This window comes from Salvelinus fontinalis, chromosome 7, assembly GCF_029448725.1.
Source record: "Salvelinus fontinalis isolate EN_2023a chromosome 7, ASM2944872v1, whole genome shotgun sequence".
Classification (NCBI taxonomy): domain Eukaryota; kingdom Metazoa; phylum Chordata; class Actinopteri; order Salmoniformes; family Salmonidae; genus Salvelinus; species Salvelinus fontinalis.
In genome coordinates this window covers 48,324,354-48,432,419 of record NC_074671.1, presented here as the reverse complement: position 1 = coordinate 48,432,419, position 108,066 = coordinate 48,324,354, and the positions used below count along the sequence as shown (strand labels likewise).

Sequence of the window (108,066 nt, the reverse complement as noted above, 5' to 3'; positions counted from 1 at the left end):
CACCAGTGATTCCATTTGATGCTTTATGGTGCCTGATGTTTAGGGTAATTTCCCTGTGCATAGAGAGACTGTGGTCACGAGTGACAATGGTTTGAAAACTCAGGGTGTTCGACAGAGTATTGGTACAGTTTACAGAGTCCATAGTGCTTCTAATTGCCAAGGAAATATGACACAAAAATAATAATTAGAGCACATTTTGTGGGAGCCACATGCAAATAAAACCTGCACTAGCTCTATTTAAAAAAATACTGGATATCCCCTCACTGAACCATGCAGAGAAACCAAACATTCCCAAAGTCTGTTTAAGAGGGTCTCTTTCTGAAGGTGGCCCTCGTAAAGGGCTGATAGAGCTATCCTTGTCCACAACCAGACCACAGAATGAGAGCGAATGAGAGGAGGAATACAATTTTGGCAGGTAGAAGAAGGTCGCAGTTAACAGCGCACTTGCATATTGTACTGTGTGACGATGAGCCTATGGATTTTTTCCACCTTCTTCCTGAGGGGAGTTCACTTCCTCACTCGTCTGTTCCGACCCCTTGGCCTGTACGGTGATGTTGACTCACTGTCAGAGTGCTCTGCTTTTCGGACAGTCCTGATGACGAGCAGTCTGGGGTGGCTCTTTTAAACATGTGGGATTTAGTGTATACGGCTATTTCATTACAGTTTCACTTAATGGAATTCATGTTACATTGATGTTACATTGACACTACATTAACGTTACATTGACTTTACATTGACGTTACATTGTGATGACCGATTTGTTTCACTGTTAAGTATTGGTGTGTGAAACTTATACAGTAGCCTATGTAATGTTAATTTACAAGCAGAGCGAAACATCAAAGACATTCTCTGGTACTTTAGCGACTAAGAAAGCATTTTTTAAACCTCCCGCTTTGGGCTGGATGTGTCAATGTGTAGTTCACACATGCATAATCTATGAGCAGAATTACTGTCATACCTCAATTAGCCACAAAATCCCTAGTTTGAAAGCGACCGTTTTCTTGAAGCTGAGCCATGCCATTTTCCCTGCATTTCCCCCCACCTTGGCAAGGCCTCTAGCAATTTGAGTTCTATCCAATGAGGTTCAGCCCCTCGCATTTAAGTGACAGCTGGCAAGAGGTCTGCCCAGCGTTATCCAATGAGGTTGCAGGGCAGGCCCAACAACTCAGTGGACACAGCAGAGAGAGAGAGAGAGAGAGAGAGAGAGAGAGAGAGAGAGAGAGAGAGAGAGAGAGAGAGCAATGATGTGGCGCACATATCCGCACATATATGATGTAGTACGCAGTTTTCGGGGACCACTTTTGGCTCGTGATTGCTATTTTCAGAACTACTGGCTAAAAAGTACACAATAATCTCTTTACGGGGCAATCTGCAGTTAAGCGGTCACCCACCAGCTCTGATTTGGTAAACAGATGAGGGATGGGACTGGAAAAATGTTACCCCTCTAAAATGCATAGACAGAGCTATGGATGCAAGGACTGCCCATCTGTGATCAATATAATAGTTTTAAGGCTATACAGTGGCGCAGTGGTCTAAGGCATCTCAGTGCTAGAGGCGTCACTACAGACACCCTTGTTCGAATCCAGGCTGTATCACAACCGGCTATGATTGGAAGTCCCATACGGCGGCGCACAATTGGACCCACGTTGTCTGGGTTTGGCTGGTGTAGGCCGTCATTGTAAATAAGAATTTGCTCTTAACTGACTTGCCTAGTTAAATACTTTTTATTTTATTTTATTTTTTTACATTGTTTACAAACAAAGGAGTAAAACAAGCTTTTATTTTGGGTTCTCACATTGGTAAGACAACTGAACTAAGCTGATCAGGAATTTATAAGTTACATTCCTCAAAAATGTATTCTTCAAAAATATAGTGAATTTAAAAGTCCAAAAATGTATGCAGCAATCACAGATTGCACCTTTAACAATCTGGTTTATGGTATTGGGCTGATGCACAGGCTCCAATAAATCCCTGAGGTGACAGTCTCTACAGAGAATGGCTCCCGTGTGACCATCAAACCAGTTTTACGGCTCTCAGCAGTGAAACGCATGACTGAATATTATGGATTTATTTAATGCACAAGAGTAAAATCCCTATTCATCTATTCACTGCTGGTAACATCCCTTTTAAATGATGATGGTATACTGATGGAGATATATGGCTATACATATTCTGCATAGCTATATCTGAAATACTGCATTGCTGCAACAGTAAAAAACAAAATATTTCTATGTTCTATTGTCACATACTCTGGATAGGTGCAGTGAAATCTGTTGTTTCACAGGGTCAGCCATAGTAGTACAGCGCCCCTTGGTGCAAATTAGGGATAAGTGCCTTGTTCAAGGGCACATCGACAGATTTTTCACCTTGTCGGCTCGGGTATTCGAAGCAGCGACTTTTCGGTTACTGGCCCAACACTCTAAAGCTTCTAGAACACCATTATATTGTCATTGATAATACACTACCACTATGTCTGGTGTAATTATCAAAGGACAGGCCTATATCCGACTGTACACACGATACATGCATAGTCGATTGTTCATACACTGTAACGAAAAACTGTCATTCATACAGTCATTTTGAGTGTTGTCAACAGTAAAATACTCTGAAATGGTTTACTGCAGCATACTGTAAATTATGGTGCATTGTGGGAAAATGTTTTGTGGGCGGGGAAAGAATTGCTGTATTTCCAACGGCACTGTAATCAACCCCCACAGAATACAGTGCCGTACCGTATCTTTGTAGAGCCAAAAACCCTTTTGACCACTAATAGTTGCATGGTTTGTTGTTTCTGGCTCATTATTAACATATTGTGAGGTGTGCCTTGTAAGAGGCTTTATTTGTTGCACCCGTGAGTGAGGATGCGGTAACCATTTGTACTCCTATGTGGTTATAGTGCCCCATCAATTTGTGTAGGGGACAGAATGGAGTGGCAGCAAGTCTTAAACCTTAAACGGTTGAGCAATTTCCCATGTCCTTTTGTTCTGTTTTGCCCTGTAGTTGCTGCCAGGATGGGAGCCTTCGTTAAGGCCTCTAGAAGTGCCACCAAATATTCATTAATATGGTGTAATGTGTAAACACTTCACCTAGCAGCCAACCTGCTTGCACCGTTCGCTTGTAATTACAGTAAACTACTGTGAAATACAAACCCTCAATGAATTTCATTCATCCATTCATTCTGATTAAGGTAGCGTTGACTTTTTTTTTTACAGTATAATACAGTACATTTTACGGCATTGTATTGTATCATCACACAGTACTTGCTCTGATACCGCATTTATATTACAGTAGGTGTACTGTAATATGAAATACAGAATTTGACTTGCCACCTAGCTGCCTGTAAACTACTGTGAAAATCATGGTAACCCCTTTAGTGTAGGGATACATACATAACCGATGATTCAAGGAAACACAGTAAGGGTGATGCCTGCCCTGCACACTATGTCTCCATAGTGCACAGATCAGCATGTTCCTATCAGGGTGGGGCCCACAGGGCCAGATGGCGCTTCCCCTGGTTTCTCTGCATTTAATCTGTTTTCCACAAATAATTTCCAAGAGAGGAGATTAAGATTCAGGGGATTATATTACTGGGCCTACAGTATGACGGAGGAGCACCTGCAGTGGGGGATGGCAGAAGAAAATAATCCACACCGAAAATAAATCATTTGCCCTGAAGAAATAATAGAGAGATCCAGGAGAGGATGCTCGCCCCACTGTATCAGAATGCCTTCACATCCTGGTTCCTCATATTCAAATGATTATGTGGGAAACGGTGCGACCAATAGCCATCTCTCCTAATCTGTGATACCCGGAATAATGACAGTGGGAACTGAATCATGGTTTATTAAACTTCCTAGAGCTTTTTTACACAACACCAGAAAAACCTCACAGACAGGCCTCTGAATTTATGTTAATGTCACCTTTCTGTGTTATTTCCTGTCTGAGTTCACTAACCATCAGGGAAAAAACTAGTCCCGTAGGGGCAGGGAGTACAGTACACATTCTTCTTCACCTCACAGGTAGTGGAGATTTTTCACCTTTAGCCTTTTACTGCAGTGGGCTAAATCAGGGTCACACAGAGTGTTTCTTGGTAGTCTTGAACAAATACTTTGAAACCAAAGTCTAAACCTCACACACATGGTTATGGGCTTAAAAGCCATGTCAGATATAGAGTTGAAATGTATTACATTTTGAGTTTGCGTTGCAATATTACACTTCATATACATCACAGAAGACGGAAATATAACAAAACCGTTTGACATAGAAACACCAGATTTTCAGCGTTACATTTTTTCGTTTTGTTTATTAATGATGAAAAATATGAATAACATTCCACCTATGAGGCCACTAGAGGGTGATTTGGTCATTTGACTGCAGGAAAGGGCTAATTGGTGAGACAGGGTACTGACTGCTATTGACCCGTTTTCTGACAAACATCATGTAGCATGGGAGGTCTGAGTTCTTGGTCTGTATTGACACTGTCTAAGGCTGCGTTTACACAGGCAGCTCAATTCTGATCTGTTTTTTTCTTCTCACTAATTGGTCTTTTGACCAATCAGATCAGCTCTGAAAAAGATCTGATGTGAAAAGATCGGATATGATTGGTGAAAAGAGCAGATAGTGGGAAAAAAAATCTGAATTGGGCTGCCTTTGTAAACGCAGCCTAAGAGTATAGCTGATCTATGTCAGGTCTCCCCTGTCCAGATGATCTTATTTATTATTATCTAAAAAGTCACCACTCCTACACTTTATAAATACCTTCTGACTTGTGCTCCTTCTCAAAATTAAAATCCAAAAAGCCAGCAAAGTGTCCCTTTGGAGTCATTTTACTCACTTCTGTCAATACAAACAACAGTGCTCCCACTGAGACAGATGGTTTCTGATGCATTAAGAGACACAATGCATCGAGCGGTCCCGGTCTCCATGTAACTCTACCGTACTCTGGGGACTCATTCACTGTAGTGGCCGTAAAGAGAAAAGCTCAGAGAACTGTAAGCGAGATTTCACCCTGTCTGAGACCATGAAGAGCCAGGCCATGAAATCTGCCTTGCTACAGATGTAGGATCTTAATTTGAGCCAGTTTGCTACAGTGGGGAAATAATCCTGCAGCAACAGGAAACGTGAATTATAATTAATTGATATTTTTGTAGGGGTTGATACATTTTTCGTTAGTGCAAATCAAATCTGAAATTTCAGAGCGGGAAATTACCAACTTTAGAAGACTTTTTTTTTTTTTTTTTACTCATAATACACAAAAAATGTGCATTTCCAAAAAATGTGCAAATTCTCAGAAACAAAAGAGGGATCAAATTAAGGACACAAACAAATAGAGCCTTAAACTTTGAAAAACTTATGCCACTTAGCAGACACTGTCTTTATCCAAAGCGACTTACAATAGAATATGATCCTAGAAAAGGATGTGCTCCCATTGCTGGGAGTGTTAAGCAATCATGCGAACATGATCCTGGACCAAGGACCATAAAACATAAATGTAACCTTTATTTAACTAGGCAAGTCAGTTAAGAACAAAGTCTTGTTTACAATGACGGTCTACCGGGGGAACAGTGGGTTAACTGCCTTGTTCAGGGGTAGAACGACAGATTTTTACCTTGTCGGCTCAGGGATTCGATCCAGCAACATTTCGGGTTACTGGCCCAACGCTCTAACCACTAGGCTACCTGCCGCCCCTACACTCTAACCACTAGGCTACCTGCCGCCCCTACGCTCTAACCGCTAGACTACCTGCCGCCCCTACACTCTAACCACTAGGCTACCTGCCGCCCCAAAGACCCTATCCCTTTTTGATTGAGCTTTTCTAGCAGGCGGAATTCAATGTTCTTCTGGACAGACTTAAAAGCTGCTAAACACTCTCTCAAGGACACGCCTGTAGAAGCAGGCAGTACATTTGGCTAGCAAGCAGGACAGGAAAAGACCCCAGGGTGACACACACCACACCTCCAAGTTCAAAATGTCCTACAGCTGTGCAAATAGCACTTAATAAATATCCAAACCATGCAGAGTGAGTGTAAAAATCATGCTGAACCGATACCATGTGTGGTGTGTTATAAATCAGAAAGGGGTGGTGAATGGAGCAGCAGAATCCCTGGTGGACAGAGAGATGTCTGGACAACATACACACCGGACACGAAGCAGCTCAGGCTGGAAGAAGAGGCTAACATCTGATAATGTACCGCTCCAGACACTATTTACGTTGTCTGTCTGCTGCCACGGCCCACATCTGCACTGCATTTCACGCGCGCGCACAGACACATGCACGTACGCGCGCACACACACACACACTGGAGGCGGATGATCGTGATCGAAAGGGCAGCAGTGGGATGCAGTGGCTCACACTCTCCGAAAAGCTCCAGTCCCAGGCCTGTCTAGTCCACATTGCCTGCAGTAATTTGCCAATGGAGGCCGCAGACAAACAGGCCTCCGACACAGTGACAGGGAGAGAGGGGAGCGAGACAGAGAATGGCTCTCCCCTCAGGTGGCGCAGTGAAGCAAAACCACCGTCAATCCCCGAGAGACAGGAGAGTGAGGTAGAGCGTGTTATGTTTGTGAGGATTCAATCTGTTCTGTCAAAGCAGTCCAGCCATGTCCAGTCCAGCGTGCTACTGGACAAATGAAAGCCGACAGAGAGCAGTAAATAAAACGCTGGGGAAAAAGTGTTATTTGTCACATGCACAAGTACAGTAAAATGCCTAACCTGCGAGCCCTACCCAACAGTGCAGTATTCAATATCCAAAAAGTATAACTATAAGAAAATGTAAATAAATAAAAACGCAAGAAATACAATATACAGAATATACAAAAGTATGTGGACACACCTTCGAATTAGAGGATTCGGCTATTTCAGCCACACCCGTTGCTGGCAGGTGTATAAAATCGAGCACACACCCGTGCAATCTCCATAGACAAACACTGGCAGTAGAATGGCTCAGTGACTTTCAACGTGGCACCGTCATAGAATGCCACCTTTTCCAACAAGTCAGTTCATCAAATTTCTGCCCTGCTAGAGCTGCCCCGGTCAACTGTAACTGTTTTTATTGTGAAGTGGAAACGTCTAGGAGAGACGGTTGCAACACTCACTACTCGGTTGCAACACTCACATTCCCAAGTTCCAAACTGCCTCTGGAAGCACAAAATAACTGCTCGTCGGGAGCTTCATGAAATGCCTTTCCATGGCCGAGGAGCCTCACAAAAGCCTAACATCACCATGTGCAATGCCAAGTGTCGGCTGGAGTGGTGTAAAGCTCGCCGTCATTGGACTCTGGAGCAGTGGAAACGCATTCTCTGGAGGGATGAATCACGCTTCACCCTCTGGCAGTTGCATTTATACTATTGTTCAGTATATATACGGGGTCAGTTCCAACTCCATATTTACAATGTTTAGGGATAATGGATCGATAGAGGTAGATATGGTGAGGGGTAAGGTGAGTAGGCAACAGGATATAAGACAAGCAGAGTAGCAACAGCTTGTATGTGAGTGGGTGTGCGTGTGTGTAGAGTCAGTATAAATGTATGTGCATATTACGTGTGAGTGAGCAGGTGATGGAGTGAGTGAGTGTGTGCACGTGTAGGGCCCTGTGAGTGTGCATAGAGACAGTGCAAACATACAAAGAAACGGTCAATAAAGACACAAGGTCAACTCAGATAGTACGTGGAGATATTTAGTTCGCTTTTTATCAGTCGTATTGCTTGGGGATATACGCTGTTCAAGAGCCCGTTGGTGTCAGACTTGATGCGCCGGTACCGTTTGCCGTGCGGAAGCAGAGAGAATAGTCTATGTCTTTGGTGGTTGAAGTTTTTAACGATTTCCCGGGCCTTCCTTCCTTCCTTCCTGATATAGATGTCCTGGATGGCACTGGGGCTGAGCTCCCAGTGATGTACTGGCTCCAGTGAAATAAGAGAGGAAGTATTTGATGTAGATATGTACACTACCATTCAAAAGTTTGGGGTCACTTAGAGATTTCCTTGTTTTTGAAAGAAAAGCAAAAAAAAATTGTCCATTAAAATAACATCAAATTCATCAGGAATACAGTGTAGACATTAATAATGTTGTAAATGACTGTTGGAGCTGGAAGGCAGATTTTTTATGGAATATATACACAGGTGTACAGAGGCCCATTATCAGCAACCAACACTCCTGTGTTCCAGTGGCACGTTGTGTTAGCTAATCCAAGTTTATCATTTTAAAAGGCTAATTGATCATTAGAACACCCATTTGCAATTATGATAGCACAGCTGAAAACTGTTGTCCTGATTAAAGAAGCAATAAAACTGGCCTTCTTTAGACTAGTTGAGTATCTGGAGCATCAGCATGTTGGTTCGATTACAGGCTCAAAATAGCCAGAAACAAAGAACTTTCTTCTGAAACTCGCCAGTCTATTCTTGTTCTGAGAAATGGCTATTCAATGTGAGAAACTGAGCAAGAGGACAAGTAGAGTGTCTAGTCTGAGAAACAGACGCCTCACAAGTCCTCAACTGGCAGCTTCATTAAATAGTACCAGCAAAACACCAGTCTCAACATCAACAGTGAAGAGGCGACTCCGGGATGCTGGCATTCTAGGCAGAGTTGCAAATAAAAAGCCATATCTCAGACTGGCCAATAAAAATAAAGACTGGTGTTTTGCTGGTACTATTTAATGAAGATGCCAGTTGAGGACTTGTGAGGCATCTGTTTCTCAAACTAGACACTCTAATGTACTTGTCCTCTTGCTCAGTTGTGCACCGGGGCCTCCCACTCCTCTTTCTATTCTGGTTAGAGACAGTTTGCGCTGTTCTGTGAAGGGAGTAGTACACAGCGTTGTACGAGATCTTCAGTTTCTTGGCAATTTCTCTCATGAAATAGCCTTCATTTCTCAGAACAAGAACAATTTTTTGCTTACTACATGATTCCATGTGTTATTTCATAGTTTTGATGTCTTCACTATTATTCTAAAATGTAGAAAACAGTAAAAATAAAGAAAAACCCTGGAATGAGTAGGTGTGTCCATACTTTTGACTGGTACTGTACATCTGGTGAAATATCTGTCTTATTGTTCTATCTGTGGTGTTAGTGTGTGTGTGTGCAAGAATTTGAGTGTAGGCATGATAGGTGCATATACATGTAACCGGGGCTCAAAAGTGACTGGTAGCAGGAATACATAAATACTGATGGCAGACTGTGTTTGTCTATTGTTGTGACTTAGATGAAGATCAGATCAAATTTCATGACCAATTTATGCAGAAGTCCAGATAATTCCAAAGGGTTCACATACTTTTTCTTGCCACTGCATGTGTGACGGTGACGAAGATAAAACTGTGAGGCATCCGTACTGTTCTTGCCGGACAGCCTGTATTGAGTCAGGACCTTTAACAATCAGCATTAAGTGCTAGCGGGTGATGGCATCTGAAGCCAACCGCTCAGTTGAGCTCCTGCTAGCAGTTTTTTCAATCACCAACCTGAATAGAAGGATACACTAATGATTGTAGACAGTAGAGAACTGTATTACTAATGACTGTGTAGGCCTATATTACACAGAGAGAGATATTAGTCGGCCAATCAGTGGCTTTGACACGAGGATGCCTGAGGCACTTCCTGTTCTTACACCCAATAGCCTTGAGTTATTGTGTCAGTAGCCTAATTCAAATGAGAATCCACCCCTCGGAAGATGAAATACGTTTCATAGGCACTTAAGCACGACACTTAAGCTGTCGTGGGGTTCCACACTCATCACAATTCTCACCAGGAAGGGAGAACAACGTACAGTGAAGCAAAACCTGGTATGGATGGTTGCTGACTTGCTCAGATTTCTAGCCTCATACAGTTGAAGAAGGCTATCAACACTCTTAGACGATGACTGTGAGGGACACTGAAATGTGCGGTAAGCAAATTGCTACTTTTTCTTAGCAACTCCGGGTTACATTACTGCACTATAGAATCCGGTTATTCGTTCTAACTAGATGCTTTACCCGAAATGACATTCAGAGGACTTGATAACTCACAGCCGCGTCATCAGGCTAAGTCCCTTTGTTGTACTGCAACGTTTTTCAGCTGGAGGACAGAGCCGGCCAGAGAATGTGACAGGTCAGGTTAGCGTGTTTGGTGGAGAATAATGACTCTACCCAGACCACCACTGACTAACGCCACACAGCGCGCACGAAAACTCCTTTCCTCCCTCCCTTTCTCCTTCCCTTCTTCCCGCCAGAGGGCTAGGGGTGCGGCGCAATGACTCGGCGCCATCCAAATCGGGGCAGGGAGGTAGAGGACGGGGGGGACGGGGGTTTGACTCAGCAAGTCTAGCATTCTCCCAACAGGGCAGAGCAGCGCTGCACGCTACCCTGTCATGTGTCCTATTCCCCCTCTCATCTGAGTCCCACTGGTCTGACTAAGGGGAGCGGGATACGAGGCTTCTCTGGCCACTGGTAGCCCTCAAGGGCCCTGTGTGTGAGTAGAGGAACCCTGGTCACGTGGGGGGGCCCCTCGTGGTGCCTTCAGCCTGGTACTGAACCACAGTGATACCAGGTAAACAGAGCCACCTGGTACAGGAGCCACCTGAAGCTTTACTAAGAGGTATAAACACTGAGAAACAGGGTATTTGGACTCTTACAAATGTGCCATGTCTAAGGGGGCAAAGACAACAACGGATTTGTTTAAATAATCCATCATCAACGTAACCCCTGTGTGACGGCACATTCGCATAAAGCAAAAAGCAGGGATTTCTTCACTTCATCACAGGAAAGCGATCTCTTCAACAGAACTCCATTCTGAAATGCTTGCATTTGCCACAGACATTATTTAACTAGAACTAAGCAGCTCCAAGCAACCACCGTTCTATCTTACTGCTGCATTATCTTCCTCTCAGACTCTTACAGTCTGAACCAGAGAAAATAACTGTCGGTTATGAATTCTATATGTATGGTCTGCAAAGCCTTCATAAAGCCACAGATGATATCTTAGTTACTCACAGTATATTGGAGAAGAGAAGCAGGAAGTAGATCAGGGTCAAGGGTCGTCAATCAGTTTACTCACTGTTCAGTTCATCCCTGTAAAAGAGCAATACAGCAATGTTAAGTAAACGGTGTTAGTAGCCTGCTAAACTAGAGCCTCTGACCTATACAAATGTAGGATCTTCATTTGAGCCAGTTTGCTACAGCAGGAACATAATCCTGCAGCAACAGGAAATGTGAATTATTATGTGAATTATAATGAATTGACATGTATTTTAGGGGTTGATACATTTTTCGTTGGGGCAAGTTTGCATTTCCTGCTGCAGGAAAATTCTCTGCAACAAAAGAGTGATCAAATTAAGATCCTATATCTGTTTGAGAACTCAGAGAACAATAGGGTTGCTGGGTAGAACCTCTGTCGTCTGTAATGCCCTGAAGCATGGTGGCCAGGCTCACTCAGCTCCGTTTGTCAAAGAGGGTTTTAATACACATTGGTAAAGTAGGGCATGGTAATGAGAGAATAGTGCCAGGCTAATACTCTGATAACTCTGCTGGCCGCTTCACGTCCCCCTCAAGGGAGGGACTAGGGAGAGTGCAGGTCTGTAGAGTGGGACTAAAATAACCACTTTGGACAGGATTGACACTCTCATGTCAATGTTCCCTCTAATTGTCTTCGGCACTGAGCATATTTCAGGTCTACGGAGCTCAAACTTGAACGTTGTGAAAATTCTGTGCAAATTCCAGTGTGTGCTTACTGTGCACACTGAGGCTATACCCTGCTTCAAGTTACAGTTTTGACAGTGGCCAAGTAGGCTACTGTGGCTATCTGATCATAATGTAGGCCTACCCGAGTGGCCTACCATCAAAAACAATGGAGAAAATGCTTCCCATACCTTGGAAATAGCTGTTCTATCATTCAGACCACAGTGGCAGCCAATGTGTGGTGTTCAATGTCGGCCGACATTCCATGAGACTTTTGAGAGAGAGAAAGGGCTTGACATGAACCTGTTTATCCACTTGTCTTTCAGACAAGGAGGTGACTGAGCATGTTGTTGTCTCGTTTGATGCAAGGAACCACTTGACCGTTATTACAGAGAATCAGACAAATGATGCTACCCTCTTAGCTTATTCTAGCCTGCCTCAAAATACAACACTGCCCCTTTAAAGACAAATAAAAGTGGTTTTCTGTTCTACCTGATAATGAAATTGCACCCACCTGGTGACCCAGGTCTAAATGAGTCCCTGATTAGAGGGGAAGAATGAAACAAGCAGTGGAACTGCCTTCCAGGTCCAGATTAGGATTTGATGATGCCCGGCACCAGTACAGCACTACCGGGTCAGACTAGCGGAAAAACGAAAGACCGATGTTCTACCTTGTTGAGCAGCAAGCCCAATCAGAGACACATCTGGCTGGTAATGTGACCGTGATGAAGGCAGCTTCGCTGTCCAAACGTTGATTGTTGTTCATTACATCTACTGCGTTGGTTGCCAAATGAGAGGGTGTTGCCTAACTTTTCGGGTAGTGCTACTGTGTCAGTCATTCACCCTCTGTGGCTCTATGGTGGAGGTATGGGGTTTCCTGGCTGATTCCCTCCCAGGAAACGGAACCGCCAGCTGAGCACTCAACCTGACCTGGCTCTGCACTGCACCTGACCTGCAGCGGTGACGACACTGCACCAGTCCCACGGTACAGTCCTGGTCATAGTGACCTACATCTCTCCACCGCTCTCTATTTGAGCATGATGGATGTAGCCCTGCACTAGCACAGCGGCAGGCAAGGAAAAACTCCCTAGAAGGAAGAAACCTCGAGCGGAACCAGTCTCAGAGGTTCAGTCTTAGAACAAAAGGTCCTATCTGGAACCTAAAAGGGTTCTTCGGCTGTCCCCATAGGAGAACCATTTCGAAGAACCCTTCTGGTTCCATGTTTTAGGTTCCATGTTGGACCCTTTGAACGGAGAGTTCTACGTGGAACCCAAAAGGGTTCTACCTGGAACCAAAAAGGGTTCTCCCTGGAACCAAAAATGGTTTCCCTATGGGGACAGCCGAAGAATCCCTTTGGAACCCTTTTTTCAAAGAGTGTAGACAGTGGTGTCTTATCAGCCATTCATCTCCCTGTAATGGGAATACATCAACCAACATGTCCTCTGATACCATACACTGTCTGTTTGAAACAGGAGGGCCAGACAAGCTGCCTGCCACAGACTCAAAGGCCTTATTAATACCAGCCCAACATAATATATAATTCATTGAGGCTGAATGGCTACAAGTGCAGGGGCAGCTGTGAGGGATCTGTACAGAACAGGAGGCCATCGCTCTCCCCGTGTCACAGAGGATACGGCTGGGCTAGCCTATAATACTTAATCTTCTCAGTCAGCGCTGCGGAGAGGTAGAGAGAGAGGTAGAGAGAGAGAGAGAGAGAGAGAGAGAGAGAGAGAGAGAGAGAGAGAGAGAAATATAGGGATAGAGACAGGAGAGAGGATGGGAGAGAGAAAGAGAGAGGGAGAGCGAGAAATAGAAAAAGGGAGAGAGAGAGAGAGAGAGGGAGAGAGATAAAAAGATAGGAATGGAGACAGGAGAGAGAGAGGAAGGGAGAGAGAAAGAGAGAGGGAGAAATAGAAAAAGGGAGAGAGAGAGAGGCCAGACCAGACTGCTGAGACTGAATTGTAGGGAGACCATACTGAGGATAATTTGTTAACAGCTTCACACCACACGTGATATACAGTATAGAGATAGCAGGAATTTGCACATGCATGTCTTGCATTGTTTATTCTTATTCACACTCCCATCACAAACAAACACAATGGCATGCACACACATACACAGACAGTGTGAGGAACACCTGCTGAGATGCTAGGGAATCACAAAGTGTTGATCTGAGCGGGGTGTGTGTTGGATCTGCTTTTAACGAGCACCGTGTCTCCTGGCCTGTTCACCGTACGCACGCACGCGCACACACACACACACACACACACACACACACACACACACACACACACACACACACACACACACACAGTCTTCCGGCCTGTTCACTATCTCTATTAAAGAGACCGGTTATGAATCATTAAAGGACCACAGCACCATATTACAGACGTGGGCACAACCCCTGTGTTAGAATAATAACACAGGGGGACAGACGGGAAGTGAGCAGCACCGGCTCCGCGTTACGGGGTGGGGGGAGAGGTGACGCAGGACACTCATTTGCTTGTCTCATTATGTGAAGGAGATCAGATTATGCATGCATGATATCGAAACTGAACACATTGGTTCACCAAGACAAAAAATAACAACGATGTGAAAGGAATAACGTCTAGCCTATGTTTACCCACCGAACGACTGTAACGACGTACTAACGCCATGATATTTGTCGTCTGTAGCAGGTGCTGGTTTGGTAATAACCGCGGTGGTCACATGAGAGATACAGGGGGATCCTGTCTATTGAAACAGCATTAAAGGCATCCCGTGGTTTCTTGGCTTCGGCCAAGCATCTCCAGCAGGCAGGGATAACATTTAGGAGTCTAGTAATGAACCAGTGTCCTTTGTTCCCCGGGTTGATTAGTGTTGGAGAGAGAGAGAGCGGGAGGGAAGAGTGGGACCACAGCCAGGCTTCGGAGAGAGGCCTCTGAAACCCAAACGAGCTGGTGACTGCCGGGCAGTAACTCCAGTCCTCAACCAAGAGGAGAACAGTGGACACAACGTACTACACAGTGACTTCTATTATTCAACTCTTTTTCTCACCAGGCACTCGCATAACGATCACTCACATAACGATCACTCACATAATGATCAATCGCCCTTGTGGATCGAAGAGTGTTTTCCAGTCATTTCAGTGACTTGAAATTCAACGTCTTTTTTAAAATGACCCACGGGCTGCGTGGCCTGGCAGAGAATTACTGGATCAACTCAGCCGTCAGTCAGTCAGTCATTCCGTAGCTCTGCGCCTGCGTCCTTCCTCTTCTCAAACAGAGAAGAGCCCTCTCCCGCTCTCAATGAAGTCAAGGGTACCGGAATAGCGAAGCAGTTTGAATATAAACGGAACAATACAAACAGGCATATTTGCATATTGGATTCATTTTGCCTTTCAGTAAATCTAGATGGTATGAAAAAAAAAAAAGCATTTCACTACACCAGTAATAACATCTGCTAAATATGACCAATAACATTTGATTTGAAACGCTTTGCCCACTGAGCACCCGTAGCTAATACCCGTAGCTAGGCCTACATGTATGTGAAGAGGGACTTGAGTTAAACTAGAAAGGTGAGAGAGGACACTGGGGGATAAAAGTGAGAGGCTGTGTTATATTGACGACAAGGCTGAGAGTCCAAGGGCTGGGAAGGGACAAAAGCACCGCTCTTTTCTTTGCTGCAGTGGAGAGAAACGTTCTGGTGAAGGGCAAGAGGTTGGGAGGTCTACACTGCTCCTGTCCTGAGAGGGTTACATGATCACCCTGTCTTAAGCTCTGTCTAGTCCACTGCGCTGATGGTACATCGTTATACAAGCCAGTTGGTCATTTTAGAAAAACCCTACTAAAATGTCACACAATGGACATCTGTCAAATAAATCTGATTTGCCATTCGTTTACCCATCAATGTTGGTGTACCTCCCTCTCATAACCTGTTAACATGACAGACATATACGATCATAGATATTCCACAGATAGCCATAGAACAAAGTGGCCACTATCGCTTTTAATAAAGTGAAGTGATGGCATTCTCTCTTTGCAGTGGCAGTGATGGTGTTTATCGGAGAAAAAGGAGAGGAGGATAGATAGGGAGAGAGAGATCTTGGAGGATAGAGAGAGAGAGAGAGGATAGAACAAATTCATATTTTCAATGACGGCCTACTGGGGAACAGTGAGTTAACTGCCTTGTTCAGGGGCAGAACGAAATATTTTTACCTAATCAGCTCAGGGATTTGATCCAGCAACCTTTTGGTTACTGGCCCAACACTCTAACCACTAGGCTACCTGCCGCCCCTATATAGCTAGCTAGAGAGAGAGACAGATAGAGAGAGGGGGAGGCGAGAGCAAAAGACAGAGGAGGATAGAGAAAGGGGAGGAGAGAGAGGGGGGGGGTAGATAGCTAGAGAGAGAGGAGAGAGGGGGAGTAGAGAGAGACAGACAGCGGAGGAGAGAGAGGGGGATAGATAGCTAGAGAGAGAGAGAGGAGGAGAGGTAGAGAGAGACACAGAGACACGGAGAGAGAGAGAGAAGGAGAGAGAGAGAGGGGGTAGATAGCTAGAGAGAGAGAGAGGAGAGGTAGAGAGAGACACCGAGAGAGAGAGAGGAGAGGTAGAGAGAGACACCGAGAGAGGAGGAGAGAGACAGGGGGGGTAGATAGCTAGAGAGAGAGAGAGAGAAAGATAGATAAAAAAGAGGATAAATAGAGAGAGAAAGGGGAGGATAGATGGAGAAATTAACCTGGAGAAGAGCCCCCTGAGCAGGCGGGTCCTGGGGCTCTGTTCACAAAGACAAATAGACCCCACAAAGCCCCAGGACAGCAACACAATTAGACCCAACCAAATCATGAGAAGACAAAAAGAGAATTACTGGACACATTGGAAAGTATTTACAAAAAAACAGCGCAAACTAGAATGCTATTTGGCCCTAAACAGAGAGTACACTGTGGCAGAATACCTGACCACTGTGACTGACCCAAAATTAAGGAAATCTTTGACTATGTACAGACTCAGTGAGCATAGCCTTGCTATTGAGAAAGGCCGCCGAAGGCAGACCTGGCTCTCAAGTGAAGAGCCTTTTTGTACTTTAACTATTTGCATTACAAAACTGTATATATACATAATGACATTTGAAATGTCTTTATTCTTTTGGAACATTTGTAAGTGTAATGTTTACAGTTAATTTTTTATTATCTATTTCACTTGCTTTGGCAATGTAGACATATGTAGAACCGCACAGTACAGCCCTGCAGATAAGCAACTCTATTTGTACAATATTATGGCTGTAAAACAAGGCAGACAGGCTAATATGCTAACAAGCGACACTAATCTTCACGAGGCTTAAATTGATTCCTTTACAACAGATCTGTTGTTGTCACCAACCCCAACTCACACCCACCCACACACACAAATCCCCAATTACAATCAAATGGAGAGAAAACAAGTCACCTTGATTATAGTATTATTACATATTATATTATTAACAGTGTACAACAATGAAAGAGTGAAGGTTGCCTTATATCCCGACAAAACACAATGAGAGATAATTGGAAGAAGCCTATAACACTGTTGCCTGATGCTGAGAAATATGGCCACATTGAAATTCATAGTCGTAGCCCTAGGCCTACACCCCCCCCCCCCCCCAAAAATGGATCCAAGTTTGACAGAGTATTTTCCTTCGCACAAAACCCTCAGCTCTTATCAGTAATTACAAAGGATTCACTGTTCTGTTCTCACAAATCATTTCCTGCCATTTAAATGTCACAACGAGTGTGACAGAGTGGAAAACAACACAGCTTTTCTTCTTCGTCACGTTTTACTGCTCGCTGCTGTGTGTGTGTGTGTGTGTGTGTGTGTGTGTGTGTGTGTGTGTGTGTGTGTGTGTGTGTGTGTGTGTGTGTGTGTGTGTGTGTGTGTGTGTGTGTGTGTGTGTGTGTGTGTATTAATGTGTGTCTGCCATGCCTGGCCTCACCCTCAAATCAGCAAGACTGTTGAAAGGTTACAATGAGCTGACTTGCCTAAATAAAAAGGCCCAAGTCGCCTCACTCTCGACAGCTATAAATACATCAATGACTTCAGCAAAACGGTCCTAAGGACCGGACCGCATGAAAAACACAATCTGTTATCACTCCATGTCAATCTCCTCACGTAATGCTACAGCCATTTGACCAGTAGTTGTGTTTTTTCTCCGGCACACAATACAGCCTTTATCCATTTGACATGAGAGCACATCATGCCAGGACATAAAGAGAAAGTCTACATTACGCCCAGAGAATTGCAAATGCTGCGGTGCATTATAATCAGTTAATGAGGACTGGTGATGTGGGCGAAAAAGCGATACAGTTACATATCGGGATATTCTATTTGATGATGTATCTTATCGTTTTGACAATATCTTAATATAATTTTTGCGCTAGTTTGCTGCACCTGCACCAAAACTCCAGTGTAGCTTGTTCTCCTTCTTCTTTTTAAATCGAGAGCCCATTTGTTTTCAGCACTTTTATTTCCATGACTGACCAAAACACATTTTCTCATGGCTGTCTCTTGTCCGTCTGTAGCAGATATATGTTGAGCAATATGGTTGGAACATCAAATCGCAATAAAATTACAATACGTAGAATCGTGAGAGTTGCAATACATATCTTATAGGCACATACTGTGAATATCGTGAATATCGCTTCAGTCTGGTTTTAGACCCCATCATAGCACTGAGACTGCACTTGTGAAGGTGGTAAATGACATTTTAATGGCGTCAGACCGAGGCTCTGCATCTGTCTTCATGCTCCTAGACCTTAGTGCTGCCTTTGATACCATCGATCACCACATTCTTTTGGAGAGATTGGAAACCCAAATTGGTCTACACGAACAAGTTCTGGCCTGGTTTAGATCTTATCTGTTGGAAAGATATCAGTTTGTCTCTGTGAATGGTTTGTCCTCTGACAAATCAACTGTACATTTCGGTGTTCCTCAAGGTTCCGTTTTAGGACCACTATTGTTTTCACTATATATTTTACCTCTTGGGGATGTCATTCGAAAACATAATGTTAACTTTCACTGCTATGCGGATGACACTCAGCTGTACATTTCAATGAAACATGGTGAAGCCCCAAAATTGCCCTCGCTAGAAGCCTGTGTTTCAGACATAAGGAAGTGGATGGCTCGGACAAAACAGAGATGCTTGTTCTAGGTCCCAAGAAACAAAGAGATCTTCTGTTAAATCTGACAATTAATCTTGATGGTTGTAAAGTCGTCTCAAATAAAAAACTGTGAAGGACCTCGGCGTTACTCTGGACCCTGATCTCTCTTTTGACGAACATATCAAGACTGTTTCAAGGACAGCTTTTTTCCATCTACGTAACATTGCAAAAATCTGCAACTTTCTGTCCAAAAATAATGCAAAACAATTTATCCATGCTTTTGTTACTTCTAGGTTAGACTACTGCATTGCTCTACTTTCCGGCTACCTGGATAAAGCACTAAATAAACTTCAGTTAGTGCTAAATACGGCTGCTAGAATCCTGACTAGAACCAAAAAATGTGATCATATTACTCCAGTGCTAGCCTCCCTACACTGGCTTACTGTTAAGGCAAGGGCTGATTTCCAGGTTTTACTGCTAACCTACAAAGCATTACATGGGCTTGCTCCTACCTATCTTTCGGATTTGGTCCTGCCGTACATACCTACACGTATGCTACGGTCACAAGACGCAGGCCTCCTAATTTACCCTAGAATTTCTAAGCAAACAGCTGGAGGCAGGGCTTTCTCCTATAGAGCTCCATTTTTATGGAATGGTCTGCCTACCCATGTGAGAGACGCAGACTTGGTCTCAACTTTTAAGTCTTTACTGAAGACTCATTTCTTTAGTGGGTCATATAATTGAGTGTAGTCTGGCCCAGGAGTGTGAAGGTGAACGGAAAGGCTGTGGAGCAACGAACCGCCCTTGCTGTCTCTGCCTGGCCAGTTCCCCTCTCTCCACTGGGATTCTCTGCCTCTAACCCTATTACAGGGGCTGAGTCACTGGCTTACTGGTGCTCTTTCATGCCGTCCTTAGGAGGGGTGCGTCACTTGAGTGGGTTGAGTCACTGACGTGATCTTCCTGTCTGGGTTGGCGCCCCCCCTTGGGTTGTGCCGTGGCAGAGATCTTTGTGGGCTATACTCGGCCTTGTCTCAGGATGGTAAGTTGGTGGTTGAAGATATCCCTCTAATGGTGTGGGGCTGTGCTTTGGCAAAATGGGTGGGGTTATATCCTTCCTGTTTGGCCCTGTCCGGGGGTATCATCGGATGGGGCCACAGTGTCTCCTGACCCCTCCTGTCTCAGCCTCCAGTATTTATGCTGCAGTAGTTTATGTGTCGGGGATCTAGGGTCAGTTTGTTATATCTGGAGTACTTCTCCTGTCTTATCCGGTGTCCTGTGTGAATTTAAGTATGCTCTCTCTAATTCTCTCTTTCTCTCTCGGAGGACCTGAGCCCTAGGACCATGCCTCAGGACTACCTGGCATGATGACTCCTTGCTGTCCCCAGTCCACCTGGCCGTGCTGCTGCTCCAGTTTCAACTGTTCTGCCTGCGGCTATGGAACAATGACCTGTTCACCGGACGTGCTACCTGTCCCAGACCTGCTGTTTTCAACTCTCTAGAGACAGCAGAGATACTAGAGATGATCGGCTATGTAGAGTAGAGATACTCTTAATGATCGGCTATGAAAAGCCAACTGACATTTACTCCTGAGGTGCTGACTTGCTGCACCCTCGACAACTACTGTGATTATTATTATTTGACCATGCTGGTCATTTATGAACATTTGAACATCTTGGCCATGTTCTGTTATAATCTCCACCCGGCACAGCCAGAAGAGGACTGGCCACCCCTCATAGCCTGGTTCCTCTCTAGGTTTCTTCCTAGGTTTTGGCCTTTCTAGGGAGTTTTTCCTAGCCACCGTGCTTCTACACCTGCATTGCTTGCTGTTTGGGGTTTTAGGCTGGGTTTCTGTACAGCACTTTGAGATATCAGCTGATGTAAGAAGGGCTATATAAATACATTTGATTTGATTTGATAATATCGTATCGTAAGGTCCCTGGGAATTCCCAGCACTAATGGAGACTTAATGAATATACTGTAGAAAAGCCTTGGTCTATAAGCTGTAAATACCTACATGTGTTCTGCATTATTGGGGCATCAACAAATAACAATACATTTGTCATGTATGGTGTTGTCTCCCTAAAAATCGCACAATTGTCCAGCGACGTGAATAATCCTTCCTCCTCCATTTCTGTTCCATAAAACCGTTTTATACAGCACAGTAGCAGGTCCCCATATTAGGGATAGTCTCATTATAATGATGAAGACTGGAAATGGCTTACTATGGAGGTTAAAGGTCAGAGAGACAGATTAACTGATGGAGAGGCTTCACAACAAGTTCCCCTCAAATCCATAACCTCTAGTTCTGACTACACTCTCCCCTCCCCTAATCCCTACTTGTCCAAAGCATCCTTCTCCTCTAAAATCACTCATTTGAAGCCACTAGTCTGCTTTAAAGGGGCTTATAGAATCACAGAAAAGGCCTCTCGAATGTAGGTAGAGGGGACTTTTAGCTGGCCATGTCTGTGCCTATCGATGGAGAGCTTGAGCACTTTTCAAAACATATTTTCAAACTACAATAGGTAGTCTATATTCTCTAATATATATATATATTTTTTTTTTATCAAACGTTCAAATCTCCAAGTCTCTCAAAATTGTTAGGAATTTGTTTCTCTAGTGTAATTCAAAAGGCTGATTGTGGACCTTTTTATTGAAGAATTTGTTTTCTATGATTTGTGTTTTGCTTTTCGTGCATTGATGTTAATATTGATGTGTATATTGATGTGTATAGTGTATATTGATATGTATATTGATGTGTATACAGGGCTCATCTGTAAAAGAGACCTTGGTCTCAGCATTACTCCCTATCAAAATAAAAAATAAAAAATAAAATACATCTTCAATCTACAATAAACCAAGATGAATAAATTAAAGAATTTAAATTAAAGAAATTAAAGATGTTTTTTTTTATATAACAAACATCTTTGATGGCATTGTTTCTAGTGATCTGTGATCCCAGTATTATTCATCAAAAGATCATCTTTATGCTCAAAGTGAATACCTCATAAAAGATCTACTGACGTAAAACAACAAAGATAAATCTCATGACTGAAACGATAAAGAATAAAAGACGCAATTTAATAAAAGCAAGAATAAAAACAATTGAACTATTCTACACAACAACCAGAGACTCAAACCAGGTTTATAAACGCACAAAGTTTGCAAAGAGCACTGACCTTGGTAACACATTGAAACACCAAATAAGTCAATTGAGAATGTTTGGAGCCCTAGGCATTAACCACTAACCGTCAAAAGGCCAATAGGTTGACTGACTTGAGACCACATACATTTTTGTCCACTGGTGCTTTGTTTGAAACTATTTACCGTATGTGATGTCTTCATTTCCTACTTTAAACCCGACCCAAGATAAGCCAATAATGTTTTTGATGAACGAAAATTGGAGAAAGTGTGATTGAAATGAATCTATGTACTAAACATTGAACTTAATAGGGAATGAAATCAAAAAGCGTTTAAATAACAGACAAAAAAAAGTGTTTTGGACCAAAGAGAAGAGGCATTCGGCAGAGTTATACATGCTATAGCCTACATTAGTAATAACACATTTTACATATGTTTAGTGATTCTTTCTAAAGCAATCCCTTTCAGGCTACAGGGCAGCTTGTAGCCTAGCAGTTAGAGTGTTGGGCCAGTAACAGAAAGGTTGCTGGTTTGAATTCCCATTGCTACAAGGTGAAACATCTGTCGGTGTCCCCTTGAGCAAGGCACATAACCATCATTTGCTCCAGGGGTGCCATACTACTATGGCTGACCTGTAAAACAACACATTTCACTGCACCTATCTGGTGTATGTGTGACAAAATATTTTTTTCCCCTCAGTAACATTGCCATAGCATCCTAGTCCTAGCCTATTTAGGAACATGTGAACTTGTATGCCCTTGTCCACACCTGTCCGTATGGGAAGTCAAACTACAGATGCAATTGCCATTTAGCCTAATAATTGTGACCTCTCCTGATATCAGAGAACTGTTATGTGGTGAAGAGGTGTAGCAAGGTTCCTTTCAAATAAAATTAAACCGTCCCATGATCACAGAGATTTGACTGAAAGTTTCTAATAGGCCTAATATCACAGTTATTTTATTTGGAATATAGGCCTAATGATCACCATGGTGATGCTATCTCTGTCGTGATGGTAATAACTACCTTAATTAACACTGCATGCGATGTTAAATCCAAAATACACAAGGTTTTGGGGGGGGTTATGCAATTTATTAAAGGACATTAATATAAACACCGCGTGTAGCCTAGGCAACTGCAATTCACCAGAATGGCTATTTGAACAGATATGTAGACGGTAAACTATAGCCTACGTAGGATAATATAATAAAACATGACTGATCTCGTATACAATACATCATATAAGACGCCGGTACTTACAGTTTCTGGGGCAACCAAAAAGGAATGGTTCTTCTCAAAGCTTGATCGAATCTACAGTCCCTCGTCCTCTGTCAAAACCCGCTCACTAGACACTTGACGGGTGATGTGTGTCCAGACGCGCTTACGCTGAATACCACTGAGCACAACAATGGTGATGGACCGCAGCGAAACTTGGCAGGCAAAAAAAAAATCTACGCAGACAGAAATAAAAATTAAGAGAAGCACCGACTTCATTGGATAAGGAAATGTTGGAGCGATGCTGTTGCTTCCTTATTGGACACAAGTCAGACGATGCATGTCCCGATTGGATAGGAGAAAAGAGGTGGATACGAATAAATTGGACAAGATTGGTGAATTTTGACAAGTGATTTGCGCACGGCGATTGGACACAATCATCCTCATCACTGACTGTTTTCAAACGTGTAACTATTTAAATTATTCTGATTTTAAATGTCTGTATAGATCATTGATAAAAGATGTATGCACTATACATACATGCTTCACAAATAATTTATCAGCAAAGTCATCATATATAAAGCATCCATAAGAGCATAGACAATAACCTATGTATATTCTGAGGCATGATATGGTTTATCAGAGCCAATTTGCCCAGAGCCTCATAAAAGGTTATAAAGGGTTTATGAATGCTTCATTAATTGGGACCATTATTCCCTGGGTGGAAAAAAAAGTGCTAACAGACTGTTAAATAGTTAATAGTCAACGTCCTGAATTTTTGTACGAAATCCTTCAATGTCAAGAACTTGCAGGACACAAATATTTATTCCATTGCCATGGCTGTGTTAATCTTAATTACGGTTCAACATCATTCTTAAGTGAGGCCTCCTCTCAATCATGTAGGCACACGCGCAAAATGGCAAAATTCCCTTTCCTCCTCATAATCTCCCAAATACTGTATCTGTCATCCACTCATGAATGGAACATTTAGTACTGTGAACCAATAGTCTCCTAAACAGTGACACTGAATAAAACAGAGATTTTGACACTCAATCTATTTCAGCTTAATTTAAGTGAAACTCTACACTTCTTTATAATAATTGACTATCTTTGAAGAGATCAGGCATAAATGATTGTATACTGAACAAAAATATGAAGGTAACAATTTGAAAGATTTCACAGAGCTACAGTTCATATAAGGAAATCGGTCAATTGAAAAAGAAATCATCTAATCTACGGATTTCACTTGACTGGGAATACAGATATGCATCTGTTGGTCACAGATACACTACCATTGGAAAGTTTGGGATCACTTAGAAATGTCCTTGTTTTTGAAAGAAAACTTGAGCCACTGTGGCATTGTGTTGTGTGACAAAACTCCACATGAGAGTGGCCTTTAATTGTCCCCAGCACAGGGTGCACCTGTGTAATGATCATGCTGTTTAATTACCTCTTTGATATGCCACACCTGTCAAGAGGATGGATTATCTTGGCAAAGGACAAATGCTCACTAACAGGGATGTAAACAAATTTTAATTTCTTTTGTTGTGATAAATACGCTTTTTGCACGTATAGAATATTTCTGGGATCTTTTATTTCAGGTCATGAAACATGGGACCAACACTTTACATTTTGCGTATATATTCTGGTTCAGTGTATAATTTAGGCATATTTTAATATTCAATTTGGAGCTGAATAGGATGATACTTAGTCAAACAATAACTACAGTATGCTCATTAATCCTCGCATTGCACATCAATCAATAATTTTGAATATCTGTAAATATGCTGTCATGGCCACATTTGCAAACAACTGGCACGCATAATATACCTTATATGTGCTACTTTTCTAGCTCTGCTATGTCATTCATTATTGACAGGTCTTCACTGCACTGCTCTGAACAGTGAATGTACTGGGGTGAATCCTGTTACGAAAAGCAGTAGGCCGATTTGCATGTTTCAATATTTACATTAAATCACTAAATAAAGGGCAGATAAATAAAGACTACAGAATAAGTGTGTGTGTGTGTGTGTCTAAGATTCACTGACTCACCTCACCTGCCTGGAGGGAGAGCGACTTAGAGACTAGTCACGTCTGCAAACAGCCCTGAAGACGTTCCACAGGAGCCAGCCAGCCAAAACACTGATGAGCAAGGAAAATGTGTTCCAACCACACACACACACACACCACACACACACACACACAACACCGCTGGCTTCCTGTATGAATCACATAATAGCTACACTCTGGTGTATGGTGAGTCACTCCCCAATGTCCTGAAGACTGCAGCCGACAACAGAGCATTTGTGGCTAACAGTCACCTCTAGTTAGTTAACCATCAGATCCACTAAAGACATGGGGATATGGGAATACTGTAGTTTCTTTAACGCTAATGGAGTAATTCTGCATAGTGTATTCAATAAAGCACAATTTCCTCATTAATGAGTAGGTTACTAGCCGATGACTATGTAGTACATGAGCATAATAAAACAGTTATGGATTATGTTTTTAATTGTTTTTATATAGCCAAGCCTGCTCAGGATGGTACTGCAGATGCACAATACAACTACAGTATGAGTCATATATGAGAAATAGGGCAGCTGGGCTTGAGGAACAGATACAGACAAAACAGAGAGAATACACAACAGACAGACATTAAAACGTCCTGGGTCTAGAAAAACCATCTACAAACCACCCAAGGATATGTGTTCACAAAAATGAATAGACAAGACAACACATCGCTCATGTAGAATGGAGAGCAACAGATCATTATTTGCAGTTCAGTTGAAAAACATATCACACACTATGCTCTCCCACTGACCTAGGCCATCACAGTAACAACAGCCTGCTACCCAGAGTATCAGTCGAAGCACCGCTCATTTAAAGCCCCTATACTGGACAGGAGACTAGAGCAATCACTCACGAGGCTGTCAGAGTAACCCTGACCTCACACCCAGAACCTCTGTTACAAAAGACTAGTGTAACCCTACTGACATATACAGAGCAAAAAATTCCATGTACCGTTTTGAAATAGGCAGTGGGAACTGAACAGCTTTGCTTCTGGTTACAAAGTCATGCCCAGTATTTGAAATTAAAACAGGATGGATAGGTGGTGCTGAATGGTAGTGCATTTGCCTGCACTGTAATGATTAAAACATTAGCCTGTAACCGGGGGGTAATAGCAGACTGATATTTGCACTATAAACTGCCATAAGCCCATGTAATGCATTAATGCTTCATCGAACGCCATAGAGGCTGACATGATTCATAATGGAGTAACCTAGACCTACTCCCTCCATCAACAAAGTATAATAATAGATGCTATTTATCAGACGCTTTTATCCAGAGACAGAGTCATGCGTGCATACATTTTACATACGGGTGGTCTCGGGAATCAAACCCACTTTCCTGGCATTGCAAGTGCCATGCTCTACCAACCGAGCTACAGAATCCATCTACTGTAGATCCACTGGCTATCAGTCTTCATCCTGGGTTGATATGAAGGACAGAATGTCCCTGTTACATGCAGAGTACTCAGCATGTATCGGCTACACAACTCTGGTTAGGACTCACCCAGCACTATTGTCTATAGATATTCATCCAATCATATCATGCATTACTAATGAATGCGAATGGCCCGTTCCGGCAATAAACATACCTTCTATGAATTGGCTATTTCTTCTTCTCTCAAACGTAATCGGATTGGTGCCTGAATGGGCAATGAACCTCTAGGCCCACCCCCCCATCTCTGATCTCTTTCTCCGTTCCCTCTTAATCTTCTCCGTACCCTCTGTCTGCATCCCAAATGGCATCCTATTCCCTATAATGCACTATTCTTCTTGACCTGGGCCCAAAGTAGCGCAATGGTGAATAGAGTGGCATTTGGGACATAATCTCTGTGGCTCTAACCGTCTGAAGTGTCCATCTACATCCATGCTTATCATCAGTTCTAGGCTGAAGATGTTTCCTTTCTATTTCTGGACCTGCGTAGCACACCGCCGTTGCTACTTATGCTCACTGATATGACGGGTTGGTTTCCATGGATATGCTGCTGTTCAGAGCCTCAGGCCTTGGGATTAGAGATTGCAGTTTAACTATAATGAATTCAGAACATGACTTCCAAAATGGAATCTTTCCCGTTCCATATCCATCCCAATCTGATCTAAATTCGTATTCATAAACATCACAACGACGTGACACATACATAGTGTCATACAAAATGGAAGGCAAGTTTGAATGTACTGTATTGCATTTTTAATATCGCCTAAAAGAAATGTGGAAGAGATACTGTACAAAAATCGAAAGGAGTCATTTTGATGACAGATCTATTCTCAACATTTACAACATCAGTTTGTTTTTCCTCATCCACAAAAGTAACTTCATTTTCAACTTCTCCAGAACTGGGGGCATGATCTAATTAGGGGTTGTAAACATTGCCGTTACTTGTAAGTCCTCTGATGTTTTACTGGTATAGTGCACAATGACCAAAACCACTTCAATCAAAAGATCTCATTGATTTTGGCAGGTTTGGTAGATTGGGCACAGATGAAGGCATCAGGGTTTCCCTTAAATAAAAAGGCAGGGGCTTTCTTGTGTCATGGCCGTGTTCGAAAGCATCAATTTATGACTGATCTACAAATTATAGTAAGTAGTTATTTAGGATGCAAGGTTATTTCTAGATCAGTCAGCTAGTCTGCAGTTACCGACTGCAACGTAGTCGATCTCAAACACGACCCGTCTCTGGGTAGGGGGGGGGGGGGGGGGGGGGGGGGGGGGGGGCGCTCAACTGCAGATCCAAATGGCGTCTCCAGTCGAACAGGTTAGCTAGGCCCCTGCTCCTCCTCCTGCTTCAGTCTCTTCCTCAGATGCTCACCAATAGCTGCCAGAGGGTTAGTCTTGCTGTGTGCCAGGTTCTTCACGGCTTCACTAAAGCGGCTGGTCTCACTCTCCCTGAGATCAAAACAAAACAGGTAGGTTGTAAGGTAATAATCAAATAAAAAAAAGAGTAATAATAACAGTAAAAGTAAATAGCAGATGGGCGGTTTATTATCTTGTTTGCTCTGATAAATCAGCAGGATGCAGGATAACATTTTCATTTTAGCTCCATGTCATTTTCTCATGGAGAATAATAAGTTAGACATGTGATCATCAGTGGTGGTTTGGCCATGGTCGGGCACAGGTTAATGTGAGGTCTTACAGGAGTTTGCGTTTTTGGGCTGGCTTCATCAGGCTGAAGTCTGTTGGTTCTGGCTTCTTCTTCACTGGCCTGAGAGGGAGAGACAAAATGATAAAGATGGTGAAAAAGTGATTGATTTCATATGGAATGATTATGGTTAAAAACAAGATACAAGTAAAAAAAGAAAGAAAAAAAAGAATGAGTTAGGACCACAATGTGGACGTGGAAGAAAACATTCCCATAACATCAAAGATCCACCTCCATATTATACAGTTGGTATGGGGCTCTTTTCTGCTCATGCCTTCTCATTTCAAACCTCGGCTAACCGCCGTTGAGCAAACTCTAGGCATCTACATTTGCTGGATGACATGAAAACATAGCTCTTGGGCCACGCACACCCGTGGTAGGTTTGACTTCGAAATGAGAATGCATGAAAAAAGAAACCATACCTACTGTTAAATATGGTGGTGGATCTTTGATATTATGGGGCTATTTCGCTTCCACTGGTCCTGGGGCCCTTGTTAAGGTCAACAGCGTCATGCCCTTTACCCAGTACCAGGACGATGAGTGAAGTAACCCCCCCCCCCCAGCCAAACTGTCCCCAACCTGGACGACGCTGGGCCAATTGTGCGCCGCCCCTGTGACACAGCCTGGGATCGAACCCGGGCCTATAGTGACGCCTCAAGCAATGCGATGCAGTGCCTTAGACCGCTGCGCCACTCGGGTGACACCTCACTTGTTAAACAAAATCTCTTTAATTATTTCTTTTATACAGTCATTTTTGCTCATCTTTATCAAGGGTGTCAACAATTTCAGACCCCAGTGTACATACACATCTTTTTCCTAACAAACATTCTATCTACCACATACACGGCAAGAGGGTCCAAGTTGTCATGGGTAGGCTAGCATGTATAGGCGCCATCTGCACTCTTACACTGGTTGAGTTGTATAAGGAACCACACAACCCCCCCCCCCCCCCCCCCCCCCCCCATCTTCTTCGAGGAGGCGTCTGTCAGTGTCAAGAAGAACAACCTTCCTCTGGGGGTGAAAGTTCAGGTACTTACTTGTTAAACAAAATCTCTTTAATTATTTATTTTATACAGTCAGACTTATTACATAAAAAACACATAACAAAGACGTTTTAGGATTTTGATAAAAAGGTGGAATTGAAGGAATATTAATCTGACATTAAGTCAAACAAATCATCGGAATGAATCTGCCTGATACCGTTTTGATCCACTCTGGAGAATTCCAAAATTCTAACTTCAGTCAGGGAGGATTTCCAGTGTCACACAGCCGGTGGTCATAAGTCTGTCTTGTTCACACTTCACACACACTTATAGTCATTGCTGACATCTCTGGCCTTGGCTTATGTTAGGATCCCCGTTTCACACTTCAAATACATCCATATGTCAGCCTGAGAGATCAGCATTAGGCCTTACATGATATCCTTGTATGAATATACAGCAGGCATATAAAAAAAAACGGGTACAAAAGCAATACTCTACATCCAGCTCATGGTCTTCATCAAAAGACTGCCTTTCATCAACAAATAACTTTTCCTTGACCTTCTCTATAGTGCCTGCTACTCCGGGCTCCTGGAAGAATGAACTTGTGAGAAGTGAGCTAACGGCATCACTGCCTAGCAACCATGTCTCCATGGACTCTGATGGAAGGCTTTGTCAGAACCAAAAGGTTAATTACATGTATTGGAACAGTTTAAAGGGCCCTTTTATACACCCTATATGGTGCATTGCTTTTTTGAGTCTGATAGGCCTACCTCCTAACTGTAACTATGTGTGCTCGGCTGAGCTCGCCATCTTGGTTTACTTTAAGCTGAAGAGAGAGCGAGGGACACAGATAGAAACAGACAGGAGAGAAAGAGAGAGAGCTGCAGTAGCACATTAATATTGACTGCAATAAATAACCCTGGAGGCATCCAGACACCAAAGAGGAACGTTATAACGCACAATTGAAATGTCCTCAGAACAATACCAGACTTCATTTACTTGCAAGAATGCCGTTGGAGGTGATTTCTTCCCCTCTTATTTAGTGTATTTTACGGCATAATCTCACCCATTGGTGTATTCATTAGTCGAACTCCATTGCAAAATGTTTGGTGTGTTTACCGTTTACACTAGGAACCAAATGAAACGGGGAGGGACCTACCTGCATTTGTCTAATAGAAAGGTTTTTGTTGCAAAACGTTTTCCGTTTCGAGTAAACGGTTTCTGTTGCAAAATGTTTTGACCAAATGATTTGCAATGGAATCGAACTAATGAATACACCCCAATTCTCTTCCTTCCTGTTTTGAACAGAAGTCAATTGCTTCCTTAATATCTGCAACCCTGCCACAGAAGCCAAATCTGCCCTCTACACCTCAAAATGACTTACGAACGTCTGACTAATTCTGTGCTGAAGGCCATACTGTAGAGGTAGGGTAGTATTGTGGCACTCTGATTCTGTCATAATGTACTGTGTGGAAAATATATGGGAATTTACATCCAGGTATGTCCTGTAACATGGCTCATTAACCCCAGTGACAGGGTCCTGAGGCACTGCTGCTGGGCTGGCCCCTTCTACCAGGGGCCCCTGAGACCAACCACTGGGACATTATGAGCTCATGTATTCCTGTGACAAAAATGCTAAGAAAGACCTAAAACAGAGGATTGAAATTCACTTGGATGAACTCAACTTGACAAAGGCAGTGAAAGGGTTGGACAGTGTGAGGAGACGACAGAGTGCCAAAAACGTAAACGATGACATGGTGGTAAAGAAAACGATGACCCATTTCACAGATGAAACAAGGCCTGCTAGACAAACCAACAGCTGTAAGAAGAGTCAGTGGGTGTGAGGAGAAAGACGATGGTGTGAAATCATAGCATTGCTGGGGTGTTCCACAGGGATGTGTACTTACACCCTATTCTTTCTGGAGGCCTTTCTGGAGGTCTTGGTGGTGGAGGGGATGAGCTGGCAGAGTTCTGGTAGGGCGTCTGCCAGCGGCCTCATGTCACCCACAACGGGCATAGCCGCCCTCTTAGCCTGGGCCACTTGTTGCTCCTTGGCCAGCTTGATGGAGCTGATCTCTAAATATCATACAGAAAAAGCATATCAATCAGGTTAGTTGAGGTCATTTGTACATGTGAGTGGTGAGTCTCTGATCCACCTCTACGCAGACGACACCATTCTGTATACTTCTGGCCCTTCTTTGGACACTGTGTTAACTACCCTCCAGGCGAGCTTCAATGCCATACAACTCTCCTTCCGTGGCCTCCAACTGCTCTTAAATACAAGAAAACCTAAATGCATGCTCTTCAACCGATCGCTGCCTGCACCTGCCCGCCCGTCCAACATCACTACTCTGGACGGCTCTGACTTAGAATATGTGCACAACTACAAATACCTAGGTGTCTGGTTAGACTGTAAACTCTCCTTCCAGACTCACATCAAACATCTCCAATCCAAAGTTAAATCTAGAATTGGCTTCCTATTCCGCAACAAAGCATCCTTCACTCATGCTGCCAAACATACCCTTGTAAAACTGACCATCCTACCGATCCTCAACTTCGGTGATGACATTTACAAAATAGCCTCCAATACCCTACTCAATAAATTGGATGCAGTCGATCACAGTGCCATCCGTTTTGTCCGCTCTCGTTGGCTGGCCCTCGCTTCATACTCGTCGCCAAACCCACTGGCTCCAGGTCATCTACAAGACCCTGCTAGGTAAAGTCCCCCCTTATCTCAGCTCACTGGTCACCATAGCAGCACCCACCTGTAGCACGTGCTCCAGCAGGTATATCTCCCTGGTCACCCCCAAAACCAATTCTTCCTTTGGCCACCTCTCCTTCCAGTTCTCTGCTGCCAATGACTGGAACGAACTACAAAAATATCTGATACTGGAAACACTTATCTCCCTCACTAGCTTTAAGCACCAGCTGTCAGATCAGCTCACAGATTACTGCACCTGTACATAGCCCATCTATAATTTAGCCCAAACAACTACCTCTCCCCCTACTGTATTTATTTATTTTGCTCCTTTGCACCCCATTATTTCTATCTCTACTTTGCACATTCTTCCACTGCAAATCAACCATTCCAGTGTTTTACTTGCTATATTGTATTTACTTCGCCACCATGGCCTTTTTTTTGCCTTCACCTCCCTTATCTCACCTCACTTGCTCACATTGTATATAGACTTATTTTTCTACTGTATTATTGACTGTATGTTTGTATTACTCCATGTGTAACTCTGTGTTGTTGTATGTGTCGAACTACTTTGCTTTATCTTGGCCAGGTCGCAATTGAAAATGAGAACTTGTTCTCAACTTGCCTACCTGGTTAAATAAAGGTGAAATAAATCAAATGTAGGTAGGGGTGAAGTGACTATGCATAGATAATAAACAGCGAGTAGCAGCAGTGTACAAAACAAATGGAGGGGGGTCAATGTAATAGTCCGGTGGCCATTTGATTAATTGTTCAACAGTTTTATGGCTTGGGCGTAGACGCTGTTACGGGGCCTTTTGGTCCTAGACTTGGCACTCCGGTACCGCTTGCCGTGCGGTAGCAGAGAAAACAGTCTATAACTTGGGTGACTGGAGACTCTGACAATTTTATGGGCTTTCCTCTGACACCGCCAATTATATACAGTTGAACTAGTAAGTTTACATACACCTTAGCCAAATACATTTAAACTCAGTTTTTCACAATTCCTTACATTTAATCCTGGAAATGTCAGAATAATAGAGAGAATGATTCATTTCAGCTTTTATTTCTTTCATCACATTCCCAGTGGGTCAGAAGTTTACATACTAATTGAGTGTATTTGGTAGCGTTGCCTTTAAATTGTTTAACTTCGGTCAAACGTTTCAGATAGCCTTCCACAAGCTTCCCACAATAATTTGGGTGAATTGTGGCCCATTCCTCCTGACAGAGCTTGTGTAACTGAGTCAGGTTTGTAGGCCTCCTTGCTCGCACACACTTTTTCAGTTCTGACCACAAATGTTCTATAGGATTGAGGTCAGGGCTTTGTGATGGCCACTCCAATACCTTGACTTTGTCCTTCAGCCATTTTGCCACAACTTTGGAAGTATGCTTGGGGTCCTTGTCCATTTGGAAGATCCATTTGTGATCAAGGTTTAACTTCCTGACTGATGTCTTGAGATGTTGCTTCAATATATCCACATAATTTTTCTCCTCATGATGCCATTTATTTTGTGACATGCACCAGTCCCTCTTGCAGCAAAGCACCACCACAACATGATGCTGCCACCCCCATGCTTCATGGTTGGGATAGTGTTCTTCAGCTTGCAAGCCTCCCCCTTTTTCCTCCAAACATAACGATGGTCTTTACGGCCAAACAGTTCTAGTTTTGTTTCATCAGACCAGAGGACATTTCTCCAAAAAGTACAAACTTTGTCTCCATGTGCAGTTGCAAACTGTAGTCTGGCTTTTTACGGCGGTTTGGAGCAGTGGCTTCTTCCTTGCGGAGCGGCCTTTCAGGTTACGTAGATATAGGACTCGTTTCACTGTGGATGTAGATACTTTTGTACCTGTTTCCTCCAGCATCTTCACATGGTCCTTTGCTGTTGTTCTGGGATTGATTTGCACTTTTCGCAAGCAAAGTACATTCATCTCTTGGAGACAGAAGACGTCTCCTTCCTGAGCGGTATGACGGCTGCGTGGTCCTATGGTGTTTATACTTGCGTACTATTGTTTGTACAGGTGAACCTGGTACCATCAGGCGTTTGGAAAATGCTCCCAAGGATGAACCAGACTTGTGGAGGTCTAAAAAAAAATGATGAGGTCTTGACTGATTTCTATAGATTTTCCCATGATGTGAAGCAAAGAGGGACTGAGTTTGAAAGTAGGCCTTGAAATACATCCACATGTACACCTCCAATTGCCTCAAATGATGTCAATTCGCCTATCAGAAGCTTCTAAAGTCAGGACATAATTTTCTGGAATTTTCCAAGCTGCTTAAAGGCACAGTCAACTTAGTGTATGTAAACTTCTGACCCACTGGAATTGTGAAACAGTGAATTGTAAGTGAAATAATTTGTCTGTAAACAATTGTTGGAAAAATTACTTGTGTCATGCACAAAGTAGATGTCCTAATCGACTTGCCAAAACTATAGTTTGTTAACAAGAAATTTGTGGAGTGGTTTAAAAACGAGTTTTAATGACTCCAACCTTAGTGTATGTAAACTTCCGACTTCAACTGTAGGTCCTGGATGGCGGGAAGCTTGTGATGTACTGGGCCGTACGCACAACCCTCTGTAGCGCCTTGTGGTCAGATGCCGAGCACTTGCCATACCAGGAGGTGATGCAACAGGTCAGGATGCTCTCGATGGTGCAGCTGTAGAACTTTTTGAGGATCTGGGGACCCATGCCAAATCTTTTCAGTCTCCTGAGGAGGAAAAGGTTTTGTTGTGCCCTCTTCACGACTGTCTTGGTGTGTTTGGACCATGACAGTTCGTTGGTGATGTGGACACCAAGGAACTTGAAACTCTCGTCCCGCTCCACTACAGCCCCGTTGATATTAATGGGGGCCTGTTCGACCCACCTTTTCCTGAAGTCCACAATCAGCTCCTTTGTCTTGCTCACATTGACAGAGAGGTTGTTTTCCTGGCACCACCGTTCTCTGACCTCCTCCCTATAGGCTGTCTCATCGTTGTCGGTGATCAGGCCTACCATTGTTGTGTCGTCTGCAAACTTAATAATGGTGTTGGAGTCGTGTTTGGCCACGCAGTTGTGGGTGAACAGGGAGTACAGGAGTGGACTAAGTGCACACCCCTGAGGGGCTCCAATGTTGAGGATCAGCGTGGTCGACGTGTTGTTGCCTACCCTTACCACCTAGGGGCGGCCTGTCAGAAGTCCAGCCTTACCAAGATTACCTAAAACCCTTTGTAGAGTGGCATTGATACACTACATCAGCAAAAGTATGTGGACACCTACACGAACATCTCATTCCAAAATCATGGGCAATTAATATGGAGTTGATCCCCCTTTTTGCTGCTATAAACAGCCTCTACTCTTCTGTGAAGGCTTTCCACTAGGTGTTGGAACATTGCTGCGGGGACTTGCTTCCATTTATCACAAGGGCATTAGTGAGGTCGGGCACTGAGGTTGGACAATTAGGTCTGGCTCGTAGTCGGAGGTAGCGTTCTCCTGGCATCCGCCAAACCTAGATTTGTCCGTCGGACTGGCAGATGGTGAAGCGTGATTCATCACTACAGAGAACGCGTTTCTACTGCTCCAGAGTCCAATGGCGGTGAGCGTTACACCACTCCAGCCGACACTTGGCATTGCGCATGGTGATCTTAGGCTTGTGTGCGGCTGCTCAGATGGAAACCCACTTCATGAAGCTCCCGACGAAAAGTTATAGAGCGGTCGTTGATCCAGAGGCAGTTCGGAACTTGCTACAGCACTCGGCGGTCCCGTTCTGTGAGCTTGTGTGGCCCACCATGTCACGGCTGAGCCATTCTTGCTCCCAGACGTTGCCACTTCCCAATAACAGCGTTTACAGTTGACCGGGGCAGTTCTAGCAGGGCAGAAATTTGTCGAACTGACTTGTTGGAAAGGTGGCATCCTATGACGGTGGCACGTTGAAAGTCTCTGAGCTCTTCAGTAAAGCCATTCTACGGCCAATGTTTGTCTATGGAGATTGCATGGCTGTGTGCTCGATTTTATACACCTGTTAGGTGTGACTGAAATAGTCGAATCGACTAATTTGAAGGGGTCTCCACATACTTTTGTATACAGTATATAGTGTATCAGGAGAATCTCTCTTTCTTGAGATGTAAAAAATATGGTTAAAAGCATGGTGGTTTGGGCCTCTTGGCTTTCATCATAGAATGGTGTTGATTCCATCCATTTCAGCCATGAGTTATGATGACTATGAGCCATATGGTTTCTTATGTGCAGACTTGCTCATGTAATTGACTGTGAGTATCAACTGGCGTATCAGCAGCAAAACACTAAACCCTACATCACCACAGACTTTCAGAAATACTGTGATCAGAGCCAGGGAGGAATATTCAAACAAGATGTCAACGGTACAGGCGTACAGTTCGTGAACAGTTGAAAATTGAGGTGCATTAAACTTTATGGCTTTAAGTAGAAATTCCGACTTTAGTGGATACGATCAGATCATAGACAGGATGTGTTGAAGGTATTAAAATGGCTGCTGAAACATTATTCACTGTTCATGTAATTTAGGCTAATCCTTAGGCTATTTCCAGATTGTGCAGAACTGTAGGATAGATACTCGTGCAACGCGGCTTTGATTGAATTGCCACCTCCGTCTCTTATTTAGGCTAAACGAAGGAACACATTGGGCATTAAATCACCTCTGGAATATACAGTCGAAATAATAACCCTTATTCGTCAACACATATTTTGCACAACTTCATCAGTACAGATCCAGTGGACGCCACGCTGCAGAAACACAGACAGCCCTGCCTCTTCCTGGAATACAGTTGGTCTATGACAGAAAAGCAATTATCAGATTTTTTTCTTTCTTTCTCCTTGTTAATATCCGAAAACTGCAGAGGTCTGAGGCTCACAGCCCGTCTCTAATTTCAGATGGAGTCAAAAGGACCATTAGCGCCTAATGATATGCATAGAGGAGACATCTTGTGTTACACAGAGAATTGATTGGATCAGCAGATTGGGTTACTAAGTGATCACAATTCTAGAAGAGTAGGTGGTGGTGTTAAAAGCGCAATAAGGGATCTGGGAATCTGTTCCAATGGTCATTTCAGAGGCCTGCTGTTTGGCTGGATACCAAATGCCAGACTGTAGCTTTAAAAAGGGGTTGTAATTACATAGACACAGCTAGCTCTGTCCCGGGCTGGACTGGCACAGCGCAGAAACCTCAGCTTCTCAGTAGAGATCAGTGGGGATGGGGCTCCTCATTTTCACCAACCTAATGCTGTTATGTCCCGAAGGCATCTATATCTTGCCTTTCAAACATTTTTGAACACAAAAAGGCATAATTCTACATTTTATAAATTCAAACGCTTTTGGGAGAGAGCACCAATGTCAGGAGTAGGGAGTGTCGAAAGGTAAAAACGTGACGGTTGAAATTGTCAAAAGACTCCAGCTAGCTAATTTATAGACTGTTCTCTCTGCTACCGCATGGCAAGCGGAACCGATGCACCAAGTCAGGAACCAACAGGACCCTGAACAGCTTCTACCCGCCAAGCTATAAGACTGATAAATAGTTAGTTAAATAATTAACCAATACCTACCCTGAATATCTGCACTGACACTTTTTGCACCAACTCTTTTGACTCGTCACATGCACTGCTGTTACTGTTTATCATCTATCCTGTTACCTAGTCACTTTATCCCTACCTATATGTACATAACTACATTGTACACCTGCACATTGACTCGGTACTGGTACCCTGTGTATATAGCCAAGTTATTGTTACTCATTGTGTATTTATTACTTGAGTTATTATTTTGTGTTATTTTATTTCAATTTCTTATGCTATTTCTATTTTACTTGCATTGTTGGGAAGGGCCCATAAGTAGGCATTTCACTGTTAGTCTACACCGGTTGTTTACGAAGCATGTGACAAATAAACATTGATTTGTTACGGAGTCCCCTGCCTGTGAGTCCTATCACTTAATGAAGCTCACTCCACCAATCCTCAAACAGTGCCAGAGATCAGGGGGTCATGAACTGGCTCCCCAATCTCTTATTGACCTCTGTGACCAGGCCACTGACCGGTTGCTAGGGTCTGGTGGTTGCTATGGAACCGGACACAGTCCTCTTGCCTGCTCAGAGCCTGCTCTCCAAGTGGACATGAGTGATGGTGTGTGGGCAGAAGTGAGTACCACTATCACTATACAGCCCATATTAGTATTACTCTTGGATCTGCTTAGTCATTCATTACCATGATATGTTTATTACGTACAGTATATCCATTCATCATCTCTCTTTGCACAGAACCAAATTAGTCACATATGTTCCCACAAATAAAGTTCCCGATTATGTGTAACTCTCTGCGAGGGTGCCTTATTCCTGCTGACAAAGGAAAGGTGTCTGTGGGTCACACACCAGTCAAATAGGAGGGTCTCCCTCATAGAAACAGTACGAGTCAGATCTATGTTAAGTTGTGATAATACTCACTGTTTAGCCACCTGTCTCGCCTCTCCTTCATCTTCTCTTTCTTTGTCTGCTGCTTCTTCTCCTCGGGGACTGGGAACAGACAGACAGAGACAGACAGAGACAGAGCCAGAGACAGACAGACAAGAGCGTGAGTGGACGTGCATCCACAATGTTACACTGGTGCTTCACACATTCAGTAGAGAAAACATACATCGCAGCTTCTCCTCGTGGGTATGTGAAGCGGTCATCATCAACAATATAAAATAACATTCAAAGCAATTCAATTCATTAACGATAAAGGAAGAGGGACGACTTTTTATAATGCTTTTGAAGTTGAAATGTGCCAGATCTTTTTCAACAAGATAATTGGAACCAGTAAAATGTTCCCATTGCCAAAGAAATAATTCACAGATGAATAGGATTAAAATAATAGATTTGAGTTCGGGGTGTACATTGCTTTTTAAATTTCCCAACGAGAGCTTGATTTGACGGGAAAAAGAAAAGCCTGTCACATGTCATCTTTAAAACAAACCACGGCTAAAAACTTTAAGCTCAAAAGGGAGAAAGTAATCGCAGTAGTGTTGCGAGCGCCTCAGAAGAAGATATGGCTCGATCAGGTCATGTGGCTTGTCTTTCCTGGTTCAAAGGCATGGAGAAAGGGAAGAGATAGAGACAGAGGGAGGGGGTTGAGAACAGAAAACACTACCTACTATCTATTTTTCCCCTCTTTAGAAAAACATCCTGTCCGGGGATGGAATGTTTTCAGCAATTGGGAAATCCACGTTGAGGCCCCCTGTGCATAGGGTAACCCCAGTGGTGTTTGTGATGTGTGTGTGTGAGCATTTGTTCCCATCTCTGCCCTTCCTGACAAAGAAAGAGTTATCACTGACACTGGGCGATAAGAGCAGAGGTTATCACACAGAAGGTTGCTTCCTGTAGCACAATGACAATAACAGACGCCGGACAGTATGCTTATTGTCACTGTCTACCATATCACTGGAGTGTCTAGTGGAAAATGTAGAAATTTTAGTGAGGGAAAATGAGATGGAGCTGGTAAAGAAAATCACTAATTTAAAACTACACCACAACGGTTGAATTGCTTTGAACACAAAACACGACCTTGATATCTGTGGAGCATTTTTAGTTTAAAATTTTTTTTAATCCCCCCACCGTGATTTTACTCTCTGTCGATGAAATCGAGAGAAAAGGGATCGATGCGCTGCTCCGTGACTTTGGGGAAATGAAGTGTCAGTGTTGAAGCCTGGCCCTATATATAGCTAGCAGAGCTTACTGGCGGAATTGGCTTGGTAATTAGCAATGCAGCAGTCCTTGACTGGCATGTCTGAGGAGGAGGATAAAGTGGAACTCCATGGCACCCAAACGCTACACGCCACAGCATCTCTAGCAGGGACTTACCTTACTCTCATGTTCCTTATGTCAAAACACAGTGCCACAACTGTCTTTCTCTGAACAGGCTACATTGTAACCTGGGACAACATTTTCTGAGGATCCTACAGCACTTTAAGGTTGCCTATTCAGTGATAATATATTGTTCCTGTCATACTAATACAAGGGGATCTGTTTAGTTTGATAGATGTTGTTTCAGTCTGCAAATGACAACTATGATGATGGATCAATAACTAGGCCTATTCATCCAGGCTCTTTGAGATAAAACACGTTACATCATCATTACCATGACATTGTAGATGTAGTATCTACAGGTTAAGTCGAAAGTTTACATACACCGCAGCCAAATACATTTAAACTCGGTTTTTCACAATTCCTGACATTTAATTCTAGTAAAAATTCCCTGTCTTGAGTCAGTTAGGATCACCACTTTCTTTTAAGAATGTGAAATGTCAGAATAATAGTAGAGAATGATTTATTTCAGCTTTTATTTCTTTCATCACATTCCCAGTGGGTTAGAAGTTTACATACACTCAATTAGTATTTGGTAGCATTGCCTGTAAATTGTTTAACTTGGGTCAAACGTTTCAGGTAGCCTTCCACAAGCTTCCCACAATAATTTGGGTGAGTTTTGGCCCATTCCTCCTGACAGAGCTGGTGTAACTGAGTTGGGTTTGTAGGCCTCCTTGCTCACACACGCTTTTTCAGTTCTGCCCACAAATGTTCTATAGGATTGAGGTCAGGGCTTTGTGATGGCCACTCCAATACCTTGACTTTGTTGTCCTTAAGCCATTTTGCCACAACCTTGGAAGTATGCTTGGGGTCATTGTCCATTTGGAAGACCCATTTGCGACCAAGCTTTAACTTCCTGACTGATGTCTTCAGATGTTGCTTCAATATATCCACATAATTTTTCTCCTCGTGATGCCATCTATTTTGTGAAGTGCACCAGTCCCTCCTGCAGAAAGCACCCCCACAACATGATGCTGCTACTCCCGTGCTTCACGGTTGGGATGGTCTTCTTCGGCTTGCAAGCCTCCCCCTTTTTCCTCCAAACATAACGATGGTTATTATGGCCAAACAGTTATATTTTTGTTTCATCAGACCAGAGGACATTTCTCCATGTGCAGTTGCAAACTGTAGTCTGGCTTTTTTATGGCGGTTTTGGAGCAGTGGCTTCTTCCTTGCTGAGCGGCCTTTCAGGTTATGTTGATATAGGACTTGTTTTACTGTGGATATAGATACTTTTGCACCGGTTCCCTCCAGCATTTTCACAAGGTCCTTTGCTGTTGTTCTGGGATTCATTTGCACTTTTCACACCAAAGTACGTTCATCTCTAGGAGACAGAACCCGTCTCCTTCCTGAGCGGTATGACGGCTGCGTGGTCCCATGGTGTTTATACTTGCGTACTATTGTTTGTACAGATGAACGTGGTACCTTCAGGCATTTGGAAATTGCTCCCAAGGATGAACCAGACTTGTGGAGGTCTACAATTTTTGTTCTGAGGTCTTGGCTGATTTCTTTTGATTTTCCCATGATGTCAAGCAAAGAGGCACTGAGTTTGAAGGTAGGCCTTGAAATACATCCACGGGTACACCGCCAATTGACTCAAATTATGTCAATTAGCCTATCAGAAGCTTCTAAAGCCATGACATCATTTTCTGGAATTTTCCAAGCTGTTTAAAGGCACAGTCAACTTAGTGTATGTAAACTTCTGACCCACTGGAATTGTGATACAGTGAATTATAAGTGAAATAATCTTGTCTGTAAACAATTGTTGGAAAAATTACGTGTCATAAACAAAGCAGATGTCCTAACCGACTTGCCAAAACTGTAGTTCGTTAACAAGACATTTGTGGAGTGGTTGAAAAACAAGTTAATGACTCCAACCTAAGTGTATGTAAACTTCGACTTCAACTGTATCATTAGTGTTCAATTAGAAACTTCCAATCATTGAATGGCAACTTGAGGTTACAGCATTGTGCAGTGCAGAGACAGAGAGCCTAGAGATGTTGTTTAATGGGGCACCACTCCCTTCACCTCCCCGATCAATAGCATCTCATTTAAAGACGCAGATGAGTTTGCGTTAGATGAGCAGGCAGCAGGATAGAACACGGATGTTGGATATAACCTACATGGAGGCATACAGACAGGTGGTACGAGGCAGTGACGTGGGGTGCGTCAGCAAAGTATTCTGTTAAAGCTAGAATCGTTCAATCAAAAAATAACAAAGCTGCACCCCGCCTCTGTTTTGGTAAAACACTGAGGGATGGGCCTGGAGAAATGTAACCACTCTCAAACTCATAGACAGAGCTAGGGACGCAAGGGCTGACCATTCATTATCATTTTTCTTGGTTTGTCTTAACCATGTTTTGAGGCAATCCAGTGTTTGTTCATATTTACATTCTTTACAAACATTGGAGTAAACAAGCTTATTTTGGGGGTTCTGATGGGGTATGATAGTTGAACTAAGCTCATGAGGCATGCATAAGTTATATTCTTCAACGGGTATATTATTCATTATATTAAGTCCAAAAATGGATGTAGCAACTAAGGATTCTAGCTTTAAGGTACTTCCAGTTGAAATGTAAGCTTTGAAAACACAGTCCTCGCGTTGCATTTCTGAAAACAGACATTTGGTACAACAGACAGACGTTAGAAACACATGGGAATGTGCGTGTGTGCTGGAATTGGCCTTGGGGGTCCTAATCACTGTACTGGGTTGAGTGTAGCTACTATGTTACTGGCCATGACCCCACTCTCAGAGGGTGTCTCAGCGGGAGTTCGGATATACATGATTTTATTTATTTTTTAAATGTCCAATTCACACATATATAAGAACCCACCTAATTATTACTAATCATCTGTACTGTGCCTGTCCATCTCTGAATCCAGCTGCCTTGTAGAATGTATTTGAATAGGTACTGTAATGTGCTAGAAATGGATATGGCTTATCAAGAAAAGTGAGGAGGAAAGGCAGGAAATAACTAGTTATAATACAAGAACAGTGTCCACACTGTAAAGGATTTTTTTTGGGGGGGGGGGGGGGATGACTCCCCGCTAATAATAGCAGGAAGGAAAAAACTAAAAGGAGAGGAGTGGGCAGCGTGGTTGGCAGGGGGAGCTGGCAGTGATGTCCGGGTTGTGTGGTGGTAGCTAATGTCATTCTGCGGCAATGAAACTGTCAGTGTGGGACAGTGGGAGTCAGTCACACATGAGAGAACTCATAGTGTTCGTTTATCATTCCCCTGCCACCTCCTCGCCTATTCACTGCTATTAAAAACACCCTACAGCTTCTCTCTTTATGCAAACAAACATATTATGGTATGGACTAGGATTGGGCTCAATTTCATTTCAATTCCAATCAATTTAGAAAGTAAAGCAAATTCAGATTACACTTTTTTTTCGTTGAAACGCACTGGATTTGTTTTTTTTTGTTTTTTTTAATTGGGGTGTCAGAGTACTTCCTGAATTGAAATGGACCCCAACACTGGTATGGACTGTCCAATAATACCTTTCACAATAGTATTTCAAATGTAAATTACGCCCAGGGGAATGATTCACTTTGACGAATAATCTACATTGAGGTAATGTCCTCCATATCTGACTCATGCTCGAGCTAACATGGTTAAACGTGCTCATGGTGGGTGAGTGCGCTGCTGCACTGGCCTGCTTTCTACTTTGTCCCTTATAGATCTCCTGCTGTCCTCCTGCTGTCCCAGCCACAAGGTTGAAAGGTTCAACAACAGTCAGCCAACAAAATGTTATTCCAGTCATTTCAATGACCACAGCACGGTTGATGAGCAATGTGGATAAAACCATTGGGCCTGGCAAGCAGCAGTTATGCAAGGTATTGATCGGTAAAGTGACAATTGTACTCTGCTCTCATTGCTTCTTTACCCGGGAAGCAAATAGTGACGGATCCCGACCAAAGCTCATCCTTAAGATAACAGCAGCAACTGGCTCACAAAGAGATCAGAGTTCTGTACTACGAATCTATATAGAGAAGACAGTGAACTAACTTTGGCCCACTCTTGAGTTCAACTCGTGATAGCCTAACTGGAGATGTGAAAGTGGGTCACCTTTTAGCCAGGTACATTTCTATGGCAACGAATCCAAATCAAATCTTATTTGTCACATACACATGGTTAGCAGATGTTAATGCGAGTGTAGCGAAATGCTTGTGCTTCTAGTTCCGACAATGCAGTAATAACCAACGAGTAATCTAACCTAACAATTTCACAACAACTACCTTATACACACAAGTGGAAAGGGATGAAGAATATGTACATAAAATATATGAATGAGTGATGGTACAGAACGGCATAGGCAAGATGCAGTAGATGGTATCGAGTACAGTATATACATATGAGATGAGTAATGTAGGGTATGTAAACATTATATTAAGTGGCATTGTTTAAAGTGGCTAGTGATACATTTTTTACATCAATTTTTCCATTATTAAAGTGGATGGAGTTGAGTCAGTATGTTGGCAGCAGCCACTCAATGTTAGTGGTGGCTGTTTAACAGTCTGATGGCCTTGAGATAGAAGCTGTTATTCAGTCTCTCTGTCCCTGCTTTGATGCACCTGTACTGACCTCGCCTTCTGGACGATAGCGGGGTGAACAGGCAGTGGCTCGGGGTGGTTGTTGTCCTGGAGGGCAGGTAGTTTGCCCCCGGTGATGCGTTGTGCAGACCTCACTACCCTCTGGAGAGCTTTACGGATGTGGGCGGAGCAGTTGCCGTACCAGGCGGTGATACAGCCCGACAGGATGCTCTCGATTGTGCATCTGTAAAAGTTTGTGAGTGTTTTTGGTGACAAGTCGAATTTCTTCAGCCTCCTTCAGAATGAACCTGCTGTGGGGCGGGCTAACTCCACTTACAGTGAATGAAGTGTTTGAGCCGTGAGTTGAGGACCAATGAAATTAGATTCCCTCTTGCAAAGAATGCATCATCCCTTCAAGCCGTGGATGTCGATTAACGCAGCCCCCTGCACCTCTCTGATTCAGAGGGGTGGGTTAAATGCGGAAGACACACTTCAGTTGTACAGCTGACTAGGTATCCCCTTTCATTCAGAAGACTGGGGCGGCAGGTAGCCTAGTGGTTAGAGCGATGGACTGGTAACCGAAAGGTTGCAAGATCGAATCCCTGAGCTGACAAGGCAAAAATCTGTCATTCTGCCGCTGAACAAGGCAGTCATTGAAAATAAGAATTTGTTCTTAACTGACTTGCCTAGTTAAATAAAATAAAAATATATATAAAAAAAGACTAGATATAAATATTTTATTAATCTAATGTTCTTGTGTGTTTAATTTTTTTCCAAATACATGACACATTTAGTAAATTGAGGATGAATTCGAAACTTCACGCATAGTAAAACTTTCGTATGACTTTATAAAAATTGCGAGGTTAAAATCAATAGGAGTGGGGGGAAAGAGGTCTCGTGCATTCCTAAGCACACCAAAGCACTTCTAAAAGGCCATTTCACACAAAAGCTCTTATTGCTCCTGTAAATCGCTCTGGATTAGGGTTAAGTGCCTTGCTCAAGGGCACACCGGCATATTTTTTCCCCTAGTCGGCTCGGGAACTCGAACCAGCAACATTTTGGTTACTGGGCCAACGCTCTTAACCGCTAGGCTACCTGCCGCCCTATATTCCACACTGTAGTATCCCTTGATCATGTGTGGTACTTACTATATCATTTTGTAGTATACTATACACTGTAGTATACGTCGAATCTGTAACGCTTACTATAGAATTGTGTAGGACACTATAGAATACTATAGTAACTATTACAGTATTATCCACACAAAAAAACACTGTAGTAAATACTACGGTAAAACATTACACTTTAACTACAGTAATATTAAAACAGCATTTAATTTGCATATACCCCACCTATTCCCATCCCCCAATTTGTGGCACCCATGACTGAGAAACCTACATGCCAAGTATGTTGTGTTCCCTACAGGTTACGCTCTACCAACTGAGCCACACCGAACCACAACCTAGATCTACTGATGTTACTGACTCGCTTCTCAGTGACAGGATGACCTCACCAATTTCCCAGCCACCCACACTGCTGTTGCTGCTGCCATGGCGATAAGACGGGTCAGGACAAGACCTCCCCACCACATCACAAATCAGGGTCATTCGTATCCCCTGGGGTGTTTCACGGCAACTAATAAATCCTTGCAGAAAATGTGTCATCTCTAACCCTATATCGAAAACGGCTTCAATTATCACAGAGTTTATCTCAAGCCAAAACATGGTGGCATAAAATGAACTATCGAAACCAAGCGAAAGTATTTTCATCGCTCTCTTTTCATTTCCACGTGCATCTTCACCCATGCTCAGATACAGCTCTTCCAGAAGCAACACACACACCACCTTTCATCACAGGGCAGTTAGTTCCTTCCTGCCGGGTCCAATCTTTAATCTGCCACCGCAGTGTCAACAACATGGGTTGTCCTGCTGTAGCAGCAGAGGTACAGGGGCCAGATAGGCATCTCTACTCCTGCTGCATCCCCGTCCCTGACAGCCCTGGTCCTGGACTGCTGATGGGTGAAACTCAACCCGACCTGGGGCTGTTTGTGGTGGGGAGAGAGCCTTACTTACCACCTCCCTGGTCCTCCCTGTACCCCCAGAGAGGATCGGGTTCTCAGCACACAGTGAAATAGATAGCACCGATTAGATAGCAAGAAAGGCATTTCACTGTACTAGTGCACGTGACAAAAACTTGAAACTTGATTGGGCTTTATTATGAGTGGTTGGGAAAATTCCATATTTCCTTTCCTGCTTGGGTTTGCCCCCGCTTAGCCTCTCCGCTTTCCCCTTTTCTCTGGCATAATTGACAGGCAGCTCTCTGTTAGGTGGAGGAGAGGAGGAGGTGCAGTGCCTTTCGGGAGTTGACAAAAAGATGGAAGAGGTGGTTTCACAGGGTCCCAGCTCAGATACGGATATCCCCGATTAAAAAAAACGCAGAGAGGGCTCTTTGTCAAAACAGAGGTGGTCACTGAATGATCGATTGCCGCAGACGTCACTTTGAGCATCACGCCGTGGGAATGGCAGCAAGGAGTTCTGCTCTTCGAAAAACAGAGTTTTCCGGTCAAGACTAATGTAGCACGGAACACGCGGAAGTGAACAGGGCTCGACAGCGCGACCGTTTCACTCGCATATGAGCTGAAATATTTTGCCGTGCGACCTGGAATTTTTATTTAAGAGCATCAGTGTGACTAGAAGAGAAAAAATCTCAGAAAATTGTTGCAATGATTACTTCACTGTACCGCAGCCTTGGACAATACACTGAGTGCAGATCCATGCTTGCACCATTACTACAAAGAAAACAGCATCTTGCTTTCAATATTTTTAATTGTGCCCCTTAAATTATTTAACGCAGGCGCACACGGGCTCCTTGTAAAAAGTCAGCGTAGAGCCCTGGTGAAGACTATGAACTAAGGCACTTGAATAGGCCTAATAGAAAATCAACTGCAGAGACTGATATTCAGTCAGGAGGATGGGGAATTTGTATTTTTTTTATTTAACGAGGCAAAAGGCATGCACAAACATGCACACACACAAAGTGTGCATTTGCTGCCAATGAATATGCCAAGCACCAACAGTAAGTGTGCATAATAACACTAATTAAATCAATCGAATTAAAAGTGGAAGATAAGAGTTTATATCTGCTCGGATACAAGCACCCAGGGGGGCCTACAAGAGGCAACGGATGAAAAGACATGACACACTCACAGCATTCGCTTGCTTCTTTCTGCTCTGGCAGAGAGAACAGAGTATTTTATAATTAACAGCATAGTAGAGTGGCTAGCTGTATAGATGCCTGAACAGAAACCAGAAGGCTTTAATCCCCGTGGGTAGAGACAGACACCGCCAAGGACGGGGTGCTCGCAAAGACAAACCAAAAGAAATGTAATATTAATGTAGTAGAGTCAGTGAAAGTGAATTTGGAATAATTCAGGTGAAATACCCCTATTAACACGACAACGTGGCAGCGTTCAGCTGAAATGATAAGCTGTAGGCTAAAATAATTGATCTCTATAATGCCGGCTCCCTTCCGTTCCCTCATTGTTAATGTGTAGAAGGAGGCAGTGCTTTAATCACAGCAGCTCACACAGCTAGAAGAGCCCACAGTTCGCAATGTCTGTCTGCTTAGGCGAGATGGTAAAAATCCAATTCATACCATTTCCGTGGACGGGATTTAAAAACAGAATTGTTATTAAACCCTTACTTATATCGCGTCAATTTTATTTTCCCACGAACGTACTGTCAAATTAGATTTTGCTTTCCAGAACCTACTTACCATTTCACAAAGAGGTCAATATAATTGTCTACATACACTGTTTTGGGAAAACAAGAGCACACTGACAAGCATTTCACCATGGCAACAGATGGAATACTGCATCTCATTGCCCTGTCCTTTTTTTATTTCATAAATTTGTCAGCAGCCAGGAAAGCACTTGCTTTAATTAGTTAGCCTAATCAAAAGACACAGCTAAATATACCCGGCGTTAATAGATCACACACATCCAACGTATTAAACACCCTTTTAGCTTCAATGCAAGAAAAGGGCTGAAGAGTGAGTACTCGTTAGCAGTGTGTGTGCGTCTGCAAGCGAGGACGAGAGAAAGAAGAGGAAAGAAACAGCAGAATGCAGAAACTGAAGCTATTTAAATACTTGCTCACTAGCTATAGGGAACAGCCAGATAGATACCTTCTGCAGAGGTTGAGTGAGCCAGCCAGGGACCTGGCACCCCTGAACACCTCTCCCACCATGCACTACAGACAAAAGCCTAAACAAGCAAGAGACAACAAGACATTGGAACAACCTTGAGGAGAAATCCAAACCGTAAAAGTGACACTCAATACATCTCCCGAACAGTCTTTCTGACAAAGAGTCAGGGCAGACTACTTACTACACACCGTGTATCGACATCCGTCACTGTTACACTGTAATGCACAAGGGACAGGACCACCTGATGCTTTCCCACGGGGCCGCAGCGAGGTACGCTACCAAGAGAACTACACCCTGCAGCACCAGCCTCCTCGGTGCGTCAGCGGTGCCACGACTCATCTAGTCAGGGAGAAACACTGATGCAGGGGAGCTAGGAGGCCGAACTGAACCTTGATTTCATGCATGAACTATTCATGCTGCAGAGAGGCTATAAATAGAACCAGTCCTCTGTTGTCGAATAAGGAAGATGGGCTTCTTGCTGCAGCTCTGCCGCTGCAGCTCTGCCACTGCAGCAGCCACTCCGACTGACTGACGTACATTGGGCTTAAACTTACTTGAAAGAGCCTAGGTTTCAAGAGGGAAGAGGTTGGCAGGTGCATGGAACATCAATGGAAAAATATATACTGTTAAAAACATGTCAGATTGAATAAGTAAATGAAATAGGGTTCCAATAAGCCTCCATATAACAAATAATTTGGATGGTTAGTTTCTTATCTATATGTTACCATCATTCTTACTTTTCTTCATTACACCTTTTATACCAATGGTAAGTAATATACTGCATAGACTAAACTGTTGCCATCGTCACATCACAAGTCACTTTCTGTCGAGTGATTCCTTTGTATTTTCTGCCCTCTTGTGGTAGGAGAGAATGACATAACGTGTACAGAGAAATACTATGTGCCTGGTTGATTTTGCTGGAAATAAAGAATGTCTCCAGGACGTTTTGGGGAGCTAAAACGTCACGACAATTAAATGCATGTACTTGAAGGTAGAATATGATTCGTTATTGAGACACACAGACAAGTACTCTCGTGCAGATTTCCTTGGATTAACTAGCTAAATATTTGGTTGACAATCAAAGTGTATTTACCTTTCTGTGCAGGTGGACCAGTGTCATTGGATGGTTCTTCAAACTTCAGAGTTTGCACGAGGGCTTCAGGGCTGATTTGTGTTCCAGCAAAGATTCCACTTGGAAAGGAACTCAGTGGGGTCTGTTGGAAGAGAACATCCACATTGACACTCAACATAAATATAATGCAAAACAAATACACGCTTCATACTAATTTCTCTATAGCCAGCTAAATGTATACATTATGATCCTAACTAGCTGACAACTAGCTAGCTAGTGAAATATCTAACTGTTAGCTAGCTAACGTTAACTGTTCTAATAGCTTTAGCGTTAGCTAAACCATCTAAAAGAGACGGAGTTGGCAAGCGAACGTTAAATTATGTGTTGATAAAATACCTTCGCGTTTTCATCCTTCTTATTGTGCAGCTGTGCATTGTTTGTCTTGCTTACATCGAAAATGAACGAACCACTTGTAATCACAGGAATCGGTGCCTTTTCTAAATCTGTGGATCTTGCGCCACCGAACGGTGGACTGTCAAGTTTAACCGCAGCCTGATGAAGCTTTTCGCGGACCCGCTTTATCTTTCCAACCATACTGCCTCTTAGTTACTGAGTTAAATAAAGATACAATCTGTCTCCGAAGCCACACTCATGCTCGAACTACCTAACAACGTGGAAAATCTTTTGACAACAACAAAATGTGCGCCCCTGTGATATGTGACCGGGGGAAACAATTTTGTGCAAACTATATTTCCGCCTCTTCCCCACAAAGTCCCGCAGTGACTGATGGAGTGGCCAAAAAAATAGGCCTACAAGAAAACAAGATGGGTGAAGTAAATCAAGACCGTATATCTAAATTATTAAGATGATAAAATGTCATATGTACTTTATCTTTGTATATATAGATCCATGATCTAATCTCACCAGTCTCTGAACTCCTTAGATAAATGAAAAGTATCTTTATTTGCAAATGGATATGGCAAATAACTAACTACAGTAGTACATGCATAGATAGCTAAATACATATACAAATAATACAGGTATATGAAGTCTGAACTGGACAATGTTACAAAAAAGAGTTAATAGATATGCTATAACACAATACAATAGGCTATACATCAGGGCTCTCCAACCCTGTTCCTGGAGAGCTAACGTCCTGTAGGTTTTCACTCCAACCCTAATCTAGCACACCCGATTCTAATAATTAGCTGGTTGATAAAGCTGGTTGTTAGTTACAACTGGGATTGGAGCGAAAATCTACAGTAGAGTAGCTCTCCAAGAACAGGGTTGAGAAGACCCCTGCTATACATCACAAACACACACAGTGTGTGTACAAAAATATACAACTATTAACCCAGCAGCAAATATTTAAATCTACTAAATTATGCAAAACAGATGACACGAGTTGAGGCATTTTGAGTTCCGCTATAATTGCTGTTTATACTAAACGGATTGTTCAGAATATTGTTCATGGAAATGATAATATGCATTAGAGAGCGAGTGAGAGATGAGGAATGGAGTATAGTTTTCATTGGCATCATAACCCATTTTAAACCAAAACTTGCCAATAGGCAAAAGAGGGAGGAAAAGTGTCCTACAGTAAGCCTAGGCAACTCTAACCAAACAGCCTCATCAATGGTACGTTCTTGAGGAGCTTGGTTCATAGAAAATAATGTGGTGTGGATAAGAAGACTGACTGAAATTAGGTTGAAATGTGTCATTACTCTTGACCAGTGGGTGGCACATTTCTCCGCTACATATCATTGCAGCAAAACAAAAAAGAATCTCAAGTACAGTTGTGTAGTTGACTAGCATTTGATGACATAGAGCTGGAAAAACAGAATCATCCCAGAGCCAGTTCTTCAGTAATACATCTGATTGGGAATACACATTATAAATATAGAATTGTAGATTACAAGTGAAAACCACACCAATCATACTTTTTAAAAGTACATTAATAGTTACAAAAAACATTTGGCTTAGTATATGCACAACATTACATACTATTTTGAGGAAGTAGCTACAGAAAGTATTCATGACATAGTTTGTGAAACTAGCTCTTGAATGTCAAAACTTTCTGGTAAAACTATGAACGAAAGTTTGTTCTCTTTTAGTCACGTCTTCAGCATCTTCACCATCAGTGTCTTCCACCTTCAGTGTGTTCCATCTACAAGTCTTGTAAATGCCAGACAGGTAAGCAGCGACTGGAATCTCTAACGTTCAGCTCATACAAGGTTAGTGATTCTAACATGTACAAATAAGGAGGCGGAAGGAATACTGGTTCCGTCCTTAGACAGGAGGTGGATATGACGGTATCCTGGAAAAGGGAGTAAAACAGCTGTAGTAGGTCATTGATCCCATCGTATTACTATTACGTACACTACCGTTCAAAAGTTTGGGGTCACTAAGAAATGTCCTTGTTTTTGAAAGAAAAGCAACACTGCAACACTGCTGGACACTGCCGTTTCCAGCTACAATCGTCATTTACAACATTAACAATGTCTACACTGTATTTCTGATTAATTTGATGTTATTTTAATGGACAAAGAATGTGCTTTTCTTTAAAAAACAAGGACATTTCTTAGTGACCCCAAACTTTTGAACGGTAGTGTGTGACTGTCATATTAGGAGGTTACATATTGAGTTTGTACAAAATGCTTAAATACATGGATGAGCATTACCTTGCTGAATACATGAGAAAGGCAAGGTATACTGTCCGACAAAATCATTCCTTGACGCCTTGTCGTAGTCCTCCACCACAAAGCGTACCAGGGCCAGTTCAGGCGCATGGATGGTGAACCGTAAAGTGTCATACCACACTGGATTGAACCCTGAGCAAACACAATTCATTAACATATAAAATAATATAATACTGTAATATACTGCTTTTATGTATCAGCATTTCTGTAAAAAGCTACATTATAAGCATTTATGTGATTATGATTTAACGGGTGTGTATATTACCATTGTTGTCTATGTATCTGGTCTCCTGCTTGGCCTGGTCTAGAGGAAGTCCATGGATCTCCACTCTCACAAACGGGTCCACATATCAAGCTCTCCTTGATATTCACTTTGGGAAGCAGCTGTCCACTGATCACCTTGCAAACACACACAAATATATACACACACAGAGAGAGCTTGAGGTCAGATTGGTAGGTTAGCGTTCCACTTGGTTTCTGTAGTTTGTCTGTTGTAGCTCAGGTTGTGTCTTAGGTAGGTCTCAGTTTGTTATTTGTACCTGAATGCAGAGACTGCGAGGTTGGTAGCCTTCCCGGTTCTGTGGAACCTCAGGATCGAACCTCCTCTCTGACATCCTCATGAAGTCAGGTTTGAGGACATAGCCACAGCGGCCATTTTGACTGAACAGTCCATCGTTGAGGTCCATCTCAACCCCTGCCGTCTGGAAATTCAACGCAACTGAGGTAGCAAGGAAAACAGAGAAATTAACCAACTGATCCAAATGAACAGAAATATGAGCTTAACTCGCTTCACAGTCATGTTTGTAAATTGGACATTTATATTTTGTTTAATCATTGTTTCGTGCCTTAGAACAACCTAAAATGGCCCTCACCTATTTGAGTCCCTGTGTTCCACATCTCCTGTGGGTTGAAGTTGGAGGAGTTGTAACGGTTTTCCTCCTCCTCTTCATCCGATGAGGAGGAGCAGGGATTGAACCAAAATGCAGCGGAGTCTGAAGACATGATTTATTGAAGAAAACACGAAAACACGAACTTGACTAAACTAACAAAAACAACAAACGGTGTAGACAGACCTGGACGACGAACTCACATAAACACGAAGAACGCACGAACAGGGAAAATAGCCTACACATAAAAATGACGAATAACAAAACAAACCGAACAGTCCCGTATGGTGCGACAGACACAGGAGACAACCACCCACAACAAACACTGTGAAACAACCTACCTAAATATGACTCTTAATTAGAGGAACGCCAAACACCTGCCTCTAATTAAGAGCCATACCAGGCAACCCATAAACCAACATAGAAACAGAAAACATAGAATGCCCACCCAAACTCACGTCCTGACCAACTAACACATACAACAAACTAACAGAAATAGGTCAGGAACGTGACAGGAGTCTGTTCTGAGGCCACTGGGATAAACCCTGGTCAGCTGCCTGGCATTGTGATGCACAAACTCTTCCCCTGGAGAGACAGACAGTTAACCATACATGAGATGAGCTTGAGGAACCATGCAATTGAACAGTACACAGACAAAGCACTGGGTCTTCTCGTCGTTCTGCCTCTGTTTCGGCCCTTGCCACTGAATGAATAACTGACTAAATGTCACTAATCAGACAACATTTCCTTTTAGTAAATCAACAACTTTTGGCTTCTGTTTTGAGGTCCAAACAGAACGACACAAACTGTCCTGAGTGAGTGAGTTAGTGACTGGTTGACCCTGACTGATGATGTCATGAGTTACTGTAGGGATTCAAGCCCCACCTGCCTCTCTCAAGTGTTTGCGGGCTTTGGACTCTGTGAAGGAGGATATCTCGTAGAACTTGGAGTGAATGCGGGAGTGCTTGAAGCTGCTGAAGTGGACACTCTTGCAGTAAACGACGCAGTCCGACAGCTGCTTTGACAGACGCTGCTTCGATTTCTGAAGAAAAGAAGGAGAGTTGAATTGAATAAACTCTATCGATCCACAACGGGGAAATTGGAGTGTTGACCTTACTAAGCTACATTCAACTCAACTACATATAAATTGGGCAATTGCTTGGGGAAACTGCTCTAGGAGGATTGGATATATACAGTAAAACCCTAGTTTTGACAATAGACAAGGCTGTGCGTTAAGAGCAACGTGGCACTCGTAAAGTTCGAGAGGAGTGGAGTGTAGCTAGCCATGGGTGAAAGCTGCAAGTGGACCGGGACAACCCCAATATGGAGTAAGTGATACTTCACTATGAAGCCAACCACAGTAGGTCTGCCAGTGCCAATCAGGCTTCGATGACCGGAAGGTTGAGGTATGCAGGCGGGCACAAGGCCAGACTAATTAGCGATGCAACCAGGTCTCCCCAGTCCTAGTGTCCACCTGGGCTGCCTCTATATGAAAGCAGATCCGGAGCCGAACACAAACAGAGACTCTGAGCTGCAGTCTGTCTTTAGGAGAGGACAGCCATCATCTGAGTAGTTACACCAGGGCCAAGGGCATCCCAGAGGTCACTGCTCCTGTAGACTACTGGCTTTACCCCTGATTACCATATTGATCAAACCATGTCAAAACCCTAATATGGCATTCTAATTTATGCCGTTCATTAAACATAGAGTATCAATGTTAAATGATGTCTTAGATCCATGGACTCCATCTAATCTTTTAATGGGCACGACTTGTTATTGACCGATATCATGAAAGACCTAAGAATAAAGTCAGAGGTGCTTCAGTGTTTAGCTACAGAGGTGATCCCTGACTTCAATTAAGTGTCTATTTTTAGAGGGCTCTCTACCTCTACCCGCAACCTTCCACCCGACAGTCAGTCAGTCAGTCTTCTCTAGCCCTATATCTTTCATGAGCGATGTCATGAATGCGACCCTTGGATAATATCAGACCTATAACAGTGTTATAACTTGGTTAAGTCAACACATTAGCAGATTCAGACTAAGATGATACACTTTGCCCTGATGGAATTGAGGGACAATGGAGGAGTGAGTGACGTCTTCTGCTAAGTGGATATGAGAGCGGGACATGGAGCTGAGAAGGAGTGACTGAAATATATATGACTACATCCAGGCAGGCCCAGAGTTTAGTGACAGGACTAGGGTTGCGAAGCTACCGGTAGTTTACCAAAGTTACATCTATGCCAATCTATCGTAACTTTAGTAGTTTATACTTGAATAACTTTTTTTTAAATGTATTCATATATGGTATAAATTGTTTTTTATCTGTTTCCATATTGTTCTTGAGTTTCTAGTAGGTAGACCACATGGTTCAAGAGAAAATAGACTAATTAATGAAAAAAAAAATCTACTCAAGAATGGCATTATTTTCAATGAACCCTGAAAACTATTTTTCCAGTTTGGTTGGCAAAACATGAACAACAAATATTGACATAGTAAAATAACTAAAAGTGTGTACATTTTTTTATAAAGGATACAAATGGTATTCAGAAAGTTGATGGTATATGTAGGATAATGTTTTACAGCTTTGTCATTCTATCATCTTATTGAATTATTTCATATATTTTACATGTGATAGGCCACACAGAGGGACAGAGATAATTACAGACACCTGTGATAATCTGAAGTACCCAAAAGGGTGAAAGATACCAAAATTCTGGTAGTTTACTGGTAAACTTCGAAAGTATCCAGTAATATACCCTCCCTTCGAAACCCTAGACAAGACACACAGACAAACGTCTCGCAGGTCGAACCCTAGACGAAGTGGTGAGAGGTCGGACAGCTCAGTAGCCCACCTTGGATGTCACTGCGGAGGTTACCCTCGTCAATGTTGCATGTACAATTCCGGCACACAGCCCCCCCCCCCCCCCCCCCCCACACACACACACACATACCCACACCCACACCCAGTAGCCTACCTTGGCCGTGCGTCGGAGGCTGTTGCAGTGGAGGCTGTCCTCATCGATGTCAGCCGCCTCGTCCTCGTCGCTCACCTCTCCTGTCAGAGAGTCCTCAGGCTCCACCAGCCCGTTCAGACTCTCCTCCAGACCTCCGATCTTCTTCCCCTTGAGAAGAATCTTCCCCTTCAGCTCCTGTTAGTCAGAAGAATGGATCTAGATTGTTTCATCACCAGGGAATAGATATCATGCTTTTGTACCAGGGCATGTTTCAGAAAGCCTCTCGACTGCACCTCTCTCTCAACCTATCTCTTTATTGCATATTGATTGTAACGACTTTCTTCTTCTGACGAGGAGTAAGAGATATCGGACCAATGTGCAGCGTGGTAAGCGTCCATTTTAATATATAAAACTGAACACTACAAAAATACAAAATAACAAAGTGAATGAACAAACGAAAATCGAAACAGTCCCGTATGGTGCAGGTACAGACACAGGAAACAACCACCCAAAACACAAAGGAAAACAGGCTACCTAAATATGGCTCCCAATCAAAGACAACGACTGACACCTGCCTCTGATTGAGAACCATACTAGGCCAAACACATAGAAATAGAACAACAGAAGAAAACATAGTAAAACAACATAGAATGCCCACCCCAACTCACGCTCTGACCAAACTAAAATAAAGATATAAAAAAGGAATTAAGGTCAGAACGTGACATTGATAATGGAACATAATAGATATTTAGAGTCACCTGCGTACTTGATGATTGTGGGCGCAGTATTCTACAATCACTGAGGCAGAACAAATATACATCATGCACAGACAGACCATAGTCTTTGCATTGAGATACAGGGCATATAAAGTCTTTGCATTCATTGTCCTACATGGACCTGCAGGTCACGCCCAATACAATGTCGAAAGATGAGGCTGAGAGAACAATCAATCATATTCTATTCAGTGCTGAGAGAACAATCAATCATATTCTATTCAGTGCTGAGTGAACAACACTGTGGCTTTTTAATAGTTCACGGTGCCAGTGTTGCATCTTACAGCACAGATCATATGGCCCGGGCGGTACTGACAGAAAGGTAGGTAGCAAGACAGTCTCTACTCACTCTACAGCAGGGTTTCCCAAACTCGGTCCTGGCCCCCCCACTCGTCCTTTAATCTGGGTTCTATGTTAAAACTGTCAAATATATGTGTAACAAAGGGCCTCCCGGGTGGTGCAGTGGTCTAGAGCACTGCATCGCAGTGCTAGCTGCGCCACCAGAGTCTCTGGGTTTGCGCCCAGGCTCTGTCGCAGCCGGCCGCGACCGGGAGGTCCGTGGGGCGACGCACAATTGGCTTAGCGTCGTCTGGGTTAGGGAGGGTTTGGCTGGTAGGGATATCCTTGTCTCATTGCGCTCCAGCGACTCCTGTGGCGGGCCGGGCGCAGTGCGCGCTAACCAAGGGGGGCGGGTGCACGGTGTTTCCTCCGACACATTGGTGCGGCTGGCTTCCGGGTTGGAGGCGCGCTGTGTTAAGAAGCAGTGCGGCTTGGTTGGGTTGTGCTTCGGAGGACGCATGGCTTTCGACCTTCGTCTCCTCCGAGCCCGTACGGGAGTTGTAGCGATGAGACAAGATAGTAATTACTAGCGATTGGATACCACGAAAATTGGGGAGAAAAGGGGATAAAATTTTACAAAAATAATAATAATAAAAAAATATATATATGTGTAACAGTTTAACTTTAGACCGTCCCCTCGCCCCGACACGGGCGCGAACCAGGGACCTTCTGCACACATCAACAACAGTCACCCACGAAGCGTCGTTACCCATCGCTCCACAAAAGCCGCGGCCCTTGCAGAGCAAGGGGAAACCCTACTTCAAGTCTCAGAGCAAGTGACGTAACCGATTGAAACGCTATTAGCGCGTACCCGCTAACTAGCTAGCCATTTCACATCCGTTACACTCACCCCCCTTTCGACCTCCTCCTTTTCCGCAGCAACCAGTGATCCGGGTCAACAGCATCAATGTAGCAGTTTAACTTTACGGCGTCCCCTGGGCGCGAACCAGGGACCCTCTGCTCACATCAACAACGGTCGCCCACGAAGCATCATTACCCATGGCTCCACAAAGGCCGCGGCCCTTCCAGAGCAAGGGGAAACCCTACTTCAAGTCTCAGAGCAAGTGACGTAACTGATTGAAACGCTATTAGCGCGTACCTGCTAACTAGCTAGCCATTTCACATCCGTTACATATGCATAATTTATTTTAGCTTTCTGCCACATATTCAGTATTTGCATATCTCAAATGAGTATTTATTATTATTTTGATTACATGTAATGTATTGGAATACATTCAGATTTTGCACAATTAACTTTTGGGCAGGTCAATCTGTTTTATAGCCTTTTATTAATATGATAAAACAGTGATTATAAAAATGTAATCTGAAATTCTTTGTGAATTCTGATGAATGTGCTCTTCAATTATCTTTGAGGCATTCTATCAACACGAAAAAAATGGCTTAATAATGTACACACTGTACACTGACTCCACCCTAAAGTGTTTTGTTGAGGGCGGCAGGTAGCCTAGAGAGCGGCAGGTAGCTTAGAGCAGGATTTCCCAAACTCGGTCCAAAGTTGTTCACTCACTCACTCCCTCTAGCTAAATTGAGGGCCGAGGGGGCAACGTTAGTGAATTGGACCTCCACTTAAGATGGCAATCAAACTGCATCCAGTTTCAACTGGGATTCCCCCGAGGGAAAGTGGATAGCGCAATAGCTGAGGGGGTCAAAATAACGTGTCTGGACTGCAGCCCATAGCAATTTGATATGGGTAAACTCAATATGGCCGTCGGTCCACGCATTGCAGAATGCTGGCTTGAATTGGAATAGTAATGTCCGTTGTAGTAATTGTATTTCGGTGGGACAATTATGTCCCATCACCACCACCATCGCGCTACATTTGCCCTTGACATGACGTGGTGAGAGTCAGATCAGAGCAGATTACCTGGCTACTGTTCCTGGTGCCTGCCTCACCCCAGGAGAAGGAAAGCTGACGGGTATCTTTCCATCCAGGGGGCTTTTCAGCAGCTTGTCCCCAAGGATGGTGTTGAGGTGTTGGGCCATGACTCGCTGCTGTTCAACACCGCAGTGGTTCTCGGTGGACAGGATGACCGGGTACTCTGATACCTAGGAGGGGAGGAAGGGGGGAGTGAATAATTCAACACTGGACTGCAGCGTTCTCAGTGTGAGGAGAAAGGCTATACCTGCTACCAGTCTCTATACACCAGCTGCTTCTTCACTCAGGCAGACATGACAGGGGTCGCATGGAGCAGCTCACCATCCAGTTGCAGACAGACAGAGAGTGTGTCCCAAATGGCACCCTCTATGTAGTCCATCCACTACATTCTGGGCTGTCCTGTATGAGTGGCTGCATCCTAAATGGCACCTTATTCCCTATGCAGGGCACTACTTTTGACCAGGGCCCTGAAACCCTGACACACAACATGAACCTGGCGGCACGGAGGACAGTTTTGGCACAGAACAGGATAAGTCTTTGACAGGCCGGTCATGTGCTTGTTTACTGTGTGAGGGCTCTGCTTTCTGAAAGGGCCGTGGCTTTGGGATATCATGACGGAATGATCCCCCTCCTGACTCATACACATATAATGAGGTCTGAGTGAGGAGTGGGTTGATACTGCAAGTTCTTGGATTCCTGTGTGCAAAGTACTGCACTGGTAAATGGACCATGAAAATGCTAAACAATGATTGGATCTGAATAGTTAAAAACACCCCTGTATTCTGTACTGATATGTAAACATTATGTCATGATAGTGCAGAGAATACTTGTGAAGCATGCCATACAAAGAGGTGTAATCTTGTCATTACAATTTCTTCGGATGAAATAAATACCTTGAAGGCATAGTTTCTCAGTGCGTTCACAACATCTTTGAAGAGGATCTTGGAGGTGAAAGTGTGTCCGTGGTAGACGATAGGCTCTCCATTGGGACCGTCCCAACAGTCTACTTCTACACACCGACAGCCTCGCTTCAAAGCCCTAACGAGGAAGAAACAAGTTAAAATGTTGTGACTTTGTCTCAGAGTATATTCATTTCAATGGACAACGATCAATCCCTCAGATTCTGTCTTCCAAAAGTTGTGTCGTAATTCACCTCAAGACAGAGATCACGATCATCTCTCAAGAACGGCCTACTAAGCCTTCCCATCAGCCACCACTGGTGTAGAGTACATACCGTATGTATCCCTCGACACTGCTGTGTCCTCGAAGCTGGTCCTCCATCAGGTATGTGTTGTGTGAAGAGGAGATGAAGTGGTGGTTGAGGGGCTGGGTCATGTCCTGGTCCAGGCTCTGTTGTCTGGGGTGGAAGATGGAGCCCTCAGCCGACGCCAGGTACATCGGGAAACCGTCGATAGACATGGCCTTCAGTATCTTGGCTATGGAAAACAAAAACAAAGACAAAAAATGAAAAATTGATATCAGTTCAAACCATATACAGTGGGGCAAAAAAAGTATTTAGTCAGCCACCAATTGTGCAAGTTCTCCCACTTAAAAAGATGAGAGAGGCCTGTAATGTTCATCATAGGTACACTTCAACTATGACAGACAAAATGAGAAAAAAAATCCAGAAAATCACATTGTAGGATTTTTTATGAATTTATTTGCAAATTATGGTGGAAAATAAGTATTTGGTCACCTACAAACAAGCAAGATTTCTGGCTCTCACAGACCTGTAACTTCTTTTTTAAGAGGCTCCTCTGTCCTCCAGTCGTTACCTGTATTAATGTGGCACCTGTTTGAACTTGTTATCAGTATAAAAGACACCTGTCCACAACCTCAAACAGTCACACTCCAAACTCCACTATGGCCAAGACCAAAAAACTGTCAAAGGACACCAGAAACAAAATTGTAGACCTGCACCAGGCTGGGAAGACTGAATCTGCAATAGGTAAGCAGCTTGGTTTGAAGAAATCAACTGTGGGAGCAATTATTAGGAAATGGAAGACATACAAGACCACTGATAATCTCCCTCGATCTCACCCCGTGGGGTCAAAATGATCAAAAGAACGGTGAGCAAAAATCCCAGAACCACACGGGGGGACCTAGTGAATGATGGGCTGTTTTTCTGCAAAGGGACCAGGACGACTGATCCGTGTAAAGGAAAGAATGAATGGGGCCATGTATCGTGAGATTTTGAGTGAAAACCTCCTTCCATCAGCAAGGGCATTGAAGATGAAACGTGGCTGGGTCTTTCAGCATGACAATGATCCCAAACACACCGCCCGGGCAACGAAGGAGTGGCTTCGTAAGAAGCATTTCAAGGTCCTGGAGTGGCCTAGCCAGTCTCCAGATCTCAACCCCATAGAAAATCTTTGGAGGGAGTTGAAAGTCCGTGTTGCCCAGCAACAGCCCCAAAACATCACTGCTCTAGAGGAGATCTGCATGGAGGAATGGGCCAAAATACCAGCAACAGTGTGTGAAAATCTCGTGAAGACTTACAGAAAATGTTTGACCTCTGTCATTGCCAACAAAGGGTATATAACAAAGTATTGAGATAAACTTTTGTTATTGACCAAACACTTATTTTCCACCATAATTTGCAAATAAATTCATAAAAAATCCTACAATGTGATTTTCTGGATTTTTTTTCTCATTTTGTCTGTCATAGTTGAAGTGTACCTATGATGAAAATTACAGGCCTCTCTCATCTTTCTAAGTGGGAGAACTTGCACAATTGGTGGCTGACTAAATACTTTTTTGCCCCACTGTATTTATATTTTTCATTACAACCATCATGATTTTCATTCAAATATATTTGTTCTTGGTTGAAATAATAAGAACTGCTTGACCATGATGTTGACCTGATGATATGGTTATTGACCTGATAAGTCGTAGGTGTTACGTTCTCCAGTTTCTGTGTGTAGCTTTTGTATTTGAGTGTGTGTGTTTCAGGAGATAGCTTCCTGAGTTCTCCCCAACCAGCTGATTGGTCGACTCAATGGCTAATTGATGATTGAAGAGCTGACCCCGCCCCCTCGTCAAGAAGCAGCTGACTCTAATTACTATTGCCACCTGAAGATATAAAAGCCAGTGTTCTGTTTCAGAAGAAAAAAAGATTAGAGAGAGGGAGGATAGGCAGGGTGAGATCATTGAAGGCTGAGGAATGCAGAGAGTTTGATTTGAGAGATATTTGCTGAGAGAGGAGGCTGATGGCTTTGGGGTAATTTACTGTGTTAGTTGTTGCTGGGAGTAGTTGGTAAATTCTGTGAGTTTGATGCTCAGTTAGACAGAGCCTCATAGATGTCCTGTGTTTCTGAGTGTTTGTGAAATTGTTAATAATTATTCTGTTTCATTTGTTCCCAGGGGGGAAGGAGAAGGCACCTAGGGAGTGTTTAGGCAAGAGGCCCACGGGCATACATATACCCGTAGTATATTCACTGTCTAGGCACACTAGGTAAGACCTGGGCGGACCACCCCCTGTATTTTGGTTAGGGCACCAGGTGGTGCTAAGTTAGGTAAGTTAAGTGGGTAGGCAGGTTAGATGGGAGAGGGGGAGCTTTGATATTTACTTTCTTTCCTTTGGTTCCGTCCAGCCCCTTTTCCCCATATTACCGTGTAGGAAATAAATCCTAGTAAACGTAAATTCTGCCTTTGTCGTCCTTTCTCGCACCTACAGTTCATACCTCTTTTGCTTCACGGGGAGTTGAGTTGCAGCAGGGTGTTGCGTTCCTTCTCAGAGGCGTGCGTAACAGTAGGGTGTGATTGTTCAGCTATAGCCACAAATCATGCCATGGTCAGAGGTCAGTACTACCTGTGTCAGAGGGTTCGTAGCGCTCGATGAGCTCCATGGCCAGCTGCTGAACCCCGTCCACCTCCTCCAGTTGTTCATCTCTCAGGAACTCCTCCAGGTCCCGCAGAGACAGCTTCTGTCCGTCGCCAGAGTAGTCCTGGAACACCCTGAGAACGTCCTCTCTCTGGGTCAGCATCTTGTAGAACAGGACAAACTCATCATCCTCCAGAGTCCCCGTCTGAGACTTGTCTGCCGTCTGTGGATGAAATGGAGAAAGGTCTTCAGGCCTCAACAGACACCAGCAATGTACAAGAATCAGAGATATACAGCCTTATTAAGATCTCAGGGCTTCTACCATGAAGAGTCGGTGAGCGTGATGTTCGTTCATGTCCACGTTCATCATCTTCAGCAGGACCCTGATCTCCCGGAAGTTCATTCTGCCGTCGTTGTTCTTATCAGCCTTCTTAAACCATTCACAGATCCACCTGGAAATGTCGCTTAAGGGAAACGTCATGCTACAGCGAAACTACAGAAGCTATAACACAGACGATACTCTGCTATACACGTGTATAGTGCACTTCTTAACTTCATTAAGCAAACTAGCTAGGACTGTGTCGTATTTGCCCAGGTTCCTGTTAAGAACTTTGTGACAACTGTTGATATAGTATGCAGTGCTTTGTAAATACATTTGATTGATTGGTTTAGCTTGTCAGAAAGGATACTGGTCAAGCTTCTCACTCTCGCCCATGTTCTCCAGGTTCTCGATCAGCTTCCTCATGCCTTTGATCCAGGACTGGGCCTCATCCGCCGAGTCTGCCACCAGGTCCAGGTTGCCACGGCGACCACGGAACACCAAGGTGAAGCAGCGGCCCGGGGGAAACTCGTCTGCGATGCTTAGCAGAACCTCTGACTGGTGGCCCTCACGCACCGTCTCCATGTCACTCACAAAGACTGTTGAAAGGGAGAAGAGAAGCTGAATACTATCTACTTAGGTATCTCTTTAGGTATTCAGCTATCTCCTTAGATTTTCTTTAGGCCCTTTGCTCCACTCGTGGCCAAAGGGAATAAGTCAAGTCTTTAGGTACATGGTGAACCCTATAGCCCAATATTGTCACTCACTTCAGTGATGATAAAACTAGAGCCCTGCAATGACAAAATTACTCAAAGGAGTGTACAAAACATTAGGAACACCTGCTTTTTCCATGACATAGACTGACCAGGTGAATCCAGGTGTCACTGACCAGGTATCACTTGTTAAATCCACTTCAATCAGTGCAGATGAAGGGGGCAGACAGGTTAAAGGAAGATTTTTAAGCCTAGAGACAATTGAGACATGGATTGTGTGTGTGCCATTCAGAGGGTGAATGAACTGGTTTGAGTGTGTCAAGAACTGCAACATTGCTGGGTTTTTCACGCTCAACAGTTTCCTGTGTGTATCAAGAATGGTCCACGAACCAAAGGACATCCAGCCAACGTGACACAACTGTGGGAAGCACTGGAGTCAACATCCCTGTGGAACGATTTTGACACCTTGTAGAGTCCATGCCCCGACGAATTGAGGCTGTTCTGAGGGCGAAAGGGGGTGCAACTCAACATAAGGAAGGTGTTTTGTGCAGCCTGCTGCCGAACATAATCTTGATGTGGACAATGATATGATAAGTATCAAATGTGACAAAATGTGTGTGTCAATAGGTGATGTTGTCTAAACGTTGCCAAAACATTGTCTTTGCATGTACTGTAAATGTCACTACTCACATGTGCAGTGGGTGTTCCCGGCCTTCTTGGACTTGCAGTCCTCCTGCAGCTTGAAGTAGCGCTGCTTCTTCCAGGTGCGAGACTTAATCTTCCTCATCACCGTGCCAACGATCATGGACTGGAGGTTGTCATCCCCCTGGATACCTGATCAGACACATTAGGGAAAGTAGGAGTCAGGGGCCGAAGTCGAGTAGGAGTCAAGGCCCAGATAACTGTCCTGTCCTGACATACATTATGGCAACCGCTCAATATCAGTCAACAGTAGCCTGGTCCCAGATCAGTTTGTGCTGTCTTGTCAACTCGTACAGATCTGGGATCAGTCTAAGTGAACGGGACATCCATCTCGCACAGACCCAGAGATTCATACACACGACCCACTGGGCATACCCTGGTTCAATCAACGTTGTTGGAATGTCATTTGTCAACATATTTTGATGTGGAATCAACGTGGAAAACGTAGAAACATAAAAAAAATATTTTCATCCTATATTCAATATATATTGGGTGGTTGAAATTATGTTGAATTTCATATTTGATAGACATATTTTATTTGACCTTGTTTCAATGTTGATAGTAAAATTGTATTTTTGAATCAACGTCATTGTTTCAACATCATGCCATCAACCTAAATAAGGAGGTATTTCAAAATAAAATGTGAAGGCACAGTCCAACGATTCCTGCCTGAACAGTGACTCCTACTGGTATATGAGGGGGAAATGCACTTCAGTGAGAACAAGTCTACCATCCAGATGGCTACATCTAAACTCAGCAAAAAAAGAAACATCCCTTTTTCAGGACCCTGTCTTTCAAAGACAATTTGTAAAAATCCAAATAACTTCACAGTAAAGGGTCTGTACAATTCCCACTGTTCCCCATGCTTGTTCAATGAGCCATATACAATTAATATTCAGTTTCTGTTAGTCACATGTCTGTGAAACTTGTTCCGTTTATGTCTCAGTTGTTGAATCTTATGTTCATACAAATATTTAAACAAGTTAAGTTTGCTGAAAATAAACGCAGTTGACAGTGAGAGGACGTTTCTTTTTTTCCCTGAGTTCATGTACTGTACTTAGCTTTGGAAACAAGCTGTGTTCGTTTCAGCTGAGCTCTTATGTAAACACATTTTGACACTGATCAGCTTCCATACTCATTTGCGTACACTACCTAAATAACCCTAACATATCAATCATTCATTTGTAGACAAATTGGATATTGAATTGTGAACGCAATTGATATGTTGGATTCACGTCTCCATCTCAACCAAAAATGTAAGTTGAAGAATAGCACTAAATCAAATCAAACTTTAAATGAACTTCACATAAAGTTTGATTTAGTCCTATTCTTCTACTTAGATTTTTGGTTGAGATGGCGACATTAATACAACATATTAATAACTTGTAGATTATATTACAAATCAATCAACCATCCTTCATATAAAAGACAATATCCAAAGGTAAAAGTATAGTTTTAATAAAATTCATTTGGCATCCTATTTATAGGGCTAATGGCAACTACTTCCAAAGATCCAATCAACCATGGATGAATGATAGTATACCAAGCTACATGTTGAAATTATGGGCTGCATTTACACAGGCAGCCCAATTCTGATATTGTTTCCACTAATTGGTATTTTTACCAATCACATCAGCTCCTTTTTCAGAGCTAATGTAATTGGTTAAAAGACCAATTAGTGAAAATAAAATATCAGAATTGGTCTGCCTGTGTAAATGCAGCCAAAGAGTCCTTTGTTGGGCAAATCAGGTGTCAATGTTGCCTACATAAACTCAGCCTCACTCCAAATTGACTTTCACATACAGCTTGTGTTAGAAAAGTTAGAGTTACCTTTAAAACTATTTAACGTCATTTAGGTAGTCAACACAAATGAGTATGGAAGTTGATCAATGTCAAAATGTGTTGAGATGATAGCTCAGCTAAAACGAACACAGCTTGTTTCCAAAGCTGAACTGGGTACATAGCGGTAGTAATCTGGATGGTGGACTTGTTCTGACTGAAATGCATTACCCCTCATATACCAGTAGGAGTCCCTGTTCAGACAGATATTGTTGGACTTTGTCTCCACATGTTATTTCAATATACCTCTTTATTTAGGTTGAAATGATGACGTTGATTCAAACATACCATACTACAACATTGAAACAAGGTGAAATAAAATATGTCTAATCAAATCTAAAATTCGACATAATTTCAGTCACCCAATTGAATATACAATCAAAAATATTTTTTGCGTTTCTATGTGGAATTTTAAACTCAATTTCAACAAATACATAGTTCTGATGATTATGTTGAAATTAGATTGATGTAACAACCTGTTAATCAGGTTAAGTCAATGTATTTCAGTTTAAGTTTTACCCTAATTTCAATGTTTATAAAGCTGGTTGAAATTAGATTACATTTTTCAAATCCAATGTATTTTCATGTTGATTCCACGTGACAAATTACGTTGAAACAACGTTGATTCAACCAGTGTGTGCCCAGTGGGTATTGTTTTGATCAATTTATTTAGATCAATATGCATATATTTTATATTTTTGGTATCCAACTTTAAGTCTCAAGAATAAACTTACGCAGGTCACTTCCCGTAGAAGCCATTGGTGGTTGTTTTACGCTTTTTCCATCTGCTGCCCAGCAAAAAGGTTGACAATAAAATGTATGGTAAGACATCAGAACGTGTGAAGAGAGGATAGGTGCTAGGATGAGATGGGATGAAAGCAAAGTTGGAATATTTTACAACCAAATGATAGTTCACAGTGGTGTAAATTAATACTTAGAATGTCATATTCAAACTACAGCAGACTTGATATAAATAAATAATACCTATTTTGTATCACTCCCTGACTTTGCCAGAGCAGTTTTTGGATTTGACTCTCCACCTGTTGGGTTCAATTACAATGGATCAACAACATTGTAGTTACTCCACACTAATTGACAGAGGGAAAAGGAAGCTTGTACAGAATACAAATATTCCAAAACATGCATCCTGTTTGCAACAAGACAATAAAGTAATACTGCAAAAAAATGTGGCAAAGCAATTCACTTTTTGACCTGAATACAAAATGTTATGTTTGGGGCAAATCCAATATATCACATTACTGAGAACTACTCTCCATATTTTCAAGCATAGTGGTGGCTGCATCATGTTATGGGTATGCTTGTAATCATTAAGGACTGGGGAGTTTTTCAGGATAGAAAATAAACAAAATGGAGGGAAGCACAGGCAAAATCCTAGAGGAAAAGATGAATTCACCATTCAGCAGGACAATAACCTAAAACAAACACAAGGCCAAATCTACACTGGAGTTTCTTACCAAGAAGACAGTGAATGTTCCTGAGTGGCCAAGTTACAGTTTTGACTAAAATCTGCTTGAAAATCTATGGCAAGACCTGAATGGTTGTCTAGCAATAATCAACAACCAGAGGTTATTCTAACATATATTGACTCAGGGGGTTGAATACTTGCACTTTGACATGAGTATTTTCTGTAGATGGTTGACAAAAAATTTCAATTAAATCCATTCAACTTTGTAGCAACATTTTGAAGAAGTCAAGGGATGTGAATACTTGCTGACGGCACTGTAAGTACTGTAATTGCATGCATGTATTTTCAAAAGTAACAAGAAAAATAATGTATCCAAGGTCTTTACAGGTAACATTGGTGTATTAGGATGTGGATATTTGTGGTTCAATGTATTATAGATACATTATAAAGTCTCTGGGTTCACGCCCAGGCTCTGTCGCAGCCGGCCGCAACCGGGAGGTCCGTGGGGCGACGCACAATTGGCATAGCGTCGTCCGGGTTAGGGAGGGTTTGGCCGGTAGGGATATCCCTTGTCTCAGTATATAAAATGTATGCACTCTACTGTAAGTCGCTCTGGATAAGAGCGTCTGCTAAATGACTAAAATGTAAATGTAAAATGTAATGTTGGTAAGGTAATGGTTCTCAGACTTTTCCCCAATTTGAGCTTTTTAGCCATTTCGAAAAGTGGGGTAAAGGGGGTTGTGTTGTTATGTGTTAATAACATTTACGTTACCCAGCAGTCTATGCGGGCGCTGGAGAAGGTGGAAGAATTCTTTGTTGATTCTGTGGAAATATGCAATGCAGTAAATGCTGAATGGATTGTGCCAGTGACTGTGAATGAAACTGTAATACCATTCAAGCTTGATACTGGAGCACAGGTAAACCTGTTATCGCTGGATGACTACAAAACACTGAAGGTGAAGAGCAAAATACACCCAGTGAAAATTAAGGTTACTGGTTATACTGGGGAGAACGTACCAGTCAAAGGTAGCTGCATAGTAACTTTACAGCACAAAGGAAAACAGTTCAGAGCACAGCTGCTGATTGTGGAAAAGAGTGTACAGCCTATTCTAGGAACCAATGCATGTGAAAAGCTCAATTTGTTGTAAAGAGTATGTAGTGACATCACAGACTGAAAATGACCAAGAACCAATACTGTCTGAGGATGAGGATGTGTTTGAGGGTCTTGGATGTTTACCAGGAGAACACAAAATATGTACTGATGACAAAATTACTCCAGTTGTGCATACATGCAGAAAAGTTCCATTTGCACTGAGGAAGAAACTCAGAGGAACTCGGACGCATGGAAAAGATGGACGTCATCACAAAAATGGATGAACCTACAGACTGGGTAAGCTCACTGGTTATTGTGGTGAAAAAGAATGGCGATTTCAGGATATGTCTAGACCCGAGAGATCTCAACAAAGCAATCAAGAGAGAGCATTTCAAGTTGCCAACCAGAGAAGAGATAATGTCGCAGTTTGCTGGAGCAAAGTAGTTCAGTAAGCTTGATGCCTCATCAGGATTCTGGCAAATGAAGCTAGATGATGCAAGCTCAAGGCTATGCACATTCAACACACCTGAGGGCAGGTACAGATTTCTTCGTCTACCATATGGGATTCTCTCAGCGCCAGAGGTCTACCACAAGACAATTCACATGATCTTCGAACACATTCCAGGAGTGGAGACTATGATGGATGACATCATTGTCTGGGGGTCCACAAAAGAAGAACACGATGCGAGAGTGAGACAAGTGCTGGACCTGACACGGAAAGTCAACCTAAAACTAAACAAGGACAAATGCGAGTTTGGTGTGAAAACACTTACATTCGTGGGAGATGTACTTTCAGAGGACGGAGTCAAACCAGACCCGAGGAAAACATCAGCCATCAACAACATGGAGCGCCCGAAGAACAAGGACGATGTGAGACGCTTCATCGGCATGATCACCTACCTTGCAAAGTTCATACCTCAACTGTCAGCACAGTCCGCTCCACTCAGATGTCTTCTGGAACAGAAAACTGAATGGGAATGGTCCCATGAACAGGAAAACTGCTTCAAAAACCTAAAGAAGTCAATCACAGAACAGCCAGTGCTCAGGTTCTATGATCCAGAGAAAAGCACAAAGATTTCTGCAGACTCGTCACAGTTTGGCCTGGGAGCAGTTCTTCTGCAACAGCATGACGACACATGGCAACCCGTCGCGTATGCGTCCAAAGCCTTGACAGGCGCAGAGACAAGGTATGCACAAATAGAGAAAGAACTACTGGCAAGCACATACGCTTGCGAAAGGTTTCACCAATACGTCTACGGACAAGACTTCGAAGTAGAAACCGACCACAAACCATTGGTGTCAATCATGTCTAAGCCACTGAATGATTGTCCAATGAGAATCCAGAGAATGTTGATCAGACTGCAAAAGTATGATGTGAAGATGATCTATACCCCGGGAAAGTTCATGTTCGCCGCCGACACTCTTTCTCAAGCAGTCGACAAGAAGGAGAGCTTCGACACACCGAAAAACACAGATTCAGGTCTACGTCGAAATGATCGTAGCATCACTTCCTGTGTCTTCTGAGAGAATGGAGCAGATCAAAAGAGAGACCGCAGCTGACCAAACAATGACATAGTTGAAAGAAACAACACTGATAGGATGGCCTGCACAGAAAAACAACTGTCCAAGAAGAATACAGGATTACTGGATGTGCAGAGCAGAGCTCACCGTTGTGGATGACATAGTGTAAAAAAGGCAACAAGATTGTCATTCCCATGACACTACGCAAAGAAATGCTACAGAAAATACACGAGGGCCACTTGGGTGAGGAAAAATGCAAACGACGAGCACGAGAAGTAATATACTGGCCAAGAATGAACCCGGAAATCAGCCAGACCACTGCTTCATGTGAACTGTGTTTGACCTACAGGCCAAAGCAGCAAGCAGAGCCGCTAATGTCTCATCCAGTACCCAACAGACCCTACTACAAAGTTGGAGTTGACCTTTTTGACTGCAATGGCAAAAGTCACATTGTTGTTACCGACTACTACTCAAACTACCCTGTAGCAACACTGCCAACGACCTCCAGCAAAGCTGTAATCACCTACCTGAAATCAGTCTTTGCAAGACATGGGGTTGCGTCTGAACTGTACTAAAAAAAAAACTGTACTAAAAAAAACTGTACTAAAAATTTGTACAAAAAAATAAGGGGCACCTGCACCTGGACTGAATGTTTTGTTAATGTGAAAAGAAATAGAGCCACAATAGAGTATTGTTGGACAGACTATATTTAGTTGAAAAAATATTAAATTTTTCAGGATTTTTTTTGGGGGGGGGATAAATGTGTTATTGAAAATTGCATGTTATGCACGTTGAGTAAACAAATGTGATGTGACATGTGTAGTGACATAGAAAAGTAGTTTTCTTTTAAAGGAAAGAAGATGTGTTGTTGTGTGTTAATAACATTTAGACTATGTTACCCAGCAGGATATGTGGGCGCGGGAGATGGTTGAAGAATGCCTTGCATGGCTAAACATGGAGTTTTCTATCTGAAGTATATGTTCATTAAAAGTAGTTAAACCTACGCCCTGGTTTGTCATTATATAAGGAACAAACATAACAGGGGTGTTTGAGAAATAGAACCTCATTCTGAAGGCATATAAGCGAATAAATTACCTTAACTTTTGCTCATCTAAGGACTACTCCTGTAGATGATGCGTCATAGGTGAATAAAACTTTATTTAAAAATTGTAGTTATACAGGAACTTGAAAAAGTGTTATGGGTTAGTGATGGAGGGCGGAGCTAGCATGTTGGAGTGAACGGCTGCGTGTGAGAGGCTCCTGCAACTTTTTTGCGAAATAATCTAACTTAACCTACTTTATGATACTTTTTACAACAAACGTTTCTTTCTAATACAACATCGTAACTTTCTGTGTAAAAATGCCGAGTAATAAGCGACCAAAGGACAATAAATCCACATCGGAGGCCTACTCCACACCAAACAACGAGACAGACATGGCGGAAGGCACAGGCAACAACGTGACACTTAAAGAACTTACCCAGGCTTTGGGAGAACTACGTGTTGCTTTAGCTGAGGATCTTAAGGCTACTATTGCTGAACTGGACACCAAAATCGAGGGCACCATTCGAGCGGTCGCTTCGCAGGGCCAGAGTATTGTGGACCTTGAGAGGGCTTCTGAATTCAGCGCTGGTAGGATCGACGAGTTAGAGAAGCTGTGCTCGTCACTACAGGGTACTGTGCAGAGGCTTTCTGTGAAAGTGGTCGACCTGGAGGGCCGTTCCAGACGTAATAACCTTCGCGTTGTTGGTCTGGCAGAGGGGGTAGAGGCGGGCTCTCGCCCCACCGACTTCTTCGCCAAGCTATTGAAGGATGCAATGGGATCGGACGTTTTGGCTTCGGACCCCCAGCTGGACCGTGCACATCGCGCCCCTGTCCCAGTGCCTGGACCGGGTCAACGCCCTCGCCCAGTAATCATCTGTTGTCACAGTTTCAAGACCAAGGATCTTTTCCTGCGCGAGGCCCGAATGAGGGGCAACCTGTTACATAAAGGGCACCCCTTCCGTGTCTATGATGATTATGCGCCCGATGTGGCAAAGGACCGTGGCGGCTACAGAGATGTCATGGCCAAACTCTACAAACTCCATCTTCGCCCAGCCTTGCTCTTCCCTGCAAGACTAAGAATTACCCCGCCCTCTGGTGAGAAGATGTGGCTCTCCTCGGTTTTGGACGCAGAGAAGTTTATCCGGGAACATACGCCAATCCCCCGTACAGGTTAGAGTGCCTTGTCATTGTGTGTTAGGGTCTGCTCATGGAATCGAATCCATACTAAACCATAACGGGTGAAACCGTATTGAACGGTCTCAACAAGGGCTACCGAACATGTAAGATGCTGTGGAGGGCGGTCTTGGCTCTCAATTAAAGTCACTTTCATTCTGGCTGTGTTCAGAGCGATGCCTATTTAGGATGCCTTCCAGGTTTGATCATTGACACTTTCGGATGAATATACTTATATTCCCCCCATTTTTTTTTTGTTTCGTTATTTATTTTTTAATTCTTACATTTATTGTTATTACAATACCATTTATTTAAAGCTTGCAGGGGACTGGGGGTGATGGTGGGGAAGGGGCAGACACAGACACCTGGATAGCAAGTGGATGTTTTGTGCCGTTCTGCCTTTGATATAGCCGAGGGCCGCTCTCCCGATTAGATCCCTACCAGCCCTCTGCAGTGTCTAGGTAGGTGTGCGTACATATAATTATTATTTGTACTTTATAATTATTTTCTCTTAGCATGTTACTATTATGTATGTGTATATTTTAAATTAGTGTAGATTATTACTCTGGGGCATGAATGTTTCTGTATGTATGGGTATGTATGTGTATATGCGCATATGTAGATATGTATGGGTGTGTGTGTGTATATGTATATATGTATATTTTTAAATATATACCTTTATATGTATTTTTTGGGGATGTGTGTGTGTGTGTATGTGTTTGTATGTATGTATGTGTGTGTGTGTATGTGTATGTATGTATGTATATGTATATATATATATGTGTGTATATGTATGTATGTATGTGTATATATGTATGTATGTATATATATATATATATATATATATATATATATATATATATATATATATGTATATGGGTAAGTATGTGTATGTGTGTGTATGTATACATGTATATAACCTTTTTATTTATTTATTTTCTGACTGGGGGATACGTTTAATTTAGAAAAATTCTTGTTTCCGATCTAACCCACAATATGTAAATGTACGGCTGTCTAAGTTGGTTGCTGATGGTTCATGTTTAGACCGGCAGTGCTTAGCAAAATAATCTTGTGATGCTATATCTTGCTTATCTCAGGGATAGATAGACCCAAGATGACGCTTAAGTGCGCAATATGTTTAGGTTGCAACTTATTCTCTTTAGGTTTATTACATGCTAATTGGACACTTTATTCGCGGGAGCCTCCTCAGTTCATATGTTAGTAGAAGTTCTAGGATACTGAGAGGTGAACGTACAGTTGGGATTTTATTTTTGTTTCACCTCTTGTTCGAGGTCGCGCCGTGCTTTTTTTGGCATCGGCCAGACAATGTGTTTATTATTTTAATTTTATTTTCTCTCCTATTTGTGTATGCCTGTTAAAGGTGGGTTGGGCGGGGGGGGTAAATAGTGGGGAAAGTAGGGGAACAGGGTGGGAAGTAAAGGGGCTTGCAGGGGGGGAGGGGCTGGTTGGATACTGCTCGGGTGTAGCTGCTACATATGCTGATCGTGATGGTTTGGTGCGCTTTCTTACCTTTTTATTGAGTTACAAGTTATGCAGGCCACCATAGGAACTACAAATGAGAGGGGGGCGGGGCTCACATTCACTTCCTGGAATGTCAAGGGCTTAAACCAGGGGTGTCAAACATACGGCCCGCGGGCCGGAACCGGCCCCCAAGGAGGTTCGATCAGGCCCGCAGGATAATTTGAAAGTGGAAAAAATGCATAAAAGACATGGAATTAATATTTTTAATTCGCTGCAATTCATGGATTATCCGCTAAGGGGCGCACTCTTTCCATCAGAGTAGAAGACAAGCCGCATCACTGAGACAGACTGAAAACAGCAGACGGTATCAATGCGCCATCTGCTGCTTGTTACGACGTTGTTAATACCTTGGTCTCTACCTCTCCGCTACACCCTCATTAGCCAAAATGTCGTTATCCAAACGGAGAAAAGTAGATAAGGAGTGTAGAATTTTCAAAGAAAAATGGACCACGTCCTATTTATTTACAGAGATGCACGGAAAACCTTTGTGCTTGGTGTGTTTGCAACAAGTTTCGGTATTGAAGGAATATAATATTCGACGCCACTACGAGACTCATCACAGCGAAAAATATGACGGCTTGCAAGGACAACTGAGAAGAGATAAGATTTTTCAGTATGTATTGTATGTGTATGTATGTTTCATGTATGAAGTTTAAAGATTTACAGGACAGGCGAACACTTTCTTCATTACACATTTAAAATCACTCTCCTTAGTTTGTAAGGTGTACGCAGGGATTACATTTAGATTTTATATGCGTATGTGTAAGTGGTTTAAAAATTCCTTTCTTTAAAAGTCTAATTTAATCTTAAAGTGCATTACTATATTTTTCAGTACCAATTAAAGTTTTGTGCCTTTGTACAATCAGTGGGATCAGTTGCAATGCATATTTGTGAATGATAAAAGTAAATTGCACATTTGTCTAAGGAAATATGAGGTGTTTCATGAAATGTTTTGTAAAAGGATAGTTCATTAAATTTCAATATTTTCCTAATGTTCTTGTGCTTCTTTACACCAAAACAAAGGAAAGACATGATATTTTGGTTATTTATAGCAGAGTATGGTATAATTTTAATGGTCCGGCCCACTTGACATCTCCCTAGGCCGTATGTGGCCCACGATGCGAAATGAGTTTGACACCCCTGGCTTAAACGAACCAATTAAGAGAGGCAAGGTCCTAGCCCACTTGAAAGCACTCTCGTCTGATATCATATTTTTGCAAGAAACCCATCTGAAAAATAATGCTCACAGCAGACTTAAATGTAGGTGGGTGGGGCAAGTGTATCACTCTAACTTCTCTGCCAAAACGAGAGGCACAGCGATTCTGGTACGGAAAGGAATTCCCTTTCTACATAAAACCACTATTGTGGATAAAGAGGGTCGTTATGTGATCGTAATAGGAGAGATCCACTCTACCTCTGTAACTCTACTAAATATCTATGGGCCAAACATTGATAACCCCTCTTTTTTCAAAAGAGTCCTTGCCCTGATTCCAGATATCTCCCATACTAACCTGATCATTGGAGGGGACCTTAACTGCGTGCTAGACCAATATTTGGACAGATCCTCTACCCGGCGAACCCCCACCTCCTATTCAAGTGAATTCTTGAATACCTACATAAAGAATTCTAACTTATTTGATATATGGAGGATCACTAACCCTACAGGCAGGGAATACTCCTTTCACTCTCATGTTCACAATGTTTATACTCGAATTGACTACTTTTTGGTTGATGCTAAACTACTCCCCTATACCTGTAATGTGAAGTATCATGATATTATAATCTCGGACCACAGTCCACTCACCTTCTCCCTGAGATTGGGTGACATGGTACCAAACGAGAGGGTCTGGAGGTTAAATCCTCAGCTCCTCACAGAACCAACATTCTGTGAACATCTTAAAGACCAAATAACATTTTTCTTTGATACCTACGACAACACAGAGACTTCCCCAGCATTACTGTGGGAAACACTTAAGGCTTACTTGAGAGGCTGTATCATCTCCTATCAGACGGCCAGGAGTAGGCAAAACAAGGGAAAATTGGTAGAACTGGAGGGACAAATTCACTTACTGGATAGGGAGAATGCTAGACATCCATCTATGGAGAAACATAAAAAAATTACCTCTTTAAAATTTGAATATAATCAGACTCTCTCAGCTAAAATTGCTAAATCTTTTCTCTACGCCAAGCAAAAATATTTTGAGTTTGGTGACAAACCACACAAATTACTCGCCAGACAACTTCGAAAAATTGTGAGTGACCGAATGATTCACAAAGTTAAGTCTGCATCTGGGGAATTACTCTCTTCCCCCAAAGACATCAATGACAGATTCCGTCAGTTTTATGAGACTCTATATACATCTAAAGCCGATTCTAACCCCTTAATTATGCAAAACTTTTTGGATGACTGTAATCTTCCTGCCCTGAACCAGGAAGATTCTAACTTCCTGAATAAGGAAATATCTCTTGAAGAAATTCGAGAAACAATCAAAACTCTAAAGAGTGGCAAGACCTCGGGCCCAGATGGATACCCGGGTGAATTCTATAAAACATTCAGCAACATGCTCTCTCCCTACCTGCACAAAATGTTGGTTCAGTCCAGAGAGGATGGAGCTCTCCCATCTACTTTGGATGAAGCATTCATTACAGTTATACATAAGAAGGGTAAAGATCCGGAAGAGGTAGGGTCGTACAGACCAATATCCCTCCTCAATACAGACCAAAAGATTTTAGCAAAAACCCTGGCTAACAGGCTTAGCACTTCAATTGGCAAACTGGTCCATTCGGACCAGACCGGCTTTATCCCGAACAGAAACTCATTCTTCAATCTCAGGCGCCTCTTCAACATTATGTATTCTCAGAGGTTACCAAACATGGACCTTGCCGTTATATCTCTTGACGCCGAGAAGGCTTTTGACCAAGTTGAGTGGTCCTATCTATTCAAAGTCCTACAGAAATTTAATATTGGAGATGGGTTCATAAATTGGATCCAGCTTTTATATAGGAACCCCTGTGCGAGAATACTCACTAACCAATCATTGTCGCCCCGATTTAACCTCTACAGAGGGACAAGGCAGGGTTGTGCGCTGTCGCCTATGCTCTTCGCCCTAATCATTGAACCTCTCGCTCAGACGATTAGATCTGATGCAGCAATACACGGCTATAATACTAGATACTCTAAATAAGATTTCCCTATACGCAGATGACATTCTCCTCTATGTAACAGAACCCCAAGCTAGTATTCCAGCTATTCTTGATGTGATTAATTTGTTTGGTACCTTCTCGGGATACAGAATAAATTGGAACAAGAGTGAATTAATGCCCATACGGTTACAAAACACCTCCTGGCTAGAACATCTTCCACTTAAGTTATCTTCAATTTACCTATCTAGGAATTGTAGTTACCAAACAATATTCCTTACTATTTAAAGAGAATTTCCCCTCGCTGATGCAAAAACTAAAAACAAACATACAATTTTGGAGAACTCTCCCAATTTCTCTGCTCGGAAGAATTAATGCCATTAAAATGGTCTTCCTCCCACAACTGCTCTACCTATACCAGAACATCCCAGTATTCATACCTAAATCCTTTCATAAACAACTGGACTCAATTATCAATCCTTTCATCTGGGATTATAAAACACACAGGATAGGTAAAAAACACCTCTGCAAATCCAAGATGGAAGGAGGATTGTCTCTCCCAAATTTTATATTTTATTATTGGGCCGCTAACCTCCGTGCGGTTACGTTTTTGCTGGATGACGCACGTCCGTCACCCACCTGGCTTAGTATGGAGCGTGAGGAGTGTCACCCCTTCTCTATTGGTGCTGTGATTTTGTCGCCTGTCAATCTGGAGAGGTCACTTTATCGTAACAATCCTATTATACATAGCACAGTCCGAATCTGGAAGCAAATTAAAACCCACTTTGAGCTTAGACCAATGTCATTCATGCTCCCTGTTGCCAGGAACCCCTGCTTTGCCCCCTCCAACCTTGATAACACCTTTGAGCAATGGGGAGAGTTGGGGATAAGTACCATAGGGGATTTATATATAGAAGGGACCTTTGCTTCCTTTGAGTTGCTGAGGGAAACTTATAATCTTCCCAGAAATAACTTTTTCAGATACCTACAAATCAGAGACTATGTTAGGAAACACCTCCCAACATTTGGGAACGCTAAGCCTTCCATGTTTGACGGATGCATAAAAACATCCCCCACCTCAGACAAACTGATATCTCGTTTATATGACTCTTTTCAATCGGTTAGCACACCCTCTACAGAGGCCATTAAGGCAAAATGGGAGGAAGAACTAGGGACTGACATTTCGATGGCAGACTGGGAAGATAGCTTGGAGTATATCCACACCTGCTCCATTAACTCCAGACATCGGCTCATACAATTCAAGGTATTACACAGATTACACTATTCCAAAACCAAACTGCATAGGATATTTCCTGATACATCCCCTTTGTGTGATAAATGTCAGGCTGCACAGGGTACACTTCTCCACTGCTTTGCCCTATGGTCTAGCTTGCATGGTTACTGGTGTGGAATTTTTAGGATCCTCTCTGAAGTTCTGGAGACTTCAATTGACCCAGACCCGCTTCTGATAATCCTGGGAGTGTCTGATTCCCTAATCGGACTAACCAACCCCCAAAAACAACTCATCTCTTACAGTCTCATTTCGGCAAAAAAACTAATCTTGTTGTTCTGGAAAAAGAGGGAAGCGCCCACTACCAAATTATGGCTCAGCGAATTGGCAAACACTGTACACTTAGAAAGGATTAGATATATTCTGAACAATAAATTATTAACATTTGATCAGATCTGGCAGCCTTTCCTCTCTTACTTGGACCATTCGGCGCTGTGAATTTGTACTTAACGCACTCTCCATTGTAATATTTTAATCCACCTCTGGGCAGCACGTGCTGGCACCGCCACCCGAGCAGCGGGGAGGGGTATAAGGGGAAGGGATAAAGGGGGGGAGGGATAAAGGGGGGGAATAAGGGGGGGGGGGGGTGACACCCACCCTCTTTCTTTCTACCTGTCCTTGTTTTGTATGTCTTGTTTTGTAATAATTGTTTTGTACCCAGAACTCTGGATCTTTTTATTTCTGTCTGCTCTTTTATGTTTAGTTAAAAATTGTATACCTGCCTTTCATACCTATACACCATTCCTGTGTGTGTTCAATAAAAAATATTTGAACGAAAAAGTGTTATGGTAATGAGACATGTCCACAGACACTGTTTTTGAGTAATAAATATTACATATACACTACCGTTCAAAAGTTTGGGGTCACTTAGAAATGTTCTTGTTTTGAAAGAAAAGCAAGTTTTTTGTCCATTAAAATAACATCAAAGTGATCAGAAATACAGTGTAGACATTGTTAATCTTGTAAATGACTGTTGTAGCTGGAAACGGCAGATTTTTTTATGGAATATCTACATAGGCATACAGAGGCCCATTATCAGCAACCATCAGTCCCGTGTTCCAATGGCACGTTGTGTTAGCTAATCCAAGTTTATAATTTTAAAAGGCTAATTGATCATTAGAAAACCCTTTTGCAATTATGTTAGCACAGCTGAAAACTGTTGTCCTGATTAAAGAAGCAATAAAACTGGCCTTCTTTAGACTAGTTGAGTGTCTGGAACATCAGCATTTGTGGGTTCGATTACAGGCTCAAAATAGCCAGAAACAAATACATTTATTCTGAAACTCGTCAGACTATTCATGTTCTGAGAAATTAAGGCTATTCTATGTGAGAAATTGCCAAGAAACTGAAGATCTTGTACAATGCTGTGTACTACTCCCTTCACAGAACAGCATAAACTGGCTCTAACCAGAATAGAAAGAGGTGTGGGAGGCCCCTGTGCACAACTGAGCAAGAGGACAAGTACATTAGAGTGTCTAGTTTGAGAAACAGACGCCTCACAAGTCCTCAACTGGCAGCTTCATTAAATAGTACCCGCAAAACACCAGTCTCAACGTCAACAGTGAAGAGGCGACTCCGGGAGGCTGGCCTTCTAGGCAGAGTTCCTTTGTCCAGTGTCTGTGTTCTTTTGCCCATCTTAATCTTTTATTTTTATTGTCTTAGATATGGATTTTTCTTTGCAACTCTGCCTAGAAGGACAGCACCCCAATCTTGATCCCAAACTTTCGAACAGTGTAGTTTCATGTAGTATACAATTGTTAGGATTTATGGACAAACTACACCATCATTTTTTGTGTTTTATTAAAATAAGTAAGGTTTTTGTAAAGTAGAATTTTAGAAAAATGACCCAAGAATTTAATCTGGACGCATATCGGTAACGAGAATTTGTGGTGAAAGTGTACAAAATCCAGGCACATTTTTTAGATTGATTTAAAACAAGAAACTGCCCAAAACTAGATACCTTAGTCTTCAGAATGATAGATTATTTTTGCAGATGCATCATGGTTTTGTAACAATTTGCTACAGACATGTTTAAACTGGTTTCATAAGAATCACCCCAATGCTGCACAGCACAGCACTTTTTAAGTCCAGGATCAGCAGCCTCTTTGTCCAACCCTCATCGTCCAAACTTCCTCCATTTAGCCTGTACCAGCCGGGTGGAAAGCACCAGCTCTGTTTTGCTGTGTCATGTTTTCACTGAGTAGTCAGTCTATGACTTTGTCCTCTTCTTGTTTTGAGAGGAGGAATTCTGAGGGCAGCAGACACACAGGTTTTGTCATCTCTGCCATTGTTTGGAATGGCACTCCATTCACTAATTTTAGCAATCCTATCTAGGTAGATTGATGAACAATGTATAAAAATAGTTTATAATCCGCTTATCAACCTTTTCAGTGGTACTCAAACCCATCTAAAATAATGTCTGGTGGGACAAGAGTTTAATCCCTGTCCCAGGAAATGATCTCACACCTGGCCATGTTTATGACTGATTACATCATCACACCCCAAAACAAATGGAAACACTTCTGATAGCATTCTCTTTTTTTTTAATCTTTTTTTTTTTATCCCATTTTCTCCCCAATTTTCATGGTATCCAATCGCTAGTAATTACTACCTTGTCTCATCGCTACAACTCCCGTACGGGCTCGGGAGAGACGAAGGTCGAAAGCCATGCGTCCTCCGAAGCACAACCCAACCAGCCGTACTGCTTCTTAACACAGCGCGCCTCCAACCCGGAAGCCAGCCGCACCAATGTGTCGGAGGAAACACCGTGTACCTGGCCCCCTTGGTTGGCGCGCACTGCGCCCGGCCCGCCACAGGAGTCGCTGGAGCGCGATGAGACAAGGATATCCCTACCGGCCAAACCCTCCCTACCCCGGACGACGCTATGCCAATTGTGCGTCGCCCCACGGACCTCCCGGTCACGGCCGGCTGCGACAGAGCCTGGGCGCGAACCCAGAGACTCTGGTGGCGCAGTTAGCACTGCGATGCAGTGCCCTAGACCACTGCGCCACCCGGGAGGCCCCTCTGATAGCATTCTCACTGAGAAACGTTCGTTGTACAATGTGCAGTATATGGTTGGTTTGCATATTAACACACCTATCAAATCTTTGAGCTTCCAGAGCCAAAAGCAATACAAAGTTCATGTAAAGCTATTCCATTTGCTTAATCTCATTTGAATGATTCATTGTAAAACTGTGTTATTGTGATCAATAACACACCTGCCATCACAACACTCAAGCATCACTTATGCTATGCTGTTCTATTTGCAGTATGTTTAGCAATTGAGTTTCATTATTCATGTCCCCTCTTGCTAATACCTTTTTAAGTCTTCCGGTCCTCTTCTCATACTGACACCAGTTATACACAAGTATAACATACTGTGTGTGTATATACAATACCAGTTAGAAGTTTGGACACACCTACTCAAGGGTTTTTCTTAATTTGTACTCTTTTCTACATTGTAGAATAATAGTGAAGACATCAAAACTATGAAATAACACATATGGAATCATGTAGTAATCAAAAAAATATATATTATATTTGAGATTCTTCAAAGTAACCACCCTTTGCCTTGACAGCTTTGCACACTCTTGGGATTCTCTCAACCAACTTCATGAGGAACGCTTTCCAACAGTCTTGAAGGAGTTCCCACATATGCTGAGCATGACCTCAAACCATCTCAATTGGGTTGAGGTCGGGTGATTGTGGAGGCCAGATCATCTGATGAAGGACTCCATCACTCTCCTTCTTTGTCAAATAGCCCTTAGTGTGTGTTGGGTCATTGTCCTGTTGAAAAACAAATGATAGTCCCATTGCTGCAGAATGCTCTGGTAGCCATGCTGGTTAACTGTGGCTTGCATTCTAAATAAATCACAGACCGTGTCACCAGCAAAGCATCCCCACACTACCTCCTCCATGCTTCACGGTGGGAACCACACATGCGGAGATCATCCATTTACCTACTCTGCGTCTCACAAAGACACGCAGTTGTAATCAAAAATCTCAGATTTGGACTCATTAGATCAAAGGAGAGATTTCCACCGGTCTAATGTCCATTGCTTGTGTTTCTTGGCCCAAGCAAGTCTCTTCTTCTTATTCGTGTCCTTTAGTAGTGTTTTCTTTTCAGCAACTCGACCATGAAGGCCTGATTCACGCAGTCTCCTCTGAACGGTTTATGTTGAGAGGTGTTTGTTGCTTGAACTTTATGAAGCATTTATTTGGGCTGCAATTTCTGAAGTTGGTAACTCTAATGAACTTATCCTCTGCAGCAGAGGTAACTCTGGGTCTTCCTTTCCTGTGACGGCCCTCATGAGAGCCAGTTTCATAATAGCGCTTGATGGTTTTTGCGACTGCACTTGAAGAAACTTTTAAAGTTCTTTAAATTTGTTGTAAAGTAATAATGACCTGTCGTTTCTCTTTCCTTATTTGAGCTGTTCTTGCCATAATATGGACCTTGGTCTTTTACCAAATAGGGCTTTCTTCTGTATAACACCCCTACCTTTTCACAACACAACAGATTGGCTCAAACACATGAAGGAAGAAAATTCCACAAATTAACTTTTAACAAGGCTGTTATTTGAAATGCATTCCAGGTGACTACCTCATGAAGCTGGTTGAGAGAATGTCAAGAGTGTGCAAAGCTGTCATTAAGGCAAAGGGTGGCTACTTTGAAGAATCTCAAATATAAAATATATTTTGATTTTTTGAACACTTTTTTGGTTACTACATGATTCCAAGTTTTATTTAATAGTTTTGATGTCTTCACTTTTCTACAATGTATTTAAAAATATATATATATACAGTTGAAGTCGGAAGTTTACATGCACTTAGGTTGTAGTCATTATAATTCATTTTTCAACCACTCCACAAATTTCTTGTTAACAAACTATAGTTTTGGCAAGTCGGTTAGGACATCTACTTTGTGCATGACACAAGTAATTTTTTCAACAATTGTTTCCAGACAGATTATTTCACTTATAATTCACTGTATCACAATTCCAGTGGGTCAGAAGTTTACATACACTAAGTTGACTGTGCCTTTAAACAGCTTGGAAAATTCCAGAAAATTATGTCATGGCTTTAGAAGCTTCTGATAGGCTAATTGACATCATTTGAGTCAATTGGAGGTGTACATGTGGATGTATTTCAAGGCATACCTTCAAACTCACTGCCTCTTTGCTTGACATGATGGAAAAATCAAAATAAATCAGCCAAGACCTCAGAAAAAAATTGTAGACCTCCACAAGTCTGGCTCATCCAACTCCTGAAGGTACCACGTTCATCTGTACAAACAATAGTACGCAAGTATAAACACCATGGTACCACGCAGCGTCATACCGCTCAGGAAGGAGACGTCTTCTGTCTCCTAGAGATGAGCGTACTGTGGTGCGAAAGGTGCAAATCAATCCCAGAACAACAGCAAAAGACCTATATCCTATATAAAGTATCTATATCCAAATAAAACGCGTCCTATGTCGACATAACCTGAAAAGGGAGCTCAGCAAGGAAGAAGCCACTGCTCCGAAACTGCACTAAAAAAGCCAGACTACGGTTTGCAACTGCACACGGGGGGCAAAGATCGTAATTTTGGGAGAAATGTCCTCTGGTCTGATGAAACAAAAATAGAACTGTTTGGCCATAATGACCATCGTTATGTTTGGAGGAAAAAGGGGAGGCTTGCAAGCCGAAGAACACCATCTCAACTGTGAAGCACAGGGGTGGCAGCATCATGTTGTGGAGGTGCTTTGCTGCAGGAGGGACTGGTGTGGATATATTGAAGCAACATCTCAAAACATCAATCAGGAAGTTAAAGCTTGGTCGCAAATGGGTCTTCCAAATGGACAATGACCCCAAGCATACTTCCAAAGTTGCGGCAAACTGGCTTAAGGACAACAAAGTCAAGGTATTGGAGTGGCCATCACAAAGCCCTGACCTCAATCCCATAGAAAATGTGTGGTCAGAACTGAAAAAGCATGTGCGAGCAAGGTCTACAAACCTGACTCAGTTACACCAGCTCTGTCAGGAGGAATGGACCAAAATTCACCCAACTTATTGTGGGAAGCTTGTGGGAAGCTATCCGAAACGTTTATAAATCAATAAATCATTCTCTCTACTATTATTCTGACATTTCACATTCTTAAAATAGGGAATTTTTACTAAGATAAAATGTCAGTAATTGTGAAAACCTGTGTTTAAATGTATTTGGCTAAGGTGTATGTAAACTTCCGACTTCAACTGTATATTTAACTATGTAAGTCAGTTAAGACAAAATCTTATTTACAAGGACGGCCTACCCTGTAGAAAATGTAGAAAAAAGTAAAAATAAAGAAAAACCCTTGAATGAGTAGGTGTGTCCAAACTTTTGACTGGTACTGTGTGTATATATATATACACACATACATGTTGTTATCCAAACTATCTTCTCCACTGATTCTATTTCTTCTACGTCTTCTAAATCTCTCTGTCATCCCGTCTGACCACATCATTTCACTGGGTTCAGAAAAACTAAAACAAAACCATTTCTTACAAATAATTGAATTCATCCTCACCAAGAACCCTGCAACACATTTAAATAATGTTACTAATTGAGGCTTATATTACAGTCACGTTTTTCTCTACATACAACAGTAAGTAGGCTAGCAAACATGACGGAATGAATGTATTTACAGACATAAAATGAAGAGACAGCAGGTAGAGAGAGGATAGCTACTGACTCACCCGATGGAGGGGCATCTCAGCTGGGTCCAGGTGGGTGCTGTGCCTGTTGTGGTTCTGGAGCTTGAGACAGGGAGGGGAGCTGGCCCTGTCCCTCTGGGTCAGCTCTGACTCTGCATGCCGCTGTGGAGCGCTGAGAGAGGCAGGCAGGGATAGCTGATCCTTACTGAGTCAACACAACGGTCAGACACACCCTCTATCCCGCCCTCCATTCATCCAACCTCATCTTTGTTTCGTTTTTTTCCCACTCAAAGGGTCCTCTTTAGTGTTAAATGGCCAGTCAGTTTGAAATGTAATGAGATGTACAAAGATCAAGTACCTGAGCCAACAGCCCAGACGTTATTACTTTAAGCTTCAGCTACACATTTTAGGTCTTCTTTTGATACATAAAAAAGGCACTATTCATTCATAAATGAGGTGAAAGGTTATGTAGGCACCCCAAACTGAACAACTGGGGTCATACTTTTCCATAAATGACTATCCCCATGTTACCAACATTACTCTACTGTATATACAGCATATCACACATCATTGTGCTTATTTTGTATACACACTGTTTAAGGACTTTTAAAGCAGAACTTAACCATGTTAACGCATTGAAATTATTTGAGATTTGTTCAAGACAAAGACAACTAAACCTGCTGCAATGAGCCCAAGTGAACCCACACGAAGAAGCTTTAAGCTACCAACAGACAGGGGGCAAGTACATCATCAAAGATGCAGTACCCTCACACTTGGCACATCAGGTCAGTGTTTTTAGAACAATGCATAAGCCAGCCTAGGGGTCAGAGGAGAGTTTAAAGAGCAAAGACGCATTACTCAATGTTTTTTTTAACCTTTATTTAACTAGGCAAGTCAGTAAAGAACAAATTCTTATTTACAATGACGACCCACCGGGAACAGTGGGTTAACTGTTCAGGGGCAGAACGACAGATTTTTACCTTGTCAGCTCGGGGATTCGATCCAGCAACCTTTCGGTTACTGGCCCAACGCTCTAACTAGGCTACCTGCCACCCCAAGTTCACATGCTTTGCCACTGACAGATAACAAGGTTGTGTTGAGCACTGAGAATATTAACTTATCTTTCTGTGACCGAGTCTCCATTCAGGTTCCAGAGCATCAATAATACACTGCAGCAGCTCAGGTTTCACATAGATGGACAGGGCCAAGGCTCAAATGGGGGGTCCCTTAATCTGTCAACACTGAAGCACACCAACACGTTTACTTGCAACCTCTAATGTACACAATACAGAAGCAGCTTGATTTCAGTTCATTTCCATACGCTAGCCTATTTGAGATGTGTAAATCAATTACACATCCATGTAACTACAAAGCAGTTACTTTGTAATATGATATTACAATTAATTATTACACAAGAGAAAGTATGCCACATAAACAGTATCGCACATGTCAAGGTGTAACATTTTATCGTGCCGTCTACTTCAATTTCAAAACACTCAGTGAAGTGAAGACTCCAAATGTCCTTGAAAAAAAAAAAATAATATATAACTAATAGTTTGAGACCAAGTGAAAACGCATTCATACACTTCTGGAGATAGGGCAGGCGGTTTGATCTGAATGAAAGATACTGTAAGAAAACGTCCGAGTACAGGGCTTTCATTCAATAGTCTTTCTTCACAAAATAAGTGCCCCTTTGTGAGTCCGTCAGTCATTCAAACTGGTGGCTTTTTCCTGTTTCTGGAAGCTGGGTCCTTGCTGGTGGGTGTCACTCAGTGCAGCTGCATGGTAAGTGGGGTTGCAAAATTCCAGTAACTTTTGCAAAATTCCCAGGTTTTAAATAAATCTAATTTGGAAAATTCCCTGGAAAGTCTTGGTAAACGTGGGAATCATGGGAAAGTTACCATAATTGTGCAACCCTGCTGAAAAGGTAAGGGGAGCTACTGTGTGGGCAGAGGGATGCCCCTGGGGTCTGTGACTTGGCCTTCCTGTAGGTTCTTCACCAGCTGTGCCAACCAGCGTTTGGTGGTGGTGTCGTCCTTCAGGACCTGGGCAAACGTGGTGTCTTTAAGCTGGTCTGGTAGACACTGACGGAGGGCCTCTCGGGCTCTGGTGTGGGGGCAGAGGTGAGAAAAACAAAGTCATGTTAGTTATGATAGTGAGTAAGCCACTTTCAGCAGAATCTATTATCTATCAAGATAAGACCATGAACACATCCACTGTTTTCAGAGTTCCCAACATAATTTCCTCAAGATGTTTTTGTTGTTGTAATTCCTGGAAAATTGCTTCAAAACACTGAAGGATTGAACACAGACCAAATGAGACAAGCAACAGCAGGTCGAAGAGTTGATTTCAATACCTGGAGTTGTCTGACAGGCGTAGGTAACAGCGGACAACATGTTTCAAAAGACGAGCGGAGGGCTCTTTGGAGAGCTGAAGAACCATTTTGCCCTGAAAAAGACAGTTGTATAAAAAATTATTTAGGAGGCAATCAATGTCTAGAAAAGTATAATATTTTGAATATTGGTTAACCTTGAACTTACAAGTATCATGGCCACATGGGAGAAGCGTTCATATGTTTGGCAAATGTACGCCAGCCCTGTGTCATCAAGGAGTATTTTCTGTAGTATAAAAGTTGCTACCTGTGGAACAAAAAATGAGGGTTGAAATACATGTATCTTTAGAGATACAGAGAGCGAGATACAGAGAGTGCGAGAGAGATGCAGAGAGAGAGCGAGAGGCAGAGAGCGAGAGGCAGAGAGCGAGAGGCAGAGAGCGAGAGGCAGAGAGCGAGAGGCAGAGAGCGAGAGGCAGAGAGCGAGAGGCAGAGAGCGAGAGGCAGAGAGCGAGAGGCAGAGAGCGAGAGGCAGAGAGCGAGAGGCAGAGAGCGAGAGGCAGAGAGCGAGAGGCAGAGAGCGAGAGGCAGAGAGCGAGAGGCAGAGAGCGAGAGGCAGAGAGCGAGAGGCAGAGAGCGAGAGGCAGAGAGCGAGAGGCAGAGAGCGAGAGGCAGAGAGCGAGAGGCAGAGATGCAGAGAGCGAGATGCAGAGAGCGAGATGCAGAGAGCGAGATGCAGAGAGCGAGATGCAGAGAGCGAGATGCAGAGATGCAGAGAGCGAGATGCAGAGATGCAGAGAGCGAGATGCAGAGATGCAGAGAGCGAGATGCGAGAGAGACATGCAGAGAGCGAGAGAGACATGCAGAGAGCGAGAGAGACATGCAGAGAGCGAGAGAGACATGCAGAGAGCGAGAGAGACGCAGAGAGCGAGAGGCAGAGAGCGAGAGGCAGAGAGCGAGAGGCAGAGATGCAGAGAGCGAGATGCAGAGAGCGAGATGCAGAGAGCGAGATGCAGAGAGCGAGATGCAGAGAGCGAGATGCAGAGAGCGAGATGCAGAGAGCGAGATGCAGAGAGCGAGATGCAGAGAGCGAGATGCAGAGAGCGAGATGCAGAGAGCGAGATGCAGAGATGCAGAGAGCGAGATGCAGAGATGCAGAGAGCGAGATGCGAGAGAGACATGCAGAGAGCGAGAGAGACATGCAGAGAGCGAGAGAGACATGCAGAGAGCGAGAGAGACATGCAGAGAGCGAGAGAGACATGCAGAGAGCGAGAGAGACATGCAGAGAGCGAGAGAGACATGCAGAGAGCGAGAGAGACATGCAGAGAGCGAGAGAGACATGCAGAGAGCGAGAGAGACATGCAGAGAGCGAGAGAGACATGCAGAGAGCGAGAGAGACATGCAGAGAGCGAGAGGCAGAGAGCGAGAGGCAGAGAGGCAGAGATGCAGAGAGCGAGATGCAGAGAGCGAGATGCAGAGAGCGAGATGCAGAGAGCGAGATGCAGAGAGCGAGATGCAGAGAGCGAGATGCAGAGAGCGAGATGCAGAGAGCGAGATGCAGAGATGCAGAGAGCGAGATGCAGAGATGCAGAGAGCGAGATGCGAGAGAGACATGCAGAGAGCGAGAGAGACATGCAGAGAGCGAGAGAGACATGCAGAGAGCGAGAGAGACATGCAGAGAGCGAGAGAGACATGCAGAGAGCGAGAGAGACATGCAGAGAGCGAGAGAGACATGCAGAGAGCGAGAGAGACATGCAGAGAGCGAGAGAGACATGCAGAGAGCGAGAGAGACATGCAGAGAGCGAGAGAGACATGCAGAGAGCGAGAGAGACATGCAGAGAGCGAGAGAGACATGCAGAGAGCGAGAGAGACATGCAGAGAGCGAGAGAGACATGCAGAGAGCGAGAGAGACATGCAGAGAGCGAGAGAGACATGCAGAGAGCGAGAGAGACATGCAGAGAGCGAGAGAGACATGCAGAGAGCGAGAGAGACATGCAGAGAGCGAGAGAGACGCAGAGAGCGAGAGAGACGCAGAGAGCGAGAGAGACGCAGAGAGCGAGAGAGACGCAGAGAGCGAGAGAGACGCAGAGAGCGAGAGAGACGCAGAGAGCGAGAGAGACGCAGAGAGCGAGAGAGACGCAGAGAGCGACGCAGAGAGCGAGAGAGACGCAGAGAGCGAGACGCAGAGAGCGAGAGAGAGACACAGAGAGCGAGAGAGAGATACAGAGAGCGAGAGAGAGATACAGAGAGCGAGAGAGAGATACAGAGAGCGAGAGAGAGATACAGAGAGCGAGAGAGAGATACAGAGAGCGAGAGAGAGATACAGAGAGCGAGAGAGAGATACAGAGAGCGAGAGAGAGATACAGAGAGCGAGAGAGAGATACAGAGAGCGAGAGAGAGATACAGAGAGCGAGAGAGAGATACAGAGAGAGAGAGAGAGAGATACAGAGAGCGAGAGAGAGATACAGAGAGCGAGAGAGAGATACAGAGAGCGAGAGAGAGATACAGAGAGCGAGAGAGAGATACAGAGAGCGAGAGAGAGATACAGAGAACGAGAGAGAGATACAGAGAGCGAGAGAGAGATACAGAGAGCGAGAGAGAGATACAGAGAGCGAGAGAGAGATACAGAGAGCGAGAGAGAGATACAGAGAGCGAGAGAGAGATACAGAGAGCGAGAGAGAGATACAGAGAGCGAGAGAGAGATACAGAGATCGAGAGCGAGATACAGAGAGCGAGATACAGAGAGCGAGAGATATGTACCGTTTTGGAAAGCTCACTGCCAGACTCCATTATGCGAAGGCACAGAGGAATAATTTCTGTTGTCAACAGGAAGTTGATCACTTCCTGCTCATCTGTTTTGACCAAGGCACCTGCCAATCAAACAGAAACAAGTTATAGAGAAACATACATGACACATACTGTATTGTCAACGTAATTGGATCATTTCATTACTTAGGCAATGACAACATCAGAGAGTGAGATTGAGAGAGAAGAAAAGACAGAGAAGGCATAGCAATAGAACCACAAAAATGATATAAAGGATATTTACCGATGACTCCTAGGCTGGTGAGTCGGAGGTACTCAAATGGTCGTGTTTTGCTGACAGTGTGTAAGAAGGGGTACAGGAATAGAGGAATGTGTGCTGCCAGAAATGCCGATCTGTGAAAGACAACAGTAAATAAGTTAGACATTTCACATCATATAGAACACATCATATAGAAGAAAACACAGACTGTTTTTGTTAATCGCATTGTACAATTCAATCATGATGATAGAAAATCAAGTGACCCACCTTGTCTCTGGATGAGAGGCTACACACTGCAGAAGTGCTAATGCGTTGCATACTCTGTTGGACTGGTGAGCGGTGAGGGTCGGGGGGTTTATTGAAGGGTAGATGTTGACAATTTCCTATTTATGAAAGCGTAATTAGAGGGTCATCATCACGTTTAGAGCCACACTCACAGAAAGGAAAATCATGTTACATCCTGTTAGAGACTAGCCAGTGAGTGATGTCCACAATCTTACCTGCAGGAGAGCAGCTATAGTTCCACAGGAGTGCCATAGCATTGGAGCCAAATCTGGCACGGACTCCCGTTTTTTACTGAGCTCAAGCAGGGCATTCTCGCGGGTCTCTGGGCTGGACAGCTCGTTGATCCACTGGTAGATCTTTTCTCTATCCACTTGGGCCAGAGCCGTGGTTACAGCCTGTTTTACAGGAGAGGTGGACACCGTGAGCTAAACTGACATTGTGTTGGAATTATTCCGTAAACAACAGTGTTCCGTTAACAATGGTGTTTCTTGCCACCTTAATGAATGAATGAGTTAGCTAGTGCTAGGTAGCTAGTGCTAGGTAGCTAGTGCTAGGTAGCTAGTGCTAGGTAGCTAGTGCTAGGTAGCTAGTGCTAGGTAGCTAGTGCTAGGTAGCTAGTGCTAGTTGTCTACCTAAACGGTAGCTAACAGTCAACAACATGTACATTAACCTTACATTCATGGATACGTTAACTTTCCCACAAATAGAAGTTAGCTACCATAGCTAATAGCTGGCTCATTCAAATGTGAATATTATCCAAACAGTTTGCCACATGAGGGGTTCAAAACAGCTCTGTAACAAGTTTAGCATTACAGCTAGCTAGCAACTGTACTGCTGGCCAAATTCAAGCCAGGGATTGGCCTTGTGCTAGCAAAAACAAAAGCCTTGTACTAACTATTGTTAACCTAGCTAGCTAACGTTAGCAACATATTTCGTGTACTTACTGCTCCTGTAGCCAGCATTCTATGCAGCGCTTGGATATTTTCGAGAAACGTCTAGTAAAATCTGAAAATGTGTTATGTTGTGAAAACAGAGAACGAAGCTCGCGAGAGCGCCACTGCGTTCAACCTTTCAACTCAGACGTGCCTCATGTGAAACGCCGGGAAAGTGACGTGACTATTTCCGTCTTTTTCTGTTTTTGACCACTTCAATATTATGCACATTGCAGCGGACCGACTGACAGATCTACAAATAATTTAGCACCATAAATAACTACTCATTATTATTTGTAGATAATTCAGTCAGTCACCATTTACCTACAATGCGTCATGGATTTGATGCTCCCCAACACGGCCAACATAATCCAATTCATGAAAAAACGATATATGCTATATGCATAATTATATAGGTATTTGTGGAATAATTTACCTCTACTGGTGTATTTCATGAAGGCATTCGTTGTCGTTTTTGCGTTATCGTTTTTGTCAATTTTGAGTTTGAGGTCCATTAAAAAATCGAGGGCGTTGATCCACAAACTCTCAATTGAGCTATACTATCCCATTACTACATGCCTAAATATAAACCTTAGCTACATAGATTTTTAAAAAATTTAACATTTATTTATCTAGGCATGTCAGTTAAGAACAAATTCTTATTTGCAATGACAGCCTACACCGGCCAAACTCAGACGACGCTGGAGCAATTGTGCGCCCTGCCTTATGGACTCCCAATCACAGCCTGTTGTGATACAGTCTGGATTCAAACCAGGTTGTCTGTAGTGACAGTAGCACTGTAGTAGCACTGAGATGCAGTGTCTTAGACCACTGCACCACTTGGGAGCCCCAAAATAATAACAATAATGTCAGAGTGGTAATCTTTGATAATATTCAATTTTATTATACTCACATTTGTGATGTGTGTACATAACATGAACACCCTTTTCTGATGATCTGCATCCCACACATTGAGCAACTAAAGATTGGGTTGAGCACAAAGTGAAACAAGGAGTTAGACTTTTTCATTTTATTTAAACGATTATCTGATTTTATTCATAGGCATTGAAGTTAACGTCATGCATAGTACCAATGTATGTCAATAGGACCAGGTAGTAGGAGGAGTATTCCACTGCACCAATAAGCACTCAAAGATTTGTCTGTTAGTGCCCAGTTCTATAAATGCTTCTCGATCCATCCAGATCCCCTCTGTAGCATTACTCATTAACCAGTCCAGCCAGCCGACTGTGTTTGTTTTGTTTTGGGGGGATGATGTGATGCAACCATAGATGGGTGTTCATTAATTGATGTTAGTTAATCCTTCAACAGTTGGCTAGAACAGTCTCTAGCACAGAACAAGTTTCAGAAACACTGGGCTAGATAGCACAGCCTACAGCCTCAGTGGTTGCATCTTCAGTGTATCAAGACCAAAGTAGTAGGCTACATCTTGTATAAATCTAACTGATCGATCTGTCAATGTGGATCTGTCAATTGGCAGGCCGTCATTGAAAATAAGAATTTGTTCTTAACTGACTTGCCTAGTTAAATAAAGGTTAAATAAAAAAATTAACATAATAAGAATCGGCCTGCTTGATTGCTACTTGCTTTAATGCTTTGATCACCTAGCTCAATGCTGATTGCTGAGGATGTTTGACCATTCGAGACTGTTTAATCCTTTGGGACAAATGTCACAGAGGCTATAATAGAGCCACTACTGCCATAGCTAATAATAACCAACATGAAGCTCTTTGATTCAGATTTAAGAAATCCTATTGGTGATGGTGCTTATTATGTGTACTATTTAGGAAACGGTGTTACTGGTACCAAAATGTTCACAAACTTTGCGTACCATAAATACAAGACATGAATACACAATGAATGCAATATGATAATGCAGCGGTGGGTCTAGATCTGTGCACCACTTCACATTTCAATCATAATTATTGGAATTCTCATCCTCTGATCCTGAGATATCATCCAATATGACTTAGCCAAGCATGTACTATGGCTGTGGTGAGAAAGCAGAGGTAACAGCTAGAGTGGAGAGTTCACCAGCTATCTGTCTGTCAGCCTGGATACCTCCTTTGATCATACTGGATTTATTCCTTCACCATTCGCATCCGGTGCTCCAGTATTTAAGTCTAACCTATGGGGAATCAGGGATTAGTGCCTGCGAATGTTTCATGTGAGGCTGGCACCATCCGCGCCAGGTCCTGGTAAATATTAGACTAGAGCAGCCTGGGAATCAATGCCAGCTGACCTAGATAAGAGGACAGTGAAGCAAGTTAATGATTCAACCAGCATTACAGAGGGACAGACTGCTTAAATGTCCCGTTTGGGGATGAAGAGACAGACTGGATGGGTTGGTATGTGCTCGTGGAGCAGAGAGAAAGGGGGAACACACTTCTGCCTTAAATTGGTCTGAGTCCTTGTCTCGGACGACCCAACTCTGTGATTATTACGCATCATGGCTAAGCTGGTGGAGTGTGTGCCCAACTTCTCCGAGGGCCGGAACAAAAAGGTGAGTGGGCATGGGAGATACAGAAAGTAGGTTACCTGTTGGCACAGCAGAAGGAAGCTGTTAGTTATAGTCTGTGGTGTGATTAACACAATGCACATGATAGCTTTATATTGGTCATGTAAGAAGACTTTCTGTCTGAAACATCGATCTTGATTACCAATAACATTATTTTTATTTGACATTTTTCTATATTTTATGAGATCAGTGTGTCTGGAATCAAGGGGGGCTCATGGAGACTGTGAATACCTAAGCAAACAAACAATTTTACAGTATAATCCTGAATATGATCTCGAGATACCAACAAAATGTTTTCTGAATAACTGTATGTGGACGAAACAAGTTATAAAAGTCAATGTGATTTGCTCCCATTCCAGGTGATTGATGCCATAGCAGAGGCCATATCCAGCACGGAGGGATGCAGTCTGCTCGACGTGGACCCTGGATCCTCCACCAACCGTACAGTCTACACCTTCGTAGGCTCGCCACAGGCTGTGGTGGAGGGTGCACTGAACGCTGCACGCACTGCCTTCCCACTCATTGATATGACCAAACACTCAGGTAGGAGATAGAGAGAGAGAGAGCTAAAAAGAGAGACTCTCACATGACTTAGTCAAACAGTTATGTTCAAAGATATCACACAACTCCTCTCCACCTTTTATTTTATACCTTTATTTAACTAGGCAAGTCAGTTAAGAACAAATTCTTATTTTCAATGACGGCCTAGGAACAGTGGGTTAACTGCCTTGCTCAGGGGCAGAACGACATATTTTTACCTTGTCAGCTCGGGGATTCGATCTTGCAGCAAGTCCAACGCTCTAACCACTAGGCTACCTGCCGCCCTGCCTCACTTTTAAGTGCAAATAAAGGGTGGCTAAGTACTGTTGGTAAGTTGTTAAGTGTGTTTAGTGGAATAATATGTATGTTTGTTGTAGGGGAGCATCCACGGATGGGCGCCATGGACGTGTGTCCCTTCATCCCTGTCCAGAATGTCACTATGGAGGACTGTGTCAACTGTGCCAACATTTTTGCCCAGCACTTAACAGATGTGCTGCATGTACCTGGTAGGTTTTCCTCTCTGACCTATTGACCTATAGTTAACATATTGTCCATTTGCTTAGCTGTAGACAAAGCCATAGGGTCAGTTTCAGTGCAGTGCACCTTGACTCTGTGTATTCTTTCTCATATGGTAATCATCTCCAGCTTACAATTGGCTCATTCATCCCCCTCCTCTCCCGTAACTATTTCCCAGGTCGCTGCTGTAAATGAGAATGTGTTCTCAGTCAACTTACCTGGTAAACTAATGGTATTGTTCTCAGAAAGCCACACAAAGGTGAATAAGACACATTGTCGTTTCTCCAAAGTGTATCTTTATGGAGAAGCAGCGAGGAAGGAGAACAGGAGATCTCTTCCCTCTGTCCGGGCAGGGGAGTATGAGGCCTTGTCTGAGAAAGTGAGTTTGACCTAACTTCATTGTATTCGTACCCTATGGGCAACATTACCCTCATTGTAAAAGAGCATAGATCTGTGAAAAATAAGCTAAAAATGAAAAGCAGTACTTTACTTTACAGACGTTTTTTTGTGTGAGAAGAACCATTTTCTGGATCCGCCCTTGTCTCACTAACACTGCTCTAGTTCAACTCCCAGGCTAATGATTGGCATCGGCTGATGCAGAAGAAATAGACGAATCCAATGTAAAAAAAAAAAAAAAAAGTCTGTAGCTCAAACACACAATGTTTAAGAGGGGTTGGAAGCACTAAATTATACCGATGTGTCTATTGTCCTCAGTTGAAGAGGACAGAGTGGGCTCCTGACTATGGCCCTGCCACCTTCGTGCCCTCCTGGGGAGCTACAGTAGCAGGCGCTCGCAAATTCCTGGTTGCCTACAACATAAACCTCCTCAGCACCAAGGAACAAGCCCATCGGATCGCACTAGATATCCGGGAACAGGGCAGAAGCAAAGACCAGGTAGGGTAGGCTCGCTACTGATCCATCTTGATCGCCCAATGTCAGAGATGAAGGACACACAGCTACTTTGGCTTCGGAAGAGATTCCACTAATTTTTCGGAGACATCATTGTCTTCCTCTTCTTTATAACTGATGCTGATCTAATAAAGGCCTATTTTTGAGTCATATGCCTTGTCTGCTTCCAAAGAGAGTAACATGGTCGATTTGTATTGTAGCCGGGTCGGCTGAAGAAGGTGCAGGGAATGGGCTGGTACCTGGAAGAGGCGAACATAGCCCAGGTGTCCACCAACATCCTGGACTTTGAGCTGACGCCCGTCCACGCTGTTTACGAAGAGGTCTGCAGTGCTGCCAAGGTACAACAACACAACAACAGCCACAGCTGCAAACAGTACAGCATTATTGTACAAAACTCTCTCACTGATCTGCTGGTTTGAACCAGTGACATAAGGACAACTAATAATGTCAAAATTTTCAGCCAGTTTGACACCTTTCCTTCCTTCCTTCTCCTCCCCAGGACCTGAACCTGCCAGTGGTGGGCTCTCAGATTGTAGGCATCATGCCTCTGAGAGCCGTGCTGGACTGTGCTGACTTCTACATCCAGAGAGACAGGCTCTTCATTGTGGAGGAGGAGCACAAGGTCCGTCTGGTCATCAGTAAACTTGGGCTTGATTCACTTGGGCCTTTCGTCGCCAAAGAGAAAATCATAGAGTGAGTACCAATGAGTGCACTATTATCATGGTCTAAGGGACTTTTCCCATTCTAGGTATTCAAATCTATTTCTATGGTTGTGACTCTAGGTACATGGTGGAGAGGACTGAGGAGGACAAGCGTCTGGTGTCTCTGTCTCTGCAGCAGTTTGTCCGCAGCGTGGGGGCCAGAACCGCTGCTCCAGGAGGAGGGTCAGTCTCTGCTGCCGTCGCTGCAATGGTACAACCATCTTTAATATCATGTAGATGACTATTTTCCCCTTATGACCTTGCCCAGCACATAGGAATAAACCAATTTAAAGTATGTACAATACAAGGAGTCAAAGGTGTGTGTGTGTGTGCGTTTCAGGGGGCTGCTCTGGGAGCCATGGTGGGTCAGATGACCTACGGGAAGAGGCAGTTTGACAGCCTGGACAGCATCATGAGGAGACTCATCCCTCCCTTCCATCAGGCAATGAATGAACTGCTGGTCATGGTGGACGCAGACTCCAAGGCATTCAGTCGCTACATGGTGAGAGGAAAACATATCATAGAAACCTTCAGTCTGGGTTAACCGGGCTAGGGAAAGCAGGAACTATACAGGGAAAAGCTAGACTGAAATCCTAACTGAATATTTTTCACTATTGTTTCACTTTATTCCGTTTCAGAGCATATTCAGATTGGATTCCAAGCTAAGAAATAAAATACTTAGCTTAACTTATGCCTTGAGAAAAAAGAATCAAAAAAGAAATGTTTTATTGTCACGTACACCGGATAGGTGCAGTGAAATGTGTTGTTTTACAGGGTCAGCCATAGTAGTACGGAGCCCCTGGAACAAATTAGGTTTAAGTGCCCTTGCTTAAGGGCACATCGACAGATTTTTTTCACCTTATCGGCTCGGGCATTCAAACCAGCGACCTTTCGCATACTGCCCCAATGAGCTAACCGCTGGGCTACCTGCCGCTCGATGCGACCCCACCCGACGCGACCCTGCCCTGCCTTTTAGCGAAGCAGAGAGTTGTACAAAATATGATGAATATTTCTTCTGATGATAAAAGTTCAGGTGAAGAGCGAGTGATAAAAATTATGTTTTTGTTCCTTGTAAATGCTTACTTTGAAGGTTCGACCCAAGGTAAGATCTTGATGTTTGCTGTATTGTGACTTTGCTATGAAAATATAGTGGAATGTAATCTTTTACTCCTGTTTTATAAGGTTTAACTTTCTCGTTTTCAGGCTGCATTGAAGATGCCAAGAAACACATCAGATGAAGTCAAAAGGTGATTGCCATGCTACCAACATATGGCAGTTCTGTCGAATCCAAGATGTCAGAGAAGCATGTCATTCAATTAGATGTGTAATTAAGCACACACACACACACACACACACACACACACACACACACACACACACACACACACACACACACACACACACACACACACACACACACACACACACACACACACACACACCTCTAAACAGCACAGCACGTTGGAACTGTTTCAAACCATCTTTACTTCAGATTGACATCTATGGAAACTCATTACTGTACATTCTCCTGTATCCCGCCCTCACCTGTCACCTCACATCATTTTACCTGTCAAGCAACCTGGCCTATCCCTGTAAACATGTAAAGCAGGGTTTCCCAAAGAAGACGGGTTTACTGTAGTTCATTTACTGCCAGCTCACCTGTACCAACTGTACGTAAGGTGTAGTCTTGTAGTCATGGTGTAGTCTTGTCATGCTCCAAATCGATCTAATTTCTCTACTCTTCCTCTTTCCTATACCTTATACCTATCCCCACCCCTAATCCTGCTTCTACCCCTACCCTGGTCTTGCTTCTGACCTGCCTCTTCCCCTATCCCTACGTAATTCTGCCTTACCATTACCCCTATCCCTGTTCCTGCCCCAGGAGGGAAGATGCCATGCAGGAGGGTCTGAAGCAAGCCGTGGCGGTCCCACTGTCTCTGGCGGAACGAGTCAACCTGCTGTGGCCTTGTCTAAAGGAAATGGTGCTCTACGGAAACGTGGCCTGCAAGTCTGACCTCCAGGTACCGTGACTGAAACCGTAGAGAAATTGGAACTTTGCAAGCACACCTGAGTGGCTTCTATGCAGTCGTTTATTTGCTTGAGGGCAGATACCGACATGCTTTAATGACCTAACTGTGGACCATTTTGTTTCGTGCCAACTGCTTATCTACACATACCATCTTACTGGCATACCGTAAAACAGCATCTCAAAACACCAGGGCACCCATAAGTGTCTCTATTAAGTCTGGTTGCAAAACATTTTCTGACAGATGCCCCAGAGCTATGACATGCATTGTACTGTAGACAGCCTACAAAGCATCTTCCTTATATGGTTATTATTTGTGGTGTTGCAGGTAGCAGCTAAAGCCCTGGAAACGGCAGTGTTTGGAGCCTACTACAATGTTGCGATCAACCTCAAGGGTATCGCAGATGAGTCCTTCAAAATGTCTGTAAGTTACAATGTAGCCTATAGGTCTTTCTTGCTCCAAAATGATGTAGCCTAGGTTACAACGTAGGTAATCTATCAGTACTGGAAAATGAATCAAAACAAAAAAAGGCTCGATTTTGGTGAGAGCCAGTGGATTATTACATTGTTATACAGTTATTTCATAGTTACACTTATACACTCGTGTTTTGTGTTTTGCAGATTCAACAGAGAGCATCAGCTCTGCTTACTGAGGCCAGGGAGAGTGCTAATGCAGTCCTGGATGCTGCAGAGAGAAAAGAGTGAAGAAGTTACCACATTACTAAAGCATCACCCACTGCCCGCCTAAGCCTCAAACCAGGCTTTCAAAACCATCAATTCTCATAACACTTTACAAAATAAACTGGGTTCACATCAATAAATGCTTGATCAACTACTCCTCAATGGTACTCTTTTGCTTTATTAGGAATTCAAGAAATACTTGCGTCATGTACTGTATAGCAGCAGCCTACACCAAGCCAAGATATCACAGTCAAAGGTGTTCTAAATCACATTAAATGGAATAGTACCACAATGTTTCTTCTTCTCTCTTCCATGTGAAGCTATGCTGATAGAGTAGTATTATTTGCTTCTGAATGACAAAGTGATTCAAGGTGTGTTTCGGGACATGAACCCCGTCCATACCTCCAACTGTGTAGTACAATAACCAGGATGACATGACGGGAATAAAAGGGTGTAGTCTATCCAGTTTGTTTAAGTAAGAGAACATCCTTCACACAAGACAAGGGACAGAATCGAGAGCTGCTTACGTACCAGTTACAGGCGTGTACACTCTTCATTTAATCTGGGTTCTATGTTCAAAATGTAAAATATATGCACTATTTATTTTAGCTTTCTGGCAGATATTCAGTATTTGCATATCTCAAATGAGTATTCATTATTCTTTTGATTACATGTAATGTCTTGGAATACCTTCAGATTTTGAACAAGGAACTTTTGGGCAGGTCAATCTGTTTTATAGCCTTATATTAATATGATAAAACAGTGATTAAAAAACGTAATCCTTTGTTGCAATTTTCTTATCAAAGTAACATATTTAATCGCCGGAAATGTTTGACAGCAGCTCAGGTAAAATACCCTCATTGTTTTGTCTGCTCGACATAACATTTCATGAACATATTTTGCCTAGCCGTGTTTTATTGATCATTTTCTTTTTGACTGCTTGTCTCTTCTAGGGGGTCGTCACCCCTCGGGGTATGACTTAGATCAGCAGAAACAGCCTCATGGTGGCCCAGGGGGACCGGGGGGCTGTCCTCCTGGGGATAAAGACCACCACTCTGGGGGGAAGAGACCATGGTCCTCCAGAGGGTTGCTACCCCCCCAGACCGCAGAGGCAGTGGTGACCATGGAGGCAGACACAGCCCTGGTGGCAGAGATCACCACGTGTTGCCATGGTGGTCACCGCGGTTGCCATGGAGATCGTGGCGGTAAACACGGTAACCCTGGTCGTAGAGACCATCACAGTCATGGTAGTGGTAGGGGAAAGTGATAGCGATGGTGGTCATGGTCACGGTTGTTGAGGAGGCCATGGGCGTCGCCACAAGAGGCACCGAAGAGTAATATAGTAAAACACTTTATAAGTGAAATTCAGCCATGATTTTCTGAATTACCTTGACCCAATAACACTATACATCATCCATGTACCCATTGTATAAACTTGCTTTCAATTGTATTTGAATAATCTTCAAAACTAATAATAAACCATTGAAGCAAACTGTTTGGAAAATTGAGTTTTCCTTTGAAGATTTACAAAAATTATTGTAACAACACAAGGAACTTTATCTAATGGTTAAAATATTGTGTGCTACCCTTATTTACTCAGTAGCCATGGAGCTAACACTGACATAACCCACGGTCCAAAATAACATGATGCAGTCACCACCATGCTTGAAAATATGAAGAGTGGTACTCAGTGATGTGTTGTGTTGGATTTGACCCAAACATAACACTTTGTATTCAGGTCATAAAGTTACTTACATTTATTTGCCATATTTTCTGCATGTTTTAGAATATTTTTTATTCTGTACGGGCTTCCTTCTTTTGACTGTCGTTTAGATTAGTATAGTGGAGTAACTACAATGTTGTTGATCCATCCTCAGTTTTCTCCTATGACAGCCATTAAACTCTGTTTTAAAATCACCTTTGGCCTCATGATGAAATCCCTAAGCGGTTTCCTTCCTCTCCGGCAACTAAGTTAGGAAGGACATCTGTATCTTTGTAGTGACTGGGTGTATTGATACGCCATCCAAAGTGTAATTAATAACTGCACCATGCTCAAAGGGATATTCAATGTCATTGTTTTTTTAACCCATCTACCAATAGGTTGCCCTTCTTTGCGAGGCATTGGTATACCTCCCTGGTCTTTGTGATTGAATCTGTGTTTGATGTTCACTACTAGACTGAAGGACCTTACAGATAATTGTATGTGTGGGGTACAGACATGAGGTAGTCATTCAATATTCATGTTTAACACTATTATTGCACACAGATTGAGTCCATGCAAGTCATTATGCGACTTGTTATGCACAGATTTACTCCGGAGCTTATTTAGGCTTGCCAAAACAAAGTGGTTGAATGCTTATTGACTCGAGACACTTCAGCTTTTCATTTTTAATTCATTTGTAAACATTTCTAAAAACATAATTCCACTTTGACATTATGGACTATTGCGTGTAAGCCAGTGACACAAAATCTCAATTTAATCAATTTTATATTCAGGCTGTAACACAACACGTGGAAAAACTAAACTATAGTTAAGTGCTTTATGTTTATACACATTATCGCCAAATGATTAATTGTTTCCACTTCAGTAAAGTGAGTGTACTATAGAATGTATATTTCTACTGTAATTGTATATCTTTCAAATTGACTCTATACAACAAAAAAAGTCGACAGTGCATTTGGAAGGTATTCAGACCCCTTGACTTTTTCCCACATTTTGTTACGTTAGTTTTATTCTAAAACTGATTTTCTGTTGGATTGAATTCCATTCAAAAGCTGTGTTCATGCTGGCCTGGCTGACACACAACAGGACTCCTGCTGAGACTACGCCACCCATTATGGATGAATCCTGTATTAATCCACTGGCATCAAAGCAGGTTTTATCACTTCAGATATTCAGATATATCCTATTCACAGCATTTTGAATGAGGTTTCTGGTCGTGCTTTAGGGGTAGGGGCACTTGGTACCTCAGAGAATGTGTGACTTCTGTTTGATCCATTGATGATCTAGCCATGTTTCTTTGAGTTTTACTCTTTCAAGCATCCCTTTTGTTCTGACCCATTCAACATTCAGATAAGCCGGTTCTTGCAAATGCTGTCTGAATCAGTGTCTGAGATCAACAGCACAATACAGCACTACTGAATAGGAGCCGTCTACACTAATAACGACATCCATGTTTGTATCCCTGTAACAGAAGTGTCAATGTCCTTTGAGAGTGGCTCCTCGGTGACCCTTACCTTCCAGATGCCTTTTCCAGTCATGCACAACAGAGAGAGGTAGCCAGTCATCTAGCAGTCAGCCAATCCATAGCCAGTCCTCAGCCATCTATGCCCACAACGGCGAGTCCAGAGAAAACATTGCCTTCAGCTATCTGACGACCCACACCCCTGCCATGTTACTCTGTGTCAGCACCTACCATCAACAGTACTTGGCTATCATCCTCGCTAACAATGGTTGCTATCTTTTTCTATCTCCATCCATTATTCTCTGTCTTCATCTCTCAACAACATTGTAAGATTAGAAGCTTTTTCAGACTTTCTTAACTTTTGTAGGGAGTCTGCAGATCTGGTACCGTCTGAACAGAGAGAAGAGAGCAGAGATCTTTACTCCAAAAGTCTCCAGCCTAGCCGATGGGGAGCTCCACCGTGTCCAAGTACACCGGGAAGGCAAAGACCTTTATGTCCAGGTCAGTGATCTCTATCTGAATCTATTTCAAAATAGCAAAGCATTATGCTTACAGCATAGGCAGTCAGCCCACCTTGATGGCATGTTCAAGTGTATTTGGAAATGTTTGCTTTTTTCTTAAACCAGATTGACAAAGACATCGACCAAAAATACAACCTTTCTTCTGGCATGAAGATGAACACACTACGATCTCTGACTTTAGGTAAAGTCACAGGTACATCAGCAGGACATGCTGGTTTGGATGAGGAAGTGCTTAGGGCAGGATCCAAGGGTTTCATTGGCTGCCTGTCGTCTGTCCAGTACAATCATTTGACACCGCTGAAGACAGCCATTCTGAGTCGTGGAAGCTCATTGGTCCATGTTCTTGGCAATCTAGTTGAATCGAACTGTGGAGCCTTGGCTGATAGTACAACTTCACAATCAGCATCTGGTGAGTTTAATAGCATTGATGTGAATCATGTTCAGCTTCACAATATGGATTTTATTTATGTAATTTTATTAGCATACAGTGCATTCGGAAAGTATTGAGTTTTTCCAAATTTTGTTACATTACAGCCTTATTCGAAGATGGATTAAATTGTTTTTTCCCCTTCATCAATATACACACAATACCCCATAATGACAAGGTGAAAACAGGTTTTTAGAAATTGTTGCAAATTTATAATAATACAAAATAAATGTACATAAGTATTCAGACGCTTTGCTATGAGACTCGAAATTGAGCTCAGGTGCATCCTGTTTCCATTGATCATCCTTCAGACCTTGCTACAACTTGATTGGAGTCCACCTGTGGTAAATTCAATTGATTGGACATGACTTGGAAAGGCACACACCTGTCTATATAAGGTCCCACAGTTGACAGTGCATGTCAGAGCAAAAATCAAGCCATGAGGTCGAAGGAATTGTCCGTAAAGCTCAGAGACAGGATTGTGTTGAGGCACAGATCTGGGGAAGGGTACCAAAACATTTCTGCAGTATTGGACTCCATCACCTGCCTGATTACCTTCCCTATATACAATATGTCACTCCCTTTGGTTCCTACCCCAGGCGTTATTGTTTCTGTTTCAGATTCATGTCTGTGCGTTGTTCGTGTTTCTTGTTTTGTATTATGTTTTGTTTATTTATTAAATTATTCACTCCCTGAACTTGCTTCCCGACTCCCAGCGCACACATTAGACGGACTCCTCAGTAAAAGGCACATGACAGCTCGCTTGGAATTTGCCAAAAGGCACCTAAAGGACTCTCGGACCATGAGACACAAGATTCTCTGGTCTGATGAAACCAAGATTGAAGTCTTTGGCCTGAATGCGAAGCGTCACATCTGGAGGAAACCTGGCACCATCCCTACGGTGAAGCATGGTGGTGGCAGCATCATGCTGTGGTGATGTGGTGGCAGCAGGGACTGGGAGACTAGTCAGGATCGAGGGAAAGATTAAATGGAGCAGAGTACAGAGATCCTTGATGAAAACCTGCTCCAGAGCGCTCAGGAACTCAGACTGGGGCTATGAAAAAGATATGAGAAAAGTGAGGTCACAAGCCACCGACTAAGTCTCTGAGGGGCCAAACATTAAAGATTGGAGTTTATTGGTTTGAGGAAAATGAATGAATATGATATTGCTCGTGAATAACTAATCTCAAGTGTTAGTGTTGCTTTCATTGGATTTGACTGACTTCGTATTCCCAGTCCCTGCTGCACAATAAGCATTGTGTGTTTGTGTGTTTGTTGTTCATCTGTACAGGTGCAAGTGAACATCAACATTAGCTAATTATTTTGAATGTACCACAGGTGTATACTGATGTCATCAGTTTGTTTGTTTTCATTCAAGTATATCCACTTCAGCTGACTGTTGCAGGCAATGGTGATATACAGTACCAGTCAAAAGTTAGCAATTGTAGAATAATAGTGAAGATGTCAAAGCTATGTTAGCCATAGTAGAATAATAGTGAAGATGTCAAAGATATGAAATAACACATATGAATCATGTAGTAACCAAAAAAAGTGTTAAACAAATCCAAATCTATTTAATATTTTAAATTCTTCAAAGTAGCCACGCTGTGCCTTGATGACAGCTTTGCACTCTTGACATTCTCTCAACCAGCTTCACCTGGAATGCTTTTCCACCAGTCTTGAAGGAGTTCCCACATATGTGAGCACTTGTTGGCTGCTTTTCCTTTACTCTGAGGTCCAACTTATCCCAAACCATCTCAATTGTGTTGCGGGAGGGTCATTGTGGAGGCTAGGGCATCTGATGCAGCACTTCATCACTCTTCTTCTTGGTCAAATAGCCTTTACACAGGCTGGAGGTCTGTTGGGCCATTATCCAGTTGAAAAACAAATGATAGTCCCACTAAGCGCAAACCAGATGGGATGGCGTATCGCTGCAGAATGCTGTGGTAGCCATGCTGGTTAAGTGTGCCTTGAATTCTAAATACATCACTGACAGTGTCACCAGCAAAGCACCCCCACACCATCACACCTCCTCCTCCATGCTTCACGTTGGGAACCACACATGCGAAGACCATCTGTTGACCTACTCTGCATCTCACAAAGACACGGTGGTTGGAACCAAAAATCTCACATTTGGACTCAACAGACCAAAGGACAGATTTCCACAGGTAAAATGTCCATTGCTTGTGTTTCTTGGCCCAAGCAAGTCTCTTTTTCTTATTGGTGTCCTTTAGTAGTGGTTTCTTTGCAGCAATTCGACCATGAAGGCCTCAATCACGCAGTGTCCCCTGAGCAGTTGATGTTGAGATGTGTCTGCTACTTGAACTCATTGAAGCATTTAATTTGGGCTGCAATTTGAGGCTGGTAACTCTAAAAGAACTTGTCCTCTGCAGCAGAGGTAACTCTGGGACTTCCATTCCTGTGGCGGTCCTCATGAGAGCCAGTCACATCATAGCACTTGATGATTTTTGCGACTGCACTTGAAGAAACTTTCAAAGTTCTTGAAATTTTCTGAATTGACTGACTTTCTTGTCTTAAAGTAACGATGGACGGTCGTTTCTCAAATCAAATCAAATTGTATTAGTGTTAGGAATTTTGTTAATAAATAGTTAAAACAAATTCTAGCTTTAGATAAAACTATAACTAATTGAACTCTGCACGCCTGGTGAAAAGAGATTTGTGTTGTGGGTTATAAAATAAGCAGAAAGGGTCGTTAAACTATGGTTGAACTGACCCAACTTAGCCCTGAGATGTTTAGATAAGGCTGTGGGTAACTTTTTAGGTCTTCCATTATCTTGAGTTGTCTGCTAAAGTGGTAATAAATTATAGTGAGCCTTCAGGATAATTGATTATATTGTGTGTCATGTGTGTGCCCTGTGAAGTTGGAATGAACTTTTGAACCTGTTTTCTATTTGTCAGGACAATGAGACTTATTCTGTAACCTATGACGTCATATCTTGTATATAAACCTGTGTTTATGATCAAATGGCAGCGTGCTCCGAGAATAAACACTATTATCTAATTTTAATAAGACTGTATCCTGTCTATTTTATGTTAATAAGTATCTTACAAATTCTTATAAATAGACAGTGTTAACGGTGGTTCTCCTCCTCTTCAACCGAAGAGGAGGAGTAGTGATTGAACCAAGGCGCAGCGGGTTGTGAACACATAATTTATTTAAAGACAAGACGAAAAAACACGAACTTCACTATAACTACCAAAACAACAAACGGAGTAGACAGACCTGGACGACGAACTTACATTAAACACGAAGAACGCACAAACAGGGAAAATAGACTACACAAAATGACGATGTACAAAAACAAACCGAAACGTCCCGTATGGTGCGACAAACACTGACACAGGAGACAACCACCCACAACGAACACTGTGAAACAACCTACCTAAATATGACTCTCAATTAGAGGAACGCCAAACACCTGCCTCTAATTGAGAGCCATACCAGGCAACCCTTAAACCAACATAGAAACAGACAACATAGAATGCCCACCCAAACTCACGTCCTGACCAACTAACACATACAACAAACTAACAGAAATAGGTCAGGAACGTGACAGATTGAATTTAATTAATGAGTACATTAGAGGAATTATTTAATTCCACTAACAATTAGTCACATGCACCGAATACTACAGGTGTAGACCTTACATTGAAATGCTTACTTACGAGCCCCAAAAATGCTTACTTACGAGCCCCTAACCAACAATGCAGTTAAAAAATACCGATAAGAATAAGAAATAAAAGTAATAAGTAATTACAGAGCAGCAGTAAAATAACAATAGCGAGACTATATACAGGGGTGTACCGGTACAGAGTTAACATGCGAGGGCACCGGTTAGTTGAGGTAAAATGTACATGTAGGTAGAGTTAGAGTTCTCTTTGCTTATTTGAGCTTTTCTTGCCATAATATGGACTTGGTCTTTTACCAGATAGGGCTACCTTCTGT

The 108,066-nt window shown here is 42.9% G+C and overlaps 4 protein-coding genes across 10 annotated transcripts; 1 reads left to right on the top strand and 3 right to left on the bottom strand.

Moving 5' to 3' along the window:
* Nucleotides 1-27,342: 27,342 nt before the first annotated feature.
* LOC129859569 (ribosome biogenesis protein SLX9 homolog) lies at nt 27,343-50,377 on the bottom strand. 2 transcript variants are annotated; one of them, XM_055929482.1, is made up of 6 exons: nt 50,084-50,377; nt 49,655-49,775; nt 38,424-38,492; nt 31,197-31,365; nt 28,301-28,369; nt 27,343-28,053 (listed from the first exon to the last, which is right to left on the bottom strand). In XM_055929482.1, the coding sequence occupies exons 1-6, from the start codon at nt 50,225-50,227 to the stop codon at nt 27,924-27,926; spliced, it is 702 nt and encodes a 233-aa protein (XP_055785457.1). In that variant the 5' UTR covers nt 50,228-50,377; the 3' UTR covers nt 27,343-27,923. The 2 variants fall into 2 exon arrangements, with proteins under 2 accessions (XP_055785457.1, XP_055785456.1); XM_055929481.1 differs by having other exon boundaries at nt 50,030-50,370.
* Nucleotides 50,378-50,577: 200 nt separating this feature from the next.
* LOC129859567 (1-phosphatidylinositol 4,5-bisphosphate phosphodiesterase delta-4-like) lies at nt 50,578-86,246 on the bottom strand. Its single transcript, XM_055929477.1, is given in 19 exon segments — nt 50,578-51,950; nt 52,315-52,464; nt 52,598-52,679; nt 52,681-52,731; nt 52,872-53,050; nt 53,205-53,268; nt 53,728-53,804; nt 54,105-54,261; nt 56,195-56,368; nt 59,200-59,352; nt 60,076-60,220; nt 60,417-60,618; nt 62,994-63,228; nt 63,328-63,457; nt 63,695-63,923; nt 64,728-64,871; nt 67,313-67,435; nt 67,563-67,618; nt 85,526-86,246. Coding segments are annotated over 17 exon segments (2,361 nt in total). The 5' UTR covers nt 67,410-67,435; nt 67,563-67,618; nt 85,526-86,246; the 3' UTR covers nt 50,578-51,858.
* Nucleotides 86,247-86,341: 95 nt separating this feature from the next.
* LOC129859566 (CCR4-NOT transcription complex subunit 9) lies at nt 86,342-93,210 on the bottom strand. Of its 6 annotated transcripts, none has more exons than XM_055929472.1 (9): nt 93,148-93,210; nt 92,971-93,036; nt 91,341-91,520; nt 91,108-91,223; nt 90,865-90,974; nt 90,576-90,685; nt 88,024-88,122; nt 87,841-87,931; nt 86,342-87,602 (listed from the first exon to the last, which is right to left on the bottom strand). In XM_055929472.1, exons 2-9 carry the CDS (start codon nt 92,992-92,994, stop codon nt 87,421-87,423), a joined length of 912 nt encoding a protein of 303 aa, XP_055785447.1. In that variant the 5' UTR covers nt 92,995-93,036; nt 93,148-93,210; the 3' UTR covers nt 86,342-87,420. The 6 variants fall into 6 exon arrangements, with proteins under 6 accessions (XP_055785447.1, XP_055785449.1, XP_055785450.1 ...); XM_055929474.1 differs by lacking the exons at nt 92,971-93,036; nt 93,148-93,210 and adding exons at nt 92,070-92,130; nt 92,494-92,882; XM_055929475.1 differs by lacking the exon at nt 93,148-93,210 and having other exon boundaries at nt 86,342-87,589; nt 87,840-87,931; nt 92,971-93,059.
* Nucleotides 93,211-94,382: 1,172 nt separating this feature from the next.
* On the top strand, nt 94,383-100,128 carry LOC129859565 (formimidoyltransferase-cyclodeaminase-like). Its single transcript, XM_055929470.1, has 13 exons — nt 94,383-94,578; nt 94,953-95,136; nt 95,511-95,639; nt 95,940-96,028; nt 96,364-96,543; nt 96,759-96,896; nt 97,058-97,251; nt 97,341-97,470; nt 97,600-97,761; nt 98,463-98,506; nt 99,142-99,280; nt 99,614-99,709; nt 99,907-100,128. Exons 1-13 carry the CDS (start codon nt 94,525-94,527, stop codon nt 99,988-99,990), a joined length of 1,623 nt encoding a protein of 540 aa, XP_055785445.1. The 5' UTR covers nt 94,383-94,524; the 3' UTR covers nt 99,991-100,128.
* Nucleotides 100,129-108,066: the final 7,938 nt, after the last annotated feature.

Bases quoted from the DNA above. Each gene is read 5' to 3' on its own strand.
- LOC129859565 (XM_055929470.1), top strand. From the start codon at position 94,525: ATGGCTAAGCTGGTGGAGTGTGTGCCCAACTTCTCCGAGGGCCGGAAC. The intron at 97,252-97,340 runs GTGAGTACCAAT...TTGTGACTCTAG, and splicing joins GCCAAAGAGAAAATCATAGA to GTACATGGTGGAGAGGACTG. The intron at 98,507-99,141 runs GTGATTGCCATG...TTCCTGCCCCAG, and splicing joins ACATCAGATGAAGTCAAAAG to GAGGGAAGATGCCATGCAGG.
- LOC129859569 (XM_055929481.1), bottom strand. From the start codon at position 50,227: ATGGTTGGAAAGATAAAGCGGGTCCGCGAAAAGCTTCATCAGGCTGCG. The intron at 38,493-49,654 runs GTAAATACACTT...GTCTGTTCCCAG, and splicing joins TGGTCCACCTGCACAGAAAG to TCCCCGAGGAGAAGAAGCAG. The intron at 31,366-38,423 runs GTGAGTATTATC...TATGATATTTAG, and splicing joins GCGAGACAGGTGGCTAAACA to AGATCAGCTCCATCAAGCTG.
- LOC129859566 (XM_055929472.1), bottom strand. From the start codon at position 92,994: ATGTTATGTACACACATCACAAAT. The intron at 91,521-92,970 runs GTGAGTATAATA...CCTGTAAAACAG, and splicing joins TATGTACACACATCACAAAT to GCTGTAACCACGGCTCTGGC. The intron at 88,123-90,575 runs GTACATATCTCT...TTTGTTCCACAG, and splicing joins GCAGTGAGCTTTCCAAAACG to GTAGCAACTTTTATACTACA.